General features: G+C 35.8%; 1 protein-coding gene and 1 pseudogene across 1 annotated transcript; one reads left to right on the plus strand and one right to left on the minus strand.

The window, feature by feature from the left end:
- Positions 1-610: 610 nt before the first annotated feature.
- Positions 611-117,895, minus strand: LOC149542791 (cell wall integrity/stress response component). The gene is made up of 5 exons (XM_089797687.1): positions 117,405-117,895; positions 46,122-46,240; positions 1,600-1,657; positions 1,378-1,455; positions 611-1,200 (listed from the first exon to the last, which is right to left on the minus strand). The coding sequence occupies exons 1-5, from the start codon at positions 117,601-117,603 to the stop codon at positions 1,007-1,009; spliced, it is 648 nt and encodes a 215-aa protein (XP_089653813.1). The 5' UTR covers positions 117,604-117,895; the 3' UTR covers positions 611-1,006.
- LOC149542792 (lysine-specific demethylase JMJ27-like) lies at positions 83,392-102,310 on the plus strand (annotated as a pseudogene).
- Positions 117,896-144,179: the final 26,284 nt, after the last annotated feature.

Raw genomic sequence — 144,179 nt, forward strand, 5'->3', positions numbered from 1 at the left:
ACTTGATTCAAACTAAAACTTTTTGACTCGCACCTAAACTAAACTTGTGTTGCCAGCAACTCAACAAGGTTTGCCACGTGTACAACAATTATTGTTGACTACTGTTGGAACATTAACTCCCACAGCTCGCTGATACCACTATATTTGATACTTGTATGCAACATAGCAAGAATATTTTCTAGAAGGTTTCAAGCATCAATTGTGATGGTGTTCTGTTGAGGGCATATAATGCTTCTCTAGTTATGTTTTATCACCGTTTTTAGAGAACTTGTCTGCATTGACCTTCCAGTAAAGGATAAATTATTCAGTACATCTGAAATAAACAATTGCAGCCCAATGCTCTAGGACAAAATTATGTTACATATCCGAATAGTGTTATAAATTGCTCGGGGAAGTTATATAAGGTGACAGAGATGTGACAGCAATGAAAGAGTCACTGTGTACAGAGACAGATAATAATAAGCATAAAATCTTTCTTTTAAGGAGAAAAATAAAAATTAATAAATTCAAATAATGAAAGCCACTACCATAAGAAGAAACTAATTCATTCTTATGTTTTACATTGGCAATATAAAAATATATATAATTGATGATTGCTATTGCACAAGTATTTGAAATAAAAGCTAATCTATTTGCTATGCAACGAGTGAAACTCAATTCTTTCAGACCAGCATAACTGAACTAAAACCAATGCCACATATAAAATAAGGCACAACTTAGTTCTCCTGCATATTTAATCTCCAGGGGTGATAAAAGAGCAGTAACTAGCGCCTTTTACTTTTAAGGCATAATTTCCCAGCAATATGTACAGATTACATCCCCATTCATGATTCAAAACTTTACGTAACAAACTCCTTTACAAGATTTTGCCAATCAGGATAACCCTTAAAATTCTCCAAAAATCATCAGATACACTAGGATAAAATTTTCAATGAGAATACACAACATTTGCATTGTTCTTCATAAAAAGCAATTTAAATCGTTGCAATCTACTTCAGCAGATGAACTACAGTGGCAGTAATACAACAGGGCAGGGAATGAACTCTGCCAGCAAATTTCCATCCACATGCTTTGAATGAATAGACTCCATGCTAATCACAACTAAATCAGCATTTAGGTCATCTGCAACCTCTCCAATAACAGCTGTTGGCTTCTTTCCTTCACCTAATCTCTCCATCAATCCAAACTCTTCATAGCCCCCTGCCTCGAGATATTCAAAAGAAACATGATTAAGAAAACAAAAACTCTGCAAGCTGGCCCGCCCAAAACAAATGGTGAAGAGAATGAATAGGACTGCAGGCAAGGAACAAACCATGCCAATGGTTTAACTTTTCTAAGTTGAAAGAATATCAAATAAAAGTATTTCTTGCAATGAACCTTGAGCCAGATGCCAACGAATGGCAGACAACCGTGCATCATGATCCGCTATTGCATCCTTATCATTTTCATCAATAACTACACATACAATCCATCATCAGATTTAAAATTCTCATGTTAATGTTATGAAAATCCAGCACAGAAGTAATCCAAAACAACCACAGGTTGATCATGTAAATTAAGCATAAATTTAAAGTTGATTGTTGCTATTGTACAACATACCAATAACAGTGACTTTTGCATGAGATTTCTTTGCTAACTCAGTAGTTGTTGCCACAGCCTGTCACTAACTTGGAAATATTAGTTTAACACAATAATTATATCAAAGAAACAAACTACATACTTAAAAAGATACATGTCAATAGATACATCAACAAATTCATTTTGAAACATGTGAATACATTAATGTGCTAAAGATGTAATTTTTCTAATGCTAAAAGATGTGACAAATTTACCAAACTCCAACTCTGGGCAGCCCACATCAGAAGTAACCATTAACCAAAAGGGTAAATACTAAATACAATACGCTTAACAATTTATAGAAGATTAATCTTACGCAATATAGTCATACTAGTAGTAGAAGCAAGCACTAATAATCAAGATCGCAATCATGCCATTGAACAAGCACCACGGCACTATAATCAAGATCACAATCATGCCATTTAACAAGTACCACACCACTATCCACCATCCATCATCTCTTCCTTTAGAGTATAAAGCAACAAGCTAATCTGTCTAGAATATCAACCATGAGAGTAACCAAAGCTTAATGAGGCAAGCAAAATCAATTTGGATCTTGAGGAAATCCTTGAAATATGCACTAAAAGGCTACAAATGAAGATACAACAAGCTAATCTGTCTAGAATATCTTTTAAAATGACATGAAGGAAATGTTACATGAGGAATCCTCCCACATTCCAGGGATGTCAAAATGGCTGGAAAAGTTCAATGATGCATCCCCATGTTGTTGTAGATTGTAGCTGCGATAGAGATCTTTATCTCTAATCTTATGAAATAGAAATATGTTTGTTATGACCATTATGGTCATCTTCAGCTGAAAGAGACATTTGCGATAATATTTAACATAATATTATATAGAAGACGTATCATACGTCATGCAAAGAGGCATCCGTATGAAAACATGAAGTGATGAATCTTTAAAATTTGAAGGGTCTTGCATTTGGGATTTAAAAAGACCTTCGTGTGTAAGATGAGTCAGTCAAAAGCAATCTATTTATGAGATTGCTTGGTATATTGTAATCGATCAAATGGAAAGCCTTGCACTCAAAACATTCTTATATCAATAAAAGTCATATTTTGTTGGTGCGTGCATGAATGCATGCAAAGGGTGGTGCAAAGGTTTATGGCCCTATCTATCTTGGCAGGCTAGTGCCTTTCATCTATAGTTGCCGGTGGTGGGTAAGCTGGGGAAAATTCAATGGATTAGGGGTTAACCTATTCCCATTCAAAGAGTAGGCACTTGTTGCTGCCACTTAGAAAAAAGGCTAATTCACCAACCTTAGCGACTGATGTTAATGTTTTAGCCCAAAAATAGAGATAAACAAAAACAAAAGAGCATAAATCATACACCAAACACTCAATACATTTATCATGGGAAAACCCTTCCACTTGAAGGGAAAAATCCAGCCACACCAGCAAAATATCTCTTTTATTGATAGTAAAAGTGTGAGTACAAGGCTTTCACTTAACTGCCTTACAATACACCAAGCAATCAAACAAATAGATTGAATTTAGACTCTTCATCTTACACACGAAGGTCTATACAAATTCCAAATACAAGACCCATATTTCCATACGCATGCCTCTTCGCATAACGAATGACACATCTTTATAAAAAATAATAACTTAAACAATACTAAAAATGTCTTTTTCAAATGAAGATGACCATAACGGTCATAACATTCATATTTCTATTTTATAAAATCAAATCACCGCTACAACCTTCAACACTCCCTCTTAGCAAGAGAGATTTTTAGTGAAGTAGGCACACATAGCTGCAACCAAATATGATAAATTCACATAATACATGTTATCTCAGCATAACATAATCCACCCTAGTTACTTATAAGCACATAAAATGAAGTCACACACATTACTTTCACCATGCCTACTTGCAGAGGGTGGAATGAAGATTTTCACCTAAAAACTTCTCCCAGAAAAGAATAAATTTCCACCATACCTAATCGCAAAGGGTGGTCCACCATACCTACTCACAGAGGGTGGAATGAGGGCTTTCACCTCAAACTTCTCCTAGGGAAGAATGCATTTTCACCATGCCTAGTAGCAGAAGGTGGTCAACCATACCTACTTGCAGAGGGTGGAACGAAGACTTTCACCTTGAACTTCTCCTAAGAAAAATGCATTTCCACCATGCCTACTCGCACAGGGTAGTCCACCATACCTACTTGCAGAGGGTGGAATGAGGGGTTTCACCTCGAACTTCTCCCAGAGAAGAATGCATCAACAACTGAGATTTTCTCTTAACAGAGACTCCCTCTCAACAGGGACAACTTTAATCACCACAATAAGATGGTTGATTGTTGCATAAACTTGCAAAGTGTTGGACATCTCCCTTTGCTACGTAATCTCCCTCAAAAGCTGAATACTCTCTCTCTCTCTCTCTCTCTCTCTCTCTCTCTCTCTCTCTCTCTCTCTCTCTCTAAATATGATCTTCCCCTTTATTAAAAGTGTCACCGGTTTAGTACTAAGACAGCAAACAATATTGCATAATCTCTCACCATCCCATTGCACCCTGCAATCAAGAGAGATTTATTACAACTCATAAGATCCTCGTATCATAGAGGTCAATGCAAAGATATATTCTTTTTCAATTAGATACAAGAATCACAGAATACTTATCTCTTTGAAGTTTGATCTCAATAGAACAAAGAAAATAAATAAGTGCAAACCAATATTCATATGACAGTCGTAGAACTTGTTTGAACAAAATGTGTAACTCAATAAAGATGTTATCATAAAGGAAACTGAGAACTGACATCTTCCAGAATAACTTGTCAATCTCATCATAGGCTCAACAATAAGAAATTATATCTCAAACTCATAAGACTTAATATTTATTTCTGAATGAGATAAAGTTGCCACATCCTTCGAATTTCATCAAACATTTACTACAATACGAAGTACTACACATCTGGAGAACTTTGTGCAATAGTCAAATTTATATAGCTCAAAGTTTTATCAATGCAAACAATGATTTGCCTTCTAGAGTTTGACAAAATTTTGTATAAAAGCTATAGATAGCATATCATTTAATCAAATTTATATCCAAGAACTTACCCTAAAGAAGAATAAAATTATAAAACTAAGAGTACAAAGGATAAGTGTACCTGAACAGATTGGCAGACCTTCCTTACATCAGTTCAATTTGAAGACGCATCCCCCCAGTGAGCAGCAAAGGGGTGATGGAATAGTCCAAAATTAGATGAGTTGAACCTCACGCAAGGTCATTCCAAAGAAGATCCTTCACAAATGATGCTCGTGCCCTTCTAGATTTCCAACTCATCAACTCCTTCCTATCTCCTCCATCACAACTCACTTCAGCTCAGCTCATATGATGTGAGAGGGCTATGCACCTGCTACTATGACCTGGCTAAGGTTTGGAAGATCTGGCTCCAATATGAAAGATACACACAACCCCTCTTGGCCCAATCGCAGAGCAGGGTTCTCAAGGCATATAGGCCCCTTGCATACGTTCTTGTTACAGCTACCAAAATCATAATCCTAGGGACAAACCGTGAATGATATAGCTAAATCTTATTGATAGAATCAATATTTCTAATAATTCTAAGAGCATAAAATATTTCTCACAAAACACTTATCTGATATTGCCTTCTCAGATTTTGACATCCATATGATTCCTTGCTAATAGTGACAAGGTCACTGAAATCTACAAGCAGACTTCTTTGCAAGAAATACAAAATTGCTCAGGTAGCTTTGCTATATCCTGACAACTAAAAATTTCAATCTAATTGCTAATGTTCCTTGGAAAAGTGAGCCTCTACAGTCGATGATAAGCTAGTTTTGGCAAGTATAGAGATCGAAGTTGCAGAGGTAAAAAATGCACTTCTGTAAAAAGTTCAGTGCATTAGTTCTTGAGCACTCATATCAATACAAATGATCCTGATGAATGATGCCTCAAATCAATGATACACCTTGAAGCACACACCCATTTCAAAGGCTGGAGAAGGATAATGATTCTTGTATACTTCCCTTTCATTTTCCAAAACTCTCTTTCACGGATTCTTGATTCCAGGACTATCTTTCACAGATTCTCGTCTTCGGTTTGATTGAAGAATAGTCTTCGCAATATGCCAAAGACTCTTAATTCATCCTCCAGGTCCCACTCGATAACACCCGCTTCATCATTAAGAACGAAGGGAGTAGCGCTTTGACCAATGCAATAATGGTTATTTCTGAGAACAGATTGAGAGATGGAGTTGTGGAGCTCAAAAGGACAAAACAAGAAGCAGTTGCAAACAGTCATAGTTTAAGCCACAATGCCAAAGAATCATGAAGAAGAGCGAAGATAGAAGCAACACGAGAAACAAACTCAACTCATGAAAAATTACACAATCGCACCTTACGCAAACATTATAGGAAGTAAATGAGAGCGAAACATATCACCAACACTTTAAATGTTAAGATAACCGACGAGAAAAAAACATGCGTTAGAGATACCACTGAAAATGATTACGTTCCAAGGCTAGGAGAAGAATGAGATTACTCCAAAATAGTGGCCCGACATTTTCTTTCGCGATATCAATGCGATGCACCTCCAAATGTAATTGTCGTGAGGGACACTATCTCTAAAGCATCAAATGTTCAATATAGAGAAGCCCATTCTAAGAGCGATGCTATTATCATTGATCATAACAACTCCATGAAAGAGAGAAGACTATAGGAGACACCAATGTCCACACTGCATCCTAAGACCGTAGATATACTAAAACCGTTAAAATGGATTTCTCGTGAGTGCAAAGCTCCTACAATGCCTCATGCTTTCGGATGATCTTAGCCTTTCATCAAGGTGATGCAAATGAATTTTCTTCATGATCAGATGAAAACTTATGGAAGTATCATGAACAACTTATCACTACTATAGTAGTTTACCCGATCCTGCTATCGATATTATGGCTCTACTCATCCATTGTACTCAAATGCCTGAACACTTGTGTCCTCCACAGTTTCACTTTCACAAACAATAAATTTGCAATAACGATAATATTCAATCATTTACAAATTGTCTATCAAACAGATGAACAAAATAATGGATAGGATAATTGCTGCAAATTAAACCAAGCTCTTATACCATGTTACTGTTTTAGCCCAAAAATTGAGATAAACAACAAAAAAAGAGCATAAATCATACACAAAACACTCAATACATTAATCCTAGGAAAACCCTTCCACTTGAAGGGAAAAACCCAGCCATGCCAACAAAATATATCTTTATTCATAGTAAAAGTGTTTTGAGTACAAGGCTTTCACGTAATTGCCTTACTATACACCAAGCAATCAAATAAATAGACTGAATTTAGACTCTTCGTCTTACACACGAAAGTCTATACAAATTCCAAATACAAGACCCTTTATATTTCCAGATGCATGCCGCTTCACATGATATATGACACATGTCTTTATATAATATTAACTTAAACAATACCAAAAATATCTTTTTCAGCTATGTTGGTTCCCAAAACCACAAATTGGAATCCTACAAGTCTTGCCAACTCAATGTTGGGATATCCAACCGGTTATGGCCAATGTGATGAGATTAATCAATATAATCCAAATCCCTTGCGCTTCTGGCTCTACAAGGCCAAGACAGGTGCACCTAATCCTTAACCAATCACTTGAATCCAAGATTATGTATAACAATTTGATTTGAATGTGAATGCAATGAAAGTTTCCCAAATGGAAAGGATTACTAAAAAACTTTAAACTTGCAAATTATGAATTAAGAATAATAAATGAATATATGAATGTTTTAAAATAAGAATAATTGTGGATTAGTGCAACAAATGAATATATTAATTATTCAAAGGAAAAATAAGAAATAATTGCCAGCGTATGGATTTTGAATCATGAATAATATAAAGACCAGTGCCTAAATTAAAGGGCAATTAGAGTCAATATTATAAGTTATTATGTACAACTTTATAAAATTCTATGCACCTTAACCATAAACAATTTAGTAATCAAGACACAACGGATGAAATATATGGACGCAATTTTAAACTAGTCTAGAATGCTCTTTAACTCCTTTGACAAGGAGACAAATCAGACACAAATAAGGAAACAATTAAATATTTCACAATATCTATGATAATCAAGTTTAAAATGCTATAATTGACCCTATCCACTTATCTATCATATAAATTATTCATAGAATTTAAAATAATTATAAAAGACACAACTTAATAATATTTCCAACTTTAAAAATTAATATAAATAATTATGCTTACTGATTATGCCGGAAATAAAATTAAAATAAAGAACTCCTTACAAATCCATCCACTACAAATTTATCCCAAAATCGCATAAAATTTTATCCAGTAATCCAAATCCACGAGCATTGTTCAATTATTCAATCCTCACCAATAGAAGAACATAATATATCAAATGTGCATGTATAACTTGAGTATGTAAAATTTGTAGGAAATTGTATTTTGTATATGAATTGTGTTTCTTACATTTTATATTTATAGTGGATGGAGAGGTACACCTCAACCATCACAACCTTTAATGGCAATGTTGTTTGTTGTCTCTTGAAGTACTTTCTAGGCATAGAAGTAAAACAAATGCATGATGGCATCTTCATCTCTCAAGAAAAATATGCAAGGCAAATCTTGGAGAGATTCAAAATGCAGAACAGTAAGGCAGCCCCAACACCAATAGCAGTAGGTCTGAAGTTGAGCAAGGAAGATTGTAGCAAAAGTGTGAATCCAACACTATACAAGAGTATGGTTGGAAGTTTGATGTATTTGACTGCAACTCGGCTAGACATAATGCATGCAATAAGTTTGATTTTCAAATTTATGGAAACACTGAAGGATTCTCATTGGCAAGCAGGAAAGAGGATCCTAAAGTATGTGAATGGTACCAAGGGATTTGGAATTTTGTATACTATAGAAAATGATTTCAAGTTGATGGGTTATACAGATAGTGATTGGGCTGAAAGTTTAGATGATAGGAAGAGCACTTCCGGATGCATGTTTCATATGGGATCAGGTGCAATTTCATGGGCATCCAAAAAGCAACCTATTGTTGTTCAATCTACAACAGAGGTTGAATATATAGCAGCAAATGCAGCAGCATGTCAAGCTATTTGGTTAAGGAGGATATTGACAAATTTGAATGAAAGGCAAGAGGATGGAACCACAATTTATTGTGACAACATCTCCTCAATTGCATTGTCCAAGAATCCAGTCTTCCATGAGAGAAGCAAGCATATAGAGATTAGATATCACTTCATCAAAGAGTTGGTGGAGAATGGGGATATCAAAATGGAATTTTGCAAGTCTGAGCAGCAGCTAGCAGACATTTTCACAAAACCTTTACGCATTGGAAGTTTTGTACACCTAAGAGAGAGTCTTGGTGTAGTTGATTTGGATCAGAAGTGATCCTTGTTTGTTTGGCTCAGGACAAAGGGGAAGTGTTGAAATATCTCATGCATTTTGGTTGCCCCTTGAGCCAAACGCCCACCTACCACCCTGATGGCCAGCAAAATGCTCAGAAAATATAATGCAAGTAGGTGAGTTTTTCAAATCTGGAAAAGAAAGGGAAAACATTTTTTGCCAATAAGACAAAAGGAATGATCAGATCCATTCGACCAAAGAGAGATAGAAGAAGAAGAGAGAGATCAGAGAGTTGCAATGCAGAGCAGAGAAGGAAGAAGAAAAGGAAGTCGATCAGAAAATCAAGTTTAAGTACAGAAGACAAAAGGAAGTTTGTTTCATGCCTGCAGTTGCACATGTTTCTTCTCTTGTCATTCTTTATTACCGAGCTCACTCAGCATCCTCTTCTGCCAAGCACCACTTTGTAGTGGCCACCGAGCTCACTCGGCATTGCTTGCTGCCAAGCTCACTCAGCATATACTTGTGCTGAGTTGCCCTAGTGCCGAGTTCACTCGGCATCTTCTTGTGCCGAGCTAGCTCGGCAACTTCTCCTGTCACTCGGCATCTATTGTTGCCGAGCAAAACTGACACTCAGCACCTTCATGTGCTGAGCGAAATTTTAAATTTGTGATTTTATTTTTCACACTATCATCATGCATGGATAGCATTTCTATTGTTTACCATGACTTTATCGGGCTTTTTGAATTCATCAGAATTTGTCTCTCTAACAGATTGATCCTATGTGAATGTCTTCATTCATATTGCCATAAATCTTCTCTCTTTGACCGTTGCTTCCTCTAGAACTCATCTTTGTCTATGTTCATCATATATATACTTCTGTCATTTTCAACAAGCGTGCAGTTATAAATAACTGTGCTGTGCGATAATGGAAACTACTATTACTTGATGGCATGGAAAATGAGTCATATTCCTTTTGCTCTTAATCATAGTATTAAAACTTCATTTCTGCTGCTCATATGAAAGTGCCGGTAGTAAGAATATGTCAACTACAATTCCCTCTTTATTTCAGATGCTCGATATAGTTTTGAAACCCACGATTCAGCACAATCCAGTGATAAACATGTTTCCTTTAATCTGTTACTAAGGCTATACTTCATCCAAATGCTGCCGCAGTGCCGATAGCTGAAGACTTTACTTTCCATCATTGGCTGAAAACTCTCATTCCTTATTTGCCGTCTCCAACCTAGTCTCTCTTTGAGATCGCACTCCTTTGAAAAAATGGTTTTTTGACCAATATACCATATTGTTAATACATATCACTATGGCTTCAAACATTTTTAAGTCATTGAATATTGTGTGTTATTGTGTCATGACTGCAGCATCACTTTGACAGACCTGTGATGCACACTTTTGCATTTAATTCCTTATCGCTGTTGTGTAATGAATAAGACAAGGAAAATATGTCTTTCAATCTCCCCTCATATTCAATGTTTCTTAGTTTAATTAAATTTGGCTAAAACTGACATACTTGTTGTCAATGTATATGATCTATTAACTATACTCTTATAATTACCAATTTGATCTGTAGCTGTATGTACTGTAATTAACATAACCAAGTGTGTTTGCCTTGATTTTCTCTCTCTTCATACATCCATGCTTTAACTTGAGATGAATAATATCTACAATGAGATATCGACATCAACAAGAGAAGCTATTAAAATACATAAGCAGAGAAAGTTAAGTACTATGACAGCAATGATCCTGAGATTTACCTCCTGAAGTGTAATAGCTTGAATGATGCTTAAGATTTAATTATGATGAACAATATAACTCAAGGATATGGAAATCAAAATATAAACAGGGTAAAGGATAAGAAGATTAGAAAAGGCACAAAAAGAAACTTCAAAATATTGGAAATTTAGACTCCATCAAGCTGAAGATGACCATAATGGTCATAACATCCATATTTCTATTTTATAAAATCAGAGATAAAGATCTCTATCGCCACTACAATCTTCAACAACTAATGGCTCTAGAAATGGAAGTTATGCTAAGCAAGGCGCTGCCCCTATAACTGGCCCTGGAACCGGATAAACTACTTCCACTGCTGCTGTCACTGGGTTTTTCCCTTCAAGTGGAAGGGTTTTCCTAGGACAATTTCTCGTGTTCTTTGGCATCTATTATATTCTTCTTTATTGCTGTTTATCCTAATTTCTGGGGAAAACTTAACACATGTAACATTAACTTAATGTTGTATTTAGGCTAAAATTAAAAATAAAGCATTGAGCCAAAGTTCTTTTGTTTAAAAGGCTATAAATAAAGATGGACCGTTCTCTAACAAAAAATCTAAAATTATATTTGGCATCAACAATATTTAAGATGAAGATATTTTAAGTGCATGGGAACAGCAAGGACATGCCCTCAAGGCTGTCTCTAACTACCAAAAAAATTGGTAACATCCCAAAAACACCAGAACAACTGCACGTGTAGGCTGATCATTTCCAAGACATTAAGGGATGTAAAATAAGGATCTCTGATAGAAACACAAGATATTACTATTGATAGAATAGACTCAGATTTACTTACCAACCTGATATTATGTACTGTGCTGTTCTGAATGTGCATATCTCCAAGGCTGGGTAGTCATTGAGGATGGACGAACTTGCTTTGACTAATATCTTGATGCAATCGCTGAGACTGAATATTGTTTAATGTCTTTGTTTGCTGGAGTAATCGCAGAGACTGAAAATGCCTTGTAATTGATGATCAGACTACACGATATCTCCTTTGTTATATATGCAAAGTATTTTGTCTCCGCAGAGACATGACTCTACATGGCCAAAGGGTCATGTTCCTATGTGGACATAGTACTAGATCATAACCGATCATAATTCGGTGGTTAACAATTACATTAAAATGTCTTTCAACCGATAATCATTCGGTGCAATATTTAGATTCTCTCTTCTTATAATAAGAGCCCAATTAGAGAACGAATACCATTTATGAATAAACTTGTGTGTGTGTGTGTGTGTGTGTAGTTCTTATCAAGAATATCAGATGTAAAACAAATGTTTATGCAAATCATGAGTACATATACTCAACATAATGAGTACTCCACTTCGACTGAAGCTATACTTCAACACTCCCTCTTAGCAAGGGAGAACTAACAAAAATTTTATGAGATATCAGTATCAAGGATAATTATACACAACACATTATCTAACTTTAACACTGAAATAGTGACTTGTCAAATAACTCTAATCACAATGTTATGAACACTATCATAACATATATTATGATCTCTAATTGTCCAAAACAATATCTAGAGTAATCATAATACTTTCATTATCAATGACTTTCGGTGTATCCAGAACAAAACCATAATTTATCATGATAACATGTCTATCATTTGTAAGATCATCACCTTACAATGATTACCTTTTGAATATATATGTCTCTTAAAGATCGTCATCTTTCATTACATATATGATGCAACTATTCAACTAGAAGCATAAACACATAAAACTGAAAAAACTCAAATTCAATATTCAAATTTACAATTTGATCATACCAAGTTTACCTCTAAAATATTCCAATTTAATATTGGCAAAAGGTTTGGTAAGAATATCCATTGTTTACTCATTTGTAATTATGTAAACCAACTTGAGAACATCTCGATGTACCATATCTCTGATTCAATATGCATAAATTGATGAGAAAAACTGAATTTACAGATAACTGATTTATCTTTGGATCTAAGTACAACATTGCATGTGTCATTTATGTATTCAAACTTTGGAAATGTATCACTCTCCCTCTGATTCCTCACTTTGGGATTCTCTTTTAAATCTATTCACTTTATCTCTTTGTTCAACAACTTAAAATGCAAGATTTTCATCCTTTTCATGCTTAACTTCTGCTAGGGCTGCTTGAATTTTCTCCCATTCCGGACAAATGTTATGAGTGTGACCGAATTTGTCACATTTGAAGCATTCTACTTTGGATCAATCTCTTTTCTTGTATGATTTGTTGAATTCCTTGTTGTTTTGATGAATTCCCTTTCATTTTCCCTTATTATTGGTCCTGATTTGAAGAGCTTGAAATTCTCCCTCTGGATTTGAACTGATTCCTCTCATAATTAATCTCGACTCTTCTTGAGTGCATTCGTTTTTTAGTAGTTCAAACTTAGGAAGTTCTGGTTGAGAACTTAGTCCACGAATAAATATCTCCCAAGATAGTGGTAGTCCTTTTAGGGCTATGATGCTAAGTTCTTTGTCATCTACTTCATTTCCAATGATCGCAAGTTGATCTTTCAATTCTGAGATCCTTAGGAAATAGGACGTAACAATTTCTCCATTATTCATCTTGACATATAGTAGATCTTGCTTCAATGTTAGCAATATGCTTGTGTTATTAATTTCGAAAGTATTTTTTATAGTGGAAAACATTTGAAAAATAGTTTTAAGACTGGATATGGAGGGAAGAATATGATCCTTCACAGAGTCTATAATAATTTTCATGGCTTTGTTACTGTGCCTCTTCCATGTTGTTTTATCTAGATCATTTTCTAGTATTGGTTTATCTGATTCTATGTATTCTTCTAATTCCATCTCTCGTAGTATGATCATAACTCGAATTTTCCATGATGAAAAGTTTGAAGCCCCTTCAAGTCTATCCTCTAACCTGACATGATTCACCATTTTGAATTTTGAGGATAAAATTTAAAATTGATAAATCTGAGTTTTAATTTTAATTCTGAAGAATATATATTCCTATCAAGATGGCTCTGATACCATGTAAAATCAGGATCTCTGATAGAAACACAAGATATTATTATTGATAGAATAGACTCAATTTTACTTACCAACCTGATATTATGTACTGTGCTGTTCTGAATGTGCAGATCTCCAAGACTGGGTAGTCACTGAGGATGGACGAACTTGCTTTGATTAATATCTTGACGCAATTGCTGAGACTGAATATTGTTTAATGTCTTTATTTGCAGGAGTAATCGCAGAGACTGAAAATGCCTTGTAATTGATATCAGACTACATGATATCTCCTTTGTTATATATGCAGAGTATTATGTCCCCATAGAGACATGACTCTACATGGCCAAAGGCCACGTAGGGTCATGTCCCTACATGGACATAGTACTAGATCATAACCGATCATAATTCGGTGGTTAACAATTACATTAAAATGTCTTTCAACCGATAATCATTCGGTGCAATATTTAGATTGTCTCATCTTATAATAAGAGCCCGATTAGAGGAGGAATACCATTTATGAATAAACATATATATATATATATATATATATATAAAAGTATATAGGTCTTATCAAGAATATCAGATGCAAAACAAATATTTATGTAAATCATGAATACTTATACTCAATATAATGAGTACTCCACTCCGACTGAAGGTGTACTTCAACAAGGGATGGCCAGCTGTCTCCTACTGCCCAGCAAGCACAAAAAGTCAAAAATTGTAAAAGGAATGTGCGGTGGATGGGAATTGAGAGGACCTACACAGCCACCCACACACCTACACAATCGTAAACAAAACGAAGACACTTTAAAACATAAAATTCCCTCATTTTATCATTTAGAATTTTGTCAGAGTAAGACAAAACAAAGAACTAGAGGAACTGAATTAAATAAAAAACAAAGTAAAAGACAATAGAGCATCAAAATCACATTATTTAGTTTAGCATCCATTGTTCATTTTCATAAATCCTTTTCAACGAAATTTGTGCTTCAGAATTCCAAACATTTGGGCAATTTTTTGTTTGGTTTTATTATGTTCACAGCTGTTTTTATATTTAAGAGTAAACCAACTGAACTGCAATGAGAATATAGCTTTCATGAGGCTATGGATGTATAGTTCTTCTATGTATAGGATTGTTAGAGATGAAATGAGACGTAGCTATAGTACCCAAAACACCCACCGCACATTTCTGTGGGTTTTTCAAATTTTGTGCTGAGGGAATGGAACTAAAATACACAATAAGTCTCTTATAAGTAAAGTTTAAACTTTATTTTACATAATTTCTCTCAAATATCAATCAAGGATCATTAAGGAAAATAGGAAGAGTTGTGCCTTTTGAAGGGGAAAGTGAGAGAAGCTCTATTTTAGAGAGATCAAGCAAGGTGAAGAAAAATATATTATAATTATCAAATTCTCTTTATGGTCGAACCTTTCAAAAGTTATTTAAAATTTTCAATTTCTGAACAAAAACCTGGGTTTCTTGAAGATGCATCTTGGGTGCCAAAACCTCCATTTTCTGGTTCTGATTTGAGGGCAGAAAACTTCCAAACTTTTTTAGGGGTAATCTCATCTAAAGATTACATTGGCGTTATAGATACTGGATTTGGAGCAAAATCCTCATCATCAGTCAAGTAATTCAATTATATCAATCATAATATATTCCGATCTCACTTGATTTTTCAAATTAAGCAAATATTTTATCAAACGCAATTAAAGGAAAATAATTAATAATAGAGAAGCAATCAAGAACTCATGTGGAAATAGTCATCATTGGATATAATATTCCACAATTGCCATCAGCTAATAAAGGGCAAAGTGATTCATATACCTACGGATTGTGCAAGTTGTATTTCAGTGGTAATTGCCCATTTCAGGACCATAATTTGGGGGTTCATGGACAGCCACACCGATGGTAATCGCAGTCTTCCAAAGTAAACAATAAATAGGACGTGACCCTAAGTAGAAGTTGTGAAAACACAAATCATTGGACATCAGAAATTAAAAAGCCAGGTTTGGTGACAATACACCATCACTCGAATAAGAATCTTGTCTTGACAATATTTGCATGAAGAGGCAACTTGCTCTAGAAGTTCACTGAAAGCGCTACATGGTGAATGCTAGATTGAAGAGAAACAAGAAATTGTAACTCTTTGTACAATTCCATGATTCTTGATCTAAGGGGTTTCCGAAAAAGTCAGAAATTATTCCAGTTTATCTGATTGGGGATATTACAGCAGCTCATTTCAATGTCCTTATATTACCCCAAAAGATTATACTAGGGACCTATTCAATCCAAAGAACCCTTTTCAATTTTCAACTCCTAGAAGCAAAGACAAGGGAAAAAATCCAGGAGTTAGACATTGCTTATGCCATGCCTGCACCAAGGATTTGAAGTGCAGCTAAACAAAGCTTTACATTCATCTTTGGTGCATATGTGGACATGGAGTAAGAAGTTAAAAAATAAGCATGGATAAGAATCAAACTTCTAGGTTGTACATGGAGGATGACAAAAGGAAAAAGGTTGTGCTAATAGAGTATGTGCCATCTATTCTACCATGGAAGTTGAGAACCAGGGAGCTAAGGTCCTACCAAAAGAAAGAAAATACCATGGACCCACTTAACCCATTTAATCCCAAAAATCCTCTACTTTCAAATAGTAGGGGTCCTCTCTAAAATTGGTTAATCCCATGAAGAGATCACTCCCAAGTATCAGATGCGCATTCTTATTCTTTGGTCTTGTATTTTCAACTCCTCTGAGCAAAGATAAGAGGAAAAAGTTGAAAAATAAGCCTAGATAAGAAGAACAAAGCTTCTACGTTGCATATGGAGGGTGGGCAAGAAAAAAGGTTGTGCTAATAGAGTTGATCTACTATTTCTATAAGAAGAGTTGTGAATCAGGAGGGTAACAGTCACCAAAAGAAAGAAAAAGGTTGTTAATGTTGCAAGGATGTTGAATAGGGAATCACAATAAGAGGTAGATTTTTAGTTGCCAAAACCTTTTTTGCCCTTGCCATCCCATTTCATGTGGCAAACTCTCCATATTTCAAAGAAATGTTTACAACAATAAATGCCATTGGTTCCCAATACACCCCCTAGAGAACATAGACTAGCGACCACCCTTCTTAATAAGAAGTATTCTAAGGTGACTTTGTTGATAGAGTTCATGAGGCAAACTTGGCTAATGATGGGTTGCTTAATTGTCATGGATGGCTGGACTAATTTTAAAAATCAACCACTCAACAATATCAGAGTTACATCTACAACTAGCTCTTAAGGTTGTTCATGGAATATAGACTTCCAATTTCAGATTTTGAGTAAGACAATGGAGGAGCTATACATATTATCAGCAATTGAACAAGTTTGTAAACTAATTGGCATGATGGTAGAGAGCTATGTCACAAGGTTTGACAAATTTTTGGATTCAAATTCGAACGTATTAAAAAAAAGGAATTCATTAAAATTAGGTTTAAAATTTGTACAAGAACAGAATGGTTTTAGTTTCATTGAAAAAAGAAAATCATCAAACATTATTTAGGGTTATCATTGAAGACATTTATCGTTGGCAGCAAGGGGACAGAAAACTTATTCTCTCTCTAATGTCTTAAGCATTGCCACACCAAGAAACTCATATTCAGCATGTCTCTTCCATGGGAACTTTCAATGAACTCTGCAACCTTTGCACAACCATACATCACCACTTAAATTTTATCACAACCTTTATTCTTGGGTAGTGTAACCCGAGGACTCACACCCCCCTCCCAAATCTCAAAGTACCCATCCTCGAGACGTCCCCGCACTGGGTGCTTGAGAACCCAAGTACCCCCACCTCTGCCATTCTGCAACCATGTCGCCGCTAGGATGGGTACTTGAATTTCTATTTGAATTTTGAGTTTTTAATGTTACTATTGGGTATGTAATATCTTACTAGGTTGAATGTTCAATAGTTCTAGCTTATGTTGCAATTTTGCTATGTTCAATTATTTTAATTTTTCATGTTCTAGTGAAAAATCATTTCATAACTAGCATTTCAAGTTCTATGTGTATACTATGTTGGGTGGATATTTTGCAACCGACAGTTTTGGGTAAAAATCCAGTCGCAAAATAGGATGACCAGCCACAGCATGTGAGACAAAGTTTCTCCTACCTTAAAGGAAAGGCTCCCCCTTCTCACCGTTCCTTGGATCAGCTCAAGAATCAATGGAAGAATCAAAAGAGGAATTGGAAACAAAATCTGATAAAAGAGATTCAGAGGAAGAAAGGGAAATCACGATCATATCTCCTCCAAAGCTTGCACAAGCTTGTACATCTTCTATACATGAAGAGCCTTTTCTACATGAGGTTGATGATGATGTCGATTCGTTCTCCACCGTTTTCACTCCTTCCGTTCCTGTTTTGGAGATTAATACCATGGCTCTTCCTATTTCCTCTGCTGCTCCTCGCATCCTTGCACATGAACAATATGATCATTTAGCAAATGTTTTTGAGGATTTTCCAACTCTTACTAGTGGTCAAGTTTCCCAACTTGGTCAAGTTTAACAAGATTTGAGTTCTTCATGACGAAATCTTCTCGGCATGTTCCTATCCCTTCAACTGTGCAAACTAAATACTACTCTATTATAATGGAAATACAATCAGGATAAATGCCAATGGTTTCCAATGTACCTGCTTCTGCAGATAAAAATTTCAGCTTGCCTGCATGGTTGTTCCTCTGGACAATCTTCCTATTAAGAAGACCAAATCCAAATCTTTGAAAGACGAGATTGTTTCCAGAATTTTGGTTGGTTCTGATAAAACCAAATTTGTTAAAGTTGTTGAGCCCTTGGTAGATAAACCTGTTGAGGAACTTACTCGTTCTGGCTACAAGTTTACTAAGGTTGAAATTGGAAAGCAATCACATTTGGATTGTTTGCAAGATGCTCAAGATGCATTGGCTAATGTATCAAAGAGTAATCATGAACTTTGGGAAAAGAAAAATCAACTGAAACAGGAGGTCTCTTGTCTAAATGAAGTCATCCAGAAACAATCTTCTCAAAGTGTTGTTATGTCTCAAACGTCTAAAGAGAAAAAACTAATTAAAGCCACTAAGTCTTGGATACAAGAAATCATTTCTGAAGGAGTTCAAACTATTACAGAATCACTTACAGTTCTTAGGTGTGTCAAAGAAATGAATGAAATGGAGCGGAACTTAATCTCTTCTTTGACTCAAGAAGCAGAGAACTTGAAGGAAATCCTTGATGATTGGGATGAAATGATAAAATTTGATCTAAATGCTATGGTCTCATGTGACATTCTTCCGTCATGTGAAATGTTCTTCAGGTTTCAAGGACTCATTGGTTACAAGGAGGAGAATTTGAGGAAGCTGATCACAAAGTTACAAGTGGCTTTTGAAGATTGTCAAGCAATTGAAACAAGTGTTACTTGTGATTTGGAATAGATGGGATGCCTTGTTACTGATGATTTTGGTAATCTTATTGCAGCAAAGAGAGTAAATTCAGAGTATACAATCAAGATCAATGCTGATGTAGATTCTAAAGATTTTGGTTCGCACACAATGAACAAGTTTGTTTTGTATAAATCCTTGACAAAACACTTGTTAGATACTACAGCAGAAAATTCCAAAGTTGTGCAATCAACATATGAAAATGTAGTGAGAGTAGAAGCCATATCAAAGACTACGGAAATTGCTGATCTTCTCACAGTGCGTGACATCATTATCAAATTTAAGGCACTGAGAAACAATCTCTAAGATTGTTGTTTTGCTTTTATTTCATGTTAGTAGTTGTAAAGGATGCATTACATGAAAAAGTGTAATTACATGTAATGCAAGTTACATGTATGTAAAAGGATGTAATGCGAGTTGCATGTGCAGTTGCATGTAACCCTTTATTTTCTTCTGTAGTTAGACTAGGTCAAAGTTGGTTGAGTTGCTCCCACTTTTTCCTCCACCTTTTTCTCAACTCCTGTGCCTATATAAAGAAGTGCCCCCTCATTGTAAAATCATCATCTTTATACAAGAGAGCTCTGGAGAAATTGTACCAGCAGAACTTTGTTTGTGTAAGCACTATTTCGAGAGAAAGTGAATACAAAGGAGCATTTGAGACTTAACTTTGATTAAGTGAGATTATTATTTGTGTGAATTGTAAGCTTTGTCTATAATTCACCCAAGTTATCTTTGATTCATATTATCTTGTGTTATTGGTAATTGCATCTTGTGAATTGAACAGAAAAGAGTTAAGAAGCAATCAAAGTCAGAGCTTTGACCAAGAGCAATTGTGGAAATATATAGCTAGAAGCTTTGTCTGTAGCTTATACTCTTTCTTAATTCGCAAAATAGTTAAGTTATTCTTACTTTTAGGAGTCTTTGTGCGCTAATTGTAAATTTTTTCATATAGAAGTACGACCAGACTTAGAGCCAAACTGGTACATTTTCAGCTAGCCTTTGAGTTAGTGAAGGTTTATTGGTATCACTATTTCCAACTCTTGATAGAAATGTAGTTAGAGATTCACCCTGCCCATTACTCGCTCCACGCGTAAGTGGATTATTTATTGAAAGTAAAGAAGAAAGGATACTGGTAACACCCTAATTATAAATTCTCTCAATTTCTTGCTTACCTTGAGTTGATCCAAGGAATGGTGAGAAGGGGGAGCCTTCCCTTTAAGGTAGGAGAGACTTTGTCTCACACGCTGTGGCTGGTCATCGTATTTTGCAACTGGATTTTTACCCAAAACTATCGATTGCAAAATATCCACCCAACATACTACAAAACACCCCTCCCTGTCTCATCCTCCCCTTGCCACCGCCCCCCTGTCGTCCCCCAGTCCTCCCGAAGATGAGGCCCATTTTCCCCACGTCCCGAAAACTCGTCCCCACGTCCCATCGTCCCGACGTACCCTAATACTGGGGTAACACTGTTCTTGGGAGTCTGACCAATGCTACATTTTTAGTTGAAATTTGAGTTGCTTTAACTTTTATATTTAACTAAATTTTAAACAATGATTTTATAGAGTTTAATAATTTAATTTCAATTTCTGGATTTGAAAATTAAAAGTTATACAGTTGTTTTGATGTTTTGACATTATATTTAGCATTTATTTTAAAATTTCATGATAAGATTAAATGATCTCATATTTAAATAAAATTAATTGTTTATTTTGATTTTTTAAATAAAATTTAGCATTTTTATTTTGTTTTTAAATGTCGAAATCAAAAAAATAATAATGTTTATTTTATGTTTTAAAAAATTAATGGTAAGAATAAGTGATCTAATATTTTAAAATAAAACTAAAGAATGGTAAATAAAGCAAATTTCAGAGCAAAAAGCAGAGCAGTGAATAAAATTAATTCACATCCAATAGCAACCAGAGACCTCTCCCGTAGAAGAACATACTTCAAAAAACAAGGGTTTTATCCCAGGGTCCTGCATCATCGCCATCAAATAGAACATATCGATATCCGTTATGCAACTCTCAAGCATCGAAATTTTCAAGCGATTCATATCCAAAAAGAGCAGTTTTTGATATTGAAGTCGCCAATTACTTTTATGTTTTATCTGGCTTACAGGATCATGAGGTAAATCTTGTCTTGGATTTGTGCCCTAGGCGTAGAGTTTCTGATGTTCTGTCATCCTTCTTTGGTGAAAACCGTTTGATTCATTCAACTTTTGACCTAGACAAGCAGATTTATGTCTTCAATCTTACTAAATATGCAAGTCGTAATCTTAATCCATTCTTTACCCAACAAACCGGATTCGCATTCATCTCAGATCCAGTTCAATCAAGTCGCTTGAAGAAATCTTCTGCTCAGGTTTCTCCTAGGTTATACATTCCTCCCCACCGTAGATTGCATTCATCTAACCCTTCTCCTCATAGGTCCCCGGTTTCCCCTCAAACCCCCTATGTCACCCCACCAAATCAAGTAGACAAGGTACTTATTATTAGCAACCAAGATAGCGAAGAATGTTGGCAAGAATGTTAGGAGGTCGGTCTATTTGCCTACTGGAATGGTCCTAAAGAAGAGCTACATAATCTAATCGAATGGTTGGAGGATTATTGTGGCTACCAAGTAAGTATTTCTCACTATATTGATAGACTGGCTTTTATTCATTGTTGTGAGGAAGATGTGAAAAGAGATTTTCTGACTGACTCTAAGTGTTTTTATAATGGTCATGTTGTTAAATTTTTTGATTGGATTCCTAACTGTAATGAAGATAATTTAAATTTTGTTATTCCAATGTGGTTTTTCATTAACCCTATTCCTCCAGAATTAAACCAAATAGGTATCAATAAAAGGATAGGCCAATCTATTGGAGAATTAATTAGATTAGATGCCTCCTTTGAGAGATGTAATAACATTAAACTCTTAATTAATTGTAAAGTAAATAAGATGAAGCTTGATTTAATCAAAATCATTACGAATAGATCTACATATAATCTGAACATCCAGAGATATGAGGGTAATATCACAGAGATTATCAAACTTAATGATGAGCAGAAGCTTTCCTTCAATACACTACAAAAGACATCAGATCTCAATAGATCCCACTCCATGATCAAAATTAGGCATCAAAGCATGATGCAAGAGGAATACGAAGCTAAGAAAGCTCGCTTAAAGAGCACTATAGTTTTAGCAAGTGATATAAGGGATGAAGAGCTAAATAATGTTAAGAGCACAGAAAGATTATGATCTTACATTTCAAATGGTTGGAAAGCAGCAGCGCAATATCACAACAAATCAAGATAATAACAAAGGGTGTCCTCAAGCAAAAAGGATCAACAAAACAGATAAGAGTGTAGAGAGGCAGCACCCTCCAGAACTAAAGAAGTCGGACAGTCTGGAAAAGTGCCCCAATTCAAACAGGAGGACCTTGTTACAAAGTAGTTTTGGTCAGAGCAAAAAACATAAGAGAAAAGAAAAGAAGGTGAAAAAAAGGAAAGATGCAAGTAAGGAAGATAGTGATCAGAAGAATTCCTTAGATACCAATATGGAAGGCTATAAGTGTGCAGCCTCTCCACTTAAAAATATTGAAGTCATGGAACAATCTCTCTTATTTGGAGAAGCATCAGCGAGTGAAAAAAGTATATTTACCAAATCCCTCTTGCAGATTCAAAAGCAGCAGACTGAAGAGTCACCTCAATTGAATTCAGCAATAGATAACAAGATTCCGAAGCGGCTTTACAAATTTTGGTAGACTCCTTCCCCAAAGAGAGAGCATTCTGAAGATAAGACCAAAATTTGCATACCAGAAATAAACAAGTTTGAAGACATTCTGGTACAAGTCTTTCAGGATTTTTTAAATAAGAATTTGGAAGAAAAAGAAGACTTAGAATTAGAAGTTTTTACTGAGGAGGAAAAGGGAAACATAGAAAGGCTTTTCAAAGTCTGATCCGGGTATTTGACTTCGAGAATGAAGATAAAGTCAGTCTATCTCAAAAAGAAGATCTTTTAAGACAAGTACTACAGCTGGGAGGGGATAATTATACATTTGAAGATCTCAGAAGAGACCTCATATCTTTTGAAGAAGAAAATAAGTCAAGGGCAAACACTAAGATAGCAAGCAGGTTACATGAGGTTGAGGACAAAGTCACCACAGAATACCAACATATAACAGATAAGATACTACAAGAATTGAGTGACGAAGAAGAGAAGGTCAAAGGGAATAATCAATCTGAGATAGTTAAAAGTGCAAATGAGAATTTGGAACAGTTGGGTATAATAAAAAATCTTGAAGGGATGAAATCCCCTATATGTGGCAAGCTGAAATCTAGGAGAGGAAGAAAATCGCTCAAGGAACTCAGAGAAGCAGATGGTATGGCCCGAGAGCAGCAAAAAATCAGCCAGCTTTTTAACATTGGGAAGGGGAAGATCCTTCCCAAGGATATATGAAGATCACAACGTGGAACGCTAGGGGATTAAATGCCCCTAGCAAAAAAGAGTATTAAAACAAAACATTAAACAATTTGAATCTGAAATGATAATAATCCAGGAAACCAAATTAAATAAGAAAGAAGGAATCAAATTAGGAAATTCTCTAGGTAATTGGAGCTCTATCTTCCATGAATCTGCAAGTGCATCCGAAGGATTAGGTGTTATCTAGGAGCACAAGAAAGTAACTTTAGATTTATTAAGCTCTAATAATTATTGGATTAGTGGTCTGGTTAAAAGTTTGAAATCAAATCTCAAGTTTATTCTTATCAACATTTATGGACCAATTAGTAATATAGAGAAAAGATCAATATGGGAAGATATTAGCCAATTTTTGAAAGATTATTAGAATAGTTTAATTTTATTAGGAGACTTTAATACTATTTTATATATGAATGAAAAAGCAGGGGGCTCTCAACAGATCCCTCAATCTACCTAAGATTTCAGAAAATGGTGTGAGAGTCTAAATTTAATTGATATCCCTTGCAATAACGGGAACTTCACTTGGAACAACAAACAGAAGGATTTTGCATACATTGCCGAAAAACTAGATCGGTTTTTTTATCAAAGGAGACTTCGATTCCGATAATCTTACCCTCCAATCCTTGATTCTCCCTATAGCTGGCTCCAATCATTTTCCTGTCAAAATTAATATTTCTAAGCCTCAAAGACCGGTTAGGAATTCATTTAAATGTGAAAGAATGTGGTTTTTAGATTCTAGCTTTTTATGTCACATCAAAGACCTGCGGTCTCTAGGTAAGTTTGAAGGTTCTAAAATGTTTATTTTCGTGTCTAAAATGAAGCTGCTCAAAGAAAAGATTTTGAGATGGAACGAAGAACACTTCAATATATTTAAAGAAAAATTGGACGTAGAAAACAAACTAAAGGATTTAAATCAAGAAATTATCAAGTATGGCATGAACAATGATAGTTGTATGTTAGAAAAAGAATTGCTTGCTAAACAAGAAGATATATTGTCTAAAGAAGAAATATTTTGGAAACAAAAGTCACGAAAAAGGTGGCTAGTGGAGGGAGATCGGAACACAAAATATTTTCATAACTCCACTCTTTATAACAGGGCTAAAAGTAAAATAGCAAGCATTAGAAATCAAATGGGTATCTTGACTGATAATCCAAAAGAAATAGTAGAGATCTTTGTGGATCACTTTCAGAAAATTTTAAATAATTTTGACGGGTCCAATAGAGCAGCCCAAGCTTCTATGCTCAAAGTAATCCCTAAATTGGTCACGGCAGAGGATAATAAAGCTCTTAATAAACCAATATCATTAGAAGAAGTCAAAACAATGGTTTTCAACATGGACCCAGACAAATCTCCAAGTCCAGATGGATTCTAGGCTTTTTTTATCAGAAATGCTGGGATATCATAGGTATAGACCTTTGGGAAGCAATTGAAGCGTCGCAGAAGGGAGGATCTTTGTTATCCGACATTAATTATTCTTTTTTCACTTTGATTCCTAAAAAGTCGGAGCCAATAAACCCAGGAGATTTTAGGCCCATCACGCTATGTAATACCATTTATAAATTCTTTTCAAAAATATTATCAAATCGACTTAAACTAATCCTTCCTAAGATTATATCTGAGGAAAAAACAAGTTTTGTATCGGGTAGATCTATCTTGGATGGCATTCTCACTATTCAAGAAACGATTCATTTGGCCGAAAAGAATAAAGAGGCTTGTATGTTTATGAAGCTTGATATCCAAAAAGCCTACGATATGGTGGACTAGCGTTTTCTCTGTAAAACATTAGAAGCATTTGGGTTTTCCCACCAATAGATTAACCTTATCTTCAAATGTATATCTTCTACCAAAATTTCGGTCCTCATTAATGGATCTCCTGAGGGCTTTTTTGGGATCTCCAGGGGTTTAAGGCAAGGAGACCCCTTGTCTCTGTTTTTATACATCATCATGACCGAAGCCTTCGGGAGAGCTCTTATCGAGGCTTACAACAATAAGGAAATTAAAGGTATTACTGTCACCAAGAATGTCCCCAATATTAAACATCAACAATGAAATGGTCCTTACTAGTAACCAACTGAAATAAACTGAACTATGACAGTTTGTCAAGTACTTGGTATGCCACTGTTAGATGGGTATATAATGTCTCAAATAATTTCATCACCTAAGTTGGTTATACAAAAAAATGCAATGATAACTGAAACACCAACAATATGCAGAGATAAAACTTATCGTAATTTGCATTAATTGGCTGATCTGTTACAACTTAGATAACAATAACAAGCCTTTACAATATTTGTAACAATTAAAAAAAATGAATAACAATCCTGGGTGTAGTTAATTCCGTTCTTGATTTCAATGAAATTATTATCAAGAACCTGGGATTATTTCTACTTCCATAATCGCCATAAGCATGAATTTTTTTCTCAGAATGGCGCTCCTTCCTTGTCTTAATATAATTTCGCTGATGAATTTGGTGGGGTCAAGTCTGTTTCCGTCTACACTCCTTAAGCTAGCTGAGTCACCATTACTGTGCGATTGGAGTCAATAAATCAAGGTCGTATCCTCCCGCCCATCCTTGACCCGACTGTTGTTACTGCGGAGGGTTAATATGAATGACCACTTTCAGAATAAGGCTTGAACAGAATAGAACTGAACCCGCCTGGCATCAACCTTAAATCGTATATGTTTTGGAGCAGTTGTAAGCCCTCTGCCTTCGATTCCGAAATCTAACGGCCAAAAAAAAAGTCCGCACAAACCTTTCACTCTTTGATATTCCTTAATACCCTCGGCCCGACCCTGATTGATGTTGCGTCTCAATCTCAAGGTAAATCAACGCCCAGGGATTGCTCCAGTGAAACCGAGGTATTTTCTGCTATTACGAGTTGGTTTGAGGAATTATCTTTGGTTTCCCATCCTCATTTCAGCCGTTGCCTCTAACTAAATTCTTTGCTGCTAACAGACTTCGCTGTGACGTTCTATCAGAATTGGCCTAAGGCCACAAACTTCTGCCCTGGTGAAGTGACTGCAATATCACTTCCAATTTGCAATAATTCAGATGATATTCCACACCCTCAAAATTGTCTATCAATGGGAGTTTTCGTTCCCAAGGATGATTTGAGAATTTGCAGACCAATGACTACAAATTGCTCCAACTGGAAAAGAAATCGAATCCACAAAATCGCTTGCTTCAAATGGGTGCCCCCTGCCCTCTATTTATTTACTTCTTGGGAAGTCGCTGGAAGCTTCTAGAACATCTTGTTATAATAACTTATTATAATGCACTTTATTATTAATTAACTTTATAAAATTAAATAAATAACTTTATAAAGTTAAAAGTACAATCTCAATTCGACATTAGAACAAGTAGACCCCACTTACTGGATTATAACTCTCCGGGAGCAAGAATATAATCATCCGGCAACAGAATGACTCTCTCTCCAAAATCATTTGCCTACGAGAGTCAATGATAGGCAAATCTCCGGTAGAAGTTATGTCACTAGAAAGGGGACATGACAAACAATATGCAAATGATACGATTTTGCCAGGTGAGAATTTAAAGCTAGAGGCTATTAATTTAAGATCCATCATAGAGCAATATATATGTTGTAATTTGACTGGAGTATGCCCCTTTTATGATGTAATAATAAAGGACGTCAATCCTAGGCTAGATTGGAGGTTTTCTTCTTCGTTCTTTCCTACCAGTGCCCGTTTAAACGGAGAAACACTGATGTAAATTATTAATTTGAATTAATAAATATAATCAAGGCTTTGGTCGTTTACCGATCAAAAAAAAAAAGAATAAGTGATCTAATATTTAAATAAATTGATTCTTGATTTTGATTTTTTAAATAAAATTTAGTATTTTTATTTTGTTTTTTAATATCGAAAGCAAAAATAAATATATTTCTTAGTTTATGTTTTAAAAATAAACCTTATTGTTTTTGGTTTTAAAGTTGAAAAAATATATCTTAAATTTCTTATTTTATGTTTATTAAATTAGAATTTAGTATTTTGAAAAATCATATGAAATCTTGCTGTCACATGTGTCTTATGGTTTATATTTTGTAAATCTTTATACTGATTTCAAATCCATTTAACAATATTAAACCATTTTAATATTTCTTTGGTTTTATAATTATAATATTTACATGTAAGCATGGTTATCAAGAGACCCGTCTCCCCCCTAAAAGTCGTGTCTCGGAGACTGAGACACGTCTCGGAGACTTTTCGCGTCTCCGGAGACCTCAAAAAAGGTTGGAGACTTCATGAAGTCTCCTAAAGTCTCCCCGTCTCCTAATCCAAAAAGTGAAGTATCCCCGAAGTCTCCTGATAAAATATAAATGTAAAGTATAATATTACATAATTTTATATATTTTAGCCCTCATTTAAATGTTTTTAGTGCAAAAATTAAGACCATCGATAATTTAAATGATTAAATCATTTAAAATATTTTATTTAATAAATTAATAACTTTAAAAACATTAGAAACACTTTTAAAAAATTATTTTTATTCTAAATTCCAAGTGAACCAACAATAATTAGAAATATTTGAGAAATAATTAAAACCAATAAGAAAAACCAAAAATATTTAAATTTTTAAATTAAAAATGTGGATATTTATGTTGTGATATTTCTATAGATATTTATGTTTACAAATATCCGATTGAACTTCCAAGATATTTATATTATAATTTATTATATCTCCTACTATTTTGGATTCTATCACGAGGTGATACTCCTGAGTTGCAATCATTTGCAATAAGATTGTTGTCACAAGTGGCTAGTTCTTCAACTTCTGAGAGGAATTGGAGCACTAATGGTTTTATTCATTCATTGAAGAGGAACTGATTGGGATCAAAGAAAGCAGAGAACTTGGTGTACATTCATAGCACACTCCGCCTTCTCTCTTGTGTTGATCCTACATATATGGAAGGTCCCTCAGCAAAATGGGATCAAATTGCACATGATGGAGATGTTACAGCCATGGTGGAAGAAGCGGTTGACCCAAATGGCCTTAATGATTTGCCCCCAACTGTACTACCATCAGAGGAACCTGAGTTGGAGAGTGCTGATTTTTTGGAGAGCATGATAGCTGAAGACCTTGAGATGGATGATCACAACCTTGTGGAGTAGATGATAGTACCATTGACATACTAATACTAGATATATTTCTGTTTTTTGTTTATTGTACAAAGTGTTCATTTTTGTTTGCATATCGGCAATTCAACATCATACTATACTTTTTTGAATTTAAAATTTGAATATGTAATGATAATCTCAGCGATTATCAATCTAATATGATGGTGATCATATGCAATATTCGAAAAACAAATGTCTATGAGATACAATATTGTGATCATGTGAGTTTTGAAATCTTTGACTCTATGAATCTATTTTAATTTTTAATGTGACAACACTATTATTATTTACTTTAGTCTTTTAGTCTTATAGTACTACTATTTTCAAGTTTTGTATTTACTTTTAGTATTAGATTCTTTAAGTTTAAACTATTAAAAATTTAATTTAAAAAAAATTAAAAAAATTGCCGTCTCCAAGTACCCCTGTCTCCTATTTGAAAAATTGTCGTACCAGTACCAGTAACAGTACCGGAGACCTCGAAGTCTCCCCGTCTCCCAGTGACCTTGCATATAAGGCACATTCAATGCCGCCATTTTTTCAAATTCTTTACCCTTGTTGAACTTCAGTTCAAAATGACCCTATCAAATAGTGAGCATGGCTTTTTTTCAAATTTTTTACCCTTGTCAAACTTCAATTCAAAAAGACCCTATCAAACTACTAGTTCCTTTGCTACAAAGAGGAATTGACCCATATACAACATTCAATCAAGAGGAGCAGGCTTACCCCCAATGATTGGACTAGTTGGTGGCCACATACTACTTTGCAGCTTCAAGATCAAAGGACACCTATCTATCGTCAAGCTCCAATGTTAATCCAAAAGATGTCACATAGATTGATAAGAAGACATACAAGGGACTGGTTGGAGTAGCATTGGATTAGGTACTCCCACAGTTGGGCGGATTTAGATTCAGAACTCTGATTTTTATTTAACGTGAGTAGATTAGTAGATGAAGATTACGAACAGCAGCAAGTTTTCTAAGGTTTTTCCATTTTGTGGTTGTGGTTCTAACTAATAATAGCCCATGGATAATTTTTTGCTGTAATTCTTAAATAATATGTATGCACATTGAGAAAGAATGCAACGGAAATTTTATTGATTTGTGTGTTGACGCTCATGCATGTTGCAATTCATATTATGAATATTGCATCATAGGATGCATAAAATAAATATTTGCTATAGTTTGTTATTTAGTTGTTACACACAATTCAATCTTTATTGGAAAATTGTTTATTTGTTTACTGATAAAATAGGATATGAAAATCATATAGATGTGGATGTAATTCATATTGTGAAAAATATAGAACATTAATATTGTGTGGCTTTTATACAGCACTCAGAATTCCTATATGGTATCAGAACAAGCATGCTTAGATGGATAGAATATCTTATTCAATTTCTCCAGTTTAGGCTGGTGTTGGCATAAGCTTTGACTGTAGAACTCTGAGTGTATGAAGTGAAACTCATATCCAGCAAACTCATTGGAAGCACTGAAAGTTGAAGAAGCCCATCCACAGTAGAGGTGAGAAAATATTGAATTGATTTTCTTTATAGGTGTTGAGGCAACATTGGCATATGATGTCTAGAACACAAGGCTGCCATTGTGATATAACTGTTGGAGGAACATCATCTAGTCTTTCACAAGCTCCAACTCTTTATAAAGATTCTCCACACGGCTCTAAAGCATGACTATGATTCTGAAGAAGCCATGACTGGGTCCTTTACCCCTATATCGGTTTGAATGTGCTTCTTCAGATGACTGTGTACATAGCAAATTATATTTCAGCATCCATTCTTCTTGTATAGGGGTACGCTCAAGATTGCTGAGCATATTCAACTCCATATTTTTCTATACTTAGGCCACAAGATGATGAAACATTTCCAATTTCCATGCTAAGAAAGTAGCAGAGTTCGTTGGATTCTTTTTTAAGGTGGGCAAAAATGCAATCAATTGGTTCAGAGTAGGTTGACTCCATAAGCGAGCCAGACGGGAGGAAAGAGGTGGCGAGGATCAAAATTCAAGCATTATAGTATGAGGACATTTCATTCATGGACGAGCATGACTCAGCAAACAAAGGATACGATTTAGTGGAGCTGGATCTCAGTTGATGGAGGCATGTGATGCATTTTTGTGAGAAGTGATTTGTCTTTTGGCCTTCATCCTCCTTGGGGGCTAAGAGGTGTGAAGTTTGAGGATTGTGGTTGTCAGGAATTCATAGAATAGCATCAAAGACCATAACTACCTAGCATGTCCAATTCATGGTTAATTAAGGGAGGTGGGAGATGGAGTTCCTCAAAAACATGTCTTTTTGCAAGTTTTATATTTAGTTTTAAGTTAATTGAAAGTGCATTTGAAATGCGTGATCAATGGTATCCGACACAACCATAGCTTGTAGAAGAGAAGATCATATCAAGTCGAGGAGGATATATTCTTACAATGGTATCCAACACAACCATAGCTTGTAGAAGAGAAGATCATATCAAGTGGAGGAGGATATATTCTTACTTCAGAATTGATGAAATGAGTCTAACACAAACTTGAAGTTGTCCATGGTAGGGAACATCTAGACTCTGTTGCTACTGAAGTCACAAAATTGACTTGGACAAACTAAAGTGTTTGAAACCATAAGACTCTAACAATTTGCGAGTATAGGAACCTCACTAATATTCTACTCTAAAAGGAGAATAGACCAAAAACCAATGTTGAACAATATGGAAGGTGTCAGAATGAAATCTTATTGAACTAAAGTTGTATGTTGGAGCATTCGAAATAGGGAATACTGAGGGAGGGGGGAGGGGGCGTGGTGAATCAGTGTTCCACAAACTATTATCCAACTATGTGCTGGTTCCCAAATTGGAAATCCAAGAGCCTGCCACTTCTCTAATAGGATTCTGCAATCAGTTCTGGCCAATGAACGAGAATCACCTTAATTCCCCTGCACTTCAGGCTCCGCTACACCTAGGCGGGTAGACCTTCTCCTCGAACGCTGACTATCTAGTTCAAGGCTTTTCTATAGCGAATTTAAACTTCTGGAGTTCTCCGGCTGGCAAGGTCCTCGAACTCAATTAAAATGAAAACTGGATGCTAAATAATGGTTGAATGTTTTGTATAATTGAATAATAATTAATTTGATGCTTGTAGGAAGGAAGATATAGATTTTCTGACTTCAATAATAAAAAGACCAGTGCATTTGCTAATCCGGGCAATAGAGTCAACTTTAGTGAATTTTCACGTAAAACTTCATAAAGTTCTTATGCACTTATACTGCTAACAATTAAATAATCAAGATGCGACAGACCAAATATTACGCAATCTTAAATTAGTCCAGATTGAATTTTAACTCCTCTGGTAGGGAGACAAACTGGACACAAATTCAGAAACAATTTAATATTTCACACTATCTGTGATAATCGAATTTAAATGCTAAATGACCTTGTCCACTTATTTGACATTAAAATTGTATACAGAATTTTCAAAAATAATTACAAAGGACGTTTCATCTGCAGTTTAAATCTCCACACCTTTAATAATAAAGAAAGAACATTTTATTTTATTATAAAAATAAAATAATGGAATTTACATTAGAAAAGCCATATATAGCCCTTATCCCTCCGTACAAGACTACAAGTAATATAAATTATTTTCTTCTAGAATCTGAATGTGACTTGTTCAAATATGTGAATCTTACAATGTCCTCCTTCAACAAATGATTTATATATCTTTTATATCTTATTCATAAAAAAGCATGGTTTTTCGAATAAAAGGTCATATCTCTTCAGATGTAAATTACATCCCTTCTAACCATGATCATACCAAGTTGTGCCGCCGTTAACAAATCATTTTCCTCAACATTGTTAACCGAACCATATATTAGAAATAAATAATACAATATTTGTAATCTTCAATTTTAAAAGGTTTCCATTCTTAATATTAAGCATAGACAATATCCAAACTCCCGATGACTTCTCCACACAAGAACCTAAATTTGATAGGTTCTCATTTCTCTTTGGTTTGCCGATGAACACAGAGGTGTATTCTTGCCATTCCATAGAACAAGACATGACCTTTTCGAAATATCTTCCTACCATGGATGAAGAAGACGTTCGAGTGTGATGGAATCAAGGCACATATGAAGACTTACGCACACTTCCTCTCCAAACAGACATCAATCTGAACATATCATTGCCATTTTGAAATTTTCTTGTGGTCTCTTTCAATACGTATTATCACTGCATAGATTTATTGTTATCGTGCCCTTACTCATGACGATGAAGATCTCTCATGCCAGATTTTTGCCTTGAGGATTTGGATTAGTCACAACATCCCTTTTCTCTATGTAAGACGTCTTTATTACCATAGCCATTAATTGCCTGAACAATGCTATATAACCTCCATGTTTGTGCATATCCTTGAATCTTTTGTTAGCCTTCGTGGGATGACCCTCTTTGTGTTGCTATGAAAGAAAATAGAGAGGAGCACCTGTGTAGTTCATTTGGCCCTAGGCATCCAAATTCTGGGCACATTGAAATCCTCAGGTTCCTTATCAAATTCTCTCTATCACTTTCATCATCTTGTATTATCAGTGGTTTAAATAATCATCTTCAGCAATATATTCAAAACTTGATATGTTGATTTTCTTCGACAAGTTTCATGATGTAGACTTCTGGTATTTTCAGTGATTTTTGTAAGTTACTACTGTACTGCCTTATTTTGCAATCACTTCTCTGACTAAATCATATTGAACTTTGTCTTTGAAACTATACAGCATACCCAATTGCAAAAAACACCTTAGTCTGATGGTTTGTAAAGTCTTAGTACAATATGGATATTAATTAAAAATGCAGATCATTGACTTCGTAAATGATAATTTGCTTCTCTATAAATCTTTGACATCAATTATTATTTTCTTTCCAGTCTCCAACATCATTAATGGAGGCAAATATTAAGGGCTCCATCACTATGGATATTATGAACAATCTTTAAGCATGCATAAATGATCAAACTGAAAAGAAAACATAACCATAATACAATGCAACTCATAACACCATTATTTATTTACTCGAGAAACCCTGGCGGGGATGGTGCCCACAAAATGATCCACTAATCAAAAGTATCTTGTGAAAGATATTGACCCTATTAGGAGTCTATTACATTCGTATAGTGTATATGTCCTTGTTAGAGGACTAGGCCTTGTTAGAAGCCTCAACCTTGTTAGGAGTTGGTATTACGATTACAAAAGTAGCAAGTTGAGCCCATTGCTCAGACATGCATATACAATTAGTACAATCTTTATACAAAAGGTATAGATACAAAAACCTTTCTCACTGTGCTGATATCTTCAATATCTGATTTGTCTTTTGTAGCTCTCTTCACAAAACTTCGCATGTACGTAAAGTTCGCATCAATATTGATCATACAAAGTGTGCATCACAACAATATAGCATTACATTACAATGCCACACTTTTTACAAACAAAAAGTGTCTTCCTCTATACCCAATTGCTTAACCAATCGGCCTTCAATACCTTACACACTTCCCAAAACATAAAATTACCTTTTCCTAAGTGAGGGTTAACATCTAGGATGTCGTCCCAACCTTGTTAAGTCATTATTTTGGTAAACAAAAACAATACCTTAACCAAAATGCCTTTATTCTGTTATTTTCTTTGTTTTGTCTGTGTAACCTGTACCTATAAAACATATCATAACTTTGTCCATACAATGAATATTCTTAAGGCTCTTAGCCACATGCCTATTACATCATGTTCTTCCTTCCCTCAACTGCTTCCAATAAACTGTGCAAAAGAAAATACTCTAACTGTTCATTGTTTTCCTTAATTATACTTGGACAATTTTCTAAGTCTAGGTATCCAAAACTTATTATGTTTTGCCTTCTTCGTAGCAGGTATATGTTGCCATAAATGACAACCCTATATCCTCCATACATATCCTCCTAGCCAAATTGCCAACAATCTCCCCCTTTGGCATTGACGACAACATGTGGGAAAATTGGCTAAGTCCCCAGAATCTTCAAAATTTCAAAATTTGTGAAGTTCTTCACATGGCCAAACAAAATTTGCAAAATGTGGATCATTTTATATTTTTACCATCTTTACATCTTATATTCATAATTTTTACTCCCACTTCCACTATATTTTATCCTACTTATAACTCCTTACAATAAAGTATACAATTTTCCTCAATACTCTCCCCCTTTGACATCAATGGCAAAGGTGAGACAATAATCTATATAAATGTCAAAAAAAATTTAGCTTTTTTCTTCATCAAGCCTGATGATTGTTAATGAGTGCCATACATTGTCCAAAGTTCCTTGTCAAGATGGTGAATTTTTTGTCCCGTGTATCCTTGACTGCTTTTGATATGTTGATTAGTGCACATAAGCCATGGGAAGCTGTAGACAAATCTAATAAAGGAATCCTTTGTGTATATATACTCCTTAAGTTGCCTCTAAACATGATCAATTTTCAAGGTACGGTGTTCCCTTAACAGTGAAAATTTCTTTATTCTTTCCTTCCTCCATTCAGGTGGACTCAGCTCATGATGAATATTGATGAGCCTTGCTTCCAAATCTGTTATTTGTGCATTTGGATTTTGTAATTCATCCACAATGCTCTTCAATTCAGCTTCCTTTTCCTCGATCTCCTTTTCAATATCCTTTGTGTACTTAAATGACAAGGTATATTTACCATACAAGTCTTTACCTTCTTGTAGACATTTTCTCAATAGCTTGATGCAAGTATCAAGTATTGATAAATCACTAGTGATATTGTTGCAAACAGTGCTAAATAAGTTTGCATATTGAGTAGTCTGAGCCTTCGTTGTTGCAACTTCTACCAATGTAGAGAATTTCTTGTCAAATTCCTCTATTGTCTTTTCTGCTCTCTTCTTTGTATCTGGTTCATTAATCTTCACTTGAATAGCATCTTGCATCTTTTCTATCATCTTCTAAAGTGTGCCCAAGGCACTCCTACTCATTTTTCAAATTCTTCTACTATCTTACCAAGTGAAAATGTTGTTAACTACAGATACTTCTGAATATCCATGTTACCATCAAACATCTTGGTAACATCCTGTGGCAAATTTGTGATTAGTGCTTCAAGAGGGTAACTTGAGTACTAGCTTGTGAGGTCTCAACTACCTTAGCAAGTGTTTGCACAACTGCTATTCGCCTTTCAACAGAAGGTCCTTGTTGTTCTGGTGGTTGTGATGGTTGGGTGTCCATTTGATTGTTCTGTTCTTGCATTTTTTGTGTCTTTTCTTCCTCTTTCTTTTCCTCCTCTTTCTCTGTCTTCTTCAAAGAGATAGCATTGACTGTGACTTTATCTACTATGTTTGACCAGGTAGCAGTATAGTCAAACTCTGTGCTCATAATGGTAGGTACCAAAGATAGTTCTATAGGTGCTACCTGACTGTGCACAACAGTAGAATCTTGTTTTCTCTTGTTATCCTCTTCACCCTCTAAACTGGTATAGTCTTCAATGTGAAACTGTCACTAAATTGCCAACTCCATCATCCTTTTGTTCTGTAGCAGGGTCATTCTTAACACTAGCAAAGGGATCTTTGGTAGTATAAATAGTGATAGTGGATCACCCTGATCATGATATCATCTTCTACTTGTGGTGCATCCTCTATATCTATGGCAGTATCATCATGTGGTTCATCTTCTGCTACTGCTACTGCTGTTGGAGTAGACTTTGTCAGAACTTTTATTATTGCCTCCTCTATTTCCTTGATTACTTCATCATATACACCTCTTGTTAACAATATTGATCTCTTTTTATTTCTCAGCAGTGGTGCAATCTTGTTTAGCATGGATGCATTTCTTCATCACTCTCAATGCAATAGAGCTTCCTGACTGCCTGCTCTCTTATTTTCTTGTCCTCTTCCTTGGCTCTAGGCTTCTTCTCAATTGATCCATTATACAAATCCTTTGGAATGTTTCCGTGTATATGTACAAACAATTGCTTAAAGTCTATGATATATTTGATGACTACATTCTCCAATTGCCTCTTCTATAAAGGGCCATATAAATCATAATATTTATTCAACTCAGTTAGGTTCCCATCTTTGATTATCATTTGATTCATTCTGCCAATTTCAGGTTTCCAACTCTTTCTCTGATTGCTTTCTACTAGTTGTTGTTGTGGTTATGGTGGTGGTTGTCGCTAAGGTGGGGTAATTTGCCCTCTCATATTCCTTGGTGTGCTTTATTTTTCCTCTGTTGTAGCCTTCTTCCAAACATAGGTCATTAACACCTTTGGCTTCTTTTTAGGTCCAGACCCACTAGCTATTTCCTTTATCCTTTTAGATCTCTTAGGTGTTGCCTCTTCCTTTTTCTCTTCTTCCTTTGCAGGCGCAAGAGTTGATGGTGTGGTCCTTATAGACCTCCTTGACACTGTAGGTGTACTTATCTCACTAATCATTGTTACATCTTCCTCTTCTTCTGACAGTACTTCAATTGCTGAAGGAATAACACTAATAGGTGCTACTGGAGTAGGTGTTGCTTATGGTGAACTACTAGGTGCAACAGATAGAGGTTGCACTAGTAATATGTTGCTTTGGCCTGCTGCCTTCATCTCTGTTGCAGTTTGTTTTGCCTCCACATACTCTTCTTGTTTCGTCCTTGTTTCCTTAAGCAATTTCTTCACGACTCTCTCTACTGATTTCTTGGCTTCCTTGGATATCTGTAATTCATTTGCTTCTGCCAATCTCTCTTCTACAGTGCCCCATTTCTCACTCTCATCATCTACATCTGCCTTTAACAATTCAGTAGCATACTTAATTATCTCTGTCTCAATGACTTCATAACCCAAGGGGTCAACAAACATTACTCTAGGTACAACTGCCTCCATGCATGTTCTATCAGTTTGAACCATAAAACAAATCTGCTTCTTGTACTTTTCTACAACTGACTTTGGTATTCTTATTTTGTTCTTTATCTCTGATTGGAATGATCTCATAAAATTGTTTATAGTTATAACCATATAATCTTCAGGTGTTCTTCTATAGAAGTACCTCACCAATTCCATTGTACACTTGTTTGATTTCCATTCCAACTCTGGCATATTTGGGAATCTCTTCATAACATGGAAGAATAGGTATGTTATTAGAGACCCAAATCTAAAAATTGCATACTTTTTCTTCTTGATCCTCTCTAAGTCGTCAAAGAGTTGTTGCTTCAGAATTTCACACATATTGACTTCAATTCTATCAATATACATCTTATATGTAGCATTAAAGAAGCCTGCAGAGACTTCATCTTCTCTTGAACTTGAACTCATCCTGTAGGCTATGACTTTACTGATAAATCCGACGTCATCCTATTTAATCAGACTCAACACCATGCCTCTACCATTCCATTTGGTCTTAGTGTTGGCTTCTACCACTTTCTTCACATTCTTCTCATTGATTAGTATTTTGCCCTTGTTGCTAAGTCCAGTCACCTCATGTATTAGTTCACTTTTTATGTCAACTGCTTGTTCTCCTATCCAGAATTTCTTATCATGGATTCTGCTCAAAAGATTCTAGCCCATTCTTCATTACCAAACTCATGTTTAAACAGAAATTGTCTAATCCTCAACTGACCTAAATAGTTGAACTCATCCCTGAAGCTCATGTCTTGCTTGTAAATCTTTTCAAACTCTTTAGCAATGTCACTATCTCCTAGGGTTTCAAACTTGCAATGTATGTAAGATTGCACATCCTCCACAATTACTACTATGTCTAGGATTTGCAAGAATGCCCCCAACAGGGTCAACTCCCAATTGAGCAATTGAAACTCTTTTAAACTTATACCTAAGTTTCTCCAAAATATCATGAAATAACAACTAATCCATTTTACAAATTTCAAATGACTTCATAGTAGAGCCTCGGTAATACAGATAAATACCTTGAAATTTTGGATTTAGGGCTTTTGCATAAACTGTCTGAATTTTGCTTCTCAAACACTTCAATTCTCCTTCAAATCACTCTTCAATCTCCTCCACAAATTTCTCTTGGCTCCAAATGCTCCAAATGATGGCTCATTAGTTTAATTCAAGTCATTTTATTCACCACAAATTGGATTTGCATTAATTGTGCCAAAGCGCAAACTCAAAAAGTTGATACTATAAGCAGTAGACTGAATTTCTTCCTTAAGCTCACATATGACCTTAGAATTTTATGTGCTATTAACAATAGCTCTACAATATCATTAACATGCTTGTCCAAAGTGCGCAAAACCTTATCTCGTCATTTCAAGGTCTAATAAATTTCTAGTGTGATATCCCCTATCTTCTTTAATGAATTAGTTGCCTAAATTGATAAGGGTTTATCAGCCACTATAGCTGATTTCAACATCTTCTCAAATGTGTCATTTGTCTTCTCAACCCATACTTGTGTCCTTACAGGTGTCTTTTCCTTAACAAATGGTTCATTGAAGTTTTCCACTCGGTTCATGTTTTGTGATCTCATACTTGGTGTTCTCATGTTGTTCATTTTACAAAATCTTATTGTGTGTCCTAAATTGTTGCAAATCTGACATGCTATCGCATTGTTTCCATATCTAGGTCCAAATTGATTAGTGAGTAATCTGCAATCCCTAGCAATATGTCCAAAATTGTTGCACTTATAACACATATCTCCATTTCTTATGGCATTTGTTGCTCCAATATGTCTACTAGTCGCAAGGTTAGTATTTTGATATATTCCATTATTATAGCTAGGTTCCCTACATTCATTAGCTCTATGTCTATAAGAAAAACAGTTATAACAATAACCAGAAAGGGTTTAGTATACTTACCTGTGCAGTCCTCCTTCATGTGTCCAAGCTCATTGCATTAAAAACATCTTCCATTATATTGTTTCTTCACTTCCTTAGATTGTTCAGGTTGATCGGGTTGATTAGGTACTTCCTTGTTCATATCTTCTTGCTATTGAGGTTGTTGCTTCACTATATCTGGTTCCTCAGTAACTTCATATCTCTTAGATGATTCTCCTTCATAGTAGCCAATACCAGTCATATCACCCTTAGGTCTCTGTGCCATGATCTGCTCATCAAGCTTCTCAGTGTTAGAATACAATTTCTCAAGATGTTACTTTGTTTGTGTAAGCTCTCCTTTAACAATAATGTTATACTTCTCAAGTTCTGTATATTGTAATCTTGTAGTCTCAAGTTCAGATGTCACCTTGGTAAGTTTGGATTTCAGATCTCAAATCTAATTGACTTTTCTTCTCATCTTCCATCAAACTCATCTTAACATTAGTGATCCCAAGTTCATGCTTAGAATCTCATTCTCTTTCTTCAGTTAAGAAACAGCATCACTATCCTTGATCTGATCATTTCACTCCTTGGATTTAGTAGATTCAATCTGCTCTTTCAACTTCTGAAAGAAATCTTGTGCATCTTTAAGTTTGATCTTTAGATTGCCTCTTTCTTCTGTGACTACATCAAGTTCTTCAAGAGATTCCTCTAGGTTCTTTTGTAACTAATCCATATCCATAGAGATCTTACTCAAGCTCTTAGGCCTCCTCTGAGTAATTGTGCTCTAATACCAATTGTTAAAAATAGGGAATACTAAGGGGGGGGGGGTGAACTAGTGTTTCACAAACTTTCGCCCAAGCTATGGATATTATTAACAATCTTTAAGCATGCATAAATGATCAAACTAAAAAGTAAACATAACCATAATACTATGCAACTTACAACACCATTTTTGTTAACTAGGGAAACTTTGGCCAAGGGAAAATCTTGGTGGGGATGGTACCCACAAAATGATCCACTAATCAAAAGTATCTTGTGAAAGATATTGACCCTGTTAGGAGTCTATTACATCCGTATAATGTATCTATCCTTATTAGAGGACTAGGCCTTGTTAGAAGTCTCAACCCTATTAGGAGTTGGTACTACAATTACAAAAGTAGCAAGCTGAGCCCACTACTCAAACATGCATATACAATTAGTGCAATGTTTATACAAAAGGTATAGATACAAAAACCTTTCTCACTGTGCTAATACCTTCAATATCTAATTTGTCCTTTGTAAATCTCTTCACAAAACTTCGCATGTACATAAAGTTCGCATCAATATTGATCATACAAAGTGTGCATCACAACATCAACATTACATTACAATGCCAAACCTTTTACAAACAAAAAATGTCTTCCTTTATACCCAACTGCTTAACCAATCGGCCTTCAATACCTTGTACGCTTTCCAAAACATAAAATTACTTTTTGCTAAGCGAGGGTTAACATCTAGGATGTCATCCCAATCTTGTTAAGTAATTGTTTTGGTTTACCAAAACAATCCCTTAACTAAAACGCCTTTATTGTGTTATTTTCTCTATTCTGCATGTATAGCTTGTACCAGTAAAACTTGCCATAACTTTGTCCGTACAGTGAATATTCTTAAGTGCTCTTAGCCACATGCCTATTACATCATGTTCTTCCTTCCCTCAACTGCTTCCAATAAACCACAAAAAAGAAAATACTCTAATTGTTCACTGTTTTCCTATATTATAGTTAGACAATTTTCTAAGTCTAGGTATCCAAAACTTCTTATTATGTTTTTCCTTCTTCATAGCATGTATATGTTGCCATAAATGAAAACCTTATATCATCCGTACATATCCTCCTAGCCAAACTACCAACATGGAGATGACTTGAAACCTAAAGTTCGCAATGAAGAATCTACTGCAGATTTATGGATCAAATTGCATGATAAGTACTGGGCTTCAACTCAAGACAAGTACGCGGATGGCATGTGTGCTCGTATTCTAGCTTGATGCTAAGGTAGCACATGTGTAGTTTACTGTTTAACAAATAATGAGTTGTCTTGAGTTGACGCGAAGGTTAAGGGAACCTTGACAAGCTTGATAGTTTTGGTATAGATCTATCAAAAAGTTGTTTGACACATGATACAACTTGTGGATTTCAAGATAGGTACATAAGAAGAGATTACTTGGTAAGCTGTATGTAGATTTTAGGATGGATATATAGAGGAAAACAATCTATCTGTTTCAGGATGGATTCATAGAAGTTGTTACATCCCAATTTTTGCCCTAAAATTTTTAAGCTAATATAGTCGTTGAACCAAAATAATTTCTCATACTCAGTTGAAATTAGTTTATAATAGCCATTGTTTTATTATGGTAGTTATAGCCGTTGCTTTATTTATTCATGTTCATGTGACATTGAGCAGTTATCTTTAGTCGTTGCATTAATCTGATTATCATGTGAAATTGAGTCAGTTAAAGTTAGCCGTTGTATTCATGTGAAATGAAGACAGTTTATTTTCTTATGAATCAGTTAGTATTTATGATGAATTTTCCTAACGATATTATATAACAAATTATGAAACAAGAAATGATGTTTTGGCGAGTGTTGTTTTTAAAGGTTGCAGGATGAAGACCGGAGAAAGAGGGGAAGCATTACGAAACGAGGTCATCAGAATGGGATGGTCATAAGATTCAATCATCGGGAATGACAGGTTTGACATAAAAACCGCCTTGGCAAGTTAATTAGGGCTTGACAACAAATTTCTTGGTGAAATCCGCATGAGCTAGAACTAAAGCTAAACAAAATATAAATATAAATTATTACCTTAAATAAATTTCTCAAATAATAATATCACTTGATATTATTTTACCCTTTTAATTAGGATCATAAATATATAAACATAAAATGGCACCCTTACATTAAAATTTCTAATCCAACTTAGCCACCTTATGTGTACATATTTATAAACTTAAGAAAGACAATAAAATAACATAAAATAATATTATTAAATTGACCCTTGATCTTTCCTTCTCTTTTTCGTTTTCTTTTTCCTATTCTTTCTTTTCAAATTCAGAAGTCGAAAATGATCTTGTAACGACAGGAAGCCGTAAGGACAAGTTCAAATAAATAAATATATGGGCCTTATTGTCTATTGGGCACCTTGGGATAGCCGACTCACATTCACTCTGCAATTACCCTGCTCATACCTATTACCTTTGCTCACTTCTATCACCCTACTCAGTTTCGAAACCTTTAACATCTGAACCCGTCTCCATATTGTTTCCCAACGTTATCTTTTGAGCTTTCTAAGCTGTCGACAGAACCTGGGTATTCATCGTGATTATATCATCACATCCAGAAAGCCGTGGAAGTCTGGGAAGAAAGTGCTGATTACGGGAGTAGCAAGCCATCTTCAAAGCTTGTGTCACGTAAGGAAATAATTGTGTTTTCTTTTAATCTCTTTCCATTACCACGTCCAAGTTGAGTCGGCATTAAACTGTTGCCTTTTTGTTATGTCTTTCATATTAAAAATATAGCAAGTCTATTCCTCTTTGAATTACCTGAGCAGTCTTAGTCCTTCTTAAGGCTTGTGATATCTATCCACGTAATTAGCAAGAAGATCAAAATCTCTGCAGTATATATCAAAGGTCTAGAAAAATAATATCTAATTGTATGATTGGAATAAATTGTATGCCTGTACCTTGTGTTTAAAGTCTGAAAAGATCATCTTTAAAACTCTTTATTTAAAACTCTGAAAAGGTGAATCAATAACAAATAACAGTATAAGAGCACCAAGGAAATCACACGGCCAATGCCAGAAAAGGTGATGAAGATGCAAGTCTTACAATAAGAATGTAGGTTCAGGCACCAATGAGTCACCGGCCGATGGCCCGAAAAACGGTGATAAGGAGTTAATGAACCTGTTATAATTTGAAACAAGAAGGAAGTCAATAACTTAAAAATTACACAAACAAATTTAATGCACTTAGCTCATGCAATTTCACTCTGAGAAATAGTTGTCAAGCTGAGTGGTGGAGATCGGGTTTGAAACCCACATATGAAATCCTTGGCCAAGGCGATAATAGGCAGACTTGCCACAACAAATGGATCGCGTTGTTGTCCTGATGCTTCAGTTATTCATTCGAATAGTTGTTGGGACCTCAACCCACCTGAATACTCCGATGGTTGGATCAGTGAACGTCCCATACTCGACCTCAGGGTAGGGAGGGCCGTTCTATTAAATTAGAACATGTGGGGATAAATAAAAAGGTCCGTGGTTGGGAGGTTAAGCCAATGATAATGCTTCTCCTCTCACCAAAGTCAGGCTTGGACAACCAATTTGAAAAGGGGTCTCACATTAAATTTGTATGTACTTCTTAACTTTTAGTTAGTATTTTCCTTTCCAACTGAAGGTTTTACTTTACGGAAAAGATGAACGTTATCTTTAATAGTTAGTTATTCAAAGCATAGCAATTGTATTTTCATTTCAGAAATTAGTTTAGATTTAGTTCAGCTGAATTTGTCAAATTTATAGTTAATGATAAACTGTTTTATTAGGAAAGCATTATAGAATTCATATTCAGCTTTTAAGACGTTTTTTTTTCCTTGTCATATGAAATAGATACTCTAATTCAGTTAGTTAAATGATGGAATTAGATTGTAGAAAAACCGGCTGTTACAGAAGTGAACTATACATATGTCCCGAGCTCATCAAAGAGGCAGCTAAAATGATGTAATGACAAGACCTATTAGGTTGTCAATAAGAGCAAGCATTAGTACTTATATTAGGAATATTGCATCATAGGATACATCAGATAAATATTTGTTATAGTTTGTTAAATAGGTCATTAGAATAGTAGCATGCATTAAGTTGTTAAATAAAAAAGGATATGAAAATCTTATGTATATGGATATAATTCATATTATGAGAAATATAGAACATTATTGTGTAAAATGTTATACAGTTCTATAATGTGTATCATGAATACCTCACATGAATGATTGAAATTTTCTATAATTTTTTAATTTTCCCTATATTTTATTTGGTGCCTCCTATCTCCCCTAAAAAAGGCCTCCCATACCATCCCACAAACACATCCTTTTGTTCCCATCCTAAAGTTGTTGCGGAAAATAGCATGAAGGTTAAAATTCATACCATTAAATTCTCTCCTTTTTCTATGAGTCCCAATCATTTTTATTATTTGATATTAAAATTCTAGTAAATGTCCCATCTATATTTCTGTCATTTCAACTAAGAGTCTTCATCTCAAGCTAATTTTTTCACATCTCCATAAAATGTGGTGTAGCCAAACACGTGGACAGCATAATCATGGGAGCTACTGCTGTGGAAATGCATCCGAAGTCCCTGTCCCAGAGATGCCATTAAACATAGCATGAAGGTTAAAATATCTACCCTTAACTTATATCCTGCTCTGTTGAACCCCTCTTCACTTAGATTATTAGATATCACATTTCTGGTATATGTTCCATCCAGATATCTGATATTTCATCTAAGGATCTTCTTCTCAACTCTAGCTGAATGTTTTAAATCTCATAAATTGTGATGTAGCTAAATGTGGGAAAAGTCAATGATAGAGAAGAAGTCTCATTGTGGTATTCCCCCTAGATCCAAAGTACTTCTCCACTTTCTCTGGTCTACCTTACAAATACATCAAAATTTAAATAAAATCAGCACCCCAGCCTACAACCATGCCATCAACATTTAAATAGTCAGAGATATAAACATCGAGAAAATAGTGGTCACTTCAAAATCATTTTTTCAAAAACAAAATTGGGTGATCATTTAAAAGTTTAAAAGAAAAAAAAATCAGTAGCCCATTTGTTCTAAACAGAACACGAGCTTTAGCAATCAATAATCATCAAGCTGAGCACCAGCCTGTAGGCCTGTTTAATGCTTATGATGAGTAAACTACCTACTATGGCAACTCTACTAGAAAACCTGCTAATGCAGCTCAGAGATAGATAAAATTACATATTTTATGTGGTGCATGTTACCACGATTAGCAAATTGTAAAATGTAAAGAAAAAAGAACCTCCTTTTAATGCCTCAATGATTCAGCTAACATAAGTTCCATCGTCCCACATAATATTTACATTTAACAGCTACCTTAATAACTTGTAAATGTTTAAAATTACTTCTCCTTTACGATACTAGATTATATCCAATGTCAATACTCAATACTATCGTCTTGATTGAACTAAAACTCTGCACCTACAAAACCGAAGAACAGCATCAGAAAAACATTTCAAAAGCACTTTGAAATACATCAGAGTTTGTGGTAGAAAATACATTCCAGGCATACAACACGTTTTGTGTATATAGGACCTTCCTTTGATGAGATTCTCTTTCTGTTGGTTTATTAAACAGATCTTAGTTGAACAAGTAAATTTTCTTTTCCTTCCTCTCTTCTCCCCTGATTATATATTATACGCACCTTTAAAATAAATAAACAACTGAAACATGTGCACAAATCTGAAGCAGGACTTTGAAACAACCTGGATAGAAGTTGACAACCTGTTTTGTACCATCTGTAAGGTATGGATTTCGGTCAGTAATGGGTAGAAGCACATGTTTAAAATGCAACATATCCACCGCAGCTGTGCCATCCTCAGATGCTTGTACCTCTGCTCTGACTGCAATAAAGAATCAAAAAATAGTGAAAATTGAGAATTATATTTGGAGTTCGATTTGGTACTCCATGATGACAGTTCAGACCTGAAAATAAGATGTAAATATTAAGATGGACATATTAGATGCTGCAACCTTTGCTCAGAAGCACAATGCCAGCTTTAAAGAATGACTTGAATGTCTTCTTAAAATCAAATCACAAAACAAACTGAAAAAAATCATCACCAAACTCAATACACTAAGCCACTGCTAAATTCTGTAGAAACAGCTTTATCCCAAAACTGGAACAAACTCTTCTTTCCAAGAGAAAAACACTCTGCTCAAGCATCCAAAAATCTTTGCATCTTTTGGTTGCATTATTTTGGGATTACCATAAACAAGTTGTAGTCATAAAAAGTCTCAGACAGTGATCCCAGAAGTATACAATCAAATGGACTTGGTAACACACACAATGATCCTGTAAGCTAACAATCAAAAACTCAAACATCACGAAAGCTAAAGATATTTAATCACTGTTGTAGTTTGAAATATTTTTACTTCAGATGGGTTTAGAAACAAATTGTGATACAAACAAATAACAAAGAAATGTTGGAGAGCTGCTCAGACGCTTTCTCTGAGGCAAGCATGTTGGGATGAAACCAATCCTGCTGGTGGGTTGGGATGTTTCTATTCTACCAAGGGATCAAGGGTGTTTGAGATGTGGAATACTTGACCTGAAAGTCAAATATCTGCCCTTGAAAGTAAGCTGGTGTTAAAAGTAATGGCCATTAAGGCAACATGGCAGGATATCATTCCATCATAGAAATCGAATGCCACAGCATATTCGAGTACCAAAGGCCCATTTCAATCATGCAATATAATTAGTGATTGTAAGGCAAGCACAATTTCCACATTGATGCAGATCAACAAAGTGGGGACTGCTTAGAACATTATGCTGACTTTCTTCAAAGGCAATTCACTCCTCAGAAGTAGCTTGGTATCTTTCATAACTTTGTTGGCAAAAGACTGGCCAGGAAATTGTTTCTTCGTTGGGAAAACTTACAATTTCCCCTTCTAGAATTTGCCCTAGTTATATCTCACAACACAATTTGCTAAGATGCCGGTTCGGATACGGGCTCGTAATTTGTTCAATTTTTTTTGGGTTGGGTTGGGATTCATTTTGGGTTCGTCCGTGCAAGAATATATGTATATGAGTGTGTGTCTATATATATGTGTGTGTGTGTGTGTGTGTGTCACATATATATATGTGACACACACACACACATACACATATATGTGTCACATATATATATGTGACACACACACACACACACACACACACACATATATAGACACACACTCATATACATATATTCTTGCACGGACGAACCCAAAATGAATCCCAACCCAACTCAAAAAAAATTGAACAAATTACGAACCCGTATCCGAACCGGCATCTTAGCAAATTGTGTTGTGAGATATAACTAGGGCAAATTCTAGAAGGGGAAATTGTAAGTTTTCCCAATGAAGAAACAATTTCCTGGCCAATCTTTTGCCAACAAAGTTATGAAAGATACATATAATATATATCGAGCATTTTCCCATAGAATTCTAGTGGCCCACCCTGCATGCAAGGGTGGGTGGGAGGAGATAGTTGTGGGAGGATGAAGGCAACTCCCTCCCACCCCCTACTATTCTAAGGCCCCCTATGGGACTGATGCAATTAAGTCCCTACTTCCATTTCCCTCCCATCCCATACCCGAACCAATCTTGATTTGTCCCCTTACCCTACTTAGATGCCTGGGAATAGACATGGTTGGGAATGAAATGACAAGCCCTACTATTCTAAAGGGGTTTACCCTTTAGCAATTCAGTGATTTGATCATATATGTGTGTGTGTGTATACATGTATGTAGATAGATAGATAGATAGATAGACTAGCCAAGAAATTATTGCTTTGTTCGAAAAAATTACAATGTCCTCTTCTAGAATTTGCCCTAGTTATATCTCACCAAATATATGTGCAAAGATCTTAAATTATTTGCCACTCACTCTAAAAAGATTTGTCAAAAGAGGAACATCCACAAACTATAAGTGGTTATTACCCAAAAGTCACCAAATATATGTCCAAAGATCTTAAATTATTTGCCCCACTAACCCTTGCAAGATTTGTCAAAAGGGGAACACCCACAAACTGTAAGTGGATATAGGGAGGAATTTTGTCTCCAAAACTCTAGCCCTAAAACAACCCTTGCCTTACGAGACAATAAACCTCCCCAAGCCTTCAACCATTAAAGAAAAAAGATACATTAAGAGAGCATCCCTAGGCAACCCCAAGAAGCTTCGAAAAGCTCAAAATGTTCACTATTAATGAGGACAACAAAAGAAAAAGAGGTGACACAAATCATAACCTATTCAATCCAATTGCTACCAAACTTGAAGACTTTCAAAAATCTTTAGTAAGAAAGACTAGTTAGCACAATCATAATCCTTAGCCATGTCCAGCTTGATAAACATAGTTTTTTGCTAAGAGTCTACCATGGAATGAATAGCTTCAACAACAACCATAACCCTATCCAACATTTGCCTACCACTGACAAAACCCCCTGAATCCACTAAAAATTAAAGAGCCAAGCCAAAGCTCGAGTCTGTCAGCAATCAACTTAGAAAAAATTTAGTTCACAAAATTGCATAAGGCTATCTGTTTAAAGATGTTTAAGAAATCAGCTCCTCTTTTTGGGATAAGAACAAGGAACGTAGCTTCATAGTTTTCAGCTTTGTTTATTTCTTTGAGACTCCAAAGCCACCTTTGAAAGGTCCAACTAGATAATATTGCGGAATTCTTGACAAAACTTTATAGGAAAATCATAAAAACCAAGTGTCTTCCCTTCATCTAAAACACAATCCCCTCGAATTCCTCCAAAGTAATGGGTTTGATTAGCAAATCATTCATCTCATTAGTGACCAATGAAGAGATGCTACCTAAGATTAGATCTCTCGCATAAAAATGAATAGTCTCTCTAGACATCTACTCAAGAGAAGAGAGCAAATGCCCTTCAAAGGACTTGAGAGAAGTATTGGGATTCCCTTGCCTCTTATCTTCAAATGGGTTATGGAAAAAAGTGGTATTTCTCCTGTAACTAGTCTATGTAGAACTTTTGTTTCCAAAATATTTCTTTACAAAGTTCACATTCCTCTAGACTTTAATAGCTTTTGCTTCCAATCGAAAAGTCTCCTCAGTTAAATCGTGATCTCTAATCAAGCGAGTGATGTTATCGAAGCATGCTTAGGCATCAGCCTTACCACAGAAAACATTATCAAAGCATTGTATGCTCCATATTTTCAACATATAAGTCTTTTGGTGAAAGAGGAAAAAGTTTTCTGCAAAAGTCGGCTTTCCTTTGATCCACCAATCTAAGATAAACTATTAGAGAGAAGAATCTCGAAGCCACATAAATTATAATATAAAAGATAGAAAATCTGAAAAAAGTGGCTGAAAGCTTGATTGCTTGTGATGTGAGGTCCAATCAAGGATTCCTATGTTGGTGGTTCAACTATCCCCAACCTTGTAACAAGACTCTAGGAACCTTTTAAGCCTATCAAAAACTCCATCATCCCTCACCTTGTATTTTTCCAAGAGAGCATACCATTAGATGGCTTAATAACCACCAAATTCAAAAGATCTCTATTATCTCTAAAAGCCTACAAGCGTGCTCCATCTTGCCAACACCACCCTATTTTTGTCCAAACTTGCAACAATATAAAAGTCCCCCACAAGAATTCAAGGAAGATAGGGGGAAAGAGACCTTACCATCCTGATATGCAACCGCATAGACTTCCCTAAGAGGTTACCATTGAGCTTACCAAAACTGGATCATCCTTCATCACCTTGCACCCGCTTGTCTCCAAAGCACCTGAAGTTAGCAAGGGGATGTATATGTCCATTTGATTATATGAGCTTCCACCTTGAGGGTCAATGAGAAGAATGCTCTCCTCCCTAAAAATATGGGTCATCGAGTTTGACTCAAAATCACACAGTTAAATCCTGATATTCATATCACAATTTGACTAGCTGTGGAAATTATCTCCTACTTATCAATTTGTTTTGTGTTCATAAGTTCTTGTCCTATAGGAATCCCAACTAGGGCTTCATCAAATTGGTCTAGTTCTTTTACAACATCAAAGCTATTAAACACCCCATCAATTTGTATGTCCTCTAGAGTTCTCGTCCACCTTCTTCCCTTATTATGAGCTTTACCCTAAATGAAGCCCTCTTTATCTTTCATTCATGGGGCTTTCCCATACTTTGGTGGTGAACAAGACAACCCACTACAAGATAGTCGTGAAGAGTTAGAATTAGGGCACATCTTCTACATATGTCCATGTTCATGGCAAATCAAGGAGTGGAAAGGAATAGTTTCATAATCCAAATACTCAATCAAATAGATCGATCCCAAGCAATATCCATAGAATATGGTGATTTTAATTAAATCAAACTCAATACAAACACGAGTATAAGTGATTACCTTTTTATCCATGGTCTATTGAGATGGGCCTATAGGATCACCAAGCAACAGTGCTATCAAAAGAAAAATAGCATGTCACTAAAATTCTATGGGAAACCATGAAATATGCGCCCAAATTGGAAACCTTATGAGAATCTCCCTTGTGGGGTTGAAACCAACATGCCATGGTTTAATGAAAAAATCCACTTTATTGGAGAAATATAGTTCCCCTTCAAAAGCCCTATTCCTATTTGAAATACAAGAGAAAACTTCTAGAAATAGCTATTTGTCGTCAATATCACCTCCATTTCACTCTATAGATTCCATTTGCAATGAACCCACAATTCCAAAAAAGGAAGCAAAACTTGAAACTCCAGAATGTGATTAGATAAGCAATTAGCATCCTCTATAGTATCTAGTCGAATCACCAACACAAGCCTATGTTCAAGAAATGTCAAAAACCAACACCAACAATATCTAAAACTTGAAAATGTTTACCTTGAAATACTTTTTTGCAATGAAACACCAAATTTCCAAAAACTCTATGAAAATCACTATATTTCTTGTGTGAAAACACCAAATCAACTAGGCCAGACCTTTCACCACCTTCTTTCTTCACATTAATAACTCAAGAAGCAAATGGGCTCTTACCAGGCCGGATCTGTCCCATGTCCAAAAGCTCCCTAATTGCCTTTTCTATTCCATCCTTATGCCTCTTCAAATCCCTGTAAGAAGGGGTAATGACAAGTTTAGCATCCTCCTACAATTCAATCACATACTGAATGCCTCTATCAGGAGGCCTACCTAAAGGCTAAAGGTATGCTGCTGAAAACCTTAATTCACTTGGATAGAAAAGCAATCTCCAAGTGATAGATGATGCTCTACTCCTCTGCAAACTATAGGCATAGTTACACAATCTGCTACCCACTCAACCTAATCATGCCTAAATAGCCCCTCCATTCATTTCAAAGAGACAACCAAAGGTACTCCATTGAACATTCCCCTTAAGACGACATTCTTTCCCTCTAGTTTAAATTTCAGCTACATGATCTAAAAATTGAGTGTGATCTCACCCAAAGATCATAATCACAATATAACTAACATTGCATCTATTTTCCCTATATTAACCACATAGAAGGTGTCCTTGCTCTATAATTAACCAACTGTAGGTTCATCTATGAGATCATCGTAGTACATATAGTGATGAATACATTTGCTACCATCACCCTAAAACCGTCTACAACCTCTATATTTACTCTTCTATGTGGCACAACTCTCTCATCAATGAAATTGTGAATAACACCTGTGTCAATGAAAGCCACCACATGATGTTCTGCAAAGACTCCGTGAACTCTAAATGGCTCATTCTTTCACAAATTATAGAATCAGGCAAGAATGCCCTTACTTTCCTCTTCTCCAACTCTTCTAAAGACTTTTACTCCTCTAAATCCACTTGGTGGTCTAAATATTCTGCTACTGATGCTTTAACTGAATAATACTCTACACTCTAAATGGCTCATTCTTTCAAAAATTATAGAATCAGGCAAGAATGCCCTCACTTTCCTCTTCTCCAACTCTTCTAAAGACTTTTACTCCTCTAAATCCACTTGGTGGTCAAAATATTATGCTACTGATGCATTAACTGAATAATACTCTACTTGGTGTGCCTTACCCAAGGTTGCACATTTGTGACCTAAACCAAAATTTCTTGCAAGTGAAGCATGTTGTTGGTAAATTCTATATTGTAGCCGACGGGTAGAATTGTATCTGAAAGTGCACATGACAATTGAGTCACCCCTTCGGGAAAGTATATGTACCCCGTCCGGAAGAGACTATTGATCATCATCATAATCATATTGTAAGCATTAAAGTGCATATTGCGTATATGAATAAAGTATCTGTTATGTGTTATATCTTACTGTACAACATGTGATAAGTATCATTTACCCTGTACGGTAAACATTTGGCGTCGTTGCCAATGGAACCTGGAACAAAGGAAGTGTTATGAAGATTAATGCCAAATCTGCTTAATAAAGATAGGAATAAGATAAAAGACAAGGATGAGATACGCACAGCACAGGAAGTATTAATTTTAGCACAACAGGCGAAGCGCAGCCAGAAATTTCAGTTGTTTACCGACGGACACCAAGGGGGTGAAGGAGCATAGACGAAGGGAGTGCATTCACCTAATAGACCGAGGAGTGTCAAGGAATTGCTAGAAGAAACTCGACATCGATTGAATTTGGTGGAAAAGACAAGGGAGGAGTTCCTTAACTTGTATACGCCGAGGGTAGAGAATCCGAACAGAAGGAAAGTAACTCGTATGACTCGAAGTGTCAAAGGAGCACAAGCATAGAGTGAACTCTTCGTTCCTGATACACCCGACAAACGGATACAAGTAGAGAATCAAACAACTTCACTTGAGGAAGATCTTTTCTCAACAAGTAACGCAGTTGTCCAAAGCAGCGCAGTTGTGCAAAACAGCGCGGGTGCTCAGAACAACGTGGGTACTCAGAACAGTGCGGGTGATCAGAACAGCATGGGTACACAACAAGTACCATAGAATCAGAAGAAAGTAGCAATGGCAAGACAAGGAAAAATTGTCGAAGTTCAACAGTGATGGGACGACAGATCTGATCAAACAATGCAAAAAATGCGAAACAATATGGACAGCGAATGTTGTAACAGACTAGGATGACTAGGTTTGACAGTTCCCGACGACCCTATAGGGTGTAGCGATTGATTGGTTTTCGGATGCTGATCCGCAGAAATTAACTACATGGACAGAAGTCAGGAAGGAATTCATAGCAGAGTTCCAACTACTAAGGGACAATAATGAAATTGTGGCAAAAATATTCTATACAAAACAGGGGAAGAACGAAACAATCCAAGTATATGCAAGAAGGTTGAAGGAGTTGGTGGGGAAAATGGAGAGCCAACCAACCAACAGATTAAAGAAAAGATGGTTTGTTGAAGGGCTACGATCGGCACTAAACAAAAAAATGAAAATTGTACCTCCAACATCGTACATAGATGAGTATAATCAAGCGATGAATCTGGAGAGTGAGCATAAAACGAGCAAAAAGAAGAAACACAAATCGTCAGACTCAGAGAATTCATCTTCCGAAAGTAGCAGCAGCGATGAAGAATCAAGAAAGTTCGAGCATTACAAAAGGATATGTTATGGATGATGAAGGAATTTAAAAATCTGAAAAAGAATCTTGACTCGGTGAAAGGGGGATTGTGGTGTACAGACTGTGAGGAGGGCCACATAAAGGGGTCCTGCCCAAAAAAACAATTTTGCGATATCTACCAGATTGTGGAACATTCCATAGAGGAATGCCCGTTCAATATGAACACAAAGGGACACCAGCAAGTGTTACTAACACAAGAAGTGTCCACCTTAGGAGTAGGAACGAACACGAACAACGATGCAACCTCAAGAGGGTAGCCTAACAATAACTGGAGCGGACAAGGCGACAACAATAATAATAATAATAACAATAATGGAGGCCGAAATCGGATACAGTTTGACTCGAGTGGACGATCAATGATACAATGTCATGCATACAACCTCTGGGGGCATTTTGCCAGAGACTGTACCACGAAGGAAACATTGCAGTTGTTGTGCAGATAGTGCAGTCTGGGAGACCACGAGGATTTGAAATGCCCTAAGCAAGGGGTGAACTTGTTAAGCATCAAAACATTTGATGAGGAAATACTAACCATCACTTGCGAACAAGCAAAGAAGGCAATGTACCCATATGCAGAGGAAGAAAATAAGAGGTTGCAGCAAGCACGAACGAAATTGGAAAAACAAATGGAAATGGAAAAATTACAAACAAAAGACACTGTCAACACCTCGAAGAGGATCCTAGCAAAACAAAATATTATGAGGCAGGTAATGCAAATGGAAGTTCCTATGAAACTGAATGACCTCACAATGCCTCAGTTACGAACAACGATACTGAACATGACACCACTCCCAAAAGCAACGGAAGAGACGGGAAAGGATGGCAACAGAGCAACTGCAACAGACCCAATGCTACTGGCACTCACTACATAAAGACATCATGTAGTAGTAGAGATGGGTATATTGGGAACTGTACTCACGAACACAATCATCGATGGAGGGTCAGGAGTGAATTTATTACCAAAAGATGTATGGAAGAAGTTGGGACAACCTATGTTGTAGCTACCTACATTTCAATTACTCACTGCTGATCAACACAGGATTAAGCCCTTAGGGACCCTCATGGCACAACCTGTAACTATCGGCACACAGCCATTCTTATTGGGTTTTGTGGTCATACCACTAAAAAGAAAAGGGTACGATGCCATCCTCAGACAAGGTTGGCTGGTACAGATGAAGGTGAAATATGATTGGAAACGAAATACCCTAACCATGGAAGGCGGAGGCCGAAGATTTATAATCGACCTGCACACACAGATGGTCGGTGAGGAGGCAGTGTCATCGGATTCCGAAGGCGAAGGCAAAGGTGATGACGAGGGGAAGAAAAGAATGGAACTTGATGAAGGACTGTTGAGATTGGAAGGAGGGTCAAATGATAATGACCTGGACTCAGTGAACAGCTTACTCCATTGGCAGATGGAGAACTCTGAGCTCTTTCTAAGCTGTAATATGTTAAGGGTCGATGAAGGTAATAAAGGAGAGGAAAATGAATGTCCGAAGGAATACAGAGAAGCGAAAGAAGGAAAGGCAGTTACAACTAAAGCTGAAGGAAAGAACATACCGTACAACCAGTACAAGAGAAAGAACATACCATATGAACCTAGCAAAAGGAAAGATTCCACCGTACGGTACACGGTGAACGGAGTGCGCAAAAAGAAAAGGTTACAGCACACCACGGATTTAGTAGAAAGGTTTCGGCAACAAGGAAAACACATCGTACAATATACACAAGAAACAAAGAGGAAGGGCTTAATAAAAACTTCAGCAGTATGGAGTAAAGGTTCTATAATATAAAAATAGTTATTGATGGCAAGGAGCAGAAGCCGACAAAATTCATGGTACCAAGTTTAAGGATCGCGATCGAAAACAAGCTAGGAGATATGGAAAGCCTGAGGGAAAGACAGTATAAATTAAATAAACTTGATCAGCAACAATTGCACGCACAATGGGCCACAGAGGTTACACAGAACAAGCGTAAGGCATGGCACGACAAGCACTTGAAATTAAATAGATTTCAACCAAGACAACTAGTGTTGAAGTATAATGGGCGCAATGAGATCAGACCAGGCAAATTTAAAGTGAAATGGGTCGGGCCATATAAAATTCGCGAAGTGGGCGATAATGGAGCAATAAATTTATGGACGCTTCACAAGAAAGAAGTGTCCGATGCAGTAAATGGGTCGAAACTGAAAGTCTACCATGAAAGAAATAACGTGCCTCTGCCAACGAACAACTCAAGGAGAATATAAAAATAATAGATAAATAATGTATATATGTAAAGTAAATGTAAACAATAATAAATAATGTAAAACGGTAATATGTTAATAAAATAGTAAACTGAAGGCCATATAATGCACCGCACGAACAAGATGAACTTGTATGCAGGAGATGACTATACTGTACGACTTTGACAAAGCATGTGTATTGAGTCCACCGTATGCAAGGAGAACAATAGATCAAGGCACCATACGGTCTTAGTCGAGAAAATCATCATCGTACAATACGGCAAGGATGTCTACAAAGAAGACCACTACCATAAGGTAGATATTGTACGGCCATCAAGGAAGACTACTACCGTACGGCAAAAAGAGAAATTATAAAAGGTGTCGTAAGGCCTTGCATTGGAAGGCAGGGGACTGGAAGACTACCATAAGGCATAAATAGAGAAGAGAGCAAAGGAAACCAATATTTGAACCATACGGAGGACAGATATAGGAAGTAGGACAACTCACAACACAACAAGCAGAAAGAATCTATCACCGTAGGGGCTCTTAGAGGAAGAGTGGACCGTATGGTTCTTTTTTTTAGTGTTTGTATACCATACAGCCCTGCTTGGAGGAGACTTCATACTATAGCCGTACAACAACAAGTAAGGCATAAAGCCTTGCAGATACACCGTACAACCATGAAAGAAGTGAGGAGCTGGAAACAGTAGCCGATGAGGCAAACAAGTCATACGGTTAGAAGCCGATGTACTGTAGGACAAGAATAACTGGTGCACCGTATGGTCAATGCATTGTATAAACATTGTGTTGTGTGGATAGTTGTACATCATATGGTAAAGATAGAGATGTTCTAAAACATCATTGCATGGTCGTACGACATAAATTGATACAAGGGACAACCACCGTACAAACACAAAAGAAGGGTGATAGGAGGTTCTAAAAAAAACGACGACAAATCAAAATAGTTCACAATGAATAACATATAGTACCGAAGGGAAAGACATAAAAAAGTAGTGAAGAAAACATTGTGGTTGGCAGAAAGAGTATGGGATTGGAAGAAAATCACAAAAATGGTGTGTTCCATGGACTTTTATGTAGGTTTGAGGGTACAGGGGCATTGCCCCCTAGACCCTCGGCCAGCTCACTTATCAATCTTGAGAAGTGTGACCATTTGATGAGACCTGGAGCTGCTGTAGGCATGGAGTGTTTGTCTGCCACAGGTCGAGAGAGCACTGGAGCAAGCCTTTTGAGAGGGGTGCTATGCTTTGAGGCACTCGAAGTAGCTGTTGGACATGAGGTTGTCTTGGTCGATGCATAGAGAGCTCAGGAGGAGCTGACCATCCAGTTGGAGGCAATAGAGCAACACTTGGCTTAGCGTACCCAAGAGTTGGAAGCAGAGAAGCCAGCATAGGTGGCTATCAAGGTCAAATTGGCTAAGGTGAGAGTATTGTGTTAGCAGAGGCTACAAACGCAACGTGTTTTTGGAGACCAGTTTGGTGCAAGCACGGGAGGAATGTGAATGTGATGTGACGGAAAAGGATCTATTCTGTTAGTTACAGTTAATGTATTCCATTTTGTTAATCTATCTTAGATATTTTATAATTGTCGTCTGGAGACAACTTTACTTTTTGGGGGGGATGATGTTGTCGGTAAATTCTATATTATAGCCAACGGGTAGAATTGTATCCGAAAAGGTGCGTGACAGTTGAGTCACCTCTTCGGGAAAGTATATGTGCATCATCCGGAAGGGACTATTGATCATCATCATAATCATATTCTAAGCATTGGAGTGCAAATTGCATATATGAATAAAGTATTTTTTCTATGTTATATCTTACTGTACTACATGCGATAAGTATCCTTTACCCTATACAGTAAACAAAGCACAATTTCTTCCTCCTCAATTTACTTAGGACCCCATCATCCAATCTTCTTTATTTGGCTATTCTTTTGTCAGCATATATTAGGATCATGCTCGAGTAATTAATTAACTTCAATTTCCACCATATAAAACATCAAGCAAATAAAGAACTGGAACAACAACACATGAACACCAACATTTTTATCCATGTAAAACCCAAACTAGGACAAACCACAGTGAGCACTTGCCCAAAAAGATAAATCACTGCTATATATAGTCTGATTACAATGATTGTAGAAGTTCACTTCTCCGGAATGTCCAACAGCCTATACGTCAACAAAATAGATGGAAGTTCACTGCTCTGGACTTGCATACAGAGGCTCGCTACCAAAGTAGCAAGATACATAATGAACTTGTACATGAAAGACTCGTTGTCCAAGATATGATGAACTCTCCACAGAAGATAAAGGTTAATCCTGATAGTGCAGCTGATTTGGACAATACTATCAACCTCAGCAACATACTACTAATTCTTATTCTTCTTTGTCACTACAGAATAGCAGTTTCAAAAATCAAACTCTGCATATAGATCTCCACTACCTTGGCTTTTACGATACTAAAAAATGTACATTTTGCTAAAGCACACACCGCACTTATATACAAGATAGATAATTGGAGTTTATAACAAGGTTGTCTATGCCAAAGGATATTACTATTTAAGTTAAAAGCCAGCCATGGCAGCAGAAAAATATAATAATGTCCCATGCCAAAAGAATCCAGACCAAAACATACATATACCAAACATGGACCCAGCCAAATAAGAGAATAACATTAAATGCATAGGTTACACATAGCACGAACCCATCTGGATAAGAGATAAAGTTTAAACATTGAATGTATAATATGGACCTAAATCAAGATGCATGATCCACACCAAGAAAGACAGAGACAAAGAGATAGAGGACCATGAACACGCTATACATAGCCTGAAGCCAGACTGCAATTACTAGAACTTCCATAGTCATTTCAAAGGTGTAATAACATACTGGCCAAAAAACTACCTAACTTGCTAATAATATCCGAAATTCCATACACCACATGCCATGTCTAGAACAATATCACTTGCCAACAATTCATGTTGGACATCATGACAACACATTTTCAAACAAGAACAAAAATTGCTTATAAGCGCAACACTTGATAGAACTATTTTCAGATCACCAGGAATTGTTTCCAAATCACCAAGAACTATTTCCAGATCACCAAGAAACACCCCAACCAAGAACAGAAACAATACAAAATATATCTAAATATCTTCAACCTTTGTTTCCGGAACAGAAGCCTTTCAAAGAATGCAATTGTAGCATTGTCATTTGCAATTCTATATCTTTGTCAATGAAACACAAACATCAGGACAACACAGACCTTTGAACATAAGAATATAAAACTTAAGTATAGAGAAAACATGTCTTATACCTATATCTTCATATACCTAAACATGTCTTTAGTGACTACCTCTGAACCATTATGTTAAAGAAAACAATTCCAACACCTCCCGACTGACATCAAAGACAACCAAACAATAAATTGATGAACATGTATTTGCAACAATCTCCCCCTCTATCATTGATAGCAAGAAACTACCAAAAATGTTTCATTAAGATATTAATGTCAACTCCCCCTAACTACAATAACCAAAACAATCCTGAGTATGAACATTTTCTTATCTTTCTCCCCCGTTGCCATCAAGGACGAAGGCCAAAAAGGAAATGCTCAAAAACTTATATCATAAATCTTCTCTTACCAAAAACCGAAAGCATATATTTTAGAAATTAAATATTCTTAGGCCAGATTCCTCTGAACTTCTTTAGGATCTCCACAGATAGATTCCAATCATTCATAACAAAAACTAATAGCTTATTATGGCATTCAATTTCAATCATCTTGTTCATGATATGATCAAAAGATGTAATATTTCCTATACCTCTTTCAAAATGTTTGGCACCCTCATGGATTTTCATCATTAATTCAACTTTTGTTTCAATTACTTCTCTGTAATCACAAAATTTTCTAAAATATTTGTCTCTCTTCTTTGATCCAATTGTAACTGTAAATCCTTTATTTTATTTCTTTATCCTCCAAAATCCAGATACATCTCTGAAGATGTTGAATTATGGTGCAGCATTAGTTAACTAGGACTCAATAGAGTTCATTTCCTTTTTGAAACTTTTGTAGCCTTTGCCCAATTCACACCAAAACTGTACAAAGCATCTGCGAATTTGATGTCTTTTAAACTACTCTATTGCCTATATCAACTCTGATTGACCCTTTCTACACTTTCCAATTATTTTATCAAACAAATTTTATTCTAGAACATCATCCTCTTCAAAGCTAGAAACATCAATAGCCATCTTTTCTCTTGTGGCCTCAATAAGTTCCTCCAGACACACATCGAAGTGATCATTTAATACTATTTTGTTTTAATACATATTTGTCCAGTCGTTCCATAATAACCTCCTCATCAATAGAAGGAACTTTAAGGAACATACCTCCAACACCCTCCACTCCTTCGGATTGACTTAATATAGTAAGAACATTTTGACTGAAATATTATCATCATCTGATGAGACAAGAGAAGTAGTATGGTCCTCACCAGCAGTACCTTGTACATCAGATTTTGTAATTCCCTTTAGTTCACCAATATCTTTTTGTTCTTCATCATTGTCACTAGAAATAGTTACCGGAGTCAAGGAGCTCTCCGGACACATTCTTCTTACTCTCTTTCTCTGATGTAACAAAGAACTAAACCTCTATTTTCCTTGTCTTTTTACCCTTACCATTTCTTTAACACCAGCAACAACAGATTGTTTATCCAAAGCTTCAACCCTTGCAACATCAATATCCTTTGTAGATTTCATCAGTCTTCAATGATGCTTCATGCAATTATCCTCAATAACCTCAAAGAAAAACTTATTTACCCAAACAATTCTAGGCATGACAGCTTCTATGTAGCAGAAATCCTTGTCAACATAGAGGACACCATAATTCTTGTACCAATCAATAACCTTAGGAGGAATTTGATTCCTCAAAACACGAGCCAACTTTAAACTCATCAAACTATCTTCTACAATCAGCAATACTATTATTCAAACTATTCAAGTATATCTTAATTTGTGACCCAATAGTTATTTTTCTCCACACTACATTCTAGATCTTTGGCATACATTTCAAAAAGTAGAAAATTGGACAAACAATAAAACAACCATACAAGAATGGATAATATTCATCATTTGTCAACCTCTAGATTTTAAACAATTCGTGATATTGCTATCAAGATTTAACTGTGTGATTTTTGAGAATTGTCAGTGTCTCACAAAGATCATAATCAGCATTCTCCTTAAGCATTTTGTGAACAACGTGAACTCCAATAGCCACACATGAACCCTCTTTGTTCCTGTCATAGATTTTGTATTATATTCCAATTGTAGCATATCTAACCCCCAATATTGTAATAATGTGAATTCTTGGGGCCCTACCATCAGACACAATACCAGTCAATTTATTTACCTTTGCATTAGCAACTGATTTTAGCACTGACCATAGTAACACGGGGACGCGTCCTCGCCCTCTTTCCCCAACGCACCCGAGACGAGGACTCAACCTGAACGAGGGGATGGCGTTCCCACCTCCCCAACGGCACCACCATTGGGCTGCTGTCTCATCCAAGACAGGGGAATGTCCCTTGACCCCTCTAGGGGACGGATAGATGTCCCTGTTTCGGGCTAGCTGAAAAGTGAAAAAAAATTTTAAAAATTAAGGTTTTATGATAATTTTTTATTATGCTTTTTAGCTCTAGGATATGTGGGACCCATTTAGAGGTTGAAATTGTTAAAATTTAGGATCTCTGATAGATGAAAAATCACAAATAAATGCTATTTATTTCTGAATTAAATATGCAGAATCACTTGACTTATCTTTCTTTATGTTTGTAGCAGACTCTCTGATTTCTTTCTTCCTCAGCGCTGATTGTAAGATAGATATTGAGAATGATAAATGCAATAATGTTATATATCGAATTCTACAGGTACTGGTATATTTTGTTATGTATGTTATATCTTCTCTGCAGATCGAAGTTCTCATATATATAAATATATGAACAGACATGACCCCGAAGAGTCATGCCTCTACGTGGCCCATGGGCCACGTAGGGACATGCCTCTACGTGGCCCATGGGCCACGTAGGGACATGCCTCTTCGGAGGCATGTTTGACATACGATATGTTTACATTTGTTACCGCTAACAACAATCATAAAACACAATACGGGTTTGAGACCCGATAAAGAATTAATCCTCGACTTGGGTAATATCTCGACACCATCATAGTCGAGAACAATATGAAGTCAATATTAATTCTCAGATTGCGGGTAACATAGAAACCCGACAATGATACCTGATATGTATAACATGGAAACCGACAACAAGGTCTGTTAAGTTGGTCGATCATAAAGCATTTGTATTCTGTCATAAGTAATAATAATACATAACAGAGGTGTATGTATAAGTACACGTATGCATACATTAATATGAATACGTGTACATATAGATATACCTCTGTCATGTATATCAGACAGTAACATATGCATATTTCTTATGAATGAAAGACAGATATCAAAGTCAAACTAATAATTGCTTATTTCTCTGAATTGATAACATCATAGAGAATTCAGAAATACTTCTCCAAATGCTAAAACATCAACACTCCCTCTTTAGCAAGGGAGAAGAAAAAACATTAATCGGAGTCATCTAATAAGCAATACTGCAAGAACAGTAACTAATCTCTACTTGCACTTAAACAATGTCTAGAGATAATACACATATATCCTCTACTTGCACTTAAGCAATGTCTAGAGGTAACACATATATACTCTACTTGCACTTAAGCAATGTCTAGAGGTAACGCACATATCCTCTACTTGCACTTAAGCAATGTCTAGAGGTAAATCAAGAATAATCTCTATTTGCACTTAAGCAATGACTAGAGAAGCTCAAAATAATAATCTCTACTTGCACTTAAGCAATGTCTAGAGAAGCTCAAAATAATAATCTCTACTTGCACTTAAGCAATGTCTAGAGAAGCCCAAAAATAATCTCTACTTGCACTTAAGCAATGTCTAGAGAAGCCCAAAAATAATCTCTATATATACAAGATCGTCACCTTGTAGATAAATCTAGATTATTAGATATGTACATGAATGATCATCATCTTTCATTACATACAAAATAGAAGGAACAAATAATCAATTCTTTTATTTCAAAATATTTCCATTACAAATAATCATTCCAAGTCTTTCCCTAAAATATTTCAATTTCACCTTAGCAAGAGGTTTGGTAAAAACATCAGCTGTTTGATCATTTGTACTAATATATTCCAATTGTATAACTCCACGATTAACCATATCTCCGATGTAATGGAATGGAATTTCAATATGTTTAGAGCGATTGCGAAACACTGGATTAGAAGAAAGCTTAATACAACTTTGATTATCGCAATGAATCACGGTGAACTTCAATGGTCTTTTGAAGAGATCAGAGAGCAACTTTCGGAGCCAAACTGCTTCTCTGGCGCATAGAGAGGAAGCAATATACTCAGCTTCAGTAGAACGTAAGGCTACAGAAGTTTGTTTCCAACTAGTCTAAGAGATCATACCAGATCCAAGACTGAAGCAGTATCCGGAAGTACTCTTCCGCTCAATAGAACTTCCAGCCCAATCTGAATCAGAGTATCCAAATAGCTCAAGATTAACTTTGTCATATTTGATTCCCATTCCAATAGTACCTTTTAGATACCTCATTATGTATTTAGCTACTTGCAAATGTATCTTCTTAAGTGAGCACATGAACTGACTCAAGGTATGAGTTGCATAACAAATGTCAGGACGAGTATTAACCAGGTACATTAAGGATCCAATAATTTGCCTATAATAAGTAGGATCCACATCTTCAGATTCATTCATATCATCTTTTAGTTTGTGTATGTTTATCTCCATAGGTGTAGCAGCTAGTTTGCAATTCATCATACCAAACTTGGTTAATATGTCAATTGTGTATTTTCCTTGATTTAGAATAATACAGTTGTCTAGCTGCCAGATTTCTAATCCAAAAAAATAGTGAAGTAACCCTAGATCCCTCATTTCAAATTCAGTAGAGATATCTTGTTTACATTTTTCTATCATGTGTTCATCACCTGTGATTAGTAAATCGTCAACATATAATACAAAAATAATCATATCATCTTCTTCTATTTTGAAGTATAGATTAAGATCGGCTTCATTCTTGGCAAATCCCAATTTTAGTAAATAATTATCTATTCTTTCATACCAGGCTCTAGGAGCCTGTTTAAGACCGTACAGTGCCTTCTTCAATTTACAAACATGAGACTGACGATCAAAGACACTGAATCCTTCTAGCTGTTCAACATAAACTTCTTCTTCAATCTTTCCATTGAGAAACGCAGTTTTGAGATCCATTTGATGTACTTTCCATCCTTTAGATGCAGCAATAGCTAGAATAGTTCTGACTGAAGTATATCTGGCAACGGGTGCAAAAGTCTCATCATAATCGATGCCTTCCTTTTGAGAGAAGCCTCAGGCCACAAATCTTGCCTTGTATTTTTCAATACTTCCATCTGCAGCGTATTTGATCTTGAACAACCATTTGGAGGAAACAACAAATTTGTTTTTAAGTCTTGGTACAATGTCCCAAACATCATTTTTCAATATTGAATTATATTCCTCAATCATGGCTTCCTTCCAAGATTGATGTGAGAGTGCTTCCTTAACATTGTTAGGTTCTGATTTAATGAGTTCAGATAACAGAGCAACATAGGATTGATTTCTAGTTCTTTTGCTTTCCTGAATTACATCATCTGGTTCAACTTGATTTTGAGCTAACATCTTTCTGTCCCAAAGGGGTCTCTTTTTATTGTTAAGGTTGACATTATCAGATTCATTATTATTAGACATGGAAGAGATGTCAGAATTTTCCTCCCTCTCAATTTCTGTTTTTTGATCTTCTTCTAAAATAGATTCATCATTATTAGAGGTCTTGAAGGCTGTGTCTTCTTCGAATATGACATCTCTACTCACCTCAATAGTTCTTTGTCCAGGAATGTAGATTCTGTATCCTTTTGAGGTTTCACTATAACCAATGAATATCCCTTTCTTTCCGGAAGGTTCTAATTTGGTTCTCTTTTCTTTTGGAATGTGAATGTAGACTGGACATCCGAAAATTCTTAGATGACTTAAATCTGGTTTAACTTTGGTAAATGCTTCTTTAGGAGTGATGTTTTCCAATATAGAGTGAGGGCAACGATTTTGAATATAGACAGTTGTATTGGAAGCTTCAGCCCAAAAGGAATAATGGAAGTTTTGGTCATGTAGCATGGCCCTCGCTAACTCAACAATGGATCTATTTTTTCTTTCAGCTATTCCATTCTGTTGAGGATTATAAGGTACTGAATACTCCCTCTTAATCCCAACAGAAATACAAAAGTTTTTGAAAATATTAGAAGTGAATTCACCCCCATTATCAGACCTAAGGGTTTTGATCTTTTGACCTGATTGATTTTCGACTAGGGCTTTAAACTCTTTGAACTTGGATAAGACTTCAAAAGACTCCTTATGTTTAAGAAAATAAATCCAGGTTCTTCTAGAGTAGTCATCAATGAAAATTACATAAAATAGACATCCATTTAGAAAGGGAATTGACATAGGACCACAAAGATCTATATGAATCAAATCAAGTATGTTTTTAGTTTTATGAACACTATGTAGAAATGATTGTTTAGTGTTTTTCCTTAAGGCACAACCTTTACAAATATTTGAGTGATCAGAATTAAGATTTGGAAGACTTTTTACAATTTTACTTATAGATGCTAAAGCTCGAAAATTTAAATGTCCTAATCTTCTATGCCAAATTTCAATAGAGTTTGACTTATTTTTACTAAGAGTTAGGTTTAGTTCTGGGTTTTGAAAATTACATAGTTTATAAAGACTCCCATCCCTAACCCCTATTGTTATAACTTTCTTGATAGATAAGTTCTTAGTCCAGGATAGAACTTTATTTCCTTGAAATGCAATGTGGTAACCTTGATCAGCTAGTCCAGAGATGGAGACAAGATTTCTTTTGATTCCAGGTACATAAAGGACATTCTTTAGCTGCAAAGTAATATCAGAATTTAGTTGAATAGAACATGTGCCAATGCCTTTAATTGGATAAGAGGAGTTGTCTCCAATAGTAACTTCTTCGGATTCATGATTTGAGAGAGTCTCAAACTTGTCTCTAAATCCAGAGATATGACGAGAAGCTCCACTGTCTAGTATCTAGGTGCTGAGATTAGAGTTTGACTCACTTGAGAGAGCTACTATAAATGCATAATTTTCTTTGACTGTCTTTTCATTATTCTCTACTTTTAACTTCTGCTAATGCTGCTTGAATTTTCTGTTTTTCAGGACATGCATAGTAGGAATGACCAAGCTTATCACATTTATAACATCTTACTTTGGACCAATCTCTATTTTTGTGAGATTTATTATTTTTATTGTTTCCCTTCTTGTTGTGATTGAACTTTCTTTTCTTGTTGGACTTGGAGTACAAAGCTTGAATATCATTATCTTGATTTGAATTTAAACCTCTGGATGCTAATCTGGACTCCTCTTGAGTGCATTCATTCTTCAATTGATCAAATTTTGGAAGTTCAAGACGAGAGCTTAAACCTCTTATGAAAGTTTCCCATGATAGAGGAAGTCCTCTGAGGGCAATCATACTCAATTCCTTATCATCTATTTGATTTTGCATAGTAGCTAATTGATCCTTTAACTCAGTGATTCTAAGGAAGTAAGATGTAATGGATTCTCCATTTTTCATTTTTATGTAGAGAAGATCTTGTTTCAAAGTAAGCAATCTGCTTGTATTGTTAATTTCAAATGTACTTTGAATTGTAGAGAACATTTCAAATGCAATTTTTAGATTTGCTATAGAGGGAAGAATATGATCTTTAACTGAATCTATGATAATTTTCATTGCCTTATTATTGTGCCTTTTCCATGTTGTTTTCTTGGATTCATTTTTAGGCATAGGTGAATTCATTTCAATGTAGTTTTCTAATTCCATCTCCCTTTGAATTATTAAAACCCTGATTTTCCAAGATGAAAAGTTTGAAGCTCCATCTAATCTATCTTCAAGTCTTACATGATTCACCATCTTTTAATGCTACTGTTAAAGCTTTTTATTTTCCTTTTAAGTTAGACTCAAAAAATAAATATTTGCAATAGTTTTCTTATCAGTACTGCTCTGATACCATGTTAAAATTTAGGATCTCTGATAGATGAACAATCACAAATAAATGCTATTTATTTCTGAATTAAATATGCAGAATCACTTGACTTATCTTTCTTTATGTTTGTAGCAAACTCTCTGATTTCTTTCTTCCTCAGCGCTGATTGCTTCCATTGGATGACTGTAAGATAGATATTGAGAATGATAAATGCAATAATGTTATATATCGAATTCTGCAGGTACAGGTATATTTTGTTATGTATGTTATATCTTCTCTGCAAATCGAAGTTCTCATATATATAAATATATGAACAGACATGACCCTGAAGAGTCATGCCTCTATGTGGCCCATGGGCCACGTAGGGACATGCCTCTTCGGAGGCATGTTTGACATACGATATGTTTACATTTGTTACCACTAACAACAATCATAAAACACAATACGAGTTTAAGACCCGATAAAGAATTAATCCTCGACTTGGGTAATATCTCGACACCATCATAGTCGAGAACAATATGAAGTTTGTATTAATTCTCAGATTGTGGGTAACATAGAAACCCAACAATGATATCTGATATGTATAACATGGAAACCGACAGCAAGGTCTGTTAAGTTGGTCGATCATAAAGCATTTGTATTCTGTCATAAGTAATAATAATACATAACAGAGGTGTATGTATAAGTACACGTATGCATACATTAATATGAATACGTGTACGTATAGATATACCTCTGTCATGTATATCAGACAGAAACATATACATATTTCTTATGAATGAAAGACAAATATCAAAGTCAAACTAATAATTGCTTATTTCTCTGAATTGATAACATCATAGAGAATTCAAAAATACTTCTCCAGATGCTAAAACATCAACAGAAATCCCATTAAATCTCCATGTTTTCTCATTTTGATGTATTTCATGATTTTCCAATTTTTGTAACAGCAACAAGAATAATGAAGAGCTCATAAAAGGGTACATGTTTGAAAGAAGAGAGTGATTGGAAGGCAAAGAGGAGAGATAAGGAGCAAGAAGAGAAGGAAGATTTTTCAGCTTGTCAAAAAAGAGATTTTTCAAGCAAAAGGTAGGGTTTTTCATGTTTTTTTAATTTTATTTACTGATTTTTCAAGTCAAGTTCATTGTTTTTAGTTTCTCGTAATTAGTTTTTAGTTGATTTCATTTCTAGATTTTAGTAAATGCTTCTTTTTTCATTTCCAAATTTTTGTTGCTTAAATTTTAATTTAAAAAATTATGATTTGAAGAAGGGCATAGGCTGAAAGCATGTGTTTAATTTTTTTTTTTTTTTCATTTTGTAAACTGCGGTGTGAAAATGAGCTCCCAAGATCATGACTCAAGTGAGTTAAGTCACAGTGATGATGAGATGGAATTAGAGGCTCGTTCTCATAGCAACCAAGAAGATTATAACCCTCAGCATGATGAAGAGAATGGGGAAACTGAATCTCAATTAGTAGATAATTGGCCACCTCGTCCACCAGCTACAAATAGCCCCTCCACTCTTTTGGTAAAGTGGGCTAGGGGTAGTTATGATCCTAAATCTCTTCTCAAACAATTTGCAACAAGGATAACTGCACGAACACCATTAAGTGGTGGTACAAGGAAGTGGAAATGCAACATTCGTGGGATAGAATGGTTTGGCAACATCAATAGAGTGAATGCACACTTCCTGTTTTGGATAGGAAAAGGTGTGGGTGCATGTGAGTTATTGAAGCAATCAAAAAATTTGCATTACAGAATTGTGTTCACCAAGTTTTGGGGTGTTCTAGATGACTTGGTAGTTGAAGTACCTACCACCTTAACTGGTAGGCAACTGATTTTAGCACTGACCATAGAAACACGGGGACGCGTCCTCGCCCTCTTTCCCCAATGCATCCGAGACAGGGAATCGACCTAAACAGGGGGATGGCATTCCCACATCCCCAACGGCACCACCATTGGGCTCTCGCCTCGTCCGAGACAAGGAAACGTCCCTTGTGGGAACAGGGGGAAAATGTCCCTCGACCCCTCCAGGGGACAAACAGATGTCCCCATTTTGGGCTAGTTGAAAAGTGAAAAATAAAAAGAAATTTAAAAGTTATATGATAATTTTTTATTATGTTTTTTAGCCCTAGGATATGTGGGGCCCATTTAGAGGTTGAAATCCCATTAAATCTCCATGTTTTCTCATTTTTATGTATTTCATGGTTTTCCAATTTTAGCAACAGCAACAAGAGTGAAGAAACTCATAAAAGGGTGCATGTTTGAAAGAAGACAGTGATTGGAAGGCAAAGAGGAGTGATAAGGAGCAAGAAGAGGAGAAAGGAAGATTTTTCAGCTTGTCCAAGAGATTTTTCAAGCAAAAGGTAGCATTTTTCATGTTTTTTTAATTTTATTTATTTATTTTTCAAGTCAAGTTCATTGTTTTTAGTTTCTAGTATTTTGTTTTTAGTTGATTTCATTTCTAGATTTTAGTAAATGCTTGTTGTTTCATTTACAAATTTTTGTTGCTTAAATTTTAATTTAAAAAATTGTAATTTGAAGAAGGGCATAGGCTGAAAGCATGTGTTTAATTTTTTTTTTTTATTGTGTGAAATGTTGTGTGAAAATGAGCTCCCAAGGTCATGACTCAAGTTGATGAGATGGAATTAGAGGCTCATTCTCATAGCAACCAGGAAGGTTATAACCCTCAACATGATGAAGAGAATGGGGAAATTGAATCTCAATCAGTAGATAATTGGCCACCTCATCCACCAGCTACAGATAGCCCCTCCACTCTTTTGGTAAAGTGGGCTAGGGGTAGTTATGATCCTAAATCTCCTTTGAGACAGTTTGCAACAAGGATAAATGCACGAACACCATTAGGTGGTGGTACAAGGAAGTGGAAATGCAACATTCGTGGGACAGAATGGTTTGGCAGCATCACTAGAGTGAATGCACACTTCCTGTTTTGGATAGGAAATGGTGTGGGTGAATGTGAGTTCTTGAAGAAATCAAAAAATTTGCATTACAGAATTGTGTACACCAAGTTTTGGGGTAATCCAGGCAACTAATTCTAGCATTGACCATAGTAACACGAGGACACGTCCTCGCCCTCTTTCCCCAACGCACTCGAGACAGAGACTCAACATGAATAAAGGGATGTCGTTACCACATCCCCAGCAGCACCACCATTGGGCTCTCGTCTCGTCCGAGACAGGGAACATCCCTTGTGGTAACAGGGGGAAAACGTCCCTCGACCCCTCTAGGGGACAGACAAACATCCCCGTTTTGGGCTAGTTGAAAAGTATAAAAAAATAATAATAAATAAAAGGTTTTATGACAATTTTTTTTTATTATGCTTTTAAGCCCTAGGATATGTGAGGCCCATTTAGAGGTTGAGATCCCATTAAATCTCCATGTTTTCTCATTTTTATGAATTTCATGGTTTTCTAATTTTTGCAACAACAACAAGAAGAGTGAAGAGCTCATAAAAGGGTGCATGTTTGAAAGAAGAGAGTGATTGGAAGGCAAAGAGGAGCGATAAGGAGCAAGAAGAAAAGGAATTTTTTCAGCTTGTCCAAGAGATTTTTCAAGCAAAAGGTAGGGTTTTTCATGTTTTTAAATTTTATTTACTGATTTTTCAAGTCAAGTTCATTGTTTTTAGTTTCTAATATTTAGTTTTTAGTTGATTTCATTTCTAGACTTTAGTAAATGCTTGTTGTTTCATTTCCAAATTTGTGTTGCTTAAATTTTAATTTAAAAAATTTGTGATTTGAAGAAGGGCATAGGCTGAAAGCATGTGTTTAATTTTTTTTTTTCATTTTGTTAATGCACTATGAAAATGAGCTCCCAAGGTCATGACACAAGTGAGTCAATCACAGTAATGATGAGATGGAATTAGAAGCTCATTCTCATAGCAACCAAGAAGATTATAACCCTCAACATGATGAAAAGAATGGGGAAACTGAATCTCAATTAGTAGATAATTGGCCACCTAATCCACCAACTACAGATAGCCCCTCCACTCTTTTGGTAAAGTGGGCTAGGGGTAGTTATGATCCTAAATCTCCTCTCAGACAATTTGCAACAAGGATAATTGCACGAACACCATTAAGTGGTGGTACAAGGAAATGGAAATGCAACATTCGTGGGACAGAATGATTTGGCAACATCACTAGAGTGAATGCACACTTCCTCTTTTGGATAGGAAAAGGTGTGGGTGCATGTGAGTTATTGAAGCAATCAAAAAATTTGCATTACAGAATTGTGTTCACCAAGTTTTGGGGTGTTCTAGATGACTTGGGAGTTGAAGTACCTACCACCTTAACTGGTAGGCAACAGATTTAGAGTCTTCAACAAGCTCATGAGCAAGGACGGCCACATATTCCTACTCCTAGACCACGGCAAGAAACTCCATCATTTGGAGCGGCAGCCTCGGGTCCTTCCACATCTAGCGTTATAGCTAAAGCACAATCGAGTAAGGGGAAAAGAAAGGTGTCATCTGAAAGTAACCCCATAGCTAATTTATTGAATGCTCACATGAAAGAGGAGATAGAGGATGTCATTGATAGATTTCTTTTTTCCAATAATATACATCTTCATGTGACACAATCTCCTAATTACAAGGAGATGATGCAACTGGTGGAAAGGGGAGGGGGGTCGTCATTTGTGCTAATACTTCAACACAAATTGCGGACTAGAGTCTTGGATAAAGAGTATGCCAAGATTGGTATACAGATGGACAACATGAGGCCGATTTGGGAGGAGTATGGGTGTAGCATCATCATAGATGGGTGGACGAACACTAGAAACCGTTCATTCACCAATATCATAATTATATGCACAGAGGGGTCATTTTTTCTCGGGGCTATTGATTGTTCATGGCATCGAAAGGATGCTGATTTTTTATTTGACATCCTTCGGGCAGCTATTGAGGAGGTTGGGCCACAAAATGTTATCCAAGTAGCCACAGATGCAACACCTATTTGTAAAGTTGCAGGGAGACTTGTTGAGGCAGCATACAAACATATTTGGTGGACTCCATGTTGTGTGCATGCCATGAACAATGCACTAAAGGACATGGGGAAGATTGCATGGATTATGGAAGTAGTGAGGGATGCTAGAGATGTGCAGATGTTTATCTGCAATCACCACACATCACATCCCCTTTTCAAGAGCTTCGCAAAGGAGTTCCTGAAACTAGTTAAGACCCAATATGCATCCTACTTCATTCTTTTGGAGAGAATGCTTCAGTTGCAGGAGCCATTGCAACTCATGGTTATGACAAATGAATGGAATAGGTGGGATGGGTCCAGCACAAAGCAAGGGATGAGGTGAAGAAGATAGTGAAGAGCGATGTCTTTTGGAGTGATGCAAAATACATAGTTGTTATCATCACTCCACTTTTCCAAGTTATCGAATATGGGAATGGGGATGCGCCTAGCCTTGGAGAGGTGTGTGAGTGCATTAATGCTATGCTTGGCCAAATGAGGACAATTGTGCGAGAGGGGGACCCCAGTTTAGCATTCTACAATTCGCACAGTCGGCCTATTATTTAGTGTAGATGGGACAGCCTCAACACTCCCTTACGCATGGTTGGTTTGAATCCAAAGTGATACATGCCTAGGCCTGTGAGAGTTACACCACTGAACGATGATGAGGTAATCTACTATCAATTTATCACGTTATCGTACTACTCATTATAATCCTAATCATTTTTATGTCTTAGAAGTTAGAAGTTAAACTCAGTACACTTTCAATTATAGTTATGAATCTTTAATTTTAAAATTTGAATTTCAGGTGAAAGAAGGGTTCTTCCAGTGCATTGATAGGATGTATGACTCAGACTGTTGTGAAGGTTTTCCTCGAGTGGACCAAATTTTCTACTCTTAAGGGTTATGCAGCTAGAGCAAAGGCGGACATAAAAACAATGGCACAAGAGGACACAAATTTGTAGTGGAAATGTCGTGGACCCAAATCAACAACTACCACACTTGCCATTCATCTCCTATCTTAGGTTTCTTGTTCTTCAACTTTAGAACCTAAATTCTAATTATTAAAAATATATGTTTTCAATTTCAATTTCACTTTTAGTAATGAATTTCAATTTTCTAATTCTCATACTAGTCATTTGATTGCTATCTTAGGTATCTAGTTCTTTAGCTTCTGAGAGGAATTGGTCTACTTATAGCTTCATCCACTCTCTTAAGAGAAACAGACTTACCTCTAAGTGAGCAGAGAAGCTAGTAGTTATACATTGTGCCTTGGGTATCAATGATCGCAAGACATGTGTGTACAAAAAGAGCCTTGTAACACGATGGGATGTAGAGCCAGAGGAGCCATCACAAGTTAACGAGGATGAGGATACTTTTGATGCAGGGTTGGTTCGTGTTCCTCTTGCGACTCTTACCCTTGAAGAATCTAAGAGTTTGGATGTGAAGTTTGTTGAACCTGAGCCTAAGCTTAACAGGGATGATTAGAGGCCTCTAGGCTCTATTGCATTTTGGCGGTGATTGGACCTTGACATTTTGATTTTGTACTTATTTTTTTATCTTAATACTTGGATATATGAACCATTGAACATTGAACATTGCGATCATATCATGCTTGATGCTACTTGAAGTAATTATCTTTATGATAACATTAATGAGATTGATAAATATACTTTCAATAAATTGATATCTATGACTTTTGAATTTGAATCTTCAATCTTTGATTATTAAATTTATTTGATAGAAGTTAGAAATTAGAAGTTAGAACATAGATCTCTTTTATTGTTCAATCTTCAATGCAATGTAAAACTAAACTAAAAATAGTGGTCATGATGAACTTATACTTCAAATTTATGCCTTATATTGTTATACATCTTTTCATAATTAACATTTTAAGTACCATGTATAGTATATACTATATACATACGTATAGTATAGTATATTGTTATACATCTTTTCATAATTAACAATTCCTATTCTTCTCATCAAGTTCTATGTTAAGTACTTCATATTCATCTTCCAGTTTTAGCCTCTTTTCAGTATGTCCCTTGGCTCCCTTTTTAGATCTATTTTCAATCTAGAGCATTCATCAATCTTATAGTTCAACTCATCATCAAGTTCCTCTATTTTCTTCTTTGCATCATCCAAAAGTGTTCTTTGAAACATAATTTTAGTTTTAGCCTTCATCAAATTTGATCTGGTTCCATTCAAAGCAGTCTTTAGTTGTCGATACATATACATATTTTTATTCCAATCACTTTGTTCAATCAAATCTTCTTCAAACATGGTGCTCAAGACTCCAAGTCAACCTCAAGCGACAAAGCTTCTTCAAGAGGAACCTACCTTTGATACCAATTGTTGAACAACCTTCAAACGCTAAAAAGGGAGGTGAATGAGCACCAATTAAATTCATGCTTCATTAATTAATTAACTTCAGTTTCCATGAATTAAGACATTAAGAAAATAGAGAACTGAAACAGCAACATAGAACACAAAGATTTTTATATGTGGAAAACTCAAATTGGGGAAAAAGAAGGTGACACTTGCCCACAAAGATGAATCACCAATATATATATTCTATACAATAATTCTGGGAGCTCACTGCTCTAGAAAGGCTCATGGCTATGCATCAACAAAACAAATGGGAGCTCATTACTCCACAAAGGGTTACTTAGAATAGGTGGGAACTCACTTCTCCGGACTTGCATAAGGCTCATTGCCAAAGTAGCAAGATATTGAATGAACTTGTGCACCCAAGACTCACTATACAAGATACAATGAACTATCCACAAAATGATAAAGAGCGATTCTCCTGATAGTGCAGCTGATTTGCACAATATTGTCAACTCAGCAACACACTACTACTCGTTCTTCTTTGTCACTACAAAATAGCAGCCTCAAAAACCAAACTCTAATTTTCTGAAACTATGCACATTGCATATAAATCTCCACTGCCTCGCTTTTCACATTACTAAAAATTGTACACTTTGCTAAAGCACACCCCATGCTTATATACAAGATAGATCATTGTAGTTTACAACAAGGTTGGCCATGCCAAAGGATATTACAATTCAAGTTACAAGTTGCCCATGGAAACAACAAAATACAATAAGATCCAATGCTAGAAGCATCTAGACCAAAACATACATTATACCAAACATGGACCCATTTGGATAAGAGATAAACATTAAATATATAATCCAAACATAAATCAAGAAGCATGATCCACTCCAAGAGAGAGAGAGAGAGAGAGGACCACAAATACGCTACACATCTCAAAGCCAAATCCTCAATTACGTGAACAACTTTCATAGTCATCTCAAATGTGTAGAAACATGTTGGCCAAAAAAACTACCTACTTGCCAACAACATCCAAACCTCCATAAGGCATGGTGAGGTCCAGATGCCAAGTCAGGACCAATATCACTTCCCAACAATCCATATCAGATGTCATCACAACATGTTTGTAGACCTAAGCAAAAAAATGATCATAACTACAACAATAGGTAGAAATGTTTCTGAATCACCAGGAACTGTTTCCAAATCACCAAGAAGCACCACAACCAAGACCAAAATGAGAAACAATATAAAATATATCTGCATACCTCCAACATTTGTTTCTGAATCTGAAGCCTGTCAGAAAACACAATTGTAGCACTGTCATCTGTGATTGTATAACTTTGTCAGTGAAACATAGACATCCGGACCACACAGAATTTTGGACATAAGAATATAACTCTTAAGTACTGATAAGCACCATCTTCTTATACCTGAACCTGTCCTCAGAATCTACCTCTGAACCATTATTAGAGAAAACACTTCCAACACCTTTAGACTTTGACATCAATTAAGACTAGACAATAAATAGATAAACATATATTTCCAACATCCTCATGGAATTTCTTCTTATGACTTCTTACTTTAAAAGGTTTTTGACTAGAATTCGCTTCTAAAGGCCACCAACTCCATACGTTATGCTTTCCTCATGGCTTCTAATAATGGTTGATCAAATGCACATTAACCCATCCTCTAATGTGCTCCGTGAACCCTTTAATGAAAAGGCCTACCAATCTCCTCTCCATGATACCATGAAGAATCATTGGAAGTCCATGAAATTCTACTACATATGTGTCTAGAGAACCATATTGATTAACATGTGCCAACTCTCTAAAATGCAATTCGAGATACTTTTTAGCAAACCTTTCAATGAGTTTGTTGGTGAATTCATCATATGTGGTGATTAGGTTGTAACTCAAAGTAACAAGGCCCGAATCATTAACTAAGCCATCGAAGTGCTAAGTAGCAAACTTAATTGCTTCAGCCTTTAACATGGGCATAAGTGCCAAAAACTTATCTAATTGCCTCAAACTGTTAATGGTCAAAATACAACCATTCTACTTTTTAAGTTCCTAAAGAAGTCATGCAAGTCAATTTAGATTCAGTTATATCTTCACTTTCAAAATGAGATGCTCCTAATGCAATTGTTGGATGATTTTCAATAATTAAGTAGGCAAGGAAGCAAGTAGGCTAAACTTGTGAATTGTGAAATGGCAAAAGCAGTTGCATATAACTAATACTCATTCTTTCAACCCTTTTATTTTGCATGTTTTATTATTGCTTTATAAAGCTTCAATTCATATGTTAGAGAATACAGATATAGCCTCGAACGCATATCACATAGGGCAGTTGTAATGTGAACATTACATCTAGTTAGAAATTTGAGGATATGGAATAGCTGGAGTGCCACTAGGCTATTGGGGAGAATTGGACTGCATGAGCTGAGTGTGTTGGGTGTGAATCGACTTTTCTCTCAGCTCAATGCAAGATTCCATGAACCCACCGATATGTTCCAGTTATGTAATTTCGTAAAGACATCACTATAATATTTCAAATCAGAGTTGGTGTCCTCACAAATCTCTCTCTTTACAAATCTAGGAGCACTTACTAGAATACAATTAGATGAATAGCGACATTGTTCAATCTACATGACATAAATATAGCGACATTATCAAATCTACATGACATAAATATCGCATTGTTGGTAGTTTGATATAGGTTTCCAAGTTCATATTGCATGCTTGAAAGTTGATGCAATTCGGCTTGGACATCCACTCATCTTGCATCCTTCAAAAAATATTTCGATATTGCCCCAAGTCAAAACTAAATAAAAGAGGTCCATGTGGTATCATTAATCACAATGAAGGAAACTTATGTTTTTAACCCTAGCAACTTTGGAGAAGAAACTAACATCAAGAATAGTGCTAGGAAGTCAACATGGGTAAAATAATACTAAAGTTTTGTTGTTTATGCAATTGAAAAAATGTATTTGATTCTGACCACTATACAAGCCTTGTCTGAATTTCATGGTAACAATAAATTTACTATATTTTTAACCATCAGTATAAGTTGGCACATTGAAGTGCTTGAACAACCCTCATCCCCTTCCAACAAGTCAAAAATAGCTCATTATTGGGGAGGGTAGACAGTTGGGAATAACTGAATCATACTATATCTTGGATGAATGATGTGAAGGTGGTTTGTGAAACAATAGAAACACCTCCCCCAATCCAAATACTATATTATATGAGAAATAAAAGGAAGAAGCAAGACATAAGGATTCTAAACCTGAGCTAGTGAGAACCAAATATCTTCTGAAAAAAGATCTAGAATCACAAACACCAAGGGGAGAAAATCAGGGCCATAACGACTTGTCTGAGGTTGAGGATAAAGGTTCTAATTACTTTTTCAATCTTGTAAAATAGAAACACAACAGAGAAAGAATTGTTGAAATTTTATAGTTGTGAGAGAGAATATCTACCTAAGATGATACATCGTGATTTCTTGAGATTCGTCAGTTGTTCTTTATATGAAGAGACATGCAACATGTGAAGAGACACATGTTTGAAAATATGAAAAGACATGCAACATGCAAAGAGACATGCATTTGGCAATATAAAGAGACTCACATTTGGTAAATGAAGAGATCTTTCGGTTATGATATGAAAAGTCTTTCAATTCAAGGTATACATGATTGCTTTGTGTGATGAGTGTTACATTCAGTTAGAAGCATTGTAATCGAACCTCTATTATTTAATACAACAGATGTATTTTTGGTGTGGCTGAGTTTTTCCCCTCAAGTTGGAAGGTTTTCCCAGGATAAATTGTTGTGTCTTTCTATTCTTAGTGTTCTTTATTTTGTTTATTATTGTTTATCTTTTTTTTTGGGCAGAACATTAACATGGTATCAAAAAGGGTTAAATATCAGCAAATAAGGCAGTTTCTCTTGTTCATTAGTTTGAACTTTGTGTATCTGTTGCAGATTGCAATGAGTTTTTTGTAGGTAATCCGTATGTGTTCAAATCGTAGCTTCAATAGAGATCATATTTACCTGAAATGATTGTGGAGAGTTCTCTAAGATTCTTCTACTCTGTTGGATTGTACAGAATCAAGCTGGGTTATTATTTCTTGTTCCTATTTATTCATCATGTTTGCGAGTTGTTTCTTCAGCAATCAACGTATTGTCTGCACTGTTATGTCCAAGTCTTTGTATTTATCTCTTGTTATGTTTGGTTGGAGTTTCAATTTGAGCTGCAGCTTCTCATTGTCCATCAGAGACCTTTTAACATTAACCTTTACTATGCTCTTGTTGTATTTTGTTGTACTCGGGCTGTTTGTGTCTTGCTCTCTATGAGCACTATGGTTTTAAGGATGCATCTTCACATCTGCCTTTCTTTCATTATTGACGGTGGTTAGTGTTGTATCTTTATTTGTTTGGACTTCTTCGATGAAGTTTTTGTTAAGAAGTAAAATCCACACAATTGAGAGGGGGCAGGTGACTTAGTTGTGAACAAATATAATTAAATCCTAACTTATAAATCTGATCACCAGCAATTACAACAATGATGCAAAGCAGTAAGACACCATACACCATAACACAATGATTTTGTTGACTAGGGAAACCCTTGATCAGAGGGAGAATCCCAGTGGGAATGGTACACACAAGATAATGTACTAATATGTAAGTTCCTTATGAAAGGATGTGACCTTGTTAGGAGTCAAATACAGTTCATTTAGTACAATAGTCCCTGTTATAGGACAAATCCCTATTAGGAGACCTTGAACTCTTGTTAGAAGGTTCTAACCCTGTTAAAGGCTGAAAAGAACATGTATACCCAATGTCTAAGTGCTCCAACAAAGGTGAAAGTCAATACTCTTAGGATAGCATATCCAATGAACATGAGCTAATTGATCGGCAACTTACTTGCCAAAACAGTTCCTTTGAAGCCCACTTAATCAACCAACATCATCACTACTCGGCTCTGATAATCCATCATTAATTCTTGCATCATATGTATCAAGACATACATCTCATCCATAAGCTGATTTATACCTGCGGATGGGGTCAATTCCCCTCCTTTCGATCCAAATTGGCCCCCAAGTATTAGAAGTAGGGTTGACTTTTGGTTGGCCCGACTAGAATATGAGTGGTTGGACGGCCTTCCCCCTACCCCAAGGCGAGAGGACCAACCTCGGTTATCAGGATACCTAAACAAGGAAAACAACTTCCCTTTATACCCTTTACAAATAATTAATTAGGTCAGCCTATTGGAGCTTCCCCAATGTACAGTTACGTAGAATAATGCTAAGACATACACGCCTTCATAAGCATCAATACAACTATTACATTAAGTCTCCCACATGCTACAATAGTAATATTACATTTTCCAATGATAAACCACACATTAGAATATCACACTCGGCTGCCAATAAAATATACCGCACATTACACACTAGTGACCTTCCAAAATAATCCAAATGCCTCACAATTCCAAACATCAACACATGAACAATTCTTCTATCATCTTCCATGCTCATTGGCATTAATTCTTGTTCGCCAATAAGATATAACAAAAATGCCTACAACTGTCTCTATCATTATTTGTTGTTCACTAATCTACTACCAGTCATCACTCAACAATTTGTAACTCAACCAAAACATCTCATAAAGTATAGAGAACATAGACATGATGTTTACACTAATTCTACTACACACATGTAAGCTCGCATATCTAAATTTGTCAACCACTGACCTCGCTGATCTGATAAATAACCTGTGATATACAAAATCTGAGTTTGTCATGAACAGAAGAACATATGTTGCCATCAATGACAAAACCTGCCATAAATACGTCTCAGTAACTCATCCAAGTGCCAACAATATCCTCAATTCCTCACAATCTCCCCCTTTGGCATTGATGGCAGCATATGGTGAAAAACCATAAATCCAAAAGTAAAGGACAAAATAAAATTCTTTTTTAATATCCTCAACATATACAATCTTCAAAATTTAAACTTCATGTGCAACTTCTCTAATTATCTTTGAGACTTTCCAACATATACCTTCCTTGATGAAAGGTTTTTCACTGATCTTCTCCCCCTTTGACATCAATGGCAAAGGTGCCAATATGCCAAATATCAAGACTCTCTTGAAAGTCCTTCCTTCAATGAAGTTCTCTCCCCCTTTGATGATAATCACGTCAAAGCTCCTATATTAGATCAAACCAATCTGCAACCAAAAAAATGTCAAGTGCCAACAAATTTGGTTATGTGAAAAATCATTTATAGAAGAGATCTAAGACTATCTCTGCACCATGCGACCACTCCCCCTAAGGAGTAGTACCAAGCATCACCTCTAGATGAATAAATGTACCTCTAGATGAATAAATGTACTTTGAATACATCAAACTGATGCATATTTGTATCAATTACTCTTCACAGGGTGGGGCCATTACCCCAAGCATATCTGAGGTACTCAAAGGTGTCCTTAGCCAAAGGTTTAGTGAATATATCTCCTACCTACTCTTTTGTGCTCACATATTCCAATCTGATTTCCTTCTTAGTAACTTTCTCTCTCAGAAAATGATACTTTATTGCAATGTTCTTAGTCTTTGAATGTAAAACTCGAGTCTTTGACATGTTAGTTGTAATTATATTATCACAATGCATGATAGTAGGTTCAGAGAATGTTATACCAATGTCCTTTAGCATCTGCTTCCTCTAAATTGACTGATTACAATTGTTTGTTGCTGCTAAAATATTTTGCTTTTGTTATAAATTGAGATGGACAATCTCGCTTTTTACTCAACCATGAAACTAGTTTTCCTCCAAGGAAAAATACTCCTCCACTAGTACTTTACCTGACATCAACATTTCCTACCCAATCAACAACTGTATAGGCATACAGTGTGACATCATTTGATCTATCATACCATAATCCAAACTCCAAAGTTCCCTTCTAGTATCTGAATGTTCCTTTTACTATTACTAGATGTGATTCCTTAGGATCTGCTTGATATCTTGCCACAATACTAATTGCACTAGCTATGTTAGGTCAAGTATGATTCAAATATTGTAAACCACCAATCATAGATCTATATCTTGTCTAAACAATGCTAGAGGAATCATCATTGTTAGTCAACTTACAACTTGTGACCATATTGGTTTGCAATTCTCCATACCAAATCTTACTAACAACTCCTAGAGTGCTTAGTTTGAGATATGAAGATACTATCTTTAGTTTGAGTAATTTGCAATCCCAAAAAGTACTTCGCCTCACTTATCATAGACATCTCAAATTTTTCTTTCATTCCATCAATAAATTTACTACTCACCTCATCATTTCTTCCAAAAATGATGTCATCCACAAATACTTTAATAATCATTAGTCTATCTAAATAAACTAATAGGTATAGATTACTGTTTGCACTTCCCATCTTGAATCCCAAGTTTAGTAAGTGTTTGTCTAACCTCACATACCAAGCTCTAGGTGTCTATTCGATCCATGAAGGGATTTCTTCAATTGCATACCATATCTTCTTGTTCTCAATGGAAATTCATCGGGCTGCTCAATGTATAGTTCTAATTCTCCATTGAAGAAAGTCTTGGCATTCATCTAACACACTTTGAAACTTTTTGTTAGCTGCATATGCCAGAAATAATCTAACTACTTCTAATCTTGCTACAAGAGCAAAGGTTTCTTCAAAATCAATACCTTCTTGTTGTGAATAACCTTTACATGTCAGACTTGCTTTGTTTCTTACCACTTCTCCTTGCTCATTCATTTTATTTCTAAATACCCACTTAGTTCCAATAACATTCTTGTCTTTAGGCCTAGGGACTAATTCCCATGTATTGTTCTTTTCAATTTGTTCAAGCTCTTCCTTCATTAGCATTAATCCAAGATTCATCTTTGCATGCTTCATCAATATTCTTAGGTTCAATTTGTGAAATCAAACAAATCTCATTTCTGATTCTTTCTCTTGTCATTACCCCATTACTTGTCTTACCAATTATCTAATTATCAAGTTGATTTACAAAAACATACCTTGGTGTTCTTTGTTCTTCTTTAGGTTCATAAAGTTGAACATGAATTCCATTATCAACCTCAAAAAATAGTCCCTATTCTGCATTCTGATTTTGTATAGGTCTCTAACTTGTGCTCGCTTGGTTCGTATCATCATCTAAATCATATTCAAAAGTTCTTTCTTGTACCTAAAATATTTCATCAATTCTACATTTGCATTTTCAACAATCTTCTTTAGCCTCTTAAGTTATAGTATCTATAAACCTTAATTTTAGTAGAATATCTAAGAAATATTCCTTCATCACTTCTAGGGTCAAACTTCCCTATTTCATCATCTCTTTTGATGTAACATTTACCCCCAAAAATTCTAAAATGTTTAACAGTAGGTGTATGACCAAACCAAAGTTCATAAGGTGTTTTACATGTTCTTTTTCTAATCTAAACTCTATTCATGGTGTATGCCATAGTTTTAAAAAACTGTGTTTAATTGGAAAAATTGCAATATGTTGCGCAACCATGGAGCTACCAATTTAAAGGCCCAAAAAATCGGCACCAAAATTCTCCAATTACACGCTGCGTATTTGCCCAAAAAAATGCCAAAATGCGCAATTTTAGGGGTGAAAATTGTGGACTAGTCAACCTTGGAAAAAAGTTTGAAAAATAGTAAATACAATCACGACCTGATACATGTGTTTTCATTTTGTAATGTTTTTATCACCAAAAATGGTGGCAGCTGGGCGACGAGCGACAAGTGCAGCAGATTTGTCAATCAGCACTGACAAACTAGGTGTGGAGTTCGTCGGCATCAACAATGACAAAACAAGTGAGTTAGGCATCGTCTCTTTACCAATAATTTTACCAGTTATTGCTAAAAATTAAAATTTTATTCCATGTTTGTTATTTTAACGTGACACATTATTATTTTTATGTTTATTTTATTTTTACTTAATCCAATTAAAATGCAAAGTGCATAATACTAGTTATAATTATCAATTTTATAATTATTAATAGTTATCAATTTTATCAATTTATATTACCAGTATTTATAATTATAATTTTATCTATTTTTAAAAAAATTATAGTTATCTAGTTACCAATAAATATACTAGTACAGAAACTGGATAACTACAAAAACTTAAAAATAAAATTTATATATAAAGTTTAGTTTATAATATATTTATTATTTATAAATTTATATTCTTTATGTTTCATGAATATATGAATATCAGATATTTCTTATGAATAATCTATTATCAATACATATAGATTTATTAGATTCAATTCGTTAATTCAAATCATTTGGTGTGTATGTATGAGTTGTTAAGAATATTTAAAGAAATTGTATATTTTAAAATGTTCGATAAAAATGTTGATTTATTGCCGAATTTTTAGCTGAGTTTTTGCTGATTCCGATATTTTCAATTTTTTTTGGGTCTGCCAAGATATTGCCAAAACCGAATTTTTAAACTATGGTGTATACTGCAATATTTACTACTTTTGTCCAATGTACATGTGTCACTTTACCTTCAAGTAACATTGCTTACTAACTCCCAAATTGTTATGTTTCTTCTCTATGCTACTCCATTCTGTTGTGGTGTTTTAGGAGCTGAAATTTGTCTGTGGATTCTATTATCCTCACAATATGCATTGAATTGATTAGATATAAATTCTCCACCTCTGTCAAACCTTAAACATTTTATCTTTAATCCTCATTCATCCTCAAATTTTTCCTTAAAGATCTTCAAATCATCAAATGCCTCAAATTTATCACTTAGGAAAGCAAGCTACATCATTCTAATGAAATTATCAATGAAAAGAATAAAATACTTCTCACCGTAGAATGTTCTTGTCTTGGTAGGTCCACATAAATCTATATGTACAATCTTCAACTTCTCTAAGTAGTAAATGCTTTACTTTGAAATGTACTTGTTGATGTCAGTTTTGTACTACTACATAACATATAGCGATTGAATACTTGATACAGAATATCAAACACTCAATCCCTCTCTTGAAAACTAAATCCTCACAAAGACATGAGAAAAACTCCAATGTTCCTTACATCTATGGACACTAACTCAGTTATATTAATGTGATTTGTTGGTTAATCACATAGGCGGCCTTACGTTGTTCATTCGAGGATAACTTGGACCTTTGGTGTGATGGTGATGATGTCTGGCTTTGTAAAATATATGAGTACCAAATGATGTTGATTGTGATGGTGATGGTGATGGGGGGTGTCTCTGCCAATGATTCTTCTCCTAACTTCCTTCTCGATTGAACTCCAACTACTAAACTACTTGTTGCTCTACTCCTACTCCTATGAATGGAAAGATTAGCAAATGGACGGGGATCGAATCTGATGAAAGCTTACCAGCGGCTCTACCTCCATAGATGCAATGATTCAAGGGAAAAAAAACTAGATTACCACGCAAGCCTTCCTAACAAGCCACTAGGAAGCTAGTGGCCTAGTTTATAGATCCCTATCAAACATCCACTAATATCACCATGCAACTATCCATCTACTCTTACTCTTACTTAACAACTTCTTGAAATAAAATCTACTTTAACAACTTCAAAGGAATCTAACTTTAACTATTGGAAGTAAAAACCATGCAATAACACCAAGTGTTCTTAATCACCATGCAAGTCACAACAATGACAAAGAGAAGCAATTTTGGTATTATCTTAAGCAACAATTTTCTTCAACCCTTTACAAATGAGAGCAAATGGCCTTATATAGAGGCCAAAATTACAACCAACGGTAGAGATTAAGAGGCAAAATCAACAATCCAAATCAAATCCCAGAAACCCTAATTAGGGTTGCCAACCCATCAGCCAATGAGAAAGCGCCACCTCATCAATGGACCAACGAAAAAAAGGAAAAGTGGCAACCAATGAGAAGGCACCAAAATGGTAGCCAATCAGAATCAGACACCTATCCTACCCAAGAAGGAGAAATTGCCACTTGGGCTTACATCAAATGATCTTCTAATATAATTCTACCCTTTTCTTTCATCCTTTTAGCCAAAGCAATGAACTTGGCTAGCCTATCGTTGACTTCCTTCATGGGAGGGCAAAACGTGTGCTTCATCTTGAGCTCAGCTGAATTCATCATGTTGCTCGCTGTTTGCAGTGTCTTCTCATGATCCTTCTCATATTCTTTCGCATATCCGATAAAGGCATTGAGGTAGGTGAGGGTGCCCAAATGCTTCTTCTTGATGGCAACCTTCCCCAACTCAATCCAATCTCAATCCAAATTCTATCTCATTAACGTTCTCCTCTTGCTCTTAACTACTCTTTTTTGTTGGCTACTGTCCCCACCTTTTTGTCTGACTAACTCCGCCAGACCTTCTTCCTCTAGTTTCATCTTCTCATAAGTAAGGCGTACCTTCTAACTTTGTAATTGCCTTAACTTCTCATTATACAACGACTCAGTGTGTAGATCAACTGTCCTTGTAACTACCTTTAAGGAAGGATTTCGATGATCATCCCAATCCACTGGACCCATTTTTGTTCCATCCACTGTATCATAATCCTCTCTTAGCACATTTTCATCATCTTCTAGTTGATCAGGAATATCAAGCCCTCTCCATCTAATTGCCCTCATCATGCCCACTGACAATCTTGAGAAAGCTAGCTTTCTCACATGAAAATCATCTTGTGCATTGGCCCAAAAATCTTCTATAGTAGGAATATGTTTGAATGTATTTCTGTGAGATACCTTGATAAGACCATTAGGATCGAATCCTTGTCTTGCTCTATACCATCCTAGATGATACCATTCTAACTTTTTCTCCGCAACGGCAAACGTGATAGGATTAGGGCAAGTATCATTGCCTATTCCAAATGAGAAGGTAATCCCTATCTCACCTTTAAATTTCATCATTTTGTCATAATGCTCAAGTTGCCTAGCCAACTCTATCAAAACTATTTTGTCGGGTGGGTACCTCGGAAATCTCTTGGGACAAACTGTACTTCCTGCCACTCTAGTATATGTGAATTGCGGAAATTGGATGAACCAACTCCCATACTTCTTAACTTTTACTTCCGCTTCCGTTGAGAGCCTTCTAGCAAGTGTCCCTTGTAATATCCTTACTGTCTTCATGGAAAAAGCGTCATAAAACATCTTATAATCTTTGGTGTTGTGCAAATGAAGCTGTGGATAGCACTCATGCACCAAACATTGCCCCGATCCATTGCCAATCACTCCTAAGGCCTTAAGTTCAGGATTTTCATATAGTCTCGCAATCAAATAGAAAAGATAGGAACCCATGTAGAATTGCTTTTGATTTTGCACTATCCAACGTCGCAGCTCTAAATTTTTGCTTATAATTCTAGCCCAATCAAATTTTCTCTTTCTATTTTCAATTTCATCACTAAAGTAGTACATCCAATTCTTTAATTGCATACCTTGAGCCACGCCCATGATTTGGCTGAGAAGCACAATAAGATCATCGTACTCTGATTTGAAATCTGACTTGGTGAGCTTTGACAACCTGGTAACTCCCTTCTTGCCTGTGTAACCAATTCTGCTTTAGATGAATGAAGTAATCCTCTTGATTATCCTGAAATAACTTGACCACCTAATCCATCATTACCACTGTCATGCCTTTATACTGGGAAATATTAAATGCTTCTTCGACCACTTGTCCATTGATGTTAGCCAACACTCTTCCCTTCATCAAAAATGACGGACTTGGTAACAATATCAAATCAGGATGCACACTCCGTTACCAATTCCGAACAAGGCAAGGTAGGAGGGAAAGCCGCCACATGTATAGTTCCACTCTTGTAGATCTTCTTCGCCATGGGGGACTGTCCTTCCTTCAACTGTACCATGTTCACTATGCCGATATTGGTATCACTTGTTCATCTCACTTTCGAGAAGAAGGTGGTCTTAGGCATCATGTCTTCCTTGTATTTTTTGGTATTTGTTCCCTTTGGGTTCTTGCTTGCACTAACATCTACCATCCTAAACACTTATTTCTACCCCTTCATTCGAAATGATATGAACTACACTTATCATTCTCCAACCTTCTTTCTATCGATGGAATCTAGCTTATTTTTGTGTCTCCAAGTCCTATCTTTACACTTATCAATCTCCAAACTTCTTTCCTAGGAGTGGGACTACCACTTATTTCTACCTCTTTGTTACCTTAGGATGGACTACACTTATATCTCCCAACTTCAATCCTAGGGTGGTCTAGCTTATTTTTGCCTCTCCAAGTGTCCTATCATGAAATCTACACTTATATCTCCCAACTTCAACTTATCAATGGAATGATGAAGTGGTTGATGATGAGTGCAAGAAGAAAATATGGGAAACGAACCAAGCAAGAATAAGGAATAGAATCCGCCTTTAAAACCAATCTTCACCTCTAAAAATGAAAAAAAAATTACCTTAAATCTGCCTTTACCAATAATCGAATCCTCTTCAAGTTCGGATTAGATTTTAGAAATTTCAATCCTCCTTGCAAATAATGATGCCCTAGCAAAAATCAGAATTTCGAATTCCTTGAAATTGCCCACACTTGCCAAAAATCAAACCCTAAATCACATAGTCCTTTCACCACATAAAATCGCCCAATTTTGGAAGGAGAAATCGTTGCCAAAGATGGAGAAATCAGACCCAACAAAAATCAGCCAAGCTGGAAAAAAATCAGATCTACTCCAGAATCGCCCTAGGGCAGAAATTCACCCAAGCAAGAAGGAGAAGAATGCCGCCAAGAAATGGAAAATCTGCCCCAAAAATCACCCAAGCAAGAAATTCGCCTCTAGAGGAAAATCACACATCCAAGGAAGAGGAAAAAGGAATGAGAAAATAAGAGGAGGGGAAGCCTCTCTTATACTACAATTTTTGCCTCTCCAAGTGGGCCGACCTGCCTGGAGGGAAAACAAAATTATATTAGTCCCTTAATTGATGGCCTAGATTTAAATGCAACATTAAATTTAATTAGCCCATATTGAAATTGGCTCATTTAATTGCTAGTTTTGATCAAAAATTGTAAAATAGAAACAAGGTAAGCCTAGGAGATATCAAAATTTTCATTTAATAACGTTTTGGCAATTAAAATATCATTAAAATCAAATTTAGCAAGCCAAAATCAATTTTCAATTCCAAATTACCAATTTCCTTTAATATTTTTTAAAATCTTCTAGGCAATATTTCAACCAAATTAATGAGATTTTGCAATTTAATCTAATTTCAATTTTGCAATACAATTTTAATTTTTTTTAACAAATTAAATCCTTTTCCTGGCAATCAAAATTCAAACTCCAATTTCAATTTCACTATCAAAATTTTTCCTTTTTCACCAAAAAATTCAAGATTTTCTGAAATGACTAAATCTAACAAATTTATTTTTGAAAATGCTCAAGTTTATACAATTATTTCAAATTTTCAAACTTTCATCTAAGTCCAAAAAATTCCAATTTTATCCTGCTAGATATTGTTTTAACCATCAAAAAAATGTTATCGTTGAATTCTGTTTGGCCTAAGGATAAAATTACATGTTTCAAAAAAATCAAGTTTCGCACCGAGTGAAAACAAATCAAATCAAATCCCTCCTGGCCCGAAGACGTCCAAAGTGTAAAATTTTCAAATCGAAAACCTCTGGACAACTCTGAAAAAATTGCCAAGGCAACCAAAAAATTCCAAAAAATCCGCGAAAAATTGCCCAAGGCCTGCCCGAAAAAAGAGAGTCCCCAAAGTTTTGGGGCGATGGTGTGAAAACCTCACAATAGTACCCCTTTTCTATTTTTCCATTACACATTCCTTACAAATCATGTCAGAAGGTTTCACAATCTTAGGTAATCTCTGACCACATTAGAATTACTGACCTTCACTATGTTATCAATTTATATGACAAAATCTCCTATGCCATAACCAACTGTCATCAATTTTTACAATAAAACAATTTATCTTTGAGGGGTTTAATTGAAATACATTAGTACTGGTCTTACTACTAGTTGCAATCTCATTTCCTTCCTTATCCTTAATTGGTATTTCTTATCAATGAATTGTCAATGATGACCCTTGTCTACAAACTGGCCAACACTTAGAAAATTATGTATCAATCCATCTACAAATAAAACATCATCAATGTTAGTCTTACCATTAAGTGATATTGAACATTTTCCTTTTATCAAGCAAGGTACATTATTACCAACTCTAACAACACCTCCATCATAATCTCAACTCTACAAACTTATCTTTGTCACCTGTCATGGGATGTCAATATCCACTATCTATAATCCAATTTGCTCTATTTTTCTCAACATGTGAAATGAGTGTTTTTCTTCTTTAATATGGCTTTCATCCTTAATAGCAACAAATCCTATTTCATCCTCATTATCACTATCCTCAAAATTAATATCCCTAATCTCAATCTCATCATCACTAACATATAAACATTCTTTAGGAATTTTGATTTGTAGGGTCTAGGTTTAATCTTAGATTCTCTTGTAGACCATCTTGATGCAAAATGACTAATTTTCTTGCAGTTATACTAGTGTATGGGTAACTTACCTCTAAATACTCCTCTACCTCTTTGTTCTCTCTTTGCGCTCAAGGCTTTAAGTTCATCCATCTTTATTTCCTCTTCTTCAATCTCTTCCCATTCACTTGCATATTCTCCAAGATTTTTGCTACTAGTGCTTGCCCTCTTGGTAAGAACTCTTTTGTCCTTATATACACTTGCTTAAATGCAGTCTCAATTCTAGGTAAAGAATATTTCAATCTTGCAGTTTCAAAAGCTTGTAACTTCCCAATCAACAATTTTCTATTGAGATTTTCAATGAGGGAACGACTTCTTCAACTACATTGACCTTGTTCTCATAACCCGGTGCTAAGGATCTGAGAATTTTCTGAACAACTTCATCTTTTGTTTTAGTTCCTTTTGTGCTCTTTATCCATGTTGTGACTTCACTAATCCTTTGCACATATGCTCTAATAGTTTCATCTTCCTCTATTCTAGCATTCTCTATTCTAGTTTTCCAATTTTGTAACATTATCTTCTTTGCATATTCATCACCTTAATATAACTTTCTAATTTAACCCAAATATCATATGCTACGTCAATTTTTTTTACCTTAATGAATTTTGATTCAGATAGGGCACTTATTGATGCTTCTCTTGCAATCATGTTGAACTAGAATACCTTCTCCTCCTCAGTGCATGATGACATCAATTATATCTCTTGTGATCAACCAGCAATCAATTCCCATACAGATCTATTGTGTTTGCATCTTGTTCTTCCAATTGTCATAGTTGTCACCATCAAATTTAGGACTCTCCTTCCTGTACGCCAGAGTAGATCTCCTCGAGCTGCTAAGCTTCCTTCTCAAAGAGGACCTAGCGCTTTGATACCAATAGTTAAGAAGTGAAGTCCGCACACAACATGTTGAACTAGAATACCTTCTCCTCGTCAGTGCATGATGACATTAATTATATCTCTTGTGATCAACCAGCAATCAATTCCCATACAAATCTATTGTGTTCGCATCTTGTTCTTCCAATTGTCATAGTTGTCACCATCAAATTTAGGACTCTCCTTCCTGTACGCCATAGTAGATCTCCTCGAGCTGCTAAGCTTCCTTCTCAAAGAGGACCTAGTGCTTTGATACCGATTGTTAAGAAGTGAAGTCCACACACAACTGAGAGGGGGGAGTGAATCAGTTGTGAACAAATATAAATAAATCCACACTTATAAATCTCATCACCAGCAATTAAAATAATGATGCACAACAATAAGAAACCATACACCATAACACAATAATTTTGTTGACTAGGGAACCCCTTGATCAAAGGGAAAACCACGCCCAAGATGGTATCCACAAGATGTATACTAATATATAAGTTCCTTGTGCAAGGGTGTGACCTTGTTAGGAGTCAAATACAATTCATTTAGTACAACAGTTCCTGTTAAAGGACAAAACCCTGTTAGGAGACCTTGAACCCTTGTTAGAAGGTTCTAACCCTGTTAAAGGCTGAAAAGAACAAGTAGACCCACTATCTAGGTGCTCCAACAAAAGTGAAAGACAATACTTCCAAGATGACATATCCAACGAACATGAACTAACTGATTGGTAATTTAGTTGCCAAAAAGTTCCTTTGAAGTCCACTTAATCAACCAACAACAACATTGCTCTACTCTAATAATCTAACATTAAGGCTCGCATCATATGTAACAAGACATACATCTCATCCATATCCAAACAAGGAAAACAACTTCCCTTTATACCAGTGTTACCTAGGGACGCATCCCCGATATATTTTCAGCCGTCCAAATCCTGGAAACATCTCAGAGACTTGGGGACTACTAGGCGACTTTGACTTTGACTTCTCGAACACATTAGACTTTGACTATCAAAGTAACACGTCTTTGGCATATGAATTCTGATGATTCTTATATTTTAATATTCTATATGTATGCTTTATCCATGTTTTCATATGAATAATTTAAATTTCTCTATACATTTTAATTTTCCTATTGTTATAGAGCCATCCCCATTTGTCATCCCCCACCGTCCCCAAAATCAGCGAAAAAAATTTCACCCCCCATCCCTCGCCGTCCCCGTCCCGAACACTCGGGGCAACATAGTTTTATACCCTTTAAAAATGATTAATTAGGTTGGTTAAATAGAGCTTCCCCAATGTAGAGTTAGTTACATAGGACCATGCTAAGGCATACATGCATTCATAAGTATCAACACAACCATTACATTAAGTTTCCCACATGCTACAATAATAATATTACATTTCCCAATGATTAACCACAAGTTAGAATATCACACTCGACTGCCAGTAAAATATACTACACGTTACACATTAGCGACCTTTCCAGAATAATCCAAATGACTCACAATTCTGAACATAGGCACACAAACAAGTCTTCTAAAATTAATTCCGATTTGCCAATAAGATATAGCAAAAATTTATGCAACTGTCTCTGTCACTAATTCTTGTTCACTGGTCAGTGACCAGTCATCACTAAACAATATGTAACTTAACCAAAATATCTCATAAAGTATAGAAACCAAAGATATGATGTCTACACTAAATCTACTAGACACATGTAAGCTCGCATATCTAAATCTGTCGACCACTGACATCGTCGATCTAATAAATAACTTGCAATATATAAAATTTGAGTATGTCATGAACATAAGAACATATGTTGTCATCAATACAACATCTCAGCGACTCATCCAAGTGCCAACAATATCCACAATTCCTGATAGTTTCTTTGTTGCTATTGTGAGCACATACAAAGAGGCATGATAGATTGTTGGTATTCTATGGCTGCCTATATTAATTGTAAAGTTGAACATCTTGTATATGATCACTTCTTCATTCAGCATAGGGGGGTTCTCTTGTCTAAGGCTTCACAAAGAAAAAGAAAAAAATTCTGACAGAGGTGCGTGATTATCAGTTAGTGATTGTTTGGAGAGCACCTTGTTTGTGTGTATGGTGGAGACATTATTAGAGCTGCATGGTTGGTTTAGTTTTTAATGAGTGGTATTTGTTGCAACATCATGTGTGTGCAGAGTTGCACATTGTGTGTGTAGTGCTTTATCGAAATGAAGATTTTGTTATGGCTTCATCATTATCGTGGGTTATTTTTGTGACATTCACTATGGAGCTAGAGGCTCAAGTAACTCAATTGAAGGATTTGTTGCTCAAATGCTTCTAATATTTACTAACCTCTCTAAAATGCTTCCAAGATGGATTGAGAAGCCTAAGGATGATGAGAAATTGCATTCAAAGGGAGTTAAATTCTGAAAATTCAAGGCAACCTATCAAAGGGATAATGCACTAAAGATGTGGTTGAGACTGAAAATATTTATTTCATAAAGGGAAAGCTTGTTGAGCGGAAGAGGAAAGACATCTTCAGGCTCATTGAGATTTAGAGAGAGGTTCCATGGCAGATGAAGAGTGTCAAGTCCTTTGCAGAAGATCAGTAAGCTCTTCTTGTTTGATCAAGCATTCAAGTCTTCTAGAATTTATTGTGATAATTTAGCTGTGAGAATACAATCCCCTACTAAGGGGTAGTCTCAACATTCAGTTGTTCTTCTTATGTGCTATAATGAATTATTTTTTGAGAGGGAGAAGCTCGAGGTGCAATACCTTGTTAAATGATTTCTTCTCTAGGAGGGAGAAGCTCGAAGTGCAATCCCTTGTTAACGAGTTTCAATTTGTGAAGGAGAAGCTTGAGGCGCAATCCTTTGTTAATGAGTTCTTTTCTATGAGAGAAGTTCAAGGTGAAATCCCTTGTTAATGAGTTTTTCTCTACGAGAGAAATTCGAGGTAAAATCCCTTGTTCTACCCTCTGTGAGTAGGTATGGTGGATCCACTCTCTATGAGTAGACATGGTGGAGATGCATTCTTCTCTAAGAGAAGTCTTAGGTGAAAGTCCTCATTCCACCCTCTACGAGTAAGTATGGTGCATCCACCCTTTGGGAGTAACCATGGTGGAAGTCTTGTGACTCCATGACTTAGTTTTCTTTTATTTCACCCTCTAGGAGTGCCCATGGTGAATATCATGTTGAATGACAATTTTATGTTTAGAAAATTCGTTATGAGATTTTGTTATTGATTTTTTTGTTACAGCTTCTTATGTTTGTCATGCTAGAGATGGCAAGACATATGAGCATTCTCTCTCTTGCTAAGAGTGTTGAACTTTTTATAGTTATGAGAGAGAATATCTACCTGAGATGATATGTCCTAGTTTTGTGAGATACATCTATTGTTCTTTATATGAAGAGACACATGTTTGGAAATATGAAAAGACATGCATTCAGAAATATGAAAAGACATGCATTCAGAAATATGAAGAGACTCGCATTTGGTAAATGAAGAGACTTACAGTTATGATATAAAGAGTCTCTCAATTCAAGATATGTACGATTGCTTTGTGGGTTGAGTGTTGTATTTAGTTAGAAGTATTGTACTCAAACCTCTATTATTTAATAAAAGAGAATATCTTTGGTGTGGTTGGGTTTTTCCCCTCAAGTTGGAGGGTTTTCTCAGGATAAATTGTTGTCTTTATGTTTCTTATTGTTCTCTATTTTGTTTATTGTTGTTTATCTTTATTTATGGGCAAAACATTACAAAGAATTGGTCCAATCAAATTCAAGGGTTCTTGTCTGATGACCTATGGTTCATGAAAGAGGTTTTCTTCTCCTTTTACCAAACCATGTACTCTTTTGAAGATTCCTCAAGCTAGGGAAGCTAGAACCTTTTGAGAAAGAATTAATATAAAGAAAATTGCACATCTGATGCTGCCCTACTTGACATGGTTAATATTGTTGATGATATCAAAGAACTCGTTGAGACTTTTCAGAATGGGAAGTCTGCCACTATGGATCCTTGGGAGCTAATTTTAAGAGAGCGTGATAAAATAATTCCTAAAAATGGGAGGAAGAATCAAATAAAGATTTGGAGACCAATAAAACTATTAAATGTGACCTACAAAATTTTCATGAAGCTACTGGCTAGGAGGTTAATAATATTCTGGATAAAGGGTAATGTTGTCTCTATAACTCAAACGCACTTTATAAAGGGGCAGTATATGTTGGAGAATCTAATTGCTAATTGGGAAAGCATGGACTAAGTCAGGGCGAGCAATCAAAATTTATACATGATCCTATTGGACTTGGAAAAGACTTATGATAGAATTGAGTGGTCTTTTGTCTTATATATGCAAATTGTTTTTGGCTTCCTCCTCAATTTTTGTTAGACAAGGCTTCCCTATAGTCCCTTTCAGATGCATTATTTTATGTATTGAGCATCAATCTCAGCTATCCTCTTGTCTGTGGTATCTCTCTCCCCAATAATGAGGCTTTCGTTAATACTCATTTTGTTGGTAATACTACCTCTTTTTTATGGAGGTAGTGTAGTCCCTACCACAGGTTAGTATACTGGACGGGGGGCTGTGGTGAATCAGGATACTTGTTGATCTCAACTTTTTACTTCAAATCGCCCTTCTCACTTATCTACAGGTTAGTGCTAGCTATAACTTAACCAATCAGGATTAAGCCAAAACACATAACATGAAAATAGCGACACATAACACAGTATTTATCTCGTGGAAACCAAGCTAGGGTAAAAACCACTATGTTCAAGTCAATCCTCACAAGTTTTCACTCTTCTGAAGTACACTCGGTCAAGACCTTATCCTTGTTAAAAGATTTTGACACTGTAAAGATTAGTGAACAACATAAAATGATCTAACAATTTAGCTATTGAACTTAACTTGATATAGATCCTTCTTCAACACTCGACCAATCTGGAACTAAGCTTTTTCTCTCGACTCTACAATCTTCAGACTCTAATCACTTGTGTGCTTGCCTCTCCTTGCTTATGCACATGATACACCTTATGTTGTTTGGGCTCACTCTCCTCTTCTCAGTACAATCACCCCTTGAAGATGACCTTTCTCAAATCACTCTCCTTCAAACTATGAAATTCCACTTTAGCTCAGCTCTGCTAGCTCTTTGGTTATTCGCTTGGCAATATAACACTTATTCTTTCAGCTTTGTTTGCATTTATACTTTCCTCTTGCTTCACTTGGAACACTTGATCTGAGAATTCAAAATTTGAATTCCCACCCTACTACTAGCTCGGCCTCCTGTTGCAATAGTTTGTCACTCTTGTCAAGTTATGGCATGTTTGTACAGGAGTTATGGGTGTCATGTGTTCTTGATGACTTGCTATTGTTGGAAAGAATTCCTTTCCCCATCACCATTAAATGCAACATTGAGTGCACTCTTGCCCTCTTCATGACTAGGCAATCACAGGTTTCTTGCTTCATGCTCATCATGCTGACCTGGCTGATTCAACTCACCTTTGTCTGCTTTTCCTTCTGCTTTGCTTCCTCTTGCTTACACAGACTTCACTTGCATGCTTTGTCTAAGTGGATCACCTTTGTCATTGCCTCTACTAGGCTTCCACATTATCTTGGCTCAGATTACCCTTGTGAGTTAGAGTCGCACATTGGTGTGCTTTGTCGGTTGTGCCTCTACCGGTCATGATTCCTTTGTACGTGTTGTCAACAATCACAAAACCTTCGATGACTAAGTCTACCGGTTAGTCTTCAAGACACTTGGGACAACAATCTCCCCCTTTGGCATTGACAGCAACACTTAGTCATTTTAACATTGTCTGTTTCGCATGGGTGCTTTTTCTTTCCTTCTTTTATTGTCTCCCCCTAAGATAGTGCATTTTCATGCTTCGATCGTCTGCAACTCCTTTGCTCCTTCTCTCAACTTCTCCCCCTTTGGCGGCAATGCCAAAGGTGACCACCTTTTCTCGCATGTTGCTCTCTTGACTCCTCCCCCTATAGAGTAGTCCCTTGTTCTCATCAATCCACCTTTAGTCTTCTTCGCGCCTTGATCATGGATTGACAACTGTCTATCTGAGCTTAGTTCAGGCTAGATAGGGGTAAGACCCTTGACCTTTCTCTCAGGATACTCAAAAGTATCCTTCTAAAGAGGCTTTGTAAAGATATCTGCCAATTGTTCCTTGGTTGGTACATTTTCCAACTTGACCTCTTTTGCTTGCACTTTTTCCCTCAGAAAATGGTATTTGATGGATATGTGCTTTGTCTTCTAGTGCATAACTAGCTTTTTGGATATCCGATATATTGATTGCACTAGTGTTATCACAGTTGATAACTATCAATTCCTCCATTTTCTCCTAGATTCCTTCAAATAGTTGTTTGATCCAAACAACTTGAGTGCAATTCATTGTTGCAACTACATATTCTACTTCAGCAGTTGACTGCGATATGCAATTTTGCTTCTTACTGGTCCAAGCAACCAGTCTTCCTCCAAGAAAGAATGCACCTCTAGTTTTCCTCCTCCTATCATCTATGTTTCCTGCCCAATCAGCATCTATGAAGACACTAAGTTCAAAGTTACCTTTGCAAGGATACCATAGACCATATTCTTCAATACCCCTTTAGATACCTGAAGACTCTTTTCACAACTACCATGCGTGATTCCTTTGGGTTGCCCGAAAATCTAGCCACTAACCCAACCACTTGTGCTATGTGTGGTATGTTGTGCACCACATACAGCAATTTACCAATCATGGATTGGTAAAGTGTCTCATACACTTCAGGGCTTTCATCTTCCTTTGATAGCTTGCAACCAGTTGCTATTGGAGTTCCTACCGGTCTTGATTCCTCCATACCAAATGTCCTCAATATTTCTTTACATACTTAATATGCCTTATGAAGATTTCTCCTTTTAACTAGGGCACTTGAAGTCCAATGAAGAACTTGATTTCTCCAATCATGGACATTTCGAACTCCTTCATGGCTTCGACAAAATCAACACTTAGCTCATCTTCTCCAAAGATGATGTCATCCACAAAGATCTCTGCAATCCGCAAACTTGTTTCTATTTCTTACTTCATGTATAGATTGCAATTATCACTGGTTCTTGCAAACCCAATCTTTATCAAGTATGAGTGTAGCCTCTAATACCATGCTCTTGGTGCTTATTTCAATCCATACAAGGCTTTTCTCAATCTACATACTTGGTTCCTGTCTCATTCATTTTCAATTCCTTCAGGTTGCTCAATATAGACTTCCTCCTCTAGAACTCCATTCAAGAATGCAGACTTTACGTCCATCTGATATAGCTTGAAGTTCTTGTGTGCTACAAATGCTAAGAGTATCTTGACTCCTTCCAGTTTGGCCACTGGTGCAAAGGTTTCTCCATAGTCTATGTGTTCCTCTTATGCATAGCCCTTGCAAACAAGTCAAGCCTTGTTTCTGACCACTTCTCCATCTTCGTTCATTTTGTTTCAGAACACCCATTTTGTACCAATGACTTTCTTGTCATCTGGTCAGGCGACCAAGGTGCATGAAAAAATTTTCACTATCTAATTGATTTCTTCCTCCATGGCCCTTCTCCAGTCTTGATCTTTAGAGCCTCTTTTGTAGCCTTAGGCTCCATGTGTAAGAGTAGACACACTGTCTCTCTCGCCTTTCTTCTGGTTATTACTCCAACATCCTTGTCCCCAATGCTCTGATCTGCTGAGTGGTGTCTTCTCACATACTTTGCTCGCACATACTTTGCTCGCACCGATTCTCCTTCAAATGCCTCTACTCTCTACTCTTCTAGTCGGGCTTCTTCTGCTTGAGCTGATACAATTTCATGTATAGGTTTTTCCTCAATCAGTACTCTCTCCACTATATCACTTAGTAGGATGTACTCAAATTGCTTGCAATCTTTTGGTTCCTTCTTGTTGTCTTCCTCATTCTTATCTGAGAATTCATCCGCCTTTACATTGGCAAATTCCATAATTTTGTATGTTCGAAGTCAGACATCGATATGCCCTACTCTTGGTAGAGTATCCCAGAAAGATACCCTCATCACTTTTAGGCTTGAACTTTCCTTGGTATTCATCCCTCTTGATATAACATTTGCTTCCAAATACCTTGAAGTAACTGACAAATGGTGTATGACCAAACCACAATTCATAGGGAGTCTTCTTTGTCCCCTTCACTTGTACCTTGTTCAAGGTGTATACAATTGTGCTTACAACCTCTCTCCAGTAGATATGTGGACCATTATTTTGGATCATCAATGTTCTAGCACAGTCTATGATAGTTTGTTTCTTCTTTCAACAACACCACTCTACTGAGGTGTCCTAGGAGCTGACTCTTGCCTTTTGATTTTGTGCTCCCACAGTAGCTTTTAAATTCTTGTGAGGTGAACTCACCTCCCTGGTCTAATCTCAAGCACTTCAATGCCCTACCAATCTCTCTTTCCACCTTAGATTTGTACACTTTGAACATGTGGAAGGCTTCTGACTATTCTTTTAAATAAACAATCCACATCATTCTAGAAAAATAATCAATAAACAACATAAAGTATTTGTCATCAGATACACTCTTCATCCTCATGGGACCACACAAGTCAGTATGAACTAGATCTAATACATGTTCTGAAGTAAGTGACTAGCAAGAGAAACTTGAACTTGCCAACTTTCCTAGTTGACAATCTTTACACATAAAATTGTCAAGTTTAGTAATAGGGGGTAGACCCCTTATACAGTTTTCCCTTCCTAATTTAACAATGCTTTCAAAATTTACATGACACGGCCTCCTATGCCATAACCAACTATTTTCATTTCTAGCTACCATACAAGTATTACCAGAAATATTGAGGTAAAAGAGGTTACCTCTTCTTTGCTCTATGTAGTTAGTAGCTTGCATGTCTTGTCAAATATTTTGTAGTGTCTTTTGTTAAACTCGAACTTCTAACCTTTGTCCATTGGTTTAGTCACGCTCAACAGGTTATATTTTAATCCCTCCACTAGATACACATCTTCACAAGTAGTGGATTAATTTGGGCTACAGGACCTTACCTCTCACCATGCATGGTGAGTTGTTACCGAACTTCACCATTCCTCCATCATAGGCCTCGACCTCGTGGAACTTGCTCCTCTCACTTGACATGTGGTGTGAGCAACGCTGTCAATTATCCAGTTCTTGTGGATACTGATGGAGCCAAAAAAATTTGGTTTCCTTTTTTATTTAAGGAGTGCAATAGGTCTCAAAAGCAGGTATCAAGGGGGTTCAGATATTGAAGAGGGATTGAGCGTTTTTGAAAATTATCTAATTAGACAGGATCGCTGCCAGTTGTTCCAGTTTTCAAATTCCTTGCACATATGCTGAGCATACTGATTACTCTTGATTGGTGTAGACTTGAAGGACAAGTAACCTCGAGATATACTATGCGAAGTATTTTCTACACAATGTGTTTCCTAATCTGCCAGTGGTGCCCTGAAAAGAAGCATGAGTCTGAAAGCATATTTGCAGAACAGTTTTAAATGTCCTTCAATCTTGGACATAAAATGCTGTATTGGGACGATGAAGCAAATGTATTCTAATCAGAACTCAGATTATTATTTATTTCTGGGAAAGACCAAGAGCAATTCTTAACTGAGAAGGAGCCACAATATGTACAATATGAGCTATTGAGTATAGAAGTCCCTGATTTCTGAATCTTGTAGGTTTTTGTGCATTACATACTTCTAAATGTGCAGCTAGGGGGGAATGGAAAAGGTGGCCTGAAATGTTGAAGCTCAAGGATTGGCCTCCCTGAAATTACTTTGAAGAACGTCTACCTCGACATGGTGCTGAATTTATCAGTGCTTTACTTTTCGAGGAGTACACCCATCCTAAATGTGGCATTCTTAATCTTGCCACAAAACTTGCTAAAGACTGTCTGAAACCCGATCTGGGCCCAAAAACATATATAGCTTATGGTACCCGGTATTAACTTGGTAGAGGGGACTCAGTTACAAAGTTACACTGTGATATGTCTGATGCAGTGAATGTATTGACACATATTGCTGAGGTCAAGTTCTCAAATGAACAAATTCATAAAATAGAGAAATTACAACAGAAATATAGAGAAATGGATTTGAATGAACTCTATGGAAATTCAAAGGATATCGATAAATCTGTCCATGTGAAAAAAAGAGGAAGACCACCCAAAGTGGAATTTGAGGCTGATACCATTGTCTCTGAGGAAGTAGGCATAGGAAAGCCTCTGTTATCTGAGTCTTGTGAAAATCATCAGAACTATAATGCAAATGGGCAAAAAATGACAGAAGAACAAGATCTGAAAAAGAATGAAAATAAGCCAGAAATTTTAGGAAATGCCAGAAGTAGTGATGTTACGTGTAAAGGAGCTGAATCAAAGCCTGAAATTGGAATCAAGAATTGTGATAAAGATAATATTTCCATCAGTTATGGAGGAGCTCTTTGGGATATTTTTCATAGAGAGGATGTACCCAAATTACAGGCTTATCTCAAAAAGCATTCAAAGGAATTCAGACACACACGGGCTGCTCCTGTCCATTCTGTCATTCATCCCATTCGTGATCAGACACTTTACTTGGACAGAGAGCGTAAAAAGAAACTGAAGGAAGAATTTCAGGTAGAGCCATGGACATTTGAACAACAGCTTGGCGAGGCAGTATTTATTCCTGCTGGATGCCCCCATCAAGTTCGAAATCTAAAGTCCTGTATAAAAGTTGTGCTTGACTTCATTCTCTCCTGAAAATGTGCATGAATGCATTTGATTGACTGAAGAGTTTTGGTTGCTTCCAAAGAACAACAGGGCCAAGGAAGACAAGTTAGAGGTTAAGAAGATGATTCTCCATGCAGTCAACTCTGCTGTGACAGAAGTCAACAAATTGAAGAGGGAAAGGAAGAACAATGAACTGGAGGCAACACCATCTGTTTTAGAAAATGATCTTATTACAGAAAATGGACATGAAAATGTTGGATCAACTCCCGAAGTTTCTGAAAATGACAATGAGACCAAAATTGAGCAATTAACTTCTCCTATCTCAGATAATGAATATGAGAATGGAAATGAGTCAACTGCACCCGAGTCAGAAAATGAATATGAGAACTTAGATTCATTTTCTGCTGGTTCAGAAAATGGTGTGGAGTCCATCCACAATGATTCAGAAAATGAAAATCTATATGTGGAGCCAATGCCTGCGGGTACAGAGTGTGAAAAAGTTTTAAAATGTGCGGGCATCTCTAAAGAGTGCGGACATATGATATGTAGTGCGGCTTTTCATGCTGCAAGTAGGGCCGGGAAATAGGATGAAAGTATTCTGTCTTAGAAGTATTTTCTTTTCAAGACGATGTGCTCAGTCGAGGAATCTTTGGCACCCATGCTTCACCAGATTTCTTAGGAAGAGGATTTACTGTTTGTAACTAACATCTGAGGATTTCCTGTGCCTTATTGCAGGTTCGGGATATAGAGGTTTGATCAAGCGCGGTGGGAGACACCCGAGTTCGAAAACATGTGCCTAAGAGGAGGGCACGATAATTTTTATGCCAGTTCGAATTGCCTGCTCCAAGTCATGACCACGGCGGTTTTGTGTTCAGAAATCTATGCTTAAAATGGAGATTGCGACTGGTAGGAGGCCATTCAGCGTATGAAGGATTGCGCAAGAGGCATTCACAGGACTGAAAGGAAATCATATCGAATGTTACAAGCCCGGGGAGAGATGTAACTGACGGCTAAAGTTCGACTCATATTCGAAATTAATTAAACATTGGAATGATACAACCACCGGTTACAATATGGGTTATATTAGAGGAATTAAGCATTGGTTAGTTTTATTTATGAAGAGGTGTGATGTTTGAGAATAAAACTGGTGCCTCTTATTCCTCTATAAATATATTGTATGTAATGTTCAAGAGGACCATTCATTACCATTCAAGACATATTTTAAAAAAGCTTTGCACATTTTGAAGCAAATGTTATCGAATTTTCTGAGAAAGATTAAGGTCGAACTAAGCTCCTGCATATTGAGGGTGTTGGACATATATTTCAAGTATTGTGAGGGATTGTGTTGAATAGAGCGTCAAATATTGGATGTCTTCAACCTGACTTTCTTGCAGTAAAATCAGTAAGAATTTCATTTACTTGAGTTAAATATTATACAGTTCATCTTTTGTGAATCATTTTACTTCTTATTAATAATTCATTGTCACAATAAGCAGATTGAATTGCTCACTGTTATTTAAACTTTGATAAATACAAATACAGCAGGATAAAATTGTTTCCATATTTGTATCTATTTTGTCCTTTTATAGGTTAAAACATTATAGACTAGTTTAAATACGCATAAAAGTGAAATAATTTGATGCATGGTGATAACTGAATTGTTTACAAATATTGTATATCATAAAATTGTATGTGAAAACGTATACTATTGACTCTATTGCCCATTTGAAATTCAGCACTGATCATTTAAACTATTCATGCTTCTCATTTTCTAATCTATTTCTTCGAGGGATTTGATACTTATCTGTTGTAGTAACTCATTTTAAACTTTCCTTTCAGCAATTCACAACTATACTGAAGTAATTAAAATTAGAAGATTATTCAACATTCGTAATTCAGAAGTTTTTCCTTAGAATCTTGCCATTTAAGGAGATTGCCTTTGCATTATAATCTATTCGCTATAAAACATCTTGGATCCAAGTTTTGTTGTCCAAGATCAGGGGTACAGGCCTTGGTTTAGCAAAGCCAAAAGTGCAGAGGATCTAAGTCAATTTGATTGATCCTGTCAAGTTGGCCAAAATCGATTAGATATCCCAGCATCGAGCAAGCAAGACTCGTAGGTTTCTAATCAACGATTTTGATAACCAACAGACTGGCGACTCTACTGGGGAAAAAGTCACAAGTAAACTTTGCATACTTACTCCATTAGACCAGTGTAGAGTTTCATTTAAACACGATTTTGTGGTAAGTTTTCAGATTTTGTCTTTTACAAGCATTTACCAAAGTCGTGAATATAATATTAAGTTTATTTTCAGTATTTTCTTTTGCTGTTTTGTAATTTTCAGATTCCATAAATTAGTTCTCTTATCAGCATTTAAGTATAAATACATAAGATTCTTCCTGAAAATTGAAAGTTCTGATTGTGTCCAAATTTCTGAATCTGAAATTTTTATAATCCACACAAAGATTTGAAAGCAACTAAACATCCAATTTTATTATTATTTTCAGAAAATCATTCTCAAGTCATTATTGGCGTTAACTCTGCTGGATAAACACCTAGACATTTATTTCTTCTTTTTTAAAAAGAAAGTGACGACTCTATTGTGTTTCATTGATATATTTTATTGAAGAGCATTTGTTTGCTTTTGAGGTGTATGTGGGGAAGAAGATCAGTGAATCCCCGACCTAAAAGACTTGAGCAATTAACTTTTGAGAATAAACCAAGAAAGAAGAAAGTTAAAAATCCAAAGTCAAAAATGTTTTACACAGGACACAGAAACTTTCAGGAAAGGACCAACAAACAACCCGAGATGTGTGAATCAAGTTATAACAGTCCTGAAAAGGATGAAGAAAATTGTAATCCATTTTTTCACATTCCTAGGGTAGATGAAGAGCCAGAATGCGAAATAACTCATATTGAGGATGACGAAGAGCAAGAACAAATAATGCAATGGATATGATTATAAAGAAAATGGCTGAAACAACGAATGGTAACAATGCAATATTAGTCAAAACATTAAAAATGTAGCCAGATGATATCCTCGCAAAAATAGGGATATCAAAAGATCTTATGGCTTCCCCACCTAGAAAAGCTTGTAATGAAGAAAAGTCAGATAGGTGGAGGGAAGAAAGATCTGATCAAATGCAAAATGAAGTAAATACATCATCGAAGTACAATCCACCCCATAGAAAAAATCTGGAATCACAATTTGCCACTAGTCATGTTAATCCATTATATGAGAACAAAAGGGATAAGAATCGAAATAATAATTTTAACAGACATTTCCACAATAATCAACAAGCTTGGAATAATGGGCAACATACCAGAGGAGTTCTGCAAAATGGTGGAAACATTAGACAACCCTATGGATTGAATCAAAGTAATAATAATCAAAACACCCAAAGTCATATGGTGCAAAATAAGAGCATTAGAAATCAAGCAATAAGGCAGCCTATGGCAATCGAAAGATATAGACAGCTTGATTTCAATGGGATTAGAGGATATCCAAATCCAATATCAAATGACTTAAGGAATGCTACTCCAAAGTTTTTAGGAAGCGGAACAGAATCTGCTAAGCGAAATGTGATTAATCTGAAAAATGTAATTGAAGATTTTGAGGAAGATCACAAAGATGTATTCATGAAACTCTTTGTACAATCATTAACTGAGGATGCAGCGGAATGGTATAGAAGTTTGCCAAATGGATCTATTTCTAGATGGTGTGATTTCGCTGATCAGTTTATTGAGCAATTTGGTGATCACAATGACACGTCCTTTGCATCACATGAATTAACAAGTATTAAGAAGAATACAAATGAGTCAGTATCAAAATTTAACAAAAGATTTAACAAAGTTCTCAACACAATTCCGAGGGAGACTAGACCAGTGGACTCATTTTTTATTGATTTCTACTTAAGTGCATTTGATAGTAAAACTCATTATGAGATAAGATCTCAAAGACCACCTTCATTGCCGCAAGCTTTCAAAGTTGCTATGACAAATGAAAATGATAGGAAAGCAGGGAGCAAAATCAACAAAAGGGATGATCCAAAATTATATAATCCAAAAAACCCTAAGAAGGATGAACTAAAAGAGATAATGGATATGCTAAAAGAAATAAAGGTCAAACAAAATAGAAATGAAAGACCATCATTTCACAAAAATGACAGGGTGAGACTTCAGGACATGCCTTACAATACAAATTGGAAGGATTGGAAACCAGAGAGACTGAATTATGTTGAGGACACCCCTGATCCTTTAAAGAAAATCAACATTGTTAATGACAGGCCATGGTGTGATGCATGTAGGCTGCCCCATGATCCTAAGTATTGCATTGTTGCACAATTTGTTTTCGAGGAGGAAAATCAGGAAAGTGAAGAAAAACTTATGGTTAATGCCATATCATCAGAACCATTGTGGGGTAGAGATGAAGATGATTCTACGGACAAGGATCAAAATTTTGATTGTCACTACAGGGGTTCTAATCAGCAACGTTGTATTCAGCAAGTGTTTTCAGATGATGAAAATATACCTATTTTACGCAGATTGACAGCAAAAGAAAGGAAGGCTTATACTATTGCAGCAGTAAAACATGCTAAACACACTTACCAAAGAAGAAATAAAGACAACACTACTGATCAAGGTAATCCTGCTGGTATATTTGCGAAAAATCAGCAACAAGTTGAAACATCTAAAAAAATTGGCAATCAAGCTCAGGCTAAGCAGAAAGAGAATAATCAGTCTTCTAGGCTAACCAAATAGCGGATTACGCATAGTAATGGTAAGCAAAGATTTGACTGTTATAATTTTATGAATCATGCATTGTCTCAATTGAAAATAACTGTTCCTCTAATGGAAATGATGAAATTTTCTGATTATAGGGATGAAACTTTGAAGATATTATCTAGCATAGAGGATGTTAGTAATAAAAATGATGCAAGAAATAATGAAGAACCACCTATTGTATATCTAGGAACAGCATTAAAATAAAAGTCAAATCAAGTAGACCCATTTTATTTAACGACTAACACCTTTCCTTCTGACTTTTACTAAGTCTTGCTAGGAATATGTTCTAAACAATGGTTCAGCTAGCCTTAACCAATAAGCATAATTTCCTATGATTTAGGTGTGGTGACATATAATACTAGAAATGTCTCATGATGAATGATCAATACAATATTTTTCAGATTTTTTTCTACGCATTAGGAATCAGTCACATTATAAATCTCTTTTAGTTGTTGCCTACTTGGCAAATCTATCATTTTTGCCAATGACAAGCTCATTTAATGATTCAGCTCCGAATGGTTCACAAAGGAATTAATTATCCAAGGCTTTTAGGAAATGACAATCCTTGGTATGTTCGAAGGTAATATAACAATTTTTCAATAACTAATACAATGTTTTTGTAATAACCCTATCTGGTTATAGCTAAATCAAGCATCAATTTCTTTCACATTTTGATGGTTTGACATTTTGTCAAACACTTGGCAAGCAGCCCAATTACCACCGAATCTATGATGTCTTAAATTTTCAAACACAATATCAGGATGTACAAAAAACTAATCCCAAATTTACTTAATTTTGGCTTTATAAGTTTTGTATAAATAAATGCCAAACACCAATAAACAATTCTGAAATGATTCACACCAGCCTCTGAATTCAGTCATCAACAAACCATACAGCAATATAATGAAGAGGGAATTTAATTGTTGGTTGATCAGAATTTGAAGCCAGCCTGTTTACTTTCAAACTATGTAATATAAATTGAATTTTACAAATTAAGAACATGGTCTTTGCTGTAGAATGTAATTGCAAAGTCAAACTGAAAGCCACCTGGTCCAATTTCAATCTAGCGTTCACAGTCTACCCTTACAAATGCTGCCCAAAACTGATATAAAAATCACACCAAATATAAGAACCCTTGGCATTCAAGCTGTAAATCCAACACGCTAATTCTGATGCAAAACGAACAAATTGGGATATCCAGAATTATCAAACTCCAATCTGCAGACTAAACCCTCGTCCAGCAATAGAGAAATTATAATATTCAATTGTATAAATGCTCCTCAGCCACAGTTAATACAAAAAGAGGAGACGTTAATAAAACTCAAAAGTCCACAATACCTCAGCTATGGATTCTCAGAATTAAATCTACAATACTTTAGTTGTAGATCCCAAACCCTTATACTTCAGCAAGGGCACAAACTTCAGACTCAGAAATGTCACAAAGACAACAAGAGCACAATAAGATAATCAAATAATTGGATGCTTTACTCATCAAATAGGCTCATTTTTATTATCTCCAAATGGCACAAAGTTTCCCAAATGAACTTCACTTAAGAAGCTTCCCACACACAACATTAAAATATAATAAAGTGCCATTATAATCTGATTTATTAATTGCTTTTGGCTCCGAAAATGACCTTTTCCACCATAACTTAAAATTTTGACACATAAGGCCACTGTTTCTTGTTCCCATGATTTAAAACTTTTCGTCCCAGTTCCAACGAGCTATGATACTGAGGTGACCAACCAAAAACACTATCAAAAATAGCAACCTCAGCATATTTATATGAATAACAATAATAATTCACCCATCTTGCGAAAACAACTGAAGAGGCATCAAAATCAAAATCTGACAACAACAAAGTGATCCTGATGATAAAAGATGATGAATGAACTTGACGGGATGACTTACTATAAATAGACGCTCCCTCCAAGATTCTTGGAGGCCAAACCAGAAGCCCGAAATAAAAACTAAGAGCATCCTCCAACTCCTCTAACTCAACTAAACTCATCAGAACCAACAGATTGACTTACTATAAATAGTAAGTCCCTCAAACGGAGCCAAAACACACCATAGGCTGCTGGAAAGCCTATAACCACACAAATAAGACCCTCAAATCCTTCTGTCAGCTCACAAGGGTCACGATGGTGAACTAACCAAGCCAACTGCAGGAACTTGCTAAAAATGGGGACATTACAGTTTTTCTATTATGTTTCATCATTTATCGAGATCTACTATGTTTCTAGTTATGCCTATCCAATGACAAGTCTACGTTGGTGATTTCCAACTGTGGTAGTTCGTTGTTTCTTCCATGTCCTCCTCTTGGTTTTCAGTTGACTTGGTTGGTTCATTCTTTCTCCACAAGTAGTTCGTATCAACCTCAATAAGAAATTCACTAAGTTTGAACCAAACCGTGCAGCAAGAATTCGGTATAAGGAATATAGAAGTTAGAAACAACCTCGAAATTCCTATAACCTTAATAAGAGTTAAAGAAAGCTCAAGCATAAGCATTAATGTTGTCTACGACAAGTTTCCACATATAATTACCCATCCAAGAAGAACAATTTGTCTAGCTAGAAGGTGAAGATTGTAAAAGAATTCCCAAACCAATGAACAAGAACTGATGGTGGAATAGAAAGCTCATTACACGTACTAATTAACAAGCTACAGGTAACGTGTACTTGTCTGAATGTATCATATGTCTCCTAAAAGTGGTTGGTAATATCATTGTTGCCTCTAACTAGCAAACCGACGTGCAGGTTTGCTATTGATAGTGTAATGTCCCTTATTAGGATGCCTCAAGATTTGACCTAACTACTATGATTTGTAAGAAATATCTTTCTCTCTACTCCTTTATGTATTTAGAATGATATGCACACAAGAAAGTCCTCAACCCAATTTTGGCTATCTCTATATCGTTCAATCTTACTCTCACTCATGCTCTGTATCATTACCCATTTCATGCCTTCATGTTTATTAGAATTTAGAGTACTCTTCTATCCATCTCATAGTTGCAATATATAATTTATATTATTTATTTTCTTTCTTGTATATAGAAGGTTATGAGTCTTCATATATGAGTAGATGTGTCTTCTGATGACTTTCCATAACTCATAGTTATTCTATCCATTTATATATAATCTTCATATGTTTTAATTTCATCTTCTTGAGTATCACCTCTATTTCTTATCTCTATCATATCTTAATATTTTCCTTCCTTATATACATATTGTGTCACTTGTTTATGATTTCTTTTATTAGGATCGCTACCTTCCACAATGGCCACTTATTGACTGATCGCTCCAACACCATATTGTCCCTCAATGCTTAATAATTAATTTAATCACTATATATGATTGTGACGGGGCTTTGCTTTGTTTTGACATGATCATCTGGACTCCTGATGGCAACACCTATACTAGCACAGTTCCTTGTCGTCGTTTCATATTCTTTTCTTTTTCCCTATAGCTGCTATGTGAATATTTTGATTCTGTCGAATGGGATGTCTGCCTGTATACATCATCTCTGATTCTTGAAGATCATATTTTAGGTGCTGAATGTATTCATTTCTGCCAACAGTATATTTTTCCAATTGGATATTCCTTTTCAATTTTGGTTGCTATTAATATTCATTTTTCTAAACTGTGTAATTATCTGTGATACTCTATACGTCATCTTGTCACTAGTATAAGCTTATATCAGATATATCATGCCAATGTTCTGAGATCCCAATATAAACATATGCTAATGTTCCCTATTTAGATAATATAAATTTATAGAACTTCATCCATCAATTTCTAGGTATTTATTATTGCTCATTTGACTGTTCAAAAATGTTCGAAATCTTCCTGTTACTGACCAGTAATCTTCTCTTCCAATATCCGATGGTCATCTAGTTTGTATATCATCACTTTGGAATAAGTCTGAACGTCTCCACCTTCTTCTTAACAGCCACCGCAATTACATTGTGCTTGTGTCCAATGAGTTTGGTGACTATATTACTTATCTGATGCCCTTTCCTGTGCGCTACTGCACGTCCATTGCTATCATGGTTGTTGTACTGTATTATTTGTTTTCTTCTTATCTTATCATCTCTTAGTCTCCCCCATTATTATCCATTCGTTGACTGTAATTTTCTTAGCAAGGAGTTTAAATTATATGTGTTGAGATGATTGTACATCTTATTGTTTTCTCTTCTTGTACTTATGATCATTATTGTCCCTAATATGATCATATACCAATTAAAGTAGAAAATAGGTAATTGTTCACTGACTTCGATTCCTTCCTGACTCACATGCTAAGTGTCTCAATAGATCCTTTCATTATCTTCTATGAGGTCCCCATAATGCTCAGCTTGATTTTCTTTCTAAATGTTCAATGATAGTAGAGACACCTTTTCGAATGGTTGTGTTAGTTCATTTGATAACTCATGATTTATATATTGTTGAATAGTTTTCAAAATACAATTTCCTAAATTTATATTTAGAATAATATTTTGTTATATATTTAAGATATATGTTGTACATCAATATCTTAAATTTATTATGTCTTTATTAAAATATTATTATTTAGTCACACTATATTATATTATATTATATTATTTATTAATTTAATCTTTTATCGTATAATTGTATTCATCATATGAATTATACGATAATCATATAATAAATGATATGTTTAACTTTATATATATCAATATATATTATATAATATTATTTTCCTTATCATATTTGTAATATATATATAATAATAAACTATATTATTATTTATTTTTAATTTTATTATTAAATCTTATAATTATGGGGACATGACAAATAGCTTGGCTCCACTCAGTCTACACCTTTCCAAGAACTAGTGTAACCGCTCCTTCTGTCGTGAGGTGGTCAATCCAAATAACATACTAGCTATCATTTTAGTCTATTCTCCTTTCCACTCGTCCAATATCCAAGGACCCCTAATGATCTAAGTCGTCCAACAAACTAGTTTCCTCTATCATCTTCATCGTGCCAAATTTCAATCGGTTAATGGCTTTTGGAACCATTTCTAATGTTCGCATATGAAATATTTCCCTCGCCGCCAATTAACATTTTGAAAAGCACAATGATCAGGCGATATAAGCAATGGAATGAGAAGATTGCCTAAAGATTAATATCCAAAGTTAGAGTTGGAACTGATATAGAAAACATTAACTGGTTAAAGGAATGTGTGTTTCTAAAGAGGAATAGTTTCAATGTTAACGAAGAGATAGTAAATGGGTCCCACAAATAATCGAAGGTTGTTTAAACATTTAAATAGTATAACGTTCAATGACACTAAAACATCATCTTAGTCCAACTCAACGTGAGAGGATGAGAATAGTCTCCAAAATCGATAAGGTCATGATAAACAATATTGAATGGGCTTGTTCTATTTTTGTTTTCTATAATACTAGATTGATCAAAGGAATAGTCTACAATAATAAGTTGTCTGATGATTAGGTGGGACGTAGAAGAGAGACCCGAGTGTCTAATCACCTTGGCCACTAGGTTAAACTTGTCAAGTTCTACCATTCCCAAGTCCTTTGGGACTTCATCATTCAACATCCCCTTTACATGTTGCTATCTCTCCAGTAGTTGGTCTCTTTTCTCATTGGTTTTGGACATCTGGTAGTATAATGTCCTAACTTTTTGCAGTTAAAGCATTTAAAAGAAAGCTTACCCTTTTAATTCCCTTTTCCTCTGACCATTCTTTTTGCGAACAAAGCCTCCAACTCTTCTAGCTTTGCTTTTTTAGTGTGCAGGCTCTCCAGTTCTCTCCTGTGTCTGGATGTACTTGGGTCTCCCTTTTCTCTCAATGTTCCAGCTAGTGCAACTGAGGCTTTGAATGCAATTTCAACCTTGGGTGGCTGACTGTTGTCAAAGTTGTTGAGTTCAAATGCAGTAAACTTGCCTATCGGGGCATCGAGCGATACCTCCATCTTGTCTATAGTTCTCAGCTCTTGAATGGCTGGCACTCTTATGGCATACTTGGGCAGCAAGGTTCTCTGCACCTTGCTCACGCACTCATCTTCTACTATTACTCCTTTGCATGCTCTGATGGCTAGCCATAGGCTTCAATCTCTTCGCCTTCTTGCATCCTCATGTCATCACACTTTCCTCTCACGCTTTAAGCTTTAGCCCTCTAACATGCTTGTCAACACCATGAACGACTTTCAGCTTCTCCCACATTTCATATGTTGTAGATCCAGTTCCTCCACATGTTTATACTCGGAGTAGGATGGGGTGCTCGCTAGAGCATCCATTGTGGTTGTGTGTGTCTCCTTCTCTTTCAACTGGTCTGCATTGAGTTAACCAATTGGTTCAACATATTTGTCCTCTACATGAGTCCAATAAGCATCTCCAAGAGTCTTTAGATGCAAGCGCATCTTCCTACACCATGAGTTGTAGTTGTCCCTAGAAAAATTTGGTGCATCCCTTTTGAACATCTTGATCTTTCCCTCGAGCTAAACTCTCATTTCCTGAGGACCTAGGCTCTGATACCAATTGTTGTCCCTACCACAGGTCAGTATACTAAGAGGGGGGGGGGGGGAGGGGGGGGGGTGAATCAATATACTCACTAATCTCATTTTTTTACTTCAGATCACACTTCCCACTTATCTATAGGTTAGTGCTAGCTATAACTTAACCAGTTGGGATTAAGCAAAAACACATAACATGAAAATAGCAACAAATAACACGGTATTTATCTCATGGAAACCTAGCTAAGGTAAAAACCACGGTGTTTGAGTCGATTCTCACAAGTTTGCACTCTTCTGAAGTGCGCCCAGTCAAGAGCTTATCCTTGTTAAAAGATTACAACACTGCAAGGTGTCACCCTGTTAGGGGATTTTGATAAGACTTGTTAAAGTCTTGCCTTGTTAGGAGCACCCTGGTTAAAGGATTTCAAAACACAAGTTTATGTGTCACCTTGTTAAGGGATTTGTACAAAGAACTTGTTAGGGTCCACCCTCGACTGGATTTGCTATTGTAAAGATTACTGAACAACAGAATATGATCTAACAATTTAGCTACTGAACTTAGCTTAATATAGATCCTTCTTCAACTCTCTTGACCATTCTGGAACTAAGCTCTGCCTTCTCTCAACTCTACAATCTTCAGTCTCTAATCATTTGTGTGCTTGCCTCTCCTTGCTTACTCACACGATACACCTTATGTTGTTCAAGCTCACTCTCCTCTTCTCAACACAATTGCTCCTTGAAGATGAACTTTCTCAGATCACTCCCCTTCAAACTATGAGATTCCACTTTAGCTCAGCTCTTTGGCTATTTGCTTGGCAATCTAGCCTTTACTCTTCCAACTCATTTATACTTTCCTCATGCTTCGCTTGGAAGACTTGATCTAAAAATTCATACTTTGAATTCCTGCCCTACTACTAGCTCAGCCTCCCATTGCAATAGCATGCTGCTCTTGTCAAGTTATGGCGTGTTCATACAGGAGACATGGATGTCATGTGTTCTTGCTGACTTGTTTTTGTTCGAAAGAATCCAAATTTGAATTCTTTCGACTATTCCTCGATCCTTTCCCCATCACCATTAAATGTGACGTTGAGTGAACTCTTACCCTCTTCATAACTAGGTAGTCACAAGGTTTCTTGCTTCATGCTCATCATTCTGACCTGGCTGACTCAACTCACCTCTATCTACTTTTCCTTCCACTTTGCTTCCTCCCATTTACATGGACTTCACTTAGCAAGTTTTGTCTAAGTTGATCACCTTTGTCATTGCCTCTATTGGACTTCCACATTATCTCGACTTATATTACCCTTTTTAGTTAGAGTCGCACATTAGTGTGCTTTGCTGGTTTTGCCTCTCTACCGGTCACGATTCCTTCATATGCGTTGTCAATAATGATAACACCTTTGATGACTAAGTCTACCGGTCAGTCTTCAAGACACTTAGGCCAACAGATAGATGTAAGTACTTCACCGATGTTATGGATATGTTGAAAACATTTTGTCTACCCTCCAAGCCTAAAATTTCCTCTAGTAAATCCTTAATTCTCAGTTAGAATTCTTTTCCTCCAGAGTAAAATAAAACTAAAGATTGGCATGGTTTAGTTAAGATAAAGTTGTCAAGTATCTAGGAATTCCATCTGCTATCTCTCCTTTAAAGTGTAGTGGGATTGGATTTATCAAAAAATTGAGAACAAAAATAATAGATGGCAAACCCATCTCCTTTCTCTTGCTGGCAAATTTCAAATTGTGCAAAAAGTGATATCCTCTCATTCTGTGTACTTTTCTTCAGTTTGGTTATTTGTTAATTGTCACTTTCAGAAGTTGCAAAAAATCTAGGGGAAATCTAAGGGACTTCAATTAGTCTGATGGGAAAGGTACCAGGAAACATCATTCTATAAATTGTTTCTGGTGTTGTCTACCGAAGGATATGGGAGGTTTGGGGCTGAAAGATCTCAGAATTCTGGTCATTGCTTTAGCAGCTAAACGAATTATCAAGGCTTGTTAAGGTCCTCAACCATGGAAGGTTCTGATTATAACAATCTTAGCCTCATAGAGCCAAAAAAAAAGGCAAAACCTGTAATCCGCTACACTCCTATTACTACCTTTTGGAGGACTTTGAGGTTAATATTTTTGAATTAGTTGTCTTTTCCAGCATCTGGAAGGCTTTGGTAGGGGAGGAGAGGGAAGGTGTGGGATTAAGCACTCAATTGGTAAGCAGATTGTATCGTCCTCTGTTATGATTCAAGTTCAATTTGGTGGAACTTGGAAGATGCTTACAGGCCTCTTGCTCCTAACAATTTCTTTGATTAAAAAATGGGCAAAGAAAGGCATTTCAGACTTTCTAGGTGCACTTAACTCAGGTTATCTCAATACTTTAGAAAACATTAAGCAAGTATTAGAGATCTCTCAATCTCCTAAAAGGACATACACAATGTTACCTTTTGCACTTGACATGTTTGAATTTCCTCTGAAAGTTAATGATATATCAGATTTGCTTTCAATAATTACTTGGAAAGATGGATCAAGTTTGATGAAACTGTGATTAAGAAGCTTCGTCTAATGTTGTCCAACTCGAGGGAGATTTTTGTTAGTATGTATAATGTGGCAACTGACCATGCTGCTGGGTATAAATCTTGGTGTCTTTGACAGGTGCATTTTCCCACCCAAGTCAAACATGGGAGTACAAGGGGGCTGAGCACAGAGTCTGCAATAGGGGTCTTGGGGCAACACCCCTAGCCATGAAATTTAGGGGCAATGCCTCCAAAGCAAAAATTGTCTATTATTTAATAAAGGAGTTGACCTATTATTCAATGAAGGAGTTGGCTATTGTTTTGGCATGTAAACCACCTTAAAGGCTCTGCATTGCAACCTTTGGACATCTCTATTAATTATTGGATATGTGAACAACTACAGACATTTTTTATTTTTTCGTTAAATGCAAATTTGTTTAGGCTGTGTGGTCTTTATTTCTTGGTAAGGCGGGATAAACAGGATGGTTTCTCTTGGTTTGAAATCTTATCCGTTTATGTAAATGAATTCAAAGCTGATCTTGCTTCTTTTTGGATTGTTTTTACTAATGAAGTCTTCAAGTATTCGGATAAAGAAGAGTGAAGAGATCTTTTAAGGCAAAAGAAAGAGCCTTAATGAGTTTCCCTATAAACTCACCTGTCTTCATGTTGCTTATCAGGTCTCAGGTCTCAGCTATCATGCAGATCCCTAGAGACCATTTTATTATATTGCTAGATGGAGGAATAATGATCCTGTACAGAAATGAGATCAAATATACACATGTTTTTCCTCACGAAAGAAACAATTTGAACCAAGATAAGCTGGAGATGATCAAACAGTACATGGACAAGCACAAGATACCAAAGTGAAAGCTGATTGCCTGCAGATAAGAATGGACACGACTAAGCTCCCTACAAAATGTACCATTGACCAAATTTAAAAAATCTGAAAACAAGGCAGATTTTACCAACATTTTCAATATCTGTTCTTCATGATCTGCATATTTCCTGGTTGCAAACAAATTCAGTCTTATCATGAATATGAAAAAACCATCAACAATTTTTACTTTATTTTTCTCTTGTGTGTTTTTGTCAGGAGCTTAGCCAGTGTCTCTAAGAAATACAAGCACGGGCCCATTGTCAAAGATATTGATCCGGATGATAGATTTTTCCTCCTTTAGGAGCCTATGACTGACTTTTGTGAGACAAGCAGTTGTGTAAAAGGATTACGAGTGTAGCAGGCTTCAATATGCTTCAAGTTTTGCAAGATTTTATTTTGTATTCTGATCAGTATTATGAAGTTAAAAGACTGATATATAGCGGTAAGGAGTTATGTCCTGTTTTTGTTGGAATTATGGATCTGTGATACTTTTGGAGCTCCGGCTCCTTATATTGTACCCTCCTTTTTAGACGGTATCTAATATTACAATAAAAGAACGAAGCTGGAACAATTTATACACTATCAGAAACTTATCTCCTTTCCTCCATCTTATTGAAAAAAAGGATGTGCTTATTGGCACGGTGATTTTACTATGCACCACTTCCATCGTAAGTTCCAATCATCATACTAACAATATGCTTAATCATATCCCTTGAAAAACGCTCAATACAAGCATATTAACGATTATATGAGCACCAGTAGCTAGGCGGCATCTCAAACTATAGCCACTCCTGGACCTTTTTTAAAAACTGATGATAATTTTTAACTGCCTGAACTTAATGCATATAGATGACGGCAGTGGAGAGATCAAATTGTGCCACACAGAGCAACATAAACAAATAATAGCCAATTTTGGCAGCCAACATGATAATCCATAAAAGACATAGGATGCAGATCAACTGGCAAAATATAAGTGGCACTGCAAAAGCACACTAAATTGTTTAATTGTCTTACCTTTGCCGCCTGTACGCCTTAGTGTTTTGTCAATTCTTATTTTTCTCAAGGGAGAAAAGGAATTGAGGATTTTGTGCACAGGAGGGGAATGAAATGTTGAGTTAATGAGAGGGCGATGACATTGAGCTTTACGCGTGCTCAAATGAGGCCACCGCTGTCCCACTGTATTTAATCCCATCAAAGGGTGCACGAGAGCCATTGACAAAAGGCGCAATCTTTGTTCAAAACAGAACCCAAGTTTATCCGCTTCTGATGATATTGATATTTATTAACTGAAGAGAATGGAATTCAACTGAGAACTTTAGGAACGGTGTAGGCTGGCCTGGAAGATTCTCAGTTAGGGCCCCGTATTTAGCGGTGATTTCTTCATGTGGCCAGATCAGACGAGATTTGAATTGGAGCGTTCATTTCTTCAGAAGTCCCTAGACTATCAATGAGCACGCTCATAATTGGAAAAAAACCAAAAATAGATAGAATCTTTTCCATTTGATATGTTTATTACATCTAAATATACTATATATCAAAGTTTGAATATTGTGTCATAGTACTATTACAATAACTGAATATATTGATTAAATTACCTTTATTCATTTATTAAGATTTCATTAAATGTCATTTACTTCTTAAATCTTAAATTTATAAAAAAAAAAATACATAGAAATCTTAAATTTGAAAATTCTTCCTTAGTTTTATAAGATTGGAAAATCGCAACAAATCAAATTTAGACAATGACTTATTTCATCACATCCAAACATGAAATATACAAATTAAAGAAAATTTATATTGTATAAAAATTATAGCAATAAAAATAATCATGCTCTATTGAAAAATAAATAAATTAAAAAAAATCATAGCAATAAAATTAACAATGGTAATAAATGTTTGAATTTATTTTTATTTTATGCTGTAATTCATAGCATAATCGTAAGAAAATTGTAAACCATATTTTGGAAAGTAGAACAAATCTACCGTACATTGAGGAAAAACTGGTTGTATATATTAAAAACCACCAATTCACATTGAGTTAAACTATCCATTGCATGTGACTTTCAAGATTTTAATTATATTTAATCTATGTAACTATTAAGATTCTATTTTATTTCTTTGACAAGTAAATGAACGTCAATTTTTTTTTTTATAATGAAAAATGTTTACATTGAAGATTGCTACCACTGTAGAAAGCCTCTCGGCTTAACAATAACTAAACAATTAATTTAATTGCATTGATTAAATTACCCTTACTCATTTCTTAATATTTTATTAAATATCATTTACCTCTTATTATTTCTTTTTTGCTCCTTCTTTAAGTATTGATCTATTGTATATTTTTACTTCTTTTTTTGTCTGATTAAATAATCTTGCATATTTCAGGGTCAAACCTTTGTCTTCTCTTGTCTTTGCTTCACTGTGACAGGTTCTTGTATGTAGGTGTTCTACTGGATCTGTGAATTTGTATTGCTCAAACCCTTCATGGTAGCAAAGTAAGATCTGTTCAAATTTTTTGAAGCTATCAGAAGAACAAGGGTTTGAGTGAATCATTTATGTGATTTTAAGATTTTTTATTGAAATAGGAGTCACTTATTTTTAGTGTGCTTTAAGCAAAAGCAGACCTCATCATTGAGCTCGCAGCGCCTAAAAACCTCATTTTCATTTAAGGCACGTCCAATTTGGACACAATTGGAATTTGAGGCAAAACAAATTTCTCCCAAATCAAGCATGCTTCCCAAAGCGGTGATTTTATTATTTTATGCAACAACAACAACAAAAAATGCACAAGTGTTTTTTTTTTTTTTTTTTTTTTTTTCCTTCTAAGGTTTTAAAAAAAAATGCATTAAAAAAATTCCTTTCAAAAAAGCACTTCTTTTTTTTTTTTAAAGTCATGCAAGAATGTAGGTATTGATAGTCCTACACAGGCAGTGACATCATCATTTTTTGAGATAAAATTTGATGGCCTTCAAACTGTCATCAATTTAATTTATTTTACCATAAAGAGCAGTCTATTTTTTTTTTGCAATATCTTGAGCAAAATATTTCTAGTATGGTACATGTTCTTACTATTGAAGCCAATTGATTCTTCTTGCATTTTGGGGGGCCTAATTTGATCAAATTGGCTCCTATTTTTGATCTGGAAGAAGCATCGAAAAGCTCTTCTCGATAAATTTTTAGATTCTTTGTAATTTTCATCAGAATTTTTCAAAAATACATACAATACTCATTTGAAGCCTTTTTGCTCTTCTCATTGTATAGCTTTCTTTCTAGTTGTTGGGGTTCAATTTTTTGCATTGTGGGGAGTGTTTTCTATTCTTGTTTTTGTCATTTACATCAGTAAACCAAAAATATATCAAAATAAACACCTTCTAAAAATATGGTTGAGACCTCTTCTTGTCTAGCATTTCTGACTCCACATAACTATCACACATGGAAAACCTTGATGACGTGACTTCTCTATTCAAAAGGATTATGGTCTTGTTTAGATGACATGCAACTAGTTTTACAAAGGCCCTTTGAGGTCATGTAGCACAAGAACAAGATGGATGAGGTCATGGGGTTGATTTCCTTGCAGGTATCTGACAATTTGTAGTTTCATCTTGATGGGTGCATTACTCCTCAAGATATGTGGACTAAGCTAGATGACTTGTTTGGTACTATCAATGAGTTTAGGGCACTTTAGATTGAGGCAGATCTTACATCACGTGTACCTAATTTTTTTCCCTTCATTGAGGACTTTCTGATGAAATTTAAATAAGAGAGATATTTGTTACACGATTCTAGGAAAGTAAAGACTGATAAGGAGTGCATTTATTTAATTATGTCAAAGCTTTGAAGAAACTTTCAAATTTTCTCTTCTACCTTCCATTTCACTATGGATGCTTTGGGTCCCAAATTTACTATGCCCACATTTGAGGTATTATATGATTGGTTGACTAGAGAGTAGGCCAAGCTTACACAGTTGGACTTTCTAATAGGATCAAAGAACCAGGCATTCATTGCTCAAACATCTACATGAAAGTTGAAGCAGAAATTGAAGCCTAAAATAGATTTAGTTAGCAGTGAGAGTTCCTCGAAGCCATCTCCTATATCAGATTCACAAAAATCCAATCCAAAGGGTAAACCTTTTAATACTAGTGAGTCTTCTTCCAAGACTAAGAAGTTTACAACTGATCCTTGCAATTTTTGTAGCAAGGAAGGACATCCAGTTTCCAAGTGTTGGAAATGTCTTAAGGCTTTAGAGGAGGCCATGCAGTAGCATAGTATTGCTTCTTCGAAGCCACTAGCCCCTCCTTCTGGGAGAGGACATGTTCTTTCTGCATAAGCTTTGTCTTCTCGTGCTACTTGGATCATTGATTCAAGTTCTTCACACCATTAAACACACTCACTTGATTTGGTTACCTTACTTGCTCAGAGTGTTACTATGCAGATTGTAATTGGTGACTCTTCATAACTTTCAGTTTCAAGTTCTAGCACTATTTCTTTGGAGGGTGGTTCTCTACAGGGTGTTCTATTAGTTTTGATCATTTCTCTAAACCTCTTGTTTGTCTATTAGATTTGTTATTATGGCTTTAGAAAGACAATTGAGTTCTCACCACACGATCTGGTTATTCAAGACCTCCATGATCCATTGTTGCTATTAGGAGTGTTGATTTACAGTCTCACTTATATGAATTTGATGTCTTTGAGAGATCTGATTCTATAGGCGTTTCTCTTTATACTCATGCAGACACAGTGAGCAAGCTTTGGCATGATTTTTTTGGCCATATAATGCAGGTGCATCCAATGGTGTACGAGCAATCCTGTATCACCCAAAAATATGCTTAGTGTTAGTTTCTATTTAATGTGTTTTTATTTCTGGATACCCATTTGGGTCAAATAGAGATTCTAACTCTCATTGTTCTGCTATTGGTTTTCTGGTTAGTGTTTTTGAGCACCTTGGGATGTGTCAATGCAGTAAATTGGTTATTTTGTAATTGAGCCATAATTATGATGAGTTATAGGGTGTAAGTTGGAGGGATGATCATATTTGTAATTTAAAGCACTCTAGAAAAAGAATCAGGTCAAAAGGCTTTACGGTTTGAAAGTTAATGTAGTTTTAAGTTGCCTAGAGACCCCCTAAGAGCGCTACAAAGTCAGATTTGAGGCACTAAACAGCCTCATACGGACCTAAAAAATGGGGGATGAGAAAATCTAGTCAATAAGACTACAGAGCACTTGGAGAGTTTTCTAAAAATGTAAATGGTTCATCAATCAAAGTCCTGGATCAAAAGTTATGCCTCCTAGAAGTTGGACTACCATTTCAGGATTCTTCTAACTTTGCACTGACTTCTTATGTGTTTTCTAGAACCTTCTATTTTGGCAGTGGATGCCACATGGCATATTCTAAAATGTACTCCTAACCCTAAACCTAATTTAGGTTACTTATTGTCATTTGTGATATTGTAAATGCAGTGTTTCAATGTAGTTTGGGAGAACGTACTGTGAGGATTTTTTTTCTCTAGAATCAGACAACATTGTAAGCCCCTAGGGCACATCATTGAGTCTATTCTCATTGTACTAAATGCAATAGCATATCACTTCTGATAATAATATTCTCTTTTTTCTTTTGTGTTCATTTTGTCTTGGGTTGTACCCTCATCAAGTGGTATTAGAGCCAGGTTTTTTATGAGTGTGTAGACAGAGCACCGACTGTGAGACGGTTTGCACTAGGACTGTTTGGTTGTGGTTTTTGATATAGTGAGAAGATTCCTTCATGAAGGGAGCATGGTGTAAGGGCCGGAGTTGTTCCTCTTGAGGTTAGAGCCCTCCAGAGACAAGTTCAAGCATTACAAGAGGAGATCCATAGAGGGATGAATATTGTCATAGGCAACGAAAGTGAGGAGGAAAATGAAGAAGAAGGAAATATTGTGTAGGAAGGGGAAGGAGACAAAGAAATCCTAAACTAGGTGGAGGAGAAGATTTTTAGGGTCATTTCCAAGCTAAGAAAAAGACCTAAAATTGGCGTCGGCATGTTTTCAAGAAATCTAAACTCGAATGAGTTGATCAACTAGATCAATGAGCTAGAGAAATATTTTGAGTATGAGGATATCGGGGACACTGATAGGGTTAAGTTTGTGAAGGCCAAAATGAAAGGCTATGCCAAAATTTGGTGGCAAGAGGTTTAGTTGGAAAGAAATAGAAGAGGAAAGGAGAAAATCACAAGATGGGATCGCATGGTGGAAAAACTAAAAAAGCAGTTCATTCCTGTTGATTATGAGCTTGATTTGTTCAAGAAGATGCAAAGGTTAAAGCAAGTGGGAAAAACTATCTAGGAATACACAAAGGAGTTTTACCAAGTCCTTATTAGGGTGAGGCATGTGGAAGCAAACAAGGAGAAGGTTTCTCATTACCCTAGCATTTAGGAGGAGTTAAGTCTAGTTAGAATGACTAACATTGAAAAGGCATACTAATTTTCCTTGTGAATTGAGGAGAAGTTAAACAAAAAGTTTGATGGAAGGCAAAGAGGGCACAGTCAAGGAGGAAGGGGTGGTGGTAGGTCATTTGGAGGCTGAAATGAGAACCAGAAGAAAAATGAAGATGTGGGTACCAGCCAAAACCAAATGAATGAAGGTTTCAACCGCTCCTGTGATCAAAACTTTAGAGATCAGAGAGGAAGAGGTATAGGACATGGACAAGGTTTAGGAAGAGGAGGCTTCTGTGGTACCTATTTTCATTGCAATGAAGAAGGTCATTGTGCCTACGAATGCCTTCAATTCCAAGGAAGGAAAAATAGGAGAGTTGATAGTCAAGCAAGGGTTGCTCATGTGGATGATGATGCACAATCATCGCATTCAAAGGATGCAAAAAGAGGAGAGGTTCTAGTTAATGAAAGGGTCTTGCTGAGCGGTGAGACTGAACCTGGACAAAGGAGGAGTTTGTTTCATACTAGGTGCAAGTGTGAGGGTAAATGTTGTGATGTGATTGTTGATGGTGGGAACACTGACAAATTGGTATCAGAAGAAATGGTCTCAAAGCTAAAGCTCAAGAGGAAGAAACATCCCCATCCCTATAGGATTACTTGGTGCAAGATGATCATAAGGTCCTGGTTAGTGAGCAATGTTTGGTAAAGTTTAAGATTGGGAGTTACCATGACGAGGTTCTCTGTGACATCATCCCAATGGATGTCTACCATTTATTATTGGGAAGGTCGTGGTAGTTTGATAGGCACATTATACATGATGGCCATACAAATACATACTCTCTAACAAAGGATGGAGTTTGCCACAAATTGAAGCCATTAATAAAAGAGGGTGAAAAGGTATGCAATACTGCTAGGGTATGTCTTGTCGATGGAAGAAAATTTTTGGATGGCATGAAACATCAACATATGTGTTATGCTTTAATTCCTAGAAAGGATAAGGAAGGTAGTAGTGAAGTTCCACTTGAAGTTTTGGGTCTATTAAGTGAGTATGGAGATGTCATCTCTGATAATGTTCCAGAAGGGTTGCCGCTAATAAGGAAAATTAGTCATCAAATAGATTAGTCCCTGGAGCTAGTTTGCCTAACAAGGTTGCTCATAGGATGACTCCTACTGAGATTGAGAAGCTAAATAGACAAGTTCAGGAGCTGTTGAGGAAAGATTTGATTTGAGAGAGCCTGAGTCCATGTGCAGTACCTGCAATGCTGGCACCAAAGAAGGATGGAGAGTGGAGAATGTGTACAAACTCTTGAGCTATAAATAAAATAACCATCAAGTATTGATCTCCTTTGCCAAGGATGGATGATCTTATGGATTGCTTGAGTGGAGCTTAGTACCTCACAAAGATAGATCTCAAGAGCAGCTATCACTAGATACAAATACAAGAGGGAGATGAGTGGAAGATTGTATTCAAGACCAAGGAGGGTCTTTATGAGTGGTTAGTTGTGTCCTTTGGATTGACCAATGTGCCAAGCACCTTCATGTGGCTTATGAATGAAGTACTAAAGAATTTTTTGGGGAAATTTTTTATTGTCTATCTGGATGATATTTTGATTTTCAGTAAGTCTTTGGATGAACATTTATTGCACATTCATAGTGTCCTTGAAAGGTTGACGAAAGAGAAATTGTTGATTAATTTGAAGAAGTGTAGCTTTGTCAAAAGGGAATTAGTCTATTTGGGGTTTGTTGTATCAGTTGAAGGTCTCAAAATGGACCCAGAGAAGGTGAAGGTCATCTTAGAATGGCCTAGTCCAAGGTCTACCATTGAGGTGAGGTCATTCCATGGAGTGGCTAATTTTTACAAGAAGTTCATTAGGAATTTCAATAGTATATGTGCACCCCTAACTAAAACAATGAGGGGGGATAGAAAAGAGTTGAAGTGGACTACAGGAGTTGCAAGGAGTTTTGAATTGTTGAAGAAGAAAGTGATAGAGCAACCTATGTTGGCACTTACTAATTTCAAAAAAGTATTCCAAGTGGATTGTGATGCTAGTGGCAATGCTATTGGGGTTGTGTTGAGCCAAGAAGGTAAACCTATTGCCTATTTTAGTGAAAAATTGAATGATGCAAATAAGAAGTATTTTGTTTTTTATCAGGAGTTCTATGCAATAGTTCAGGCCTTAAAGAAATGGAGGCATTATTTGTTGCCAAAAGAATTTGTCTTCTATACTGATCATCGGGCATTGCAATACCTAAATAGCCAAGGCAAATTGAATCAAAGACATTTGAAATGGGTAGAGTTCATGCAAAGCTATATAGTTGTATTCAAACATAGAAGTGGAAGGTCTAATAGGGTTGCAGATGCATTAAGTAGGAGACAATTGTTGTTGACAGAAATGCAGGTTGAAGTGGTTGGGTTTGATGAACTCAAGAATTTGTACCCTAAGGACCCTAATTTTGCAGAGGCTTGGAAGGCTTGTATAAAACCTATTACTCTAGATAGGACCAAGTGGCTAGATTACATGATTCAGGATGGTATGTTGTTCAAGGGCAATCAATTGTGTATTCCAAGGAGTTCCATGAGGGAGAACTTGATCAAGGAGAAACATAGTGGAGGGATGGCAAGACACTTTGGTCAAGATAAGACCATTGCCATTATTAGTGAACATTATTTTTGGCCTCAATTGTCACAGGATGTGAAGAAGTTTATGCAGAGTTGTCAAGTATGTCAAACAACCAAAGGATTTAGTCAAAATACTGGACTCTATCAGCCATTACATGTTCCATCGAAGCCTTGGGAGGACATAAGTATGGATTTTGTTCTTGGATTATCGAGGAAACAAAGGGGTAATGACTCAGTATTTGTGGTGGTTGATAGGTTCTGCAAGATGGCACATTTCATTCCATGCCACAAGACTCATGATGCAGTGCATATTACAGATTTGTTTTTCAGAGAGGTGGTGAGGCTACATGGTCTCCCAAAAAGTATTGTTTCTGATAGAGATACTAAATTTGTTGGGTATCTCTGGAGGACTTTCTTGAAGAAGTTGATGACAGAATTGAAGTTCAGTTATGCACATCATCTGCAGACAGATGGACAAACAAAAGTAGTGAATAGAAGTCTGTGCAATTTGCTGAGGTGCTTAGTATGAGATAAGCCCAAGGTATGGGATTTGATTCTACCACAAACAAAATTTGCTTAGAATAATTCTGTGAATAGGAGTGTTGGTAGATCACCATTCCAAATTGTATATGGGAGTAGTCCAAGGACTACACTAGAGCTGAGGAAGATGGAGCAAGGAGAGAGGACAAGTGCTGAGGCAAAAGACTTTGAACATGTCAAGAACCTACATGAGGAGGTACATGCACATATTTCTAAGATGAACCTGCAATATAAGGCTAAAGAAGATCAAAAGAGGAGACATAAGGATTTCCAAGTTAGGGATCTAATTATGGTATACTTGAGGAAGGAAATATTTCCAGTGGGTACCTACAACAAGCTAAAGATGAAGAAACTTGGTCGCTGCAAAATTTTGAAGAAACATGATTCAGGAAATGCATATGAGGTGGAGTTGCCAGATGGGATTCACATTTCTCCTATTTTCAATATTGCAGACTTAACAGAATATCATGATGATGGTGTAGAGGAGGAGCTGATGCTGGAGCCATGTCCAATTCCTACTTCTAAGAAGGAAGAGATTGAAGAAATTCTGAATAGCCGTGTTGGTTGGAGTACCAGAAACATGCAATATGAAGAATACCTAGTGAAATGGAAAGGATGACTAGTGGAAGATTCAACTTGGATATCCACAGTGGAGGTTGCCCATTTAGGTTTTCCTCTACCAACTATAAAGTGACAGGGTCACTTTTCAATTTACCCTGGGTATCTGATGTAGGAGCATCTTGTGGTGTAAGCGCAATCCTATATCACTCAAAAATATGCTTAGTGTTAGTTTTTGTTTAATGTGTTTTTATTTTTGGATACCCATTTGGGTCAAATAGAGATTCCAACTCTCATAATTCCACTATTGGTTTTTTAAGTTAGTGTTTTTGAGCACCTTGGGATGTGTCAATGTAGAAAATAGGTTATTTTGTAATTAAGCCATAATTATGATTATTTAGAGGGTGTAAGTTGGAGGGATGATTATACTTGTAAATTAGAGCACTCTAGAAAAATAATTAGGTCAAAAGGCTTTACGCTTTTAAAGTTATTGCAGTTTTAAGTTTCCTGGAGACCCCCTAAGAGCACTTCAGAGTCAGATTTGAGGCACTAAATGACCTCGTACGAGCCCAAAAAATGGGGAACAAGTGAAGCTAGTCCATAGGGCTATAGAGTGCTTGAAGAGCTTTTTGAAAATGTAAACGGTTCATTAATCAGAGTCCCAGATCAAAAGTTATGCCTCCCATAAGTTGGACTACCATTTCTAGATTCTTCTAATTTTGCACCGACTTCTGAAGTGTTTTCTAGGATCTTTTATTTTGGTGGTGGATGCCAAATGGCATATTCTAAAATGTATTCCTAATCCTAAACCTAATTCGGGTTACTTAAGGTCATTTTTGGCATTGTAAACGCAGTTTTTTGGTGGAGTTTGGGAGAAGGTACTGTGAGGAGTGTTTTTCTCCATAATCATACAACATTGTAAGCCCCTAGGGCACGTCATTGAGCCTGTTTTCATTGAACTGAATGTAATAGAATATCACTTCTGATAATAATATTTCCCTTTTCTTGTTGTATTCATTTTGTCTTGGGTTGTGCCTGCATCACCATGTCAACTATAGATATCTACAACAAATGAGTATATAGGAGCTAGTGACTAGGCTACCTCAGATCTCTTGTGTTGATGGTGTTTGTCAAGGTTGTGCACTTGGAAAACATCACAAAGATCATTTTCCAATAGGTAGATCCTCATGTGCTAAGGCACCATTGGGGTTGATACACAATAATCTTATGTCATTCTCCACTCCATCTTTTTGTAGTGCTCGATATGTACTTACCTTCATAGATGACTTCTCTAGACACACATGGGTGTGCTTCTTGAAGTACAAGTCTGGTGTTTTTGATTCATTTTAAATATTTAAGAAATTTGTGGAGAAGCAATATGGTCTTTATGTTAGGCATATACGCACTAACAATGGTAGAGAATATGTGAATCGATCTTTTAGAGATTTTTCCATTGTGCATGGTTTACAACATCAATTCACAGTTCCCCATTGCCCTCAACAAAATGGGGTTGTTGAGAGAAAGAATAGGGCATTACAAGAGATTAACAATTGTATGATATAGTCTCGATCCATGAGTTCTTCATTTTGGGCTGAGGCTATCAATTGTGCCAACTATATTTAGAATCAGATGCCTCACAAGGTATTGTGACATTTAACTCCTTAGGAGGCTTGGACTCATGTGAGCTTGATGTTTCTACATTCTATATTTTTTGTAGTGAGGCTTGGGCATTTATTCTAGATCCTCAGAGGAAATCCATAGAGAGGAAGAGTCGACCACTCATTTTTTTTGGCTACTGTGAGGATGTGAAGGTGTACAAATTGTTTGATCATGATTCTAGAGAGGTCTTATTTTGGCAAGATGTCTAGTTTGGTGAGCGTTATCCTCAAATGGAGCATCCATCGCTAGCTTCTCCCTCACTACCTAGTACTTCCTCTTCTCCTCTATAGGATTATATATCCTCTAAGGAAGATATTGATGATGATCCACCTTCCCTACCTCCCCCAGATGTTCAGTAAGTGGCCAAGTGGGCTCGTGATGCTATTGATGTGGTTGGACCTATGGTAAGATCCTTCAAATTCTCATTGTACTCGTGCTCAGACATCTAGTATTGGACTTTTGAGTCATGCCATTCTAGATAATCTACAGAGTGTTTCACATGAGACAAGACACTCATATTGGGATAGGGCTATGCATGAGTAGTACTCTTCTATGATGAAGAACCACACTTGGGATCTTTGTCATCTTCTGAAAGAAAGAAAGTTGGTTTGGTGGCATTGGGTATAGTGTACCAAGTATGCTGCAGATGCTTCTATTGATAGATAAAAGGTGCATCTTGTTGCGAAGGGTTTTTCACAAGTTGAGGGTAATGATTACTCTGAGACCTTTGGTCCTACCACCAAGATGAATTCTATTCACCTTGTAATCTCTCTTGCAACTTCTCAAGGATGGATAGTATTTTAGATGAATGTGAAGAGTGCCTTTTTGCATGGAGACCTATACAAGATCTATATGGAGCAGCCTTTAGATTTTGTACAAGACTCTTCTATGGTTTGTAGACTTCAAAGGTCTTTATATGGTCTCATATAAGCCCCTCAAGTTTGGTATGAGAAGATGGATTCCTTCTTGCTTGCTTCACATTTCACACTATCATTATGATCCTAGAACGCGCATTCAACATCATGGGGCTGATTTATTGATACTTTTTCTATATGTGTATGATCTCATTATTACATGTAGCTCACCCTCTATGATTCAGAGTGTTCAGCAAGCTTTGAGAGCAATTTGAGATGATAGACCTTGGACTTTTGCACTATTTTTTGGGCCTATAGGTTGATTAGTCTTTGGATGGGAAAACCATACTCTAGTAGAAGTATGCTCTTGATATGCTTTATAGATTCAACATGCTTGATTGCAAGCCTACTCTCACACCTTTTCAATCAGGTGTTGTTTTATCTACCACTTTCTCTACTTTAGTAGATTTCACTTTATACAAAAAACTTGTGGGTAGTTTGTTGTACCTAACATAGACATGTCTTGATCTTTCTTTTGCGATTGGACTTGTCTCTCGATTCTCACATGATCCTCATAAGAGTCATTGGAAAGTTACAAAATGTATTTTGAGGTACATTCAGATTACTACATGTTATGACATTCACTATACATGAGGGGATCCTCACATTGTTGGTTACACAAACTTAGATTAGGCTGGTGATATTGATGATTGGATGTCTACTTTTGGCTTGTTTTTTTCTATCTTGGTTATGGTCTCATCACATGGTCTTTCAAGAAGTTGTTAATCTCATACAAGATATATTGTCAGTTAGTGTCAAAACACTTAGTCATAATGAAATGATAGTTGCAACTATGTTAGTAGTATGTAGTGTTAATTGAGCTCACAGAAGATCCAAGAAAACAAGTTAACCTTTAGAAAGTTGCAGTAGCAACCAAGTTAACAATTCCAACCGATCTCTAGTGTCAACCGAGTTGACTGTGTCTATCGAGCTCCATTGTGAACCAAGTTAGTCTTGTTCCATGGTAATAATCAAGATGGCAGAACAATGCAAGTTGAGTTAGAAGTGTCTACCAAGTGATCAATGTGAATCGTGCACCCAACATCTACCAAGTGCTAGAGCCAGCCAAGGAGATAGTGGTGACTGAGTGTTTCTAGTATCACCTGAGTATGACATTGACCCAAGTTTTTGCACCGAATCGACTTGGTAATTGTTTTTGGAAATATTCTTATTATAGACAACCTATGTAACAACTATTTGAATGGATATAAGTATGAGATATTTTGTTTATCCAAAGTGTGGTAGTAGCAGTGTTCATTATTTCATTCAAGCATTAGCGAATATGGAAGGACAGATTGTCTAAAAGGATACAAGCATCATAAGGAAACGAAGAGACTCATCTATCATAGTTAGGTGATCAATTTACTTCAAAGGATCTTCATCAACAATCTCAGTTACATTTCAAAGATCATCCACCGATTCATCCTAACAGGTGCATCAATCCCAAATCCTTTAACCAAGTGGACCTAACAGTCCTTTGCAGAAACTCCTAACAGAGTACATACTTAATTATATTGTATAAATCCTTTCACAAGGTGGAGCTAATAGTCCTTATTACTCCTAATAGGGTAAGATCATCAAAAGTGATAATTTGTAAGCCTTAACCAACTAACTTTATTATTATAGTAGTGAAGCATTGTGGGTATCATCCCCACCCCAACTTTACCTTCTACTTGGAGGGTTTCTGGATTACCAAATATTGTGTTATGGTGTTGTTACTTTAATTCTTTAATGTTTCATGCATTTAAGTAGATAATGGAGGTGTGCAAATTAGAGAAGGCCATTAAGAACGAAAAATTGGATCTACATGTGGCCATGGAGAAAATAAAGAAACTTAAGGAGAAACTCTCTCAATTCCTAAGAAGAAGAAAAAAGAATTGGCAGCATAGATGAATGACAATCACTACATAGAAGAAATAATTAAAGATATTTACAAAGAAATAAATTTGGATGAAGTAGATGTAATTATAGAATATCTACTTGGAAGGAACCTTATTCTTTAAGAAGAAGTCAAAAAATTGAAAAGGGAACAAGAGATCCACTCACTCAGAATAAATGAAGTCATGGAACAAAATAATCAAGCTGAAAATGACAAAAATATGGTAGAAGAAGACATAAGACAAAAGACTACTTAGCACCATGATAGAAGAAAAAGACAATAAAATCCTCCAATTTTTACTACATCAAGTAGACTTGGTAAATCAGTTGAACGATTCAAATCAAGAAGTCATCCATCCGAGGACATAAAATGAAAGAATCATGAATGATCTTCGAGAAGAAAAAGAAACCAATGAAAAAATGATGAACTCACAAGCAAGCATGAATTAGTTAGCTAAGATATCCTAGAAAAGATAGAAAGGTAAAGCAGGATTGGGATACACTGAACAAGGAGAGTCATCACAATAAGGAGCTCAAAACAATAAAAGACTTGCATGCAATCATTGTTGAAAAATAGGACATACTTGAAACAAGTGTTGGAGCAATGGAAAGTCAAATTTTAATGGAAAATGTTACAATTGTAACCAGCATGGGCATAGGGCAAGTGAATGCATAGAGAAGACCAAATTTGAAGGAAAATGCTTCTCATGCAACACACAAGGTCATAAATCTTCAGAGTGTAGAACCAACAATTGGAATCCTACCGAACAACTTGCTAAAGCTATCTTTGGTTGCGATTACAACACTTGGTGTAGATGTTATTTATGTGGGGAGTTTGGGCACATTGGACCAAACTACATGAAGACTCACCTCAAAAAAAGAGATCCTACCAAAAGATGCTTTGTATGCAAAGAACTTGGTCATCTAGCAACGAATTGCATGAATAGAGTAAAAGTTGAAGATGAAAAGAAAGCAAAGGTTGATACAATCAGAAAACAAATGAAGCATCAATGGGTAAAGAAGTCTCTAGAGGATTCAAATGAAATCAGTGAGGTAATTGACACCCAAGATAATGGATTGGGCAACTCAATCATCTTTGCATAAATATGCAAGGAGATCACTGGATTTGTGATCAAATTCATATTCTACATCAACTTCAGCAATCTAAGCAAGATAGTCTAGATCAATATATCAGATGCATTTGGATAGATAATAGACTTACACTAGACCAAGTTGTTAGACCTAACCAAGCATGGATAGACTTAACCAAGTCACAAACTCAATCGAGTGTGGAAAAATTGTACTAACCAATCCAAGTACAAAGCATTAAATGAAGCCCTAAATTTGGAAATCTAATAAAAGATAAAGATCGAAGCTTTTTTTTCATCGAGTTTTCAAAATTCTCTTCGAGCTCAACATTTCTTAAGCCCCCAAAGGAAATTTAGTGCAAAATGTTGAAGTAGATTCTTAGGCAAAGTCATAAGTATGAAATTCTTCCTTTATTGAGCAATATGATAGCATATTCCAATTCAAAGGTCAAGGAAGGTTCAGAGATGTTGGTAAAGAGTTTGGATTGCACTCCTCCAAAATTCTAGCTCCATCCATCAATTACAGAGGAAAAGGATCCTTAAGGTGCTCACTCTTCTATTCTTCCAAAGGTATTACTCATCCACAACATCATATGGTTTATCATTGTTCTATCCAAGAGCTAGGAAATCTCGAGTTAGATTAGGCCTATGTAGCTTTGTGTAAAAATGATGTAATGAAGCCATATCACAAACATCTGGAGGTCAAAGGGTTGACCCATATCATCCAAATGCCTAGGAACTTTCATATAAAGTGGATCAGGCTTATACTAACTCGAGTTCATGATATATCATTTTGGTTGGAATAGACCTACCCTATCACTAAGAAAATGATTCACAAGATAACAAGGTATCCTATGATAGAGAAAGCCAAGACTACTAAAACCCTAGGTCAGGCAAAACTAAACAAGATAACCCTAGTTGAATGGGACGACAAAGGAATGAAGCATAACAATGTGATAGACATGGAAATCAAGTTTGGCATCCATGTCATTGCTCATAAAATCTACAACTCAAGTTGTTCCAACAACATGCCACACGAGGCAGTGGGCCTAACATATAAGATTGTAAAGAAAAATCTATCATTCAACCTTGTCGAACTTCAATACTCCTAGCTAACCAAAGACATGGAGAGCACTCAGGCCTTAAAGAACAATCCATGTAAGTTTGGTTCACTCTTAGAACGTTTATTCTTTTATGTTCATAAATTCTTTCCTTTTAAAGGAAATGTTGTTTGGAAGAAAGACACCCTTGTTTTATATCAAATCAATGAATTCAAAAGTGAAATGGGTGAGAACTTTGATGGCATCATGGATGCTTAATTTGACAATTTCAAAGAAAGGATGAAAAATAGGCTTAGGATCCTTGAGCAACTTGTCAAAGATTATTAGCAGGATATATGTTTCCTAGTTGATTGTGTAGAGTCACATTCAGGCAACCAGACCTAGGATAGCATGGGTTAAACCTCTGGGATATGAGGTGAATATTGATGAAACAAAGGATATTATTGAGGCTCTCATCAATAAGCCAGTGGACCCCAAAGCCACTTATTTTGGAACTTATGAAGAAGCAAAGACAAAGATTTATCTTGAGATTCAGATCCCTCAAATTTTGAAGAGAGAGAAGAAGAGGTTGGAAACCATTGGGAACAAACTTGCTAAGTTAGACACGTCTCTTATGATCAGTAGAGGAAAAGTTAATGATGTAGAAGAGGAAGAAGAAGATGCAAAGGCAGTGGAAAGTGATGAAGAAGAGGAACCTCCCAAGAAGAAAACAAAGACTCTATCCAAGCCACTCAAGAGAGAAACAAGATCAACAACAATATTAGTAGCTGTGAAAACAGGTACCAATCCAAGGAAGGAAATAAAGCAGCTAAAACTTCATGATGAGGATGAGGATGAGGATGATGAAGATAAAGACAATACCCCAATCATATCCTTGAAGAAGGCACCCCCTACCTTTGAAAAAAAATTAGAAAGTATATGGGAAGGAATGGGTATGACAGGATTCAAATACTTCAAGTATGACTCTAGAAGCCAAGAGGAGAAGAACAAATTGAAGATGCATTAGTTGTGAAAATGGAAAAGTGGAAATATGATCCTTCTAAGCTTAAGGGCCACGCTCCTAAAAATATACTAAAGGTTGTTTCACACCATTGGGATAATGTAACAAAAATAAAGAAGGACATTAGTGAGAAAACTTTAAGAAATCTCATGCCTAATCTCTCTGACAGAGAAATCAAGGAGGCAATGTCTAAATATGTAGAAAAACATGCTCCTAGATTTGAAGCTTTTCAAATTTTGTCAAATAAAATAGAATATGTTGTGCACTCCAATAAAAAGACTTGGAAGAACATTTTTGACATTAAGGAAGAAGGAGATCTTCCAGAGATTCAAATAATTGAGGACTCTAATGTTGAGAAGAGTGCAACAGAAGTCATGACATCACTTCCATCCACTCCACTTAAGGCAACAATTGTGAAACAATGAATTGAGTTGAACCCAATTCGACCTAGTAGTAAAGTAAAAACTATCACACTTTCATCAAGTTCTATCACAAAGGAAACTGAGCAACAAGATCCAACAGTCTCGGCCGAGCAACAAGCTCTAGCAATTTCGACCGTGCATCAGGCTCAAGAACAATAGAAGGATTCAGTTGATAGGGAAAAAGCTATCATTTCTTCTTTAGCATCCAAAAGCAAGGGTAAAAAGAACATATTTGATGGCACTGATCTTGATGAGGAGATTGTAATCTCGAATTGGGACCAATCAAATCTATCAGCTAAGGAAATAGACATTTTGGGAGAGCTATGGAAGAAAAGGGCAAAAAGAATGCTAAGAGTTGAAAGAGATAGGATCTAAGTCTTCTAAGATATCAAAGAAATATTTATAAATGCTCTATCTATAGAGGTAAATGAAAAAGCTCACATCATTGATTAACTAATTGATATTGTACACAAGTTCAATGAGGATACTAATGGGTAGGACAAACTTCTCATGAAAGCTGAGAGAAAGTTTGAGAATAAAGTGCTAGATAATGTAGCACAATAGATAGAAATTGATCAAATAGAACTATCTACTTTGATATCTTCATTAGAAAATGTTGTAAATAATGTTGTATCTTTATTTGTAAAGTTGAGTGATTCCACTAACTTTACCAAGGAAATGAAGGAAAAGCTGACCAAAATTGACAAGGAATTGCAAGATAGTACAAATTAGTTGGCACTTAATCCAAGCTCCAGTTCCAATCAATTTAACAAAATTTAGATTCCTGATAGATCTATAGGCATAATTGCTAAGTGAAGAGGCTAGAATAAGGGCAACATTGATTGATAGTCAATTATAATACTTCCCCATATGGACATTATGTAGAAAAGGATGGATCATGCAAGGACATTAGTCAAAGATAGAAATGTGTCAATAGTAGATCACGTGTATGAGTTATCAGCAAAGATTTAGATTGATCTACATATTTTGAAGGTTTTGAAAGATAACTAGGATAAAAATTTGTCCATAATTTTGAAGGTACACCATGATTTTCTTTCTCATTTTAACATAACTTTGTAATTGCTTTGACATTTGTAAGAAAGGGGGGAAGAAAGTGTACAAAGGGAGAAAGCATGTAGATAAAGTAGATGTACATATATGTAAAAGGAAATATGTACAACAACAAGGTATGTATAAAGCAGAAAAACAAAAATAGTTTTGAAAACCCAAAAACAAAGTTTTTAGTTCTAATTGAGTTAAAGAATCTTCAGTGCGAACCAAGATACCAGATCAAGCATATTCCAAGGGGGAGTTTGACTAAAGAATTTTTTAATATCATGTGAATGATAAGTGTTTTTGCCACTAATGCCAAAGGGGGAGATAGTTAATCTCATGCAAGATATATTGTCAGTTAGTGTCAAAACACTTAGTCATAATGAAAAGACAATTGCAACCGAGTTACTAGTATGTAGTGTTAACTAAGCTCACATTGGATCCAAGAAATTAAGTTAACCTTGCAAAAAGTTGCAGTGGCAACTGAGTTGACAGTTCACATAGAGCTCTAGTGTCGATCAAGTTGATTGTGTCTACTGAGCTCCAATGTGAACTGAGTTAGCAGAGCAGTCTTGTTCCAAGGTAATAATCAAGATGGAAGAACAATGCAAGATGAGCAGAAGCATTTACTGAGTGATCAATGTGAACCATGCACCTAACATCTACCAAGTGCTAGAGCTAGCCAAGGAGAAAGTGGTGACTGAGTGTTTCCAGTATCACCCAAGTATGACACTGACCCAAATTATTGCACTGAACCGACTTGGTGATTATTTTTGGAACTATTCTTATTGTAGCCAACCTATGTAAAAACTATTTGGATGGATATAAGTATGAGATATTTTGTTTATCCAAAGTATGGTAGTAGTAGTATTCATTGTATCATTCAAGCATTATCGAATATGGAAGGGTAGATTGTCTAGAAGGCTACAAGTATCACAAGGAAACAAAGAGACTCATCTATCATAGTCAGGTGATCAATTTAGTTCAAAGGATCTTCATCAAAAATCTTAGTTGAATTTTAGAGATCATCCACTAATTCATCCTAATAGGTGCACCAGTCCCAAATCCTTTAACCAGGTGGACCTAACAGTCCTTTGTAGAAACTCTTAACAAAGTACATGCTTAACTGTATTATATAAATCATTTCACAAGGTGGACCTAACAACCCTTATTACTCTTAATAGGGTAAGATCATAAGAATTGATCATTTGTAAGCCTTAACTGACCAAATTTATTACTACAATAGTGAAGCATTGTAGGTGTCATCCCCACCCTAGTTTGACCTTCTACTTGGAGGGTTTTTGGGTTACCAAATATTGTGTTATGTTTTTGTTACTTTAATGCTTCAATGTTTCATGCATTTAAGTAGATTAGACAAATATAACAAAGTGGTTCAAGTGATGAGGTTTAAGTGGTTCCTAATTCACCCCTCCCTCTTAGTCACCTAGTTTGTATTACATTTCCAAAAGAAGTAGCATGCTCGTGCATTATCATCTACAGAGGTAGACTATATTGCAGTTGTGCTAACTAGTGAGGAGTTTTTATGACTTCAACAGTTGATGACATAGTTTAGATTTCCTCATGATAGTTCCACCTTTCTTTGATGTGGAAATCATAGTCCTATACACATATCTTGCAACCTAGTTGAGCATCAAAGGACCAAGAACATTGAGCTTTATATGCACCTCATTTGATATTTGATTCATGATGCCTCTCTTAGCTTGGAGTATATTTCCACTATTAAGCAAGTTGCTAGCATCTTCACTAAACCTTTTGCATCCCCACGGTATCTTCAGCTGTGTTTTATGCTTGGCGTGAAGAAAATTGTCCTTGGGAGGCTTTAGTCGAGTCCTTCCTTCCTAATTTTGTTTTCGCATTCTTCTATCTCTTTTTTGAGTAGGGTTTTTCCCACGTGGTTTTCCCTATTTCTCTATTTTTTAGAGATTTGGTTGTGGTGGGTATCTCATCGGGCCTTATTGTTGGGACCCATTTATGCTTTCAACATTGTAGTTTCCTTGCTTTTTCATGCATTTTTTTGTAGTTGCACTGTTGCTCATCTTAAGGGGGTGTTAGACTAAATGATTAATTTAATTGCACTGATTAAATTACTTTTAATCCCTTCTTAAGATTCTAAATTTATGCACATACATTATCATTTAATATTTAATATTTAATTATTAAATGTCATTTACCTCTCAGGGCTTCCCTTTTAGGTTTTACAATCTCCTTCTATAAGGATTGATTCATTGTATATTTTTTCATTCTTTTTATCTGATAATATAATCTTTAATATTTTTAGAGCCAAACCCTTGCCTTCTCTTGTCTTTGCTTCTTTGTGACGGGTTCTTGCATGCATGTTTTCTACTGGATTTGTAGATTTGTATTGCTCAAATCCTTCATTAATTAATAATTAAAATAAATTATTTGGGCTAATCCTAATTTTTAATTTTTTGTGAGTTGTACTTTTTATGATTATTCATTGTTCCCATGCATATCATTAATTGAACAAGACAATTTTAATACCCACAAGGCTAAACATAGCCTATGGGATAACCTATCGAATTTAGTAAATCAATTCTTTTTCTGTGCAAGTTGATGATGAGTGCTACAAACTTATCAACGTCGCTCAATAAGTTATGCCAAGAGCTAGTTGTTAAAATATTCATTAATTTGTCCTTGTTGTCCTTATAAGTAACACATTTAACAATAAAATATTGTTTGGTTTCTACATTCCTAGAATTACAAAATGAATGTCGCTCTTCCCACACCTCTTTTGGCCTTTCCAATACCCAAACTCACAACCAAGTTGATGTGAGTTAGTTTTAAGTTAGCAATAAGATTTTTCACTCTCCATTAAATATTGGACCCTATGTAATATTTTTGAATTTGATCACATGTGGGATTAAACTTGTTGATAATAGTATTTTTTTCTTCTTGCCTACCTCATTGCCCTGATTTCTATTGAGTAACTTATCCATAACAAAAACCTTTATTTCTTTCTTATTCATGGAGCGCGTGTTGAAATGAATATTCTATTTACCCATCCACTTGGTGTTTGGGTGCATCCATGTCTTCTTCTTTTTGCACAATGTGACATTAAAAATAACCTTAGGCCATCTATTATCTTCCATTTATTTGGTTATTTTAAGGTAGCTTCTGAGATGCACCATGTAGCCATTACTTCCAAAGGAGAAACTCGTGTTTCTCTTAACATGATATCTTATGGAATAGTAATTTTGATTAAGAACACGCATGTGACCAAATATTTTTAGATTCTCTTTACTTGCTTCCATTGTGAGACAGTAGTGTTGTTGGCCCACACCTCACAACCATAAATAATAATTGTCAAAACTAAAAGACTAAAAAGAGTTTGACTAGTTTTCCAGTCCTAAACCTTTTCCTGTCTACATCTATTTTGAAGAGCATTAAAATCCTTCCAACCTCCTAAAATTATTTTCTCTCTACAACCTTCCCATCTTAGATTCTTTTTAAAGTCAATGTTGAGGTGTTTATAATTCATAACTTCCTCAAGAATATAACATTCAAAATAAAACTTAAATTCATTCAGTTTTTTGCTAGTAGAGAAAAATATGACTTTAGTTTTGTTGATGTTAACATGCATTCCCACCATACTATAGAAACACTCAAGGGTGTGTAAATGTTCTTGTAAACCACAGGTAGATTTGGCAATCAAAATGAGATTGTTTGCTTAGAAGAGAAACCTTATTAAAAATTCTTCCAATTGAATACCCCTTACCATTTTGCATGTTCAACCACTCTTCAAGTTTGTCAATATATAAGCCAAATAGGGTAGGTGATAAGGGACAACCTTGTTTGACTCCAATATCACTCCTAAAACATTTTGAAATGTCAATTGAAGTTCTCATTTGGACTTTGACCTCTTCATACATCTAATGAAGAACAACTCTAAGATGCATAGGAATCTTGAGTTTTTCCATAATTTTCCAAATATTATCCATAGGGATCATGTCAAAAGTTTTTTTAAATCAATAGAGAAGCAAAAACCTTTTTCCTTTATCTCCCATCCTTTTAAAATAATGTGGTATTAGAGTAATACAATGATCAATTGTTGATTGTTTAGGTTTGAAACCAACTTTTCCTTTTGCATGTTTATGTTTTTTGTATGCCCATTTACTAATTCCATTTTTAATCATGTTGCCAAAAAAATACAAACAAAGGGTTGATCATTATCATATTTTAATTGAATCAGTTATTGACATTGTCATTCCTTAAAATAGAGTATTACTAAATTAGTTGTCCAATCTGTAGGAAACCCTTGTTGGTCAATATTATTGAAGATTTTTTAACATATGGTGCAAGCACTTTCATTCCCCACTTGAGGTACTCTTATTAAAGCTCAACCAAGTCATTTTCTTTACCCCTACCCAACTTCTTAATACCTATCTTTCCCTGCTACACAATGAAAAGATTTGTTGTATTGTTGACCAAGGATGATCTTAGGATACTTTTTTATTAAAAATCGAAGTGTCTCCAATGCTCCAAAAACTAACATCATGTCAAAGTTCTTAAAAAATTGGACTCAACACAATTTGAATGGGCATATTGGACTAATCAGATATTGATACATGGTAGGTTGTACAATGATGTGGATGTGATGTGGCATCCAACATTGACCAACCCATGTGGTGATATGTAGCTTTGGGTTGCATAAATAATATGATACCACATGGTCCAATTAGGTGGTTCCACCTGGCACCTCATTAACACTCTATTTTGTTGAATATTTTAACAAAAGTTTGTGTACAATATGAAATGGAGAAATGCAAGGAATGAATATCACTCACCAAATCATATTATGACATTAGGAATATTCCCAAAATCTCATCATTAAACAAATTTAATAAGCACAACCCAAAAAGGATAAGGGGACGCTAATTCAAGATCTAGGTGAGAGTGAGAATTCACTTTTATTCCTTTAGTGTTAATGTGCTCTCATATGAAAGGAAATAAAAAATGATAACTTATATAATATCAAATATAATGTGTAAAAGTAAGTTCAAGAGGAAAATGGGTAGGAAAAACTCACCTTGAAGCTATAAGGGGCAAAATAACCTTTGGATCTAACTTTTTTTATCGATGGGACACAAAAATTAGGCATATCTTTATATTGGAAACTCTTGTGCATCTATCATCTATAAAATATGCATCCAAAAAGAATAGGACAAGGGCATAAAATTTGGCCTCATCCTTTTAGGTCCAAATATGATGAAAAATTCTAAGGGCTTGCAACTAGTTCTAAGACTCCTGAATCCAAATCTGCAACTCCTAAAACTATTCTTACACATAGAAAAGAAGGGGAAAAAAATTATGAAAAGGAAAAGTAATGTAATTGATATTGCATAAAGGGAAGTAATGTAAACTTAAAAAATGTTAGATTCACCTTGCATGAAAAACCTTCATGAACAGATGTAGTAATTGCATAAATCAATGAACAATGATTGAATGTTTATGCTTGATATGTGTTGTACAATCAAGGGTTCCTTCACAAATGCATGTATTTGCACTTGCCAATCCTATATCTTGAATGAATAGGGAAGGAGAGAGAAGAAGAGTGGATACACACACACACACACACACACACACACACACACACACACACACACACACACACATATACATATACATATATGTATCTATACATATACATATATGTATATGTACATATACATATATACATATGTATATACATAAATATATATATGTATATATACATATATATATATATACATCTATACATATATATATATATATGTATATATATACATATATATTTCTATATATACATATATATATATATACACATATATATGTATATATATACATATATATATACACATATATATGTATATATATGTATATATATACATATATATATATACACATATATATGTGTATATATACATATATATATATATATGTATATACACACACACACACATATATATATACATATATATGTGTGTATATATATATGTGTGTGTGTGTGTGTGTATATATATGTATGTATATATATGTGTGTGTGTGTGTATATATATATATATATTCTTGCTTGTAAATTCCTCTAGTTGGCCATAATGAAAGAGAAATTTGTATCAATGAGAGAATATAACCTTTTCTTGAATGTTTAATGAAGAAATAGAGACTTGAAATTCCATAGATTGAATGCTTTCCTTCAAATCTTGAATCCACTACAATTATACAACTTGAATTATTTGAGATCTAACTTTCTTGTACTTGAATAATTGATTGTTTGCACATGAATTGGATGCAATATAATTGAGAGATATGTAGTGATGTCAAAATGAGAGGGGAGAGTCCTCTTTTATACTCATTTGGGTTTCAATTTAATTTTAGGTTGACTAGGAATCTTGAAATTGGAAGAAAACCCATCCATCAAGACCCAAAATAATTTGAAGCACGTAAACCTATGACAAGGTCAACTTTTTCGACCTAGTTTAGGACATGGTTAACTTAGCCAACCTAGTCCAAGTAATTTTTCTTTGAATTTTCCAAGTATATGAGAGTATCTTAGAAATAGGAGGGAGAATTGCATATTATTGGGATCAAGCTAAATAAACACTCAAACCATAAAATCAGTAAATTATGGTCTAATAGATCCTAAAAACTCCAAAAATGGGTGCTAATATTTTAGGATTGTACATTTATCCTCCACTTTAACTAGAGTATGAGACAAACTCATGGTCATAGTAAAGTAGATTGAATGCACATGATGATCTCATCAAGGTCAAGGAGAGGAAGAGAAGGGGGGATCGGTATAAGGATTCAAAATGTGGTTAGTCAAAGGACCAAAAAGAGTGATCAACCTAAAGATCCAAAAGGTGGTTATTAAAAGGACCAAATGTGTGTGGTCAGTCTAAGGACCAAATGTAAATGGGATCAATCTTAAGGGTCTACTGAAAGATAGCATTGAATCTATGTGTGTGTGTGTGTGTGTGCGCACACAAAATGTGAACATAGAGCAAAGTGTATTCCCCCACATTTAAGAAAATTCAAACACCTTAATAGAAGCAATGGATTTAATGGAGCATGCATGCATCCACAAGACATGTTTCTACTATGAGATGACCCTAGTAAAGGAAAAATCAAGTAAAATGAGCACATGACAAAAGAGATCACAAAAGGGATCTACCAACTCTATGGTCAATATGATCATACCAAAATGAAATTTTATCATCCCTTAAAGGTAGTAGAATTACAATAAAAATGAAAGAAAAAGAACATAAGAGTTACAAAGAAGATTATTTTTGGGCTAACATTACAAAGATAAAAAAGAGTAGGTAGTTTCCATTGTGCATCATGCCCAATCAGATAGCACAAAAGATACATGTATAAATAGTGGCACATGCAAACCATAACATATAGAGAAATATAGAATAATTAGGATAAAAATATGTTAGCCACTTCCCCCCCCCCCCCCTTAACTTTTAAACTTTTCTTCTTCCCTTTCAATGTCACCCAATCACCTTATTTTGTAACCTGTGACACTGCTTAGTCAACACTTATGATAATTTTACAAGTCACAACCTTACTTTACAAGTCACGACCTTACTTTGAGTCTTCCACATCTCCATGATCTAGTGACTGTTTTGCCTAGTCACTTGCCATCCTAAGTTGATAACCTTGGATCCAAGGTTTGAAACTTCGACAAGTAAGCACCATTCGTGGATGGGTTCCTCAAGGAAAGGACATTATGGATTTCCTTTAGATTAAATCAAGCAATCTAGACACAATCTTTAAAGGAAAGCATGTTTTTCAAAAATAGTAAAATTAAGTCTTTTCATGAGATGGTGTAGTATAGAGACTTAATTTCTCGTGTGTTAACTACACAAATAAGTTAATATAGATGATTATTAATGTAATATTTGGCCACCTTGCTCTTCGACAATCATCTTACAAAATCTATTAATTCAGAAGTATATCATGCCAAATGGGAATTTCATTGCTATAGGACTATAATCATGATGACCCTCAGCTTGTGCTTAAACCAATCCTCTCGAAGACTGAGATGAAAGAGCAATATGATATTCTTTCAAGCCTATATAGCTTTTCTTAGGATTTGAGAACCACTATTGCTCATTACCAAAGTGACATTTATGAGCTAGAACAATAAAGGGATCATGTAGAGTTTGGTTTTATTCTATAAGATGTAGAGGATGATAGAGCCTTGGACTTCATGATGGACCTCCTTAATTTTCTCCATGTAAACCCAGAATTAGGCGACGAAGTAGAAAATGAAGAAGATGTAGAAGCAACTCTAGATAGAATTTTATTGTTACTTTCCTTTGCAATGGAATGCCTACAATTTCTTTTTTGTAATTGTCACATGATGTTATATATGGGGAAAATTTGTAGATTAATTGGAGGGGGGGAGAAGATAAAAGAAAATATTTTTTGTAAAGAAAGGCACCTCCTTGCTTTGATATCTACACTAGTACATTTGACCCCATTTTTAGACCAATATTTTAGACCATTTATTAAAATGGGGTCAAATTGGTCGGAATAGACAAGGAAAAATGTGTTTTTAAAA

The sequence above is a fragment of the Cupressus sempervirens genome, chromosome 8 (genome assembly GCF_028749045.1).
Source record: "Cupressus sempervirens isolate cs-2001-9-10 chromosome 8, ASM2874904v1, whole genome shotgun sequence".
Classification (NCBI taxonomy): Eukaryota; Viridiplantae; Streptophyta; class Pinopsida; order Cupressales; family Cupressaceae; genus Cupressus; species Cupressus sempervirens.

Excerpts from the sequence above, each read along its gene's own strand:
- LOC149542791 (XM_089797687.1), bottom strand. The coding sequence starts at position 117,603 with ATGGCTCTCGTGCACCCTTTGATGGGATTAAATACAGTGGGACAGCGG. Across the intron at positions 1,456-1,599 it reads TGCAAAAGTCACTGTTATTG|TTATTGATGAAAATGATAAG; the intron begins GTATGTTGTACA and ends TTGTATGTGTAG. Across the intron at positions 1,201-1,377 it reads TCGTTGGCATCTGGCTCAAG|GGGGCTATGAAGAGTTTGGA; the intron begins GTTCATTGCAAG and ends ATCTCGAGGCAG.